Source organism: Manis pentadactyla, chromosome 10, assembly GCF_030020395.1.
Source record: "Manis pentadactyla isolate mManPen7 chromosome 10, mManPen7.hap1, whole genome shotgun sequence".
Classification (NCBI taxonomy): Eukaryota; Metazoa; Chordata; class Mammalia; order Pholidota; family Manidae; genus Manis; species Manis pentadactyla.
The window spans coordinates 108437733-108564835 of record NC_080028.1 but is presented as its reverse complement, the minus strand read 5'-3'; the positions used below and the strand labels follow the sequence as shown (position 1 = coordinate 108564835).

At 46.7% G+C, this 127103-nt stretch overlaps 2 protein-coding genes and 1 long non-coding RNA gene across 6 annotated transcripts; 1 reads left to right on the top strand and 2 right to left on the bottom strand.

The window, feature by feature from the left end:
• Positions 1-8643: 8643 nt before the first annotated feature.
• Positions 8644-86987, top strand: LOC130685051 (eukaryotic peptide chain release factor GTP-binding subunit ERF3A-like). Of its 4 annotated transcripts, XM_057508235.1 has the most exons (7): positions 18321-18455; positions 20307-20348; positions 20468-20509; positions 21214-21441; positions 22456-22489; positions 26630-26666; positions 28434-28955. In XM_057508235.1, exons 1-7 carry the CDS (start codon positions 18449-18451, stop codon positions 28557-28559), a joined length of 516 nt encoding a protein of 171 aa, XP_057364218.1. In that variant the 5' UTR covers positions 18321-18448; the 3' UTR covers positions 28560-28955. The 4 variants fall into 4 exon arrangements, with proteins under 4 accessions (XP_057364217.1, XP_057364218.1, XP_057364219.1 ...); XM_057508234.1 differs by lacking the exons at positions 18321-18455; positions 26630-26666; positions 28434-28955 and adding exons at positions 8644-8704; positions 86456-86972; XM_057508236.1 differs by lacking the exons at positions 22456-22489; positions 26630-26666 and having other exon boundaries at positions 18322-18455; positions 28168-28564.
• LOC130685055 (putative nuclear envelope pore membrane protein POM 121B) lies at positions 29753-36759 on the bottom strand. Its single transcript, XM_057508258.1, has 3 exons — positions 35502-36759; positions 31341-31667; positions 29753-30210 (listed from the first exon to the last, which is right to left on the bottom strand). Exons 1-2 carry the CDS (start codon positions 35854-35856, stop codon positions 31564-31566), a joined length of 459 nt encoding a protein of 152 aa, XP_057364241.1. The 5' UTR covers positions 35857-36759; the 3' UTR covers positions 29753-30210; positions 31341-31563.
• Positions 80784-89093, bottom strand: LOC130685061 (uncharacterized). Its single transcript, XR_008999496.1, has 4 exons — positions 88717-89093; positions 87000-87080; positions 85293-85464; positions 80784-80886 (listed from the first exon to the last, which is right to left on the bottom strand). It is a non-coding gene; the product is annotated as an uncharacterized LOC130685061 (long non-coding RNA).
• Between the last annotated feature and the right edge of the window lie 38010 nt (positions 89094-127103).

The following is a 127103-nucleotide window of genomic DNA, read 5'->3' as shown; positions in this document are numbered from 1 at the left end:
TGTTAAGTGGTTCCTGAATATTAAAAATTAACATAAGGAATTTCCTGCCTTGTTTTCTCTGGTACACCGGCACCTTGGTCTGGGAGCACATCAAAAGTCTGCCTGCCCAGCCCCCAAGGTGGGCTGAGGTATTGTCTATTTGCTAAAGAATCTTGCCTCTTGAACTTCCTGGGTGTTAAAATGTAATCTTATCTTTAAGATGGAATTCTTCCTGCCCTTAACCATGTCGTCTACAGCTGGGTCTGCATGCTAAGTTAGTTGCTCAGTTTGCAAAATCACCTGTCAGATCTGAAGGAGGAAAGACAGCACATAGGCCTGGGCCTTTTAGCATGTGAGAGTGAATCTTACACATGGTTACGAATCATTAGCATCATAAAACATGCTATTCTTCTTTATCTGGAGAACATTAACTGATCTCACTGAAGAATGATTCTAGATCTTAATGTTTAACATAGAGTTTTAGTAGGGGGTGGTTTCCTTACATGTAGTTACATTGCTCTGACTGCAAATATCCCGCCCTGCCTCCTCCGGAGGCCCTCATCCTACTCTGACTACATCTACGGTCCCTGTCTCACTACCTGGGAACTGAGGTAAACAAGCTCTGAGCACTAAACTAAGAGGCTCTGCCTTACATAGGGTATAACTAGAAGCTTGACTGCTAGACCTGTGCCCAGCTCCCACCCCTCAGACCCAACCGGGTATTTGGGACTTGAGGTTCACCCCCCTCCTCAGTGCCAGTCTTACGCGTGTACGGAAGGTCGGTGGGGCGGGAGGAGTCATCCCCACCACAACAGTCTGCCTCCGTCACACAGTGGGGGCGGGGGAGACTGGCTACATCTACACCACATTTATAAGGTAAGAATGACACTATGTGTCCAGAAGGAGCTCTAGTCTGTGAGGAAAGCTGCCAGGGACAGCATTCGAGCCTCTTCACACAGGCATAGCTTAACTATATAGGTAATTCCTAGTCAGTAGCATTTGTACTTAACCACCTCAATGAACCAAGCTTGAAGGAATTTAAAAGGAAATTTAGCTTAAATCAAAAATAAAATTTTATTTTGTTAAACAATGTTTAAATATTCTTTTATTAACTTGAGACACACGCATTCATACTTCTCCCGAAGAGGTCGGGCACGGCAGTATGGCTCATGGGCCCGGGATGTGTGGTTTTGGAATGATGGAAGAATGGGGAAGGGCTGAAGGCCCTATAGGGAAAAAAACTTAAGAATTTTTAAGTGTGGTTTCCTAACACATACTCGGGGCCATCTGGCCTAGAGTGAGTTCAGGTAGGTGGGAGAAACAACAGAGGGAAGAGGTCTTTGTGTCCCCTCAGCCCCATCCTCTTGGGCTGCCAGCCCTTAAAAGTCAAAACACCATTTAATAGCTGTAAAGTGGTGCTACTGTCCACTTTGAATTCTAGGCCCCAGAAACTTGAAACAGTTAAGTCCAGCATTACCAACATGCCGTCACTCACACAATTTGATTCTTCCTGTAAACTCAATTTAAAGAGCAATAGACAAGCATCAGACAAAGTACCAGGACAAAGCTTTACACATACAATCCGGGGAGGCAGCTGAGCCTGGTGAGGCCTGTGGCAAGGTGGGCCAGGCGGCAGCTGAAAGTGATGGCAGGCACCCTGCCTGCCCCAAGGGCTTCCCTCCTTGGATCGAGGCATTGCCCCAGGATCTGCCAGGCTAACAGTCTTGAACCACCAAGCTTTTAGGGGCCAAACTGGCAGAGGGTTGGGGCAAAACACCGACTTGGACTTGGAAGGAGGAAGCAGAACAGCACAGGTGGCACCACCCACACAGGTCTCCAAGGCAAAGCCAGATTCAAGATTATTTAAAGAGAGATCCTACAAGGACCCAGTGAGGGGCAAAGCAGCAAGAAATGGGGAAACAAAAGTCCCCTTAAGGGACCAGAGGAAAACCAGTTGCTAGCCCAGCACGGTAAAGCTTCAGGGATAAACCACTTCCCCGACCCCATCAGATGCACATCAGAGCTGCTGCAGGTGGGCCAGGGCTGGACCTGGCACCCTCCGGCGAAGATGGCTCTGGCAGGTGGGGAGAGGGAGGCCGCCTGATGAAGCTTATACACTAAACGAGTTGGGGAAGTAAAGTGAACCATATTACAGATGTTTCTTGGATTCTGTCCAGCCTCACCAGTGGAACCACTGAAGTAAAGAAATGTATTAATTTGCTGCCAATTCAGACAAAAACAAAGTTTGCTGGGTGAGGAAATTAAGCAGCAAGCAGTGTATTTTCTGTCCCTGATACTTACCTGGGTTAACAGACTACTTACTTCTGGTTCTAAATTTCTAAGAATAATTCAGACTTGGATCTACAAAGTAAGTACAGAAATCCAGCTGAGGACTCAGCAATTTTACTTCTGAGTAGTATTGAACACTGCAATTGATTCCCCAACATCCCTTTTTTGCTGGAACATTTGTCTCTGGCTAGTGGTTCTCAAGCTTGGCCTCAATCAGAGGCCCTACAGTGGGGTGTATTTCAAATGTATCAATGCCTAGGTCCTAACCAATACCCGTTAAATCAGAGTCTAGAGGTGGGTTAGGTGTAAAATTTCCTGGGGCAATTTTAATGTACAACCACCAGTGTAAACCACTGGTTTAAGAGATCGCCTTTGCACAGGGAGATACCACTTCACATCCATTAGGATGACTGTTACTAAAAACAAACAAAACAGGAAATAACAAGTGCTGGAGAGGATGTGGAGAAATCAGAACGCTTGTGCAAAATGGGTAATAATGTTGCTGGTGAGAATGTGTAATGGTACAGCCAATGAGGAAACAATATGATGTTATGTATATTTAACCACAATAAGGAGAGAGAGATCTCCTTTTCAAGATTGGGTATGTGACCCAATTCAGGCCAATGACATGGGAGGAGATAGCTCCTGGTGGGCTTCTGAGAAAAGTTTCCTGATCCTAGAAGACAGCTGCAGGATGAGATGCACTCCCTTGCTTCTCCAGACCTAACATCTAGGACTCTAGCCGTCTGGGAACCAGCCTAATGATGAAGCCAACACGCAGGGCAGCAGACAGATGAAAAGGTGTAAGTCCTTGAGGTCATTAAGCTCCTGATACAATGGACTCAAGTCAGTCTTATCTAAGGGCTTATGGTTGTTAGAAACAGGACATTAGGTCCAAAATGGAGTCATTTATCCTAAGCCCCACATAACCAAACTGAAACTTAGTTACAGTTTCAGCTCCCCCAGAAATACGATCTGAAAACAGTCAGTCAGGGCTCACCTGGTCAACACTACTGATATACCCTGCCTGATAGACCTCTGCCATCCCTTGAGAGCATAAAACTTGCCACACCAATCCACCTGTTGCTAGTGTAACTGCTTTGTTCTTGCTCCCTTCTGCCCATAAAAGTCCTTCCTTTGGTTTAACTCCCCAGAGCTCCATTCTATCTGCTCCATTGGATGCTGCCCGATTCATGAATTGTTGAATAGTGACAATAAGGTATTGAAAATTTATTCACTTGAATTTTGTTTTTTAACATGGTTATGTAAGGTAATACATTTCTTCTGATTAAATCCAGTTAAATTTCTGTAACTTGCCTCTGACAGTATCCAGACACATTTGTACAAATACTGTGGGTATAACAAAAATTTGGAAATAACATAAAAGCCTAAAAGGGAAATGGGTGAATAAAGAAGAGGTATAAACATCGATGGAGTTACTCTATCACAGTTAAGAGACAAACACATGGCATGAAAACAGGTTTTATGTATGATATATGAATTTTAAAACAATAAGGTGGTTTTCATTGATTTATATGTTGTATATGTGAATGTTTCTAAATAGATTAAATGAATCACATTTCATACATGATAGCCTGTTGGGGAGGGTAGAATTTGACTGGGATGGGAGTAAAAGAGGCAACATATGTATTAGAACTACTTTATTTCTGATCTTAAAACATAAAACAAGGTGATCAGATGCTAACAATGGACAATCTGGGGATTCTACATAGGTAGGTGTTTGTGATTCTTGATACTGTTCTATATTTACAAATTCTCAAAGTGAAAAGAAGATCCTTTCCCCAGGGCTATCCATGGCCCAAACAAATTTAACTAAGGAAGGCAGAAAAAACCTTCAATAAAGACATAGCAATCAAGGCTAAAGTCAGTTTAATTACAAGTGGGCTTTACTTGTTCAGAAAACTTCTCTTTTTTGTTGGTATGAGCATTTTTAACATTCTAACTTTTTATTTGGAAATAATTAAAGACTCCCCAGAAATTGCAAAAATATTACAGGAGGTCCCCTATCACCCTACTTTCCCCAATGGTAACACCTTATGTAACTATAATACACTATCAATACCAAGAAATTGACATTGCCCTGATACAATTAAGTAGACTGTGTACCTTACTGTGATTCACCTGTTTATCCTTTCTTTTATTTTTAATGTCTTGAAGTTACAAAAGCAAGTTGCTCATCAACGGAAGAATGGATAAATAAGAAGTGGTACATCCATGGAATATCATTTGGCCATAAAATGGAATGTAGCTCTTACATCTGTTACAACATGGATGAACCGTGAAAATATGATGCTGGTGAAGGCAGCCAGACACAGAAGATGATCTATTGTATGATTCCATTAGTATGAAATGACTGGAATGGGTGAATCCTAGAGACAGAAATGAGATTGGTGGATATGGGGACAAGGAGGACAGGAGAGAGGGGAGCGAGTTCCCACGGGAATGGGAAGCGTTCATATAATGATTACGGGAGCCCGTGTGCCACGGTGAAAATGTTGGGGAACTAGATGAAGGTGGAAGCTGCACAAACATTGTGATTACACTAAACACCACTGACTTGTTCACTTTAAAGTGGTTAATTTTATGTTATATAAATTTCACCTCATTAAAAAGTTTTGGAAAAAGCAATTTGCTTATTGTAGGAAAACCCAAACATAATAGTATAAGTACAAAATTGCACTTTCTTTTTCTCCCAGCTGCTCTCCTCTCCACATCCAATCCCACTCCATTAGTACACCTTCCATTAACTGTTTAATATTTAACTGTCCACATTTCTAAAAGTTTTATGATGTACTAAAAGATGCATGTGTCTCTTTCTCTCCAAAATGTTTACTGAGCACTTGATCCATGCCAGGCAATGATGCAGGTGACTGGAGCACAGTCTGATGCGATTAATTTTCTGGTAGGAGGAAAAGGGCAGTAAGCATGGGAACCAGTAGGAATTTCAGATTGTGTAAGTGCTGTGAAAAAATAAAACTAGGTAAGAAGATAGAGAGTGACGTGGGTTGGTGGAGGGCCAGGGTGGCTAGGAGAGGCCTCTGAGCTGAGGACACGGTATCTGAGTTGAATGTGAATGAGCTAGAGAGGTGAAGATCTAGGGAAAGAGCATTCCAGAGAGGGAAAAACTAGATACTTTTAAAGAAATAGGATTGTATGAGAGAGATTGATTTACTGTTTATTACACTACTACGTCATTGTTCTTTCCCTGCTTTACCATAAATTATAAACGTATTTCTATGTTGGCACCTTGTCTCTTTCAGTCCTTTAATAGCTGCATATTATTCCATAATATTCATATACTATTACTTAGCTAATCATTTCCCTGTTGAGGGACATTTAGGTTGTTTCAAGTTTGGAGCTACTGCAAACATGCTGGAAAGGATAGCTTTTCACCCTTGGGCATAGAAAACATTCCCAGGAGTTGGGACTGCTGCATCAGGGTCCATTCACGTGGATGTGTTTTCACCCACTAAACCCTGGGACCTTCATTTGGCCTTGTGTTCAGAAGTATAAAAGAGAAAAAGATTTTTTAAAAGATAAAAAAGATTGGCTTCTCTCTCTGAGGCCACCCGCACTTTTAACTTTTTCCCAATGTTTCAGCGTGTCTCTCTCCCTGAAGTAGCCCACACTCCCCTTTCTCTGAGTGTGCACTTTCTTTCTTCAAATAAAACTTAAACCTTTCAAGGCGCCTGTCCTCCTTGAGGTCGCCTGCACATTTTCTCTCGTTTAGCAACCAACTTTACATGAAACATTTACTCTGCTTCAAAAAAAAAAAGATAAAAAGATTTAAAAAACAAACAAAATACTGTGCAGTTGACTAAAAGTTACAAATGCTGAGACCCTGATTAAATTTAAAGGTTGAATAGCTAAGGGAGGAGAGGAAAACCACATAGAACAAGAGTAACTACTAGGAATGCCAGGTGGTGGAATTTGCACTGGGCAATGGGAATGATGTGTCGTAAAATGCCTCAGACCATGAATAAGCATAGCTTTCCAAAGTAAAGCTGTTGTTAAGCTAACCCCGTGTGCACATTCACAAAAAATAGCAGGATGTCCTTGAAAAAACTCTCTTAAAGTTGATCATCCTGTGTCTCAACAGCCCTAGATGAGTATAGAAGGGCAGTGTCCTCCTAAACTCCGTATTGATTCACCCGTTCATTCATTAAACACTTACTAAGCATGTTTTCTATGCAAGGCGTTCTATTGGGCATTGGGAACATAAAGAAGTTGAAGAAAAGCCCCTGACCTCGAGTTGCTCAGTTTTAGCACGACAGTAATTATCAAGAAGAGCTTCTCACTTTCCTGCTGGAGCAGTGCCTCAACCCTGGCAGGTCAAAGCATTTGAAAATCAATGGAGTGGATTCTTGCCTGAATATCCATAATTATTCTATTCAGGGACAGGGAAGTTAATGACATCTACTGCTTTTCTCATCTGCAGGCTTAGCCGTTTCTGTCCTTGTCCCTAGAAAAAGTACCAGGCACAAAGAAACACTACTAATTTAATTAGAGGTGAAGAACTAACCTATCAGCATGATCATATGTAGCCCTTTGGGGGATATATCTTGAGGTATGGCATCCTACAGTGAAATAGTGAAGCAGCTTCACTATTTGAGTAAGCTGCTTGCGTTGACATTTTCTTAGGAGCAGGTTATGGGGTGCAAACCTTGAGTGAGAAGGTGCTTTACTTTAGACACACTGTATTTTATTTTTGTTGTGAGTGTAAGATAAAAATATTAACTAATTCAAGAGTAAAGCAGATTTCCCATATATGAAGGTCTGATTTTTATGTCAATTGTTAAGATGTTTCTGTAAATCTGAGGACGATCATTTGAAAGTGGGACACTCTTAGGAAAGATTCTATTGGGTCTTCAGAGAACTATATTAATAAGCTGTAACCAGAACTTTGTATTAATCAGAGGAATACATTACCTATTATTGGAGGGAAAAATCAATGTCCAGATTCCAGGGATTATAGACCACAGGCCTGAGGAGACACTGAAAGCCAGCTTTGCTATTATAACAGAGGTTTCTTTACAGTTACAGTTGCCTAAGTGTTGTGTATTTTTTAAAGTATCCATAAAATTGCCAGTTTAATGTTAAACACAATTTCAAACCACTTTAGTGTAAGACTTATTTTAATGCATACCTGACAGCTTCGTTTTTGACCTACCTCATTAAGCTGAATTCCCTTTTATCCTTAAAATACAAATATTAAAAAGTAAAATTCACCTCTAAATCGAGATTTGGACCTTAACATAAAGTTAAGAACCATCTTTTCCATGTGTCCAAGCCTTTGCTCTGTAATTCTTAGAAGGTTAGTTGCACTCTGTCTAGACTCCTTGCAGAAAAATCTCGACAATGTTTTTATCTGATTTGGACTCCACATGGGTGAATTACAGGAAAACAACAGATGCTCAGGGCAACGTTATTTTCCTACTTCATGCAGTTGGGTCTAAGTATTTATCTTTGTCTTTCGTTCGTGCTTTTCCCACATTTACCTAAATGCACCCAGTCACGGTGAGATGCAGTCAGTGAAGTACTGCGGTTATACTTACAGCAAATCTGGCCATTCAAAAGAAAACCACTTCATTTAATGGTGCATAAAGAAGCTAGACGCACCAAACTCACCCTAATAGTTGGGTACAGCTGGGTACGTCATGGAATATGGCAATCCTGTTTAATTTGCAAAGCCCTGGACCGGGAGGAGGAAGGGATGGAAAAGTTTGGAAGACTCGTCAAACAGACAGTGAATCGTCAGGGGCTTCCAGTTAATAATGCCCTCTGTTGGCGCTGAGCCTGGACCCGAGCGCCTTACGAGCCACATTGTAGGTTAAGTTATAATGTCTTACGGTTTATTGTCTGTTCTACCAAATGAATACATGAAATGAGAGACGCTCTAAGTTGGGCGTCATAATGTAGGACAAAATCTTGCTCGAGGCGGGGAGAAGAAAGGTGGGAAGAGAATGAACGTAGGGAGACTGTGCGACGGAGAACGCTCAGAGGCCGGTGAAAGGGAAGGAAGGGATGTCCAGTGGTTGAAAGCTTTATCCCCCGTAGAACTGCTGTCGGTTTTCCCTCATCCTGTGCCTCACAGGACAGAGTGGACCGCCGGCGACAGCTGAAAGGCTCTGGATCGGAGGCCCCGCACGGACCGGCGCCAAGACCCAACCCTGCGCTGCCCCACCCGGTGACAGGTGGAGCCGCGAGGGCGACCAGGTCCCCGCCTCTTCGCGCTGCCTGCCGGGAGCCGGAGACCCTTCCGGTTGCTCCGGGCCACGGAACTCCGACTCCCATCGGCCCCCGGGAAAACCGCAACGGGGTCACGCGGGCCCTGTCGGAACTCGTAGTTCCGTCTTTGGCCGTGCTTCATAGCCGGAAGCAGGGACGAACGGAGCCGAGAACTACCGAGGCTCAGGTAAGGGTGGCGGCGAAGGAACAATCTGCGCCGGGCGTGGGGTGGCCGGTGAGGCAGTTGGAGGTGCCTGGGTTGGGTGGGAGGATATCGGCTGGTCCACACGAGCAGGGTTGAGCTGCCGCCGCCGCCACCGTTGTCGCGAGTTCGGAGTGGGGACTGGAGCTGCTGCCGCAGGGACTCCGGGGACTCTGTCGCTATCCCCCAGCCCTTCTGCCTCCCACTTCCCGGGGTCAGCGCGGCCTGCTCCTCCCCGGCTTGTTGCCTCCTCCTCCATTTCCCGCCCTCTCTTCATCACACACGCGCCCCCCCACCCCACCCCCGATCGTGGATCCGGGCAGCAGCGGCGGGAGCAGCAGCGGCGGGAGCAGCAGCGACTCAGCGCCCGACTGCTGGGACCAGGCGGACATGGAAGCCCCCGGTTCGGGCCCGTGCAGCGGCGCCGGCGGCTCCTTGGCGGCGGCGGCCGCCGAGGCCCAGCGTGAGCACCTCAGCGCGGCCTTCAGCCGGCAGCTCAACGTCAATGCCAAGCCCTTCGTGCCCAACGTCCACGCCGCCGAGTTCGTGCCGTCCTTCCTGCGTGGCCCGGCCCAGCCGTCGCCACCCCCGGCTGGCGCTGCGCCGGCGCCCACCACCACGGAGCCGACAGTGGCGCGGGAGGCCCTTCGGGTAAAGGGGCCGGGACGCGGGAGCAGCCGAGCGGGAGGCCGGAGCCCACCTTGGTTTGGTGGGGGGACGGGTCTGCGGCTTGCCCCGCAGGGCGGGGAACGCGCGGCCTCGAGGCCCGGCGGCACGTGGGGCGCTGACAGCGGCGCCGGGCGCGGGCAGCCCTGGGTGGGGCGGCCCGGGCGCAGCGGAGGGCCTGGAGGAGCGGTAGCCGCGTGTCGGCGACACGGGAGGGATCTAGAGCCCGTCCCTTCCCCGGGGACCGCAGCTACCCACTAGAACTGAGAACCATATGGGACGGAGAGGGGACCGCGGCCATCAGTGCCACGAGGCCCAGACGTGGGACAGATGGAACCAGGAGGTGGGTGGACGTTGAGCGAGCCAGACCCGAGGAGCTGGGAGGACGAGCGCCCGAGTTTTCCCTTCACCACCTTATGCCTAGGCGAGAGAGCGTCTCTTGCTCCAACTTCTATTTTTGAAACTGTAATTAACGTTTTGGGTATCTGGCACTGAAGTGTCCTGAAGGAATCCCAAGATGCATTGCAGTCTTGTGATCCGGCAGAAACTGTTGGCCCTCACTTCAGAGATCTTTTAGTCCTCAGCATTGTGTAAGCTTGTGAAGTTCACAGTGTTAAAAGTAAGAGTTCCTCCCGTAATGTGTATAGGAAACTACATTGATTTGTTTTCCCTTTTTCTTAAGTGGGACTTCTCGCCTTAATGACACGTTTAGAATTTTAAACGTGTCAAAATCGGATACCTTATTCAGGCTGCTTGGTATTGTAAGTCACTCTTTATTTTCACGTGTCAGTAATTAGTCTGTTCAGATACTTGGTATTATAGCTTAATAGTTCTCACGTGCCATTCTGACCATAGCTAGTAGAATGTTTTGTGTGGTTTCAAGTCAGGTTTGGTCTTTAAAAAGCTTTCTGTATTTCGGGGCTGCTTAAGTGATAGGATGACAGGCTTTCGGGTACTGATCTTCTGGGAATGTCCAATGAGTGAAGTTAACTATTCTCCCCTGTATAAAAAAGTGCTTATTTTAGGAACTGTCAATATTGGCTTAAAGAGAGAAAGGAATGTACCTTGGTGAGCCAGGGTATTGGAGAACCAGATCACAGATGTTCTTGGCAATTTGTGAGAATAGATTGTTGATTTCTCTTTGAAGTTCCACGTTGTATTTCCTAGGTAAATGGACATCATGAAAGTGCTCTGGGACTTTAGCTTCTTCAGAAACTTGCTACAGTTTTCTGTGTAGAGGCAGAGAGTTTGGAGAAGTACTTCTGTGAAGTAAGTACATATGTGAGCACAGTTTGAATTTGGTTGTTTGATTTTACTTGATGTTTTGCCTTTGAACAAGAAAGCTTAGCTTTTATTTCTTTGCTTAGATCAAGCCATCTGGCCTACTTAAATAAAGTTCACTTACCAACCCCTAAAAGTGCCCGGTTCCCCATACCTTATCATGCAGATTCCTTTTATCCAGCCATTTTCTTGTTTCTTTTTTGGCCGTCCCTCCTCACTCTGGAGCCACCAGCACCACTCTGGCTAGACTTGGAACTCCATTTCCAGCTTGTCCACCCATCAGCCAGTGAGTCAGGAAGGGACAGCCATCCTCAGAGCAGTGATCTGGAGTAGACATTGTTGGGTGACTAGGCTTTACCTGTTAGGTAGAAGAGCTGTCTTTCCTCTTACTGGTATGTGCCAACTTGCTGGTTTATTCTTAATCCTTTTCTCTGTGACACTGTTAGAAGTGGAGATGTAAAAATATGTAAGGAAGCGGTTATAAGAAAAGTACTTTCTTTGTTACTTGGTGGTCAGTTTTTTTCAGTTTTATCAAACTATTTTGGTGTTACTGACTTTGTCAACTGCTTCTACAAAATGCCAGTTCATATTTTAAAAAGTGTCCTCTTTAGGGTTGTCTATTTGGAAAAGAATGGTTTATAAATTGAGGTCCAGAGAGATGTGGGACTGTTGGATTGCATGTTTGAACCCATACAGGTCCATGAAGTACCACCATCATAGCAGAGAACTATGCCTGGAAGAAGCAGAGAAAAAATTGGAAACTTGTCCTTAGAAATTGACAAAGGGGGAGCCATAAAAGTTGCAAGTTTTTTTATAGTGAGGAAATAGACACAAGGGGAGCATGTTTTCTTTGGTTGTTAAGCCCTTGTTGAAATTTGTGGTAGGGTCCCTGTTTTTAAGCTGGATAGGAGGAAGAGCTCTTGAAGGAGGAAGTCTAGAGGTAGAACACTGAATGACTTCTTAAGTGTTCCTGTCCAGGATGAATATCTGTCGTTTCTCCTGAAAATAGGCTAGTTGGGTTTTTCTGGTGGTTCCTTGAGCAACCAGTCACCATAAAAGTTTTTGCACAGTGTCATCCACCTTAAGTAGAATGCTGCTGGGTGGTTATGCCTGTTTCCAGCCTCCCAAGTAAAAACTTGGGATTCAGTGTTGATCTTAGCTCTCTGAAAAAGTAATACAGGTTTCCAACAGAATGATTAAGTAGAATACAAATTAAGTGTAACCAAGTGTAATTCATTTAAGTTCAATTCTCTGTGGATCCAAGTAAATTGACTACGTGATACTCTTTAAAGTAGAGGTCCTGAAATGAATGAAAATGTGGAGGACAAGGGTTCTGTGTAAGAGAACAAACATTTTCTATGCTAGAATGTACTTATTTTGAGTTTCAATTTGCACACAGTTCATTCTTTTTTATTGTTGAATGAGAAGTAAGTTTAGCGATTTAATTCAGGATTACTTGGTGTCTTGGTCCATTTGGGCTGCTGTGTAGTACCGTACCACAGACTGGGTAGCTTGTAAACAACAAAATTTATCCCTCACAGCTCAGGAGGCTGGAAGACCGAGATCAGGGTGCCAGCCTGGTCAGATGAGGGCCTCCTTCCCTCTCTCAGACCAGATTGCTGGCTTCTTGTTCTCACATGGTGGAAGGGGCAAGGGAGCTCCCTGGGGCCTCTTTTATAAAGGAGCTGTTTTGTGAAATGCATTCGTCATGGCTCTGCCGTTATGACTTAAGGCCTCCAGAAAACCTCACCTAAGTCCAATACATGGGGCATTAGAATTTCAACATATGAATTTTTGAGGGGGACACAAAAGTTTTAGAGCATAGAACTTGGACTTGTAGAACATCCAGGCTTCTCTAGTAATGGTGTGGTGTCCTTTCACCATCCCACCCTTAACATCTCTCAGAACTCTGCCAGTAAAAAATGAGTATAGAATAAAACCAGCAGCCCTCAGAGGAGGAACTATCTCCAAAACGTAGCACATAGTATTATGGAATCTGAATTTTAAAGAGGAATGTTCTGTTTCATAGTACTTGGTTTTTGATGGATGTCTTTTTATGGGGAAGGGATTTTCTTCTTTTTTTAGTGACAGAGATATAATCACATATCACAGAATTCACCATTAAGTGTATGCTTCAGTGGTTTTTAGTATATGCACAAAGTTAATGCAACCGTCACTAGTACGTGGTGGCTGCTTGTTAATCACTGAGTAGTCTCAAAAGTGACCTCTTCAGGGTCACCAGAGTAGAGTGCAGAATCTTACGTAATTGTTTTGTTCAGAAGGGCTCTTAGACTTTATTATGATTTTAAGTGATACCTGTTGACTGAGAGATAAGTTTAGACAGAAGATAGATGAGGTTCTTGACTGGATTTTCCTTTTCCCATGAGACTGAAATCTCTACAGTAACAAAGTCTTCAGTGGGACAGTAAGTAAAGTAGGCAGAGAAGGTGAGGGGGAAATACTGTTCCAGGAGTGTTATTTCTTTTCCTACCTCGTTTTCTAGCTAGTTATTTCTTATCTTGACTTAACCAATTATTAGATTTGGGCTCTTATTTCGTGATTTTACATGCTTGCAATGGCTCCAGTGTGAGGATTTAGGGAGTAAGTGAAGGCATTACATGAACCAGTGCTTTCCTTGTGAGCAGCTATTTGAACTGGTAAGAAATTTTGCTTGAGAATAGACCCTCTTTGGAGCAGCTTTTATTTACTTCAGGTTTTGTACATGGCTTTCTTCTGTCCCTTGTTTTTCACCACCTCTGAAATTGTACTGCAAGAAAAGATAGCGATTAAAATTTCTCAGGGCGAGTTAGGGAAGTAGAGTAGATGACAAATTTTAAGCCTTGTTTTGTTTTTGTTTGCTGGGGAGGAAATGTCTTAGAGTGTTAAAATATTACTGTTTTTCTAGTCGAAGAGAAAGGAATGAAAAGGATTCAATAGTCTTTTTTGGTGAGTTGGCAGTATTAGAATGGAATTTTTTGAGATGTAAGTCTGGTTTCTGCTCAGAATGATGTATAGCAATTAATGAACAAACATGTTTGTGTTTACAGAACGCAGGATACTGTGCTGGGCACTTGAAGTGACACCACAAGATGAATTAATCGTAGTCCTGGAGTCTAGAAAGGGGTCAGACCCCCAATTTACTCTAATGGAAGACATAACATGCTTGAGAGGGTTTCAAAGCTGAGCAGAGGAGTTGTTCATAGGTGCCCTTTGTAACTCATTTCAATCTTATCCTAATCATAAACCTAGAGATACATTTTCTGGTACTCTTCTTTGTTAATACCATAGTGTTTTTTAAGTTCAGATATAATTCACATAAAATTTACATTTCTTGTGTTTTGGTGTTTTATTTCAGCTTGCTAGGAAATTGCTAGAGTAGAGCATCAGTTACCTTTTTACACTGCTTGGTGCTCATACCTAACAGTGAGTTACTGCCATTATGAAATTTTGATTGAGAATAGACCCTCTTTGGAGCAGCTTTTATTTACTGGTATGTCTACTGGGCATGTTAATTAAGAATTTCATCATTAAATTCACAGTTCTTAAATTATTGGGCAGCAAGAATATGGCCACTAGGTGAAAGTTCTTGATTATTCTGACATCCTTAGGCTTCCTTTTAAGCTGTCGTTTGTTGATTCATACCAAAGCTTCTTAAAAGTGGTGTCCTTGTTTTCAGTAGATTTTAACAAAGCAGGCTAGGCTGTAGGTGTATTTTTTTCCTAAGTGACTTTGTTTTAGGAAATCTAGTTGTCACAGTACTCCAAGTTGAGCCAGTTCCCCATCATAATTCTGCTTTCTAGGTGAGAGAAACAGTAAGGATTTCTTGAGCATCTTTCACCAGCCTAACCTAAGAGTGGTTACACGCAATCCAAACCACATTCCAACCAGGTAATTGTAAGCCACTCGCCTTGAAACAAGCAGAAAGTGCATGCCTTAGAATGCTGTTGGGGCAATTTCTGCATTGACCGTTTCTATAGAACCACAGTGGGCCACTGTACTACTCAGTGGTGTGTCCAGCTCCTTTGGATGGTTGGTTGTCTGCAAAGTATTTTAAGTTCACCTACAGTATTTTTTAAGTAAATGGGGTATAAATTATAAATAAACCTATGTTTTACGGTTGTTTGAAAAACATAGTGGATCTTAGTTACTCTACAGAAAGCCCACTCAGGTGGATGTGTGTCATTGCTTTTAGTGAATGAATAGTTCGTAGAATGTTAGGGCTGGAAGTGACCCTGGAAGTAGTACAGTCTTTTCAGAGAAACAAACTGAAGCCTACAGATACTCAGTGACTCCGATTCAGCAACAGTGGAGTCTGGAATCTTTTAGCCAACTGCTAGCTTAGTGCCCTTTCCATTATACCGTGCTGTTGACTGGGGAGAAGGGCATCCCTGGGGCTAACATCTTGACCACCAACCAGCATGGATTTCCTGAGAGAGGCCCTAGAATTTGCCTTTCTTGCGTTTATTCTTCAAAAGTTTTGTTAATATGGGGCTTTGAAAAGCTTGTAATAATAAACTTATTGAGCAGTTACTTGCTTCATATGCTTTTATCTTCACAACAATCTCTTGAGGTTATTGAGGTTATGTTGAGTCCTTTTATAGATAAGAAAATTAAGGCTCAGAAAAGCTAAATAAATGAGGTGACATCTCCTAGTAAGTGGAGGAGCCAGGGTTAAACTCTATGTCTGATTTCAAAGTTTATTCTAGTAATAGTAACTCAGCTAGTCTTCTCCCTGTTATTTGCTATGAAAAGGTCTTTTTGGCTGAGACACTTTTTCAGAAACCATGTCTGTGAGATTGTGGCCTATGGCACCACCTCCCTGTTCTGTCTCAGTAGTAGCAGGATGACATTGTGATAAGTAGGCAATGCCCTACTTTGAAATTACTTCTTCCTACATTTTAGGAAATAATGTGAGATAATTTGAAACAGCTCTCTTCACCGCTATAGCATTGTACCTTTTTATTTTGAGAGCATAGGTAGTTAAGGCAAAACCATGGACATTTCATGTGTTGTGTGGGCGTTTGGCTGTGATGTCTGCCTTTACTGGTTTTCAGTATTGTCTGTGGGAGAGAAATACCTCAGGCAGGCAGATTTGGTTGGGAGTGTATGGTCATCTGGGTGCTAGAGAATTTTTAGTTCCTTATGCAAATTGTACTTCAGCATCTCTTCAGTATTGTTTCTCTAACCCCTTCTTGGAAAACTGACACATACAAAGTTGTTTTCAGTCTATTGAACCCTGATGGAAATGCAGTAAATATATAGGTGGACTGCTACAGATGGTGAGAAAACTGAAGTGATAAGACTATAAGGAACTAGTGACCTATGAAAACCAAAAGAAACGGCTACAGTCCAGGCACAATGAATTACATACTTAACCGGTATGTACACCGTTTCAACCTGTGGAGACTTTACAGGAGGTGGGAAAAGGCTCTGTATTTCAGAAAACCACAGTCATTCTGGAAGTTTCTAATGTCTTAGGAAACCAGAACTGAGATCTGTGTGTAGGTGTGCTTACAGCTGCAAGAAGGGTCCTACCCTAGAGGAGCTCAGAAGAGCCATCCTAAGCTGGGTAATGGGGTGGGCAGGGTGGTGGGATAAAAGTGGAAAGTTTTGTATTACAATTGAGGAGAATCCTTAAGGGGATCTAGAACTGTGCACTTATGGCTCTTTAATTAAAACTAAATGTTTCAATTTAAAAGTCAGTTCCTTGTTCACAGCCACCTTCAAGTGCCTAATAGCCACATGTGGCTAAGTGACGGTCATATCACCGCACAGAAACAGAACATTTCCATGATTGCAGAAGCTTGTATTGGACAGAATTTTGTCACACAGTTTCTTACTTCAGTGTAGTGTAAGACACTTGTGACGTTTGCGACAGCACTGAAGTTTTTATTCATTAATAGTGAACACCATTTAGCTAACAGGACTAAGAAATTTAAGTAGGATGACTTTTACATATTGTTGTTTTGTGTGTAAAGAGATGAAAGATTAGTTTTATATATCTAAAGCAGTACACACTTAAATTGCTGATTTATGGACTATGTGGATTAAGCACCTTAAGAATTGGCCAGACGTTATATTTAAAATATAACTTGAACTGAAACCTGGCTTTCACAGCCCACCACTAGTGTGGCCTTCACATGAACTGGCCAAGTAAGAGTCTCTGTGTTAAAGTCCTTTGATCCATAATCAAATCTTAAAAAAAAAATTTGTGTTTTTAAAAATTGAGGTGAAATCCATATGACATGAAATTAGCCATTTGAAAGTGAACAGTTCGGTGGCATTTGGTATATTCGCAGCGTTGTGCAGCTTACTACCTCAAGGTTCCAGATGTTCTCATCGCCTCCAAAGGAAATCATACTCTTTAGCAGTCATTTAATACTCCCCTTTTCCCAGCTTTTGGCAACCACCAATCTACTTTCTGAGTGTATGAATTTACCTATTCTGAATATTTCATGTGAATGGAATTGTACATGTGATCTTTTGTGTCTGGCTTATTGCACCATTATCAACTTTTAACTAAGAGTTTTAAGACTCACAGTATCGTCTGTGTTAAACCATAGTCAGTTCTGTTGCCTGACTGTCTTTTGGTAAACACTTTCACTTCTTGTTTTAAAACTTTTGGTAATGTACCTTGTATCACAGCCAGTTCATTAATCTTCCTTTATCATCAACTATAGCATTAGTTTCTTTTAATTTGAGGTATGGCAGTTTTATAAACTAGTACACTTCTGATAAACTTTCCCACCTAATTAGAATTGTTCTTTTTTGAACGAGGGTGTGCTCCTGATGAGGATGTATCTTCTGAACATGGAGATACCATTAGAAAATATGAAACTGTTTTCATTCCTTGGGAGGTTTACTAACTTCTGCTCGACTAGCAGATATGAAGCATGCAGGACTTGAAAATCAAGCCCTTAATGGGTATGTTTGCCAGCCATGAATAAGTAACTTTGGACCTGGTAGAATTCTAAGCCTATGCGCATTAGTAGCCAGTAAATCTGGATGTGATGTATATTATGAATAATAGGAGTAGAATGAGAAAGGGTTGGAGATGTGTGTGAATGCATATGTGTGTGAGAGAAGAGACGGGTACAAATACACTGATAAGTTTAAATGTAAAGAACGTGTTGCTGTATCTGATTTTTCTGGTTCATTGTTCCAAAAACATCAGTTCGCAGATGTTGCTACCATTGTCATTTGAATTGTAATGTGATCCGTGGTCTGAATGCAAGGATAAGCTCTTTTTCTTCCATCCTGGGGAAACTACTGTCAGCTTCTTATTTTGAGGCCCTTTAATGTCATCATTACGTGTATATTAATAACTTAATTGCTGTTTGTACTTGACCCTGTCTCTGCCTCTGTAAGCTGTACAAACTGAAGACAAATGTGTTATAAATGTAGGGTGTTTTGAAAAATAAAACCATGAGCAGTTATTATGCTGCATTATGCAGCCATGATGTCACTGTCCTGAGAGGTGCCTTACAGCCTTAGGCATGTATTGTGTATTTGTAAATCTAAGACTTGGTTGTAGAACAGGTGTTGAGGTGTGTGTACTGTTCGGTCTTATAATGCCCATTTGCAGTTTGGGATGTCTTATAAGTGATGAGAGAGCCCCCATACTGATTGTCTCAGTCTTCCTTGCCTTAAAATGCTTGACCATCCTAACTGTGTCATCACTTACTCAGTTTACTTTTACTGAGGGATTTTCAGCAAGGGCTGTCTGAGGAAGGGCAAGGTGGCATTTGTGTAACTTGGAGAAGCCCATTCTAATATGTCAGAATGTTAGGTAAGTTACCGCTTACTTCATAGGGTTGGGGGGGTGGTTAAATAAGATAGCAATCAGCACATGAGGGCTCAATAAACATTTAAGTGGATTTAGGGTAACTTGCCACAACCTCCAACCCTGCCTCCAGCACTGTGTGGATTTGTGAGTGTTTCTATCCCTGTCTGCACCCATAATAGATGTGCAGTATATGTTAGTTGATAGAATTGAACTGACGGCTCATTACATATTAGGGAGTGGGGAGTCACTTGTTGAATATCTCCTAGGTGCGAGGAGTTCTTTAATTGATACTAAACAGATGTGTACTCTCATTCAGTGCTCTGAGCAATCCTGTCAGGCAGATGGCATGTCATTTCCATGATTCAGTGAAATAATTGCCTCTCACAACTTGTACATGACACTCTAGGCTTTAAAACCAGGAGTCAGCCCAGTGCTGGCCTCTCAGCACCAGCGTCTGCTGCCTCCTCCATCCTGAGGTTGGCACGTCCGCCTGATCACCTAGCACTGCCTGACTTTCTCTGGAAGTTGAGTGATTTTTCCTTACTATACCTGTAAACTTTTCTTTGAAATAGGAAGTGAAAAAAAGTCTTTTGTGAAGTACAATTCCTGTTTCTTCCAAACCTAGTTCAAATGCTTTTTCCATTTCTGTTAACATCCTGCTAATCGCGTAGGTTGGGGTGTCTTAGACCGTTCACTCTTCCTTCCTGCACCTGTCCGGTGTCACCCCTGTTACCTCTGCGCTTAGCCTCTCCTCTCCAGCTGCACTGCGCCGCGGTGGAAGCCATGCTGTTGTTGCTGGCTGAGGTGTCTTTCCGTTCAAAGGTCATCCAAATACCACTGTGTGGGATCATCAGCAGTGACACTAAGCATATCACTTCTCAAGAGATCTTGGTTGCCCTTTACCTTTCAGGGTCAAGAAACTCCTTTCTTCACTAGTGCACGTTATAGAAGATTGGGCCGAAAACTTTTCTTGACTTACAGGTCTTAATACTTTCCGTGGAGTGATTTTAAATATGACTTTGACAGATTATCAATTCAGTGTTTATTGGTGTGCGGGATTCCTGTGACTTCAAATTCTTCAGTGTCTTTTTTGCATCTTGGAGATTCTTTAAAGCAAGGGCACTTTCATACCAGAGTATCATTAGGCTTTCAGATATAAAAAGAAACTTAAACATGTAAGTATCAGTATATATTTCTCATACATCTCTTTCAGTGATATCAAAGTAGATTTTCAGTGTGACAATTGTGGAAACTGGATTGTTGCTTGATCTTACAATTCTAATAGAGGGACAAAACCAGTGTCATTTTAATCATCTTTTCTGAGATGTTTGTTATAAGGGCCCGTACACATTTCAGGGACTTTATACGAATGTCCTTTTAACTTCATTGGTATCAAATAGAATTTATTCAAGGATCTTGATGATAAAACATGTATGATTATAGAATTTTTAAAAGGGCTAATCACAGCCTTCTTTGACTACAGCTACCAAGAGAAACTAGAGAAGTAATGTGTCTTCGTTGAGCAAAATCTTCCTAATCTGATCTGTGTATGCTGCCGATTACTCTTTAAATATCTGTGATAGAAAAGTTTTTGAAGCAAAATATGAGAATAAGCATACTTTTATGAGTACATTTCAGTTACTAAAAGGTTTGAAAATTGGCTGTGATTGGCAGGTTTTTAGAAGTAGGTTAAACAGATTTGTAGTTCGAAACCTGAGTTAGTTGCCATTAGTTAGGTCTGGGTTATTGAGATTTTTGTTGGATTATTGAACTTACGTTTTTACTGTATTTTAGAACATAAATAAAATAGATGTATAGTTCCAATTTTTAATATAACTTATTTCTATTAAATAGCACCTGTGGAACCTTCTGAAGAGGAACAATTGTTGTGTGTAGGTAAGCATCTATAATATGACTCTTTGAATATCTGACTGAGAAAACATTTAAGTTGTCTGTAGTATATAGAGCTAGATATTGTTTTGTAAATGTATATTATATCTCAATTTCTTGTCTAGGTTCAAATTCAGCTGTTAGCATGGAACTTTCAGAAACTGTTGGTAAGAAAATTTCTGACCATATTAATACAGTATTATGAAACTCTTTCACTCTCAAGATTTAAGGTGCAAATGTAAGTGTTATGATTATTGTAATCCCTACAGTTAACACTGGCATTGAATCTTTGTGTTTGGATTAACCATGCTGTGATAAATTTAGTAGTTGTCAATATAGAGGAATTGGGTGGAAGAATGCTAGTCAGTTTAAATAGTTATACTTGTTCCATTTACTTTGTGAGAAATTCCTTCCTTTATGTAACTTTGTTAATTTGAAGGGTTTTATATTTCCAAAAAGTTGATACCAAAGATATTACTTGTAGAGGGAAAAGAAAGGAGCCCCTAAATCCTGTGTTCTGGTTTTAAACTTTCCCTTTTTTCCACTGTCAGGGCATTTTGACGCTGGAGTTACTGGGCTGTTACGAATGATACATCTCCTGTTCACATTTTGTTTGTCCTTATGAAATGGAGCTTTATAAAGATAGCAATCTCTTGTAGTCTCTGAGTCAGAGCCCTGATGTCAGCAGTGAGGCCAGCTTGAAAGCTATTATCCATTTCTGTTGTGAAAGATACTTTCCTATGTGTCACTAGACATTGGAAACTGGAACTAAATATGCAAAGTTCTATTTGTTGTTTGAAAGCATCTGTGTTTTAAAGTATAGACTCTAAATTTTTTTACCAGAATACTGAGTTAAAATACCTTATTTCAGTAGAAAATGGGGAGACAGAAATGTCCCCAGAAGAATCACGGGAGCACAAAGAAGAAATCAGTGAAGCAGAGCCAGTGGGTGGCTCCTTGGGAGGTGGAAGGCCCCCAGAGGAAGGTGCCCAGGAGATGATGGAGGAGGAAGAGGAGATACCAAAACCCAAATCTGTGGTTGCACCACCAGGTGCTCCTAAGAAGGAACATGTAAATGTTGTATTCATTGGGCATGTAGGTAAGTTGGGTTCACAGCAATAAGAAATGACCAGAATTACTGTGTACAACAAACAGAACATCTTACTTGGCTACTTGGAGATGTTTAGTGAAACTGGAATTGATCTAAATGTCTTGACTTTTAACTTGATTTTTTAGCTGGCAAAAAAGTGGCAGCACTTTGTTCTTGAAGGTTGGGCTGATGAACAGTTGTATAATGGAATAGAAGCTGGAAGAAAATAAGCTACAGTATATTTGTATGATGCATAATTGGTCTCTAGACCACTGATGATGGCTCAGCATATTATGACATTTATTAATTAACAGTCTAGAAAATGTGCCTATTTTTTTGTGTGAACTTCAGTTATTCTGTTAACTTTTTAGGATTCACTTTACTACATAGTTTGATTTTGCGTAATGTAAGAAATTAATTGGAGTGAGTTGTGGATGCTAGTCAGGTTGCTGGTTTAGCACAAAACAAAACCCTATTTTATTTATTCAGGTGTTCTCTGACTTACTCCCAAAATTGTGAAAGGAAAATACAGGATTATGTGTCCTTTTTTCTTCTCTTTGTCTCTGGCTTCCCCTCCTTTTTCAGTAGCGAGCCCCCTTTTGAAATTTGTAAAGGCACAACTGTATCTGCTAAGAGTGAAAGGCAGGCTGACCACCTAAATGGAGCTCTCAGTCCTGGTCTGCTCTTGCTGTCCACTGAGGCTCCGCTGGGGTAATTTATATTCTGTTGTTGCTGTGCTCTAAGCTAACGGTCAGGGAGGAATCTGTCCAAAAATTCATTTGTTTATCAGTAAAGCAGTTCTCAGTCATTGTTGAGCTGCCAGGGATCTTAGCAGCTTCATTTTACAAAGAAGAAGGTAACTAGCCAGAGCGTGTGCCCCAAATTCCTATCATTTCAGTTGCTGTTGCAAGATGTAATTATATCAGCTAAATGATGCCTTCAGTTGTTGGTGTATTTAATTGTTGGTATTTGGGGTTTTTGTCTTTTACACCTGGTTTACACATTGTTGATGATTACTTTTAGATGCTGGCAAGTCAACCATTGGAGGACAAATAATGTAAGTGTTTTCTGTGAAATAATAGAGTGAATTTAATGGAATGTTTTGGGCATTGCAAACATTCACACAAAGGAGATAAAACAGGTTACCCCAACTTAAGAAAAATTAATAATAAAATGACATTACTTGTAGGGAAAGCTGATGTTAAGTAATTTTTGCAGTATGATCGTTGTTAGTATTTTCTGATGGAATTTAGGTCTTCTCTAAAATCTTCTGTCATCACCACCAGGAACATAAATGTATTTATGAAAGCTGTCTCTTAGATTTTTCTATAAAAAGTAATACAGAATCCTAGATTATAGGAAATGTCAGTCTGCTTTGAATATAATTTTCTTGGGAGTAATGAAAAGCAGTTCTTGAATTAGGTGCATGGGGGAAAGATTTTTCTAATCCATCAACTCCTTAAATTTATAATCAAAGATAGGTGGTTGGCTAACATGCTGAGATTAGAAGATATGAAAACACCGTGGTTGACCTTTAGTAATGTATTCTAATATTGAAAATCTTTTTAATTAAAAGGCTTTTCTTTTTTTAATTGAAGTATCATTGATATACAGTCTTTTAGTTTCAAATATACAACACAGTGGTTCAACAGTTACACATATTATTAAATCCTCACCCCTCTAGTGTGATTACTGTCAATCAACGTAGAAAAATGTTACATAATCATTGATTATGTTCTCCATGCTGTACTATTCTGACCAAATTATATTGTGATTGTGAGTTATTGTATCCTTTTATCCCCCTCAGCCTCATTCCCCACCAGCTTGGTAACCGCTAGTCACTTCTCAGTGTCTGAGTCTACTGCTGTTTTGTTCCTTCTGTTTTGCTTTGTTTTTATATTCCACAAATAAGTGAAATCATACAGTATTTGTCTTTGTCTGGCTTGTTTCCCTGAGCATAATACCTTCGAGATCCATCCATGTTGTTGGAAATGGCAGTATTTCTTTTCTTTCTATGGCTGAATAATATTCCATTATGTATATGTACCACATCTTCTTTATCCTATAGATAAATTTATCTATCCTTTATTCTATTTAAATTTATCTATCTTTTATTTTATTGATGGACACTTAGGTTGCTTCCGTACCTTGGTTATTGCAAATAGTGCAGCAGTAAACATAGGGGTGCATATGTCTTTCCAAATCAGGGGTTTTGTTTTTTTGGGGGGTATAAATTACTGGGTCAAATGGTATTTCTATTTTCAGTTTTTTGAGGAACCTCCATACTGTTTTCCACAGCAATTGCACCAATTTAAACATTCCCACCAAAGCGTAGGAGGGTTCTCCTTTCTCCACATCCTCACCAGCATTTGTTATTTCTTGTCTTCAGATAGTGGCCATCCTGGCTGCTGTGAGGTGATACTCAGTGTGGTTTTAATTTGCATTTCCCTTATGATTAGTGATGTGGATCTTTGCATGCGCCTGTTGGTCCTTTGGATTTCTTCTTTGGAGAAGTGTCTGTTCATGTCCTTCCCCCAGTTTTTAATTGGGTTATTGTTTTTTTGGTATTGAGGCATATGAGTTCATATATTTTGGATGTTAACACTTTATCATATGGGTCATTTACAAATATATTCTCCCCTACTGTAGGATAAGGCCTTTCATTTTTAATCCCTCCTAAATTAGACCCATTTCTTCTTTTTTTTGTTTTCACAAACCCCATTACAGTCACTGTCCATCAGCATAGTAAGATGTTGTAGAATCACTACTTGTCTTCTCTGTGTTGCACAGCCCTCCCCTTTCCCCCACCCCTCACATTATACATGCTAATCATAATACCCCTTCTTCTTCCCCACCCTTAACCCTCCCTACCCTTCCATTCTCCCCAGTCTCTTTCCCTTTGGTAACTGTTAGTCCATTCTTGGGTTCTGTGATTCTGCTGCTGTTTTGTTCCTTCAGTTTTTCCTTTGTTCTTATAATCCACAGATGAGTGAAATCATTTGGTATTTGTCTTTCTCCGCTTGGCTTATTTCACTGAGCATAATACCCTGGCTTTAGATTTGTGGTTACCAAAGGTTCCAGGTTACTTTCCTTACTATCTAAGAGTCTAACTTAACTCACTTAGTATGCTGTTACAAACACAATCTAAAAGTTCTTTTCTATTTCTCCTCCTTTTTCTTCCTCCTCCATTCTTTATATATTAGGTATCAAATTCTGTACTTTTTGTCTATCCCTTGATTGACATTGGGGATAGTCATTTTAATTTTGCATTTGCCTCGCTATCAGCTGCTCCACCGTCCCTACTGTTGTTTTACTACCTCTGGTGACAGCTACCCAACCCTAGGAACACTTCCATCTATAGCAGTCCCTCCAAAATAGACTGCGGAGATGGTTTGTGGGAGGTAAACTCTCAGCTTTTGCTTACTGGAAATTGTTTAATCCCTCCTTCAAATTTAAATGATAATCTTGCCGGATAAAGTATTCTTGGTTCCAGGCCCTTCTGCTTCATGGCATTAAATACATCATGCCACTCCCTTCTGTCCTGTAAGGTTTCTGCTGAGAAGTCTGATGTTGTTAGCCTGATGGGCTTTCCTTTGTATGTGATCTTATTTCTGCCTCTGGCTGCTTTTAACAGTCTGTCCTTATCCTTGATCTTTCCCATTTTAATTACTATGTGTCTTGGTGTTGTCTTCCTTGGGTCCCTTGTGTTGGGAGATCTGTGGATCTCCATGGCCTGAGAGACTATCTCCTTCCCCAGATTGGGGAAGTTTTCAGCAACTACCTCCTCAAAGACACTTTCTATCCCTTTGTCTCTCTCTTCTTCTTCTGGTGCTCCTATAATGCAAATATTGTTCTGCTTGGATTGGTCACACAGTTCTCTCAATATTCTTTCATTCTTAGAGATTCTTTTTTCTCTCTGTGCCTCAGCTTCTTTGTATTCCTCTTCTCTAGTTTCTATTTCATTCATTGTCTCCTCCACCATATCCAACCTGCTTTTAGTACCCTCCATTGTGCTCTTCAACGATTGGATCTTTGACCTGAATTCATTCCTGAGTTCTTGAATGTCTTTCCATACCTCCATTAGAATGTTGATGATTTTTATTTTGAACTCCCTATCCAGGTAAGGGGTCCAGGGTGGGGGCAAGGGACGTAGGCTACCTCTTGCCGATGTGCTTATTGCTTGTGTTTTCTGTTGGAATTCTTGGATCCCTGATCCTGCACCAGTGGAAAAGGACCTCATCTCGGAGGCTACTACCAGAGACTGCTTCTCTGGGTGCCGTACCCTGTGGAGGGCCAGGCCAACAGAACCCTGGGTGCTTCAACAGGGCTTCCCAGGCTGGGTTCCTTGGGAGGCAGGAGGCCACCTGGCTTTCCAGTGGCTTGGGAGAAGTTCTGCCAGAAATGGCTCCTCAGTGGCACCTGACTGCCAGCGAGGTCACAACTTTCTTGTGCTTATTAGCCTGTTTTTTTCCCAGAGAGGAAGGGACCACACCCTGTTAGGCAGGAAAATAGATATGAGTGGGATGGAAAGAGAATAAGGCCAGGAAAAAGCCCACTAAAAATGACCCAGAGTGGATCAGTTAAAGCTCAAAAAGCCTGGAGCAACTTGACCTGGAATGTTTGAATATTCCCCAGAGAAAGGAGGATATGTCAGCATAGCCCATGGCTTTATTGTGTTAATCATGCAGGCCCAGCTTATTTTTTTGACTTAACCTACATGCTTTTTTTTTTTTCTCCTTTGGCCCTAATCAAGTAGTTTGCAGTCTGGGCAATTAATAATGGCAAGTAAGCCCAGCATAAACAACATAGTCACAGGCAGGAAGGATTTCATCTTAAAAATAAGATTGTGTTTTAATACCCAGGAAGTTGAGAAGATTCTTAACTTACTCTTTAGCAAACAGACAATAACTCGGCCCACCCTGGGGGCAGGGGAAGCAGTCTTGTTTGATATGCTCCCAGACCAAGAAGGCTCAGCTCCCAGGGAGAAATCACAGCAGGAAGTTGCTTGTGTTAAGTTAGTTCTAAGTATTATTCAGAGACCACCTAACAGCTCTGCAACCCCAGCCCTTAGTCACATTCCTGAAGAATCCTTAAAAGGGGGAACCCGCAAGCTCTCAGGGTGCTCCTCTCCCTGAGGTCGCCTGCACTTCCTAAGGGCATAACCTTTTCACTTTAAACTTTCTTTTCAACCTTTCAGGGTGCTGTCTCTCTCTGAAGTTGCCTGCACTTTTTCTGTAAGTAACTTTAAATAAAACTTTTCCTCTGCTTCACTACTGTGTCTCTGCCTTTTGATTCTTTTTTGCGGTGGGGACAAGGACCAAGGAAAATAGACAGTGCTTCCCCAACAACCCCACCCCATCTTCAAGGAATATGCAGGTCACCCTGACTAGAGAGACTTGCAGCTTACCAAAGGTTCCAGGTCCAGCAAAGCCCTGGGCAGGTGCTGAGGACACCACAGAGGAGAGGCTGCTGCCTGATGCACCTACTCCAGGGGTGTTCTGACCAAAGGTGGGTGTGAATGTGCCTAGAATGGAGAGACTGCAAAGAACTGAAAACTAGGCCCACAAGCAAAAGGTGTCAAAGCAGGTGATAATGAACTGGGGGGAGGTCTGCTTGCAAACGCATCCCCACAGGATCCCTTAGCCCTCACCGCTATCCAGCTCACCCCTTGGTAAGGAAGCACATGGGGTGACTGGGTCCTAACCTCTGTGCTCCAGGTGAGCCTGCCCAGCCCCCCACCCACAACTGCAGCAGAGCCCGAGCTGTCCTTTGGCCACCTGAGGAGAAGCTTTGCACTCCCTTGGGCACCACAACGCAGCTGAGTGGGACACTGAGTGGACCTCTCTTCTCTCAGGACTAATGTTATGTCTCCTCCCCATTTGCCTGCCACCGCTCCTTTACTTCACCACAGCCCCACCCCAGAGTCAGCCCCCATCCTCCCACAGGCCCACTCGAACTCGGTCTCCTGCACATGCTTGCCCTCATGGAGACTCCTGCCCAGTGCTGGGCTACCCTCCACAGCGGCTCTCTGGGAAGATCCTCTCACATGTAACTGTATCTGTCTAGGCCTGAGGTGGGGAGGGTGCCCCCCCGAGGTGCTGACCTTGCACGTAATCTTCCCCCACACCCAACCTCTGGGGGGTCACACCTTATCGCAACCAGGAACTGCTCTTGCTCCCAGATCTCAGCTGCGAGCACAGTGCTGTCCCTGCTCCCGTGCCAACCGCACCCACTCCAGATCCTCTGCCTCATCAGGGCCTGTAGTCAGCCCCCTGCCCCTCCTGCTCCCTGTGCCATTTAACCAGGTTGGGTTTACTCTCTATCCACTGATTTTAGGTCCACACCTCAAGACTGAATGTTGCTGGGCAGACACAACTGTGCTGACCGGCCTTGCTTCAAATTCCTAACCACAATTTCCCAGACTTCAGAACTGCCCGGCACAGCTCTCACACGTCGTTTTCTCCCCCTCTCCAAAATGACTACTGAGAGAGGCCCTCCTTGGTATACATCTCCCCCTAACCCACGCCAAGGAGCTTTTCTATTCAGTGAGGAAAATGGAAGCTACCAGGGCCCAAACTACTTATCATGCATCTTCCAAATGGAAATAAAATCACTTCTGCCTGAAATTCTATAGTGACTTCCATTAGTACTTTAAGAAAAGCATTTTAAAAGGCCATGAAAGATCTTCCTTTCTGCTGTCTTTTAATGTCATTTTATCCCACCTTCCTTTTGAAGCCTCTGGCCACAGCTGGCTCTTCTCTGCTCATGAAAACATTAGGCTCGTGTCTGCCTTTGGGCCTTTGCTCCTGTGCCTGCAACGTCCTCAACCCCAGCCGCTGTCCCTGCTCCCAACTCTGGAACTATGGCCATGGCCTCTGTTTTCTATTGTCTCAGAAAGGCTGCCGCTGACCACCTAAATAGCTCCTCCGGTCATGAGTTACACCGCTACCTGAAACTGTTTACAGATAACATCTGTGATAACATCTCTCTCTCCACCACAGCATACACCTCCTAGAGCAGAGACCGTGTCGGCACTTAAAACAGCACCTGGCACTGTAGACCGAGCTGGGGCAGTGTTTGACAAGGTCCAGGCACGAGGAGGAATCCTGAAAACAGAAACCTCATAGCTGGCCCCTGCTAATTCCCGCACTTATTTTTGCAGTTATGATGGTGATTGGGCTCATATATGGGAAATCTTATGTACTTAAGATTATTCATCTTTAGTAAACAACATAAGCCACAATATTGATCAAAGCAGCAATTCCGGAAATGAAAGCAGTGTTATGGGACCAACTGTTCCAGGCATACTGCCACAAATAAGTGAGGTGGAACAACCCAGGCCTCTCTTAAACCTAGATGCAGTTTGTCCTCCCCTTTGTAACAATTCAAACATGACTAACTGGGATTTCTTTAGAATATTGGCAGACAAGGAGTTATTGGAACCTAGGCCATGGAAAAACCCATTCTTCCAAGAAACATATATGAAACAGCAAAGTAATAAAGATTAATAGTCCCCACTGCCCAGGGCCCCACTTATGTTGCTTTTAATATTAGAAGACACCTCTGGTAACGCTCTCATAGAAAGAATTTATGAGCAAAATAAAATTTATATTTACAAATATCCCATATATAAAAGTTTATGATAAATTTATAAAATATTACTATATTAATAGTAAGGTAGTAAGAGCAAATTTAGTGTTCTTATATAAAGGATAAAGAGGACTGACTGCAAGGCCCTGGTGCCTGTAGATGCAGGAGGAAAGGTGTAAACATCTGAAATTGTGGAATGAATATTATAAAAGAATAAGGTGTTTTTGTTGTATTCATAGGAATGTTAAGGAATGGGTGATAGGAGTATCAGCCCTAGATTTTAGATGTAAGCCTCTACCCACGTGTAGGATAGGATTTAATTAATAATATAGTTACACTTAATAACCAAAAGGCATATGGCTTGCATTTTATATAACCTGCTTAAACTTTATATAGCCTTAGACACATATCTAAAAGTCTATATAATCTTACACACTTAAAGTAAAAATCATAGCCCACATGCTTAACCCACACACTGTCTTACGCCATTTTCTGTTTAGCACCTACCACATAGCTTACATGAATTACTAATCACAATAGACTAGGGGAAAGTTAAAAATTAAATGTTAAATGGCTACTATTAGAAGAAATAGTAATATTTACTTAAGGGTGATAAGCTGAAATTATGTAAACTGACAGAAAAAGGATTGTATTATTCATAATTTTAAAAAATGTTCAACATTATGTAAACCGTAAAAAGATACAAAAATAAAGACCCTGCCGCTTGATGTCAGGAGATGTTACAACTTTAATTGGGTGTTTCGTCTCCTCATTGATCTCACTCGCTGACACTGTCCTTTCCTTCGTGACCCACACCTCAGCTGGAGCTGGACTCCGACACCGAGCCCATACCAAATCTGATGTGCAAACACAGACGTGTTCTGAGGCATGCTGGCCACGTGGAAGGGAAAGGGTGTGCTCTGGCCAGCTGCACCCAGGGAGTTCTTACTCAAGCCACCCCAGAAAGGGGTCGTGCCACCAGTGCTCCCACTCTGTCCTCCCCAAAGCCGAACGCCCCAGTGGTGGAGCTGCTGTGGGGGTTAGCCACGCTCAACCCAAAGTCCCCACTGTGAGCAGGGCGCGCTGACAGCCCAGACGTGAAGGGCGATGAGGTAGTGCTGCCAAACACAGAACTACTGGTTCCACTGCTGGTGGTGAGGGTCATACCTCCGAAGCCCGAGGTGGTGGCTGCAAAAAAAGAGGAAACATAGATCATAGTCTAACCCCATAGACAAAAGTACATACAAAATGGATAAAACACCTGAATATAAGTCATGAAACCATAAAACTCTTAGAAAAAAACAGGCAAAAACCTGAAAAAGACATATGCATCCCTATTTTTCTCACAGCACTGTTTACAATAGCCAAGAAATGGAAGGAACCTAACTGTCCATCAGTACATGAATGGATAGAAAAGATGTGATACATATGTACAATTGAATATAATTCCGCCATAAAAAGAAAACAAGTCCTATGATTAGCAACAACATGGATGGAGCTGGAGGGTAATATGCTCAGTGAAATAAGCCAGGCGAAAAAAGACAAGTACCAAATGATTTCACTCATCTCTGGAGTATAAGAACAAAGGAAACACTGAAGGAACAAAACAGCAGCAGAATCACAGAACCCAAGAATGGACTAACAGTTACCAAAGGGAAAGAGACTGAGGAGGATGGGTGGGAAGGGAGGGAGAAGGGCAGAGAAAAAGAAAGGGGGCCTTATGATTAGCATACATAATGTGGGGGTGAATGGGGAGGGCTAGGCTACACAGAGAAGACAAGTAGTGATTGTACAGCATCTTACCAGGCTGACGGACAGGGATACTATTGGGGTTTGTGCAGGGTACGTGGGGAAGGGGGGAACCAAGTAATTGTAGATAGATACCAAAAAAAGAAAAAAAATATTAACGGCCATGAATGATCTTCCTTTCTCCTGTCTCTTAATGTCATTTAAACCCATTTTCCTTTTTAAACCTCTAGCCACACCAGCCTCTTCTCTGCTCATGAAAATATAAGCTCATCTCTGTCTTCGGGCCTTTGCTCTTCTGCCTGCAACGTCCTCACCCCCAGGCGCTGTCCCTGCTCCCAACTCTGGAACTGGGGCCATGGCCTCAGTTTGTTATTGTCTCAGAAAGGCAGCCAATGTCTACCTAAATAGCTCCTCCTGTCATGAGTTACACTGCTACCTGATGCTGTTTATGAATAACTTCTGTCATAACATCTAAATCTTCACCACAGCATACAGCTCCAAAAGCAGAGACTGGGTCAGCACTTAAAACAGTGCCTTGCACTGCAGACCGAGACAATTCCAAATCTCACCTGCAATCCCAGACGTGTTCTGAGGCGTGCTGGCCGTGTGGAAGGGAAAGGGTGTGCTCTGGCCAGCTGCATCCAGGGAGTTCGGATTCAACCCTCCCCAGAAAGGGTTCTTGAGACCAGTTCTCCCAGTCCGTCCTGACGTAAAGCTGAATGTCCCAGTGGTGGAGCTGCTGTGGGGGGCAGCCATGCTCATCCTAAAGCCCCCACTGCCAGCGGGACCTGCTCACACCCCAGACGTGAAGGGCAATGAGGTGGTAACGCCAAACACAGAGCTACTGGTCCCACTGCTGGTGGTCAGGGTCATAGCTGCAAAGGCCGAGGTGATGGCTGCAAAAAAGGAGGAAACATGGATCATTGTCTAACCCCATAGACAAAGTAAATTTCAAATGGATCAAGACCTGAATCTAAGCCATGAAACCATAAAACACTTAGGAAACAACAGTAAAAAATCTCTTGGACACAAACATGAGTGACTTCTTCATGAACATATCTTACCAGGCAAGGGAAAGGAAAGCGAAAATGAACAAATGGGGCCATATCAAGCTTTAAAGCTTCTGTACAGTAAAGGACACCATCAACAGAACAAAAGGGCATCCTACAGCATGGGAGAATATGTTCATAAATGACAGATCCAATAAAGGGTTGACATCCAAAATATAGAAAGGGCTAACACACCTCAAAAACAAAAAGGAAATAATCCAATTAAAAAATGGGCAGGGGAGCTGAACAGGTCTCCAAAGAGGAAATTCAGATGGCCAATAGACACATGAAAAATGGGCCACATTGCTTCTCATCAGAGAAATGAAATTAAAACCACAATGAGATATCACCTCACACCAGTAAGGACAGCTACCATCCAAAACACAAGCAACAACAAATGTTGGCGAGGTTGTGGAGAAAAGAGAACCCTCCTACACTGTTCGTGGGAATGTAAATTTGTTCTACCATTGTGGAAAGCAATATGGAGGTACCTCAAAAAGCTCAAAAAGGAAATACCATTTGACCCAGGAATATCACTCCAAGGAATTTCCACTAAGAATACAACAGCCCAGTTTGAAAAAGACAGATGTACCCCTATGTTTATCGCAGCACTGTTTACAACAGCTAAGAAAAGGAAAAACCCTACGTGTCCACCAGTAGATGAATGTATAAAAAAGATGTGATACATATGCACAATGGAATATAATTCAGCCATAAGAAGAAAACAAATCCTACCATTTGAAACAACATAGATGGAACTGGAGGATAATATGCTCAGTGAAATAAGCCAGGCGAAAAAAGACAAGTACCACATGATTTCACTCATCTTTGGAGTATAAGAACAAAGGAAAAACTGAAGGAACAAAACAGCATCAGAATCACAGAATCCAAGAATGGACTAACAGTTACCAAAGGGAAAGGGACTGAGGAGGATGGGTGGGAAGGGAGGGAGAAGGGCAGAGAAAAAGAAAGGTGGCGTTATGATTAGCATACATAATGTGCGGGTGAACGGGGAGGGTAGGCTACACAGAGAAGACAAGTAGTGATTGTACAGCATCTTACTAGGCTGACGGACAGGGATACTAATGGGGTTTGTGCGGGGTACGTGGGGAAGGGGGGAACCAAGTAAACTTACTGTTTTTCAGGTAATTGTAGATAGATACCAAAAAAAGAAAAAAATTTTTGAAGGCCATGAATGATCTTCCTTTCTGCCTGTCTCTTAATATCATTTTATCCCACTTTCCTTTTTAAACCTCTAGCCACACCGGCCTCTTCTCTGCTCATGAAAACATAAGCTCGTCTCTGCCTTCGGGCCGTTCCTCTTGTGCCTGCAACGTCCTCACCCCCAGCCGCTGTCCCTGCTACCAACTCTGGAACTGCGACCATGGCCTCGGTTTGCTATTGTCTCAGAAAGGTGGCCACTGTCTACCTAAATAGCTCCTCCTGTCATGAGTTACACTGCTACCTGATGCTGTTTATGAATAACTTCTGTCATAACATCTAAATCTTCACCACAGCATACAGCTCCAAAAGCAGAGACTGGGTCAGCACTTAAAACAGTGCCTTGCACTGCAGACCGAGACAATTCCAAATCTCACCTGCAATCCCAGACGTGTTCTGAGGCGTGCTGGCCGTGTGGAAGGGAAAGGGTGTGCTCTGGCCAGCTGCACCCAGGGAGTTCGGATTCAACCCTCCCCAGAAAGGGTTCTTGAGACCAGTTCTCCCAGTCCGTCCTGACGTAAAGCTGAATGTCCCAGTGGTGGAGCTGCTGTGGGGGGCAGCCATGCTCATCCTAAAGCCCCCACTGCCAGCGGGACCTGCTCACACCCCAGACGTGAAAGGCGATGAGGTGGTAACGCCAAACATGGAGCTACTGGTCCCACTGCTGGTGTTCAGGGTCATAGCTGCAAAGGCCGAGGTGATGACTGCAAAAAAGGAGGAAACATGGATCATTGTCTAACCCCATAGACAAAATAATTTTGAAATGGATCAAAGACCTGAATGTAAGTCATGAAACCATAAAACACTTAGAAAACAACAGGAAAAGATCTCTTGGACACAAACATGAGTGCCTTCATGAACATATCTTCCCAGGCAAGGGAAAGGAAAGCAAAAATGAACAAATAGGACCATATCAAACTTTAAAGCTTCTGTACAGTACAGAAAACCATCAATAGAACAAAAGGTCATCCTCCAGTATGGGAGAATATATTCATAAATGACAGATCCGATAAAGGGTTGACATCCAAAATATAGAAAGAGCTAACACACCTCAACAAACAAAAAGCAAATAATCCAATTAAAAAATGGGCAGGGGAGCTGAACAGACAGGTCTCCAAAGAAGAAATTCAGATGGCCAATAGACACATGAAAATATGGGCCACATTGCTTCTCATCAGAGAAATGTAAATTAAAACCACAATGAGATATCACCTCACACCAGTAAGGACAGCTACCATCCAAAACAACCAACAACAAATGTTGGCGAGGTTGTGGAGAAAGGAGAACCCTCCTACACTGTTCGTGGGAATGTAAATTTGTTCTACCATTGTGGAAAGCAATATGGAGGTGCCTCAAAAAGCTCAAAAAGGAAATACCATTTGACCCAGGAATATCACTCCAAGGAATTTCCACTAAGAATACAACAGCCCAGTTTGAAAAAGACAGATGCACCCCTATGTTTATCGCAGCACTGTTTACAACAGCCAAGAAAAAGAAAAAACCTATGTGTCCACCAGTAGATGAATGGATAAAAAAGATGTGATACATATGCACAATGGAATATAATTCAGCCATAAGAAGAAAACAAATTCTACCATTTGAAACAACATAGATGTAGCTGGAGGGTAATATGCTCAGTGAAATAAGCCAGGTGGAGAAGGACAAGTACCACATGATTTCACTCATCTCTGGAGTATAAGAACAAAGGAAAAACTGAAGGAACAAAACAGCAGCAGAATCACAGAGCCCAAGAATGGACTAACAGTTACCAAAGGGAAAGGGACTGAGGAGGATGGGTGGGAAGGGAGGGATAAGGGCAGGGAAAAAGAAACGGGGCATTATGATTAGCATACATAATGTGGGGGTGAACGGGGGGGGGCTAGGCTACACAGAGAAGACAAGTAGTGACTGTACAGCATCTTACTAGGCTGACGGACAGGGACACTAATGGGGTTTGTGTGGGGTACTTGGGGAAGGGGAGAACCAAGTAAACTTACTGTTTTTCAGGTAATTGTAGATAGATACCAAAAAACGAAAAAAAATTTTAAAGGCTATGAATGATCTTCCTTTCTGCCTGTCTGTTAATGTCATTTTACCCCAGTTTCCTTTTTAAACCTCTAGCCACACCAGCCTCTTCTCTGCTCATGAAAACATAAGCTCATCTCTGCCTTCTGGCCTTTGCTCTTGTGCCTGCAATGTCCTCACCCCCAGCTGCTGTCCCTGCTCCCATCTCTGGAACTGCGGCGAAGGCCTCAGGTTTCTACTGTCTCTAAAAGGCTGCCGCTGTCTAACTAAATAGCTCATCCAGTCATGAGTTAAACTGCTACCTGGTACTGTTTATGGATAACTTCTGTGATAACATCTAAATTTTCAACAGAGGGTACAGCTCCAGAAGCGAAGACTGTCTCACCACTTAAAACAGTGCCTTGCACTGCAGACCGAGCCCATTCCAAATCTCACCTGCAATCTCAGACGTGTCCTGAGGTGTCCTGGCCACGTGGATGGTAGAGGGTGTGCTCTGGCCAGCTGCACCCAGGGAGTCTGGATTCAAGGATCCCCAGAAAGGGTTCTTGAGACCAGTTCTCCCAGTCCGTCCTGACCCAAATCTGAATGAGCCAGTGGTGGAGCTGTTGTGGGGGGCAGCCATACTGATCACAAAACCTCCACTGCCAGCGGGCCCTGCTGACACCCTGGACGTGAAGGGCGTTAACGTAGTGCCACCGAACACTGAGGTACTGGTCCCGCTGGTGGTGGTCAGGGTCATAGCTGCAAAGGCCGAGGTGATGGCTGCAAAATAGGAAGAAACATGGATCATTGTCTAATGCATAGACAAAAGTAAATTTGAAATGGATCAAAGACCTGAATCTAAGCCATGAAACCATAAAACTCTTAGAGAAAGACAGGCAAAAATCTCTTGGACATAAACATGAGCGTCTTCTTCTTGAACGTCTCTCTTCAGGCAAAGGAAACAAAAGCAAAAATGAACAAATGGGACTATATCAAGCTTAAAAGCGTCTGTAAAGTAAAGAACACCATCAACACAACAAAAGGACATCCTACAGCATGGGAGAATATATTCATAAATGACAGATCTGGTTAAGGGTTGACATCCAAAATATACAATGAGCAAACACAGCTCAACAAATAAAAAGCAAATATTCCAATTAAAAAATGGGCATGGGAGCTAAACAGACACTTCTCCAAAGAGGAAATTCAGATGGCCAATAGACACATGAAATCATGCATCATATTGCTTGTCATCAGAGAAATGCCAATAAAGACCACAATGAGATATCACCTCACACCAGTAAGGATCGCCGCCATCAAAAACACAAACAACAACAAACGTTGGTGAGGTTGTGGAGAAAGGGAAATCCTTCTACACTGTTGGTGGGAATGTAAATTCGTTTAACCTTTGTGAAAAGCAATATGGAGGTTACTCAAAAAGCTCAAAATAGAAATACATTTGACCGAGGAATTCCAAACCAACTAATTTACCCTAAGAATACAGCTGCCCAGTTTGAAAAAAGACAGATGCACCCCAATATTTGTCACAGTGCTATTTACAACAGCCAGGAAATGGAAACAAACTAAGTGTCTATCAGTAGACAAATGCATAAAAAAGATTTGATACATATGCACAATGGAATATAATTCACCTATAAGAAGAAAACAAATCCTAGCATTTGCAACAACATGGATGGAGCTAGAGGGTATTATGTTCTGTTAAATAAGTGAGGTGGAGAAAGACAAGTACCAAATGATTTCACTCATCTCTAGAGTATAAGAGCAAAGGAAAAACTGAAGGAACAAAACAGGACCACAATCACAGAACCCAAGAATGGACTAACAGTTACCAAACAGAAAGAGACTGAGGAGGATGGATGGGAAGGGAGGGATAAGGGCAGGGAAAAAGATAGGGGGCATTATGATTAGCATGTATAATGTGGGGAGGCACGGGTAGGGCTAGGCTACACAGAGAAGACAAGTAGTGATTCTACAGCATGTTACTACACTGATGGACAGTGATTCTAATGTAGTCTGTGCGGGATACTTGGTGAAGGGGGGAGCCAAATAAACATAATGTTCTTAAGGTAATTGTAGTTTAACAAAAAAAAAACACCATTTTAAAGGGCCGTGAATGAAATTCCTTTCTGTCTGTTTTTTAATGTCATTTTATCCCACCTTCCTTTTTAAACCTCTAGCCACACTGGCTCTTCTCTGCTCATGAAAATATAAGCTCGTCTCTGCCGTGGCGCCATTGCTCCTGTCCCAGAAAAGTCCTCAACTCCACCCGATGGCCCAGCTCCCAACTCTAGATTTGGGGCCATTGTCTCAGTTTCCTATTATCTCATGAAGGCTGCTGCTAAAAACCTAAATACCTCCTCTGGTGATGAGTTACACTGGTACCTGATTCTCTTTAAACATAACGTCTGTAACAACATCTAAATCTGGACCAGAGTGTACAGCTCCAAAGGCGGAGACTATCTCAGCATTTAAAACAGCAACTGCCACTGCTGACGGAGCCCATTAGAAATCTCACCTGCAATACCAGACGTGTTCTGACTTGACCTGGCCATGTGGATGGGAGAGGATGTGCTCTGGCCAGCTGCACCCAGGGAGTCTGGATTCAAGGATCCCCAGAAAGGGTTCTTGAGATCACTTCTCCCACTCCGTCCTGACGCAGAGCCAAATGCCCCAGTGGTGGAGCTGCTGTGGGGGGCAGCCACGCTTGTCCCAAAGCCCCCACTGCCAGTGGGGCCTGCTGACACCCTGGATGTGAAGGGCGCAGAGATGGTGCTGCCAAACCCTGATGTACTGGCCCCACAGCTGGTGGTCTGGGTCACTGCTCCAGAGCCGGAGGTGATGGCTGCAGAAAAGGAGGAAACATGGATCATTGTCTAACCCCATACACAAAAGTAAATTCAAAATTGATCGAACCCCTGAATGGAAGCCATGAAAACATAAAACTCTTAGAGAAGGACAGGCGAAAATATCTTGGACATAAACATGAGCGACTTCTTCGTGAACATATCTCTCCAGGGAAAGAAAAGCAAAAATGAACAAATGGGACTATATCAAGCTTAAAAGCTTCCGTTCAGTAAAGGGCACCATCAACAGAACAAAAGGGCATCCTCCAGTATGGGAGAATATATTCATAAATGACAGATCCGATGAAGGGTTGACATCCAAAATATAGAAAGAGCTAACACACCTCAACAAACAAAAAGCAAGTATTCCAATAAAAATGTGGGCAGGGGAGCTGAACAGGCAGTTGTCCAAAGAAGAAATTCAGGTGCCCAATAGACACATGAAAAGATGCACCACATGGCCTGTCATCAGAGAAATGCTAATTAAAAGCACAATCAGATATCACCTCACACCAGTAAGGATCGCCACCATCCAAAAGAAAAACCACAACAAACGTTGGCAAGCATGTGGAGAGAGGGGAACCCTCCTACACTGTTGGTGGCAATGTAAATTCGTTCAACCTCCGTGCAAAGCAATATGGAGGTTCCTCGAAGAGCTCAAAGTAGAAATACCATTTCACCCAGCAATACCGCTCCTAGGAATTTACCCTACGAATACAGCAGCCCGTTTTGAAAAAAGACAGATGTACCCCTATGATTATCGCAGCACTATTTACAACAGCCAAGAAATGGAAACAACCTACGTGTCCATCAGTAGATGAATGTATGCACAATGGAATATAATTCAGCCATAAGAAGAAAACAAATCCTACCGTCTGCAAGCACATGCTTGGAGCTAGAGGGTATTATGCTCAGTGAAATAAGCGAGGCGGAGAAAGACAAGTACCAAATGATTTCACTCATCTCTGGAGTATAAGAGCAAAGGAAAAACTGAAGGAACAAAACAGCAGCACAATCACAGAACCCAAGAATGGACTAACAGTTACCAAAGAGAGAGGGACTGAGGAGGATGGGTGGGAAGGGAGGGATAAGGGCAGGGAAAAAGAAAGGGGGCGTTATGATTAGCATGTATAATGTGGTGGGGCACGGGGAGGGCTAGGCTACACAGAGAAGACAAGTAGTGATTCTACAGCATGCTACTACGCTGATGGACAGTGACTCTGATGGGGTCTGTGGGGGGGTACTTGGTGAAGAGGGGAGCCAAATAAACATAAGGTTCTTAAGGTAATTGTAGATAGATACCAAAAAGAATAGAACATTTTAAAAGGCCGTGAATGATCTTCCTTTCTGCCTGTCTCTTAATGTCATTTTGTTCCACTTTCCTTTATAACCTCTAGCCACACCTGGCTCTTCTGTGCTCATGAAAACATAAGCTCACCTCTGCCTTCGGGCCTCTGCTCCTGTGCCTGCAACGTCCTCACCCCCAGCCGCTGTCCCTGCTCCCAAACCTGGAACTGTGGCCATGGCCTCAGTTTGCTATTGTCTCAGAAAGGCTGCCGCTGACTACCTAAATAGCTCCTCCGGTTATGGGTTTCACTGCTACCTGACGCTGTTTACAGATAACTTCTGTGATAACATCTAAGTCTTCACCACAGCATACAGCTCCGAAAGCGGAGACTGTGTCAGCACTTAAGACAGCGCCTGGCACGGCAGACCGAGCCCATTCCAAATCTCACCTGAAAACCCGGGCGTGTTCTGCTGCACACTGGCCACATGGAAAGCAGATGGTGTGCTCTGGCCAGCTGCACCCAGGGAGTCTGGATTCAAGGATCCCCAGAAAGGGTTCTTGAGACCAGTTCTCCCACTCCGTCCTGACGCAGAGCCAAATGCCCCAGTGGTGGAGCTGCTGTGGGGGGCAGCCACGCTTGTCCCAAAGCCCCCACTGCCAGTGGGGCCTGCTGACACCCTGGATGTGAAGGGCGCAGAGATGGTGCTGCCAAACCCTGATGTACTGGCCCCACAGCTGGTGGTCTGGGTCACTGCTCCAGAGCCGGAGGTGATGGCTGCAGAAAAGGAGGAAACATGGATCATTGTCTAACCCCATACACAAAAGTAAATTCAAAATTGATCGAACCCCTGAATGGAAGCCATGAAAACATAAAACTCTTAGAGAAGGACAGGCGAAAATATCTTGGACATAAACATGAGCGACTTCTTCGTGAACATATCTCTCCAGGGAAAGAAAAGCAAAAATGAACAAATGGGACTATATCAAGCTTAAAAGCTTCCGTTCAGTAAAGGGCACCATCAACAGAACAAAAGGGCATCCTCCAGTATGGGAGAATATATTCATAAATGACAGATCCGATGAAGGGTTGACATCCAAAATATAGAAAGAGCTAACACACCTCAACAAACAAAAAGCAAGTATTCCAATAAAAATGTGGGCAGGGGAGCTGAACAGGCAGTTGTCCAAAGAAGAAATTCAGGTGCCCAATAGACACATGAAAAGATGCACCACATGGCCTGTCATCAGAGAAATGCTAATTAAAAGCACAATCAGATATCACCTCACACCAGTAAGGATCGCCACCATCCAAAAGAAAAACCACAACAAACGTTGGCAAGCATGTGGAGAGAGGGGAACCCTCCTACACTGTTGGTGGCAATGTAAATTCGTTCAACCTCCGTGCAAAGCAATATGGAGGTTCCTCGAAGAGCTCAAAGTAGAAATACCATTTCACCCAGCAATACCGCTCCTAGGAATTTACCCTACGAATACAGCAGCCCGTTTTGAAAAAAGACAGATGTACCCCTATGATTATCGCAGCACTATTTACAACAGCCAAGAAATGGAAACAACCTACGTGTCCATCAGTAGATGAATGTATGCACAATGGAATATAATTCAGCCATAAGAAGAAAACAAATCCTACCGTCTGCAAGCACATGCTTGGAGCTAGAGGGTATTATGCTCAGTGAAATAAGCGAGGCGGAGAAAGACAAGTACCAAATGATTTCACTCATCTCTGGAGTATAAGAGCAAAGGAAAAACTGAAGGAACAAAACAGCAGCACAATCACAGAACCCAAGAATGGACTAACAGTTACCAAAGAGAGAGGGACTGAGGAGGATGGGTGGGAAGGGAGGGATAAGGGCAGGGAAAAAGAAAGGGGGCGTTATGATTAGCATGTATAATGTGGTGGGGCACGGGGAGGGCTAGGCTACACAGAGAAGACAAGTAGTGATTCTACAGCATGCTACTACGCTGATGGACAGTGACTCTGATGGGGTCTGTGGGGGGGTACTTGGTGAAGAGGGGAGCCAAATAAACATAAGGTTCTTAAGGTAATTGTAGATAGATACCAAAAAGAATAGAACATTTTAAAAGACCGTGAATGATCTTCCTTTCTGCCTGTCTCTTAATGTCATTTTGTTCCACTTTCCTTTATAACCTCTAGCCACACATGGCTCTTCTGTGCTCATGAAAACATAAGCTCACCTCTGCCTTCGGGCCTCTGCTCCTGTGCCTGCAACGTCCTCACCCCCAGCCGCTGTCCCTGCTCCCAAACCTGGAACTGTGGCCATGGCCTCAGTTTGCTATTGTCTCAGAAAGGCTGCCGCTGACTACCTAAATAGCTCCTCCGGTTATGGGTTTCACTGCTACCTGACGCTGTTTACAGATAACTTCTGTGATAACATCTAAGTCTTCACCACAGCATACAGCTCCGAAAGCGGAGACTGTGTCAGCACTTAAGACAGCGCCTGGCACGGCAGACCGAGCCCATTCCAAATCTCACCTGAAAACCCGGGCGTGTTCTGCTGCACGCTGGCCACATGGAAAGCAGATGGTGTGCTCTGGCCAGCTGCACCCAGGGAGTCTGGATTCAAGGATCCCCAGAAAGGGTTCTTGAGACCAGTTCTCCCACTCCGTCCTGACGCAGAGCCAAATGCCCCAGTGGTGGAGCTGCTGTGGGGGGCAGCCACGCTTGTCCCAAAGCCCCCACTGCCAGTGGGGCCTGCTGACACCCTGGATGTGAAGGGCGCAGAGATGGTGCTGCCAAACCCTGATGTACTGGCCCCACAGCTGGTGGTCTGGGTCACTGCTCCAGAGCCGGAGGTGATGGCTGCAGAAAAGGAGGAAACATGGATCATTGTCTAACCCCATACACAAAAGTAAATTCAAAATTGATCGAACCCCTGAATGGAAGCCATGAAAACATAAAACTCTTAGAGAAGGACAGGCGAAAATATCTTGGACATAAACATGAGCGACTTCTTCGTGAACATATCTCTCCAGGGAAAGAAAAGCAAAAATGAACAAATGGGACTATATCAAGCTTAAAAGCTTCCGTTCAGTAAAGGGCACCATCAACAGAACAAAAGGGCATCCTCCAGTATGGGAGAATATATTCATAAATGACAGATCCGATGAAGGGTTGACATCCAAAATATAGAAAGAGCTAACACACCTCAACAAACAAAAAGCAAGTATTCCAATAAAAATGTGGGCAGGGGAGCTGAACAGGCAGTTGTCCAAAGAAGAAATTCAGGTGCCCAATAGACACATGAAAAGATGCACCACATGGCCTGTCATCAGAGAAATGCTAATTAAAAGCACAATCAGATATCACCTCACACCAGTAAGGATCGCCACCATCCAAAAGAAAAACCACAACAAACGTTGGCAAGCATGTGGAGAGAGGGGAACCCTCCTACACTGTTGGTGGCAATGTAAATTCGTTCAACCTCCGTGCAAAGCAATATGGAGGTTCCTCGAAGAGCTCAAAGTAGAAATACCATTTCACCCAGCAATACCGCTCCTAGGAATTTACCCTACGAATACAGCAGCCCGTTTTGAAAAAAGACAGATGTACCCCTATGATTATCGCAGCACTATTTACAACAGCCAAGAAATGGAAACAACCTACGTGTCCATCAGTAGATGAATGTATGCACAATGGAATATAATTCAGCCATAAGAAGAAAACAAATCCTACCGTCTGCAAGCACATGCTTGGAGCTAGAGGGTATTATGCTCAGTGAAATAAGCGAGGCGGAGAAAGACAAGTACCAAATGATTTCACTCATCTCTGGAGTATAAGAGCAAAGGAAAAACTGAAGGAACAAAACAGCAGCACAATCACAGAACCCAAGAATGGACTAACAGTTACCAAAGAGAGAGGGACTGAGGAGGATGGGTGGGAAGGGAGGGATAAGGGCAGGGAAAAAGAAAGGGGGCGTTATGATTAGCATGTATAATGTGGTGGGGCACGGGGAGGGCTAGGCTACACAGAGAAGACAAGTAGTGATTCTACAGCATGCTACTACGCTGATGGACAGTGACTCTGATGGGGTCTGTGGGGGGGTACTTGGTGAAGAGGGGAGCCAAATAAACATAAGGTTCTTAAGGTAATTGTAGATAGATACCAAAAAGAATAGAACATTTTAAAAGGCCGTGAATGATCTTCCTTTCTGCCTGTCTCTTAATGTCATTTTGTTCCACTTTCCTTTATAACCTCTAGCCACACCTGGCTCTTCTGTGCTCATGAAAACATAAGCTCACCTCTGCCTTCGGGCCTCTGCTCCTGTGCCTGCAACGTCCTCACCCCCAGCCGCTGTCCCTGCTCCCAAACCTGGAACTGTGGCCATGGCCTCAGTTTGCTATTGTCTCAGAAAGGCTGCCGCTGACTACCTAAATAGCTCCTCCGGTTATGGGTTTCACTGCTACCTGACGCTGTTTACAGATAACTTCTGTGATAACATCTAAGTCTTCACCACAGCATACAGCTCCGAAAGCGGAGACTGTGTCAGCACTTAAGACAGCGCCTGGCACGGCAGACCGAGCCCATTCCAAATCTCACCTGAAAACCCGGGCGTGTTCTGCTGCGTGCTGGCCACATGGAAAGCAGATGGTGTGCTCTGGCCAGCTGCACCCAGGGAGTCTGGATTCAAGGATCCCCAGAAAGGGTTCTTGAGACCAGTTCTCCCACTCCGTCCTGACGCAGAGCCAAATGCCCCAGTGGTGGAGCTGCTGTGGGGGGCAGCCACGCTTGTCCCAAAGCCCCCACTGCCAGTGGGGCCTGCTGACACCCTGGATGTGAAGGGCGCAGAGATGGTGCTGCCAAACCCTGATGTACTGGCCCCACAGCTGGTGGTCTGGGTCACTGCTCCAGAGCCGGAGGTGATGGCTGCAGAAAAGGAGGAAACATGGATCATTGTCTAACCCCATACACAAAAGTAAATTCAAAATTGATCGAACCCCTGAATGGAAGCCATGAAAACATAAAACTCTTAGAGAAGGACAGGCGAAAATATCTTGGACATAAACATGAGCGACTTCTTCGTGAACATATCTCTCCAGGGAAAGAAAAGCAAAAATGAACAAATGGGACTATATCAAGCTTAAAAGCTTCCGTTCAGTAAAGGGCACCATCAACAGAACAAAAGGGCATCCTCCAGTATGGGAGAATATATTCATAAATGACAGATCCGATGAAGGGTTGACATCCAAAATATAGAAAGAGCTAACACACCTCAACAAACAAAAAGCAAGTATTCCAATAAAAATGTGGGCAGGGGAGCTGAACAGGCAGTTGTCCAAAGAAGAAATTCAGGTGCCCAATAGACACATGAAAAGATGCACCACATGGCCTGTCATCAGAGAAATGCTAATTAAAAGCACAATCAGATATCACCTCACACCAGTAAGGATCGCCACCATCCAAAAGAAAAACCACAACAAACGTTGGCAAGCATGTGGAGAGAGGGGAACCCTCCTACACTGTTGGTGGCAATGTAAATTCGTTCAACCTCCGTGCAAAGCAATATGGAGGTTCCTCGAAGAGCTCAAAGTAGAAATACCATTTCACCCAGCAATACCGCTCCTAGGAATTTACCCTACGAATACAGCAGCCCGTTTTGAAAAAAGACAGATGTACCCCTATGATTATCGCAGCACTATTTACAACAGCCAAGAAATGGAAACAACCTACGTGTCCATCAGTAGATGAATGTATGCACAATGGAATATAATTCAGCCATAAGAAGAAAACAAATCCTACCGTCTGCAAGCACATGCTTGGAGCTAGAGGGTATTATGCTCAGTGAAATAAGCGAGGCGGAGAAAGACAAGTACCAAATGATTTCACTCATCTCTGGAGTATAAGAGCAAAGGAAAAACTGAAGGAACAAAACAGCAGCACAATCACAGAACCCAAGAATGGACTAACAGTTACCAAAGAGAGAGGGACTGAGGAGGATGGGTGGGAAGGGAGGGATAAGGGCAGGGAAAAAGAAAGGGGGCGTTATGATTAGCATGTATAATGTGGTGGGGCACGGGGAGGGCTAGGCTACACAGAGAAGACAAGTAGTGATTCTACAGCATGCTACTACGCTGATGGACAGTGACTCTGATGGGGTCTGTGGGGGGGTACTTGGTGAAGAGGGGAGCCAAATAAACATAAGGTTCTTAAGGTAATTGTAGATAGATACCAAAAAGAATAGAACATTTTAAAAGGCCGTGAATGATCTTCCTTTCTGCCTGTCTCTTAATGTCATTTTGTTCCACTTTCCTTTATAACCTCTAGCCACACCTGGCTCTTCTGTGCTCATGAAAACATAAGCTCACCTCTGCCTTCGGGCCTCTGCTCCTGTGCCTGCAACGTCCTCACCCCCAGCCGCTGTCCCTGCTCCCAAACCTGGAACTGTGGCCATGGCCTCAGTTTGCTATTGTCTCAGAAAGGCTGCCGCTGACTACCTAAATAGCTCCTCCGGTTATGGGTTTCACTGCTACCTGACGCTGTTTACAGATAACTTCTGTGATAACATCTAAGTCTTCACCACAGCATACAGCTCCGAAAGCGGAGACTGTGTCAGCACTTAAGACAGCGCCTGGCACGGCAGACCGAGCCCATTCCAAATCTCACCTGAAAACCCGGGCGTGTTCTGCTGCACACTGGCCACATGGAAAGCAGATGGTGTGCTCTGGCCAGCTGCACCCAGGGAGTCTGGATTCAAGGATCCCCAGAAAGGGTTCTTGAGACCAGTTCTCCCACTCCGTCCTGACGCAGAGCCAAATGCCCCAGTGGTGGAGCTGCTGTGGGGGGCAGCCACGCTTGTCCCAAAGCCCCCACTGCCAGTGGGGCCTGCTGACACCCTGGATGTGAAGGGCGCAGAGATGGTGCTGCCAAACCCTGATGTACTGGCCCCACAGCTGGTGGTCTGGGTCACTGCTCCAGAGCCGGAGGTGATGGCTGCAGAAAAGGAGGAAACATGGATCATTGTCTAACCCCATACACAAAAGTAAATTCAAAATTGATCGAACCCCTGAATGGAAGCCATGAAAACATAAAACTCTTAGAGAAGGACAGGCGAAAATATCTTGGACATAAACATGAGCGACTTCTTCGTGAACATATCTCTCCAGGGAAAGAAAAGCAAAAATGAACAAATGGGACTATATCAAGCTTAAAAGCTTCCGTTCAGTAAAGGGCACCATCAACAGAACAAAAGGGCATCCTCCAGTATGGGAGAATATATTCATAAATGACAGATCCGATGAAGGGTTGACATCCAAAATATAGAAAGAGCTAACACACCTCAACAAACAAAAAGCAAGTATTCCAATAAAAATGTGGGCAGGGGAGCTGAACAGGCAGTTGTCCAAAGAAGAAATTCAGGTGCCCAATAGACACATGAAAAGATGCACCACATGGCCTGTCATCAGAGAAATGCTAATTAAAAGCACAATCAGATATCACCTCACACCAGTAAGGATCGCCACCATCCAAAAGAAAAACCACAACAAACGTTGGCAAGCATGTGGAGAGAGGGGAACCCTCCTACACTGTTGGTGGCAATGTAAATTCGTTCAACCTCCGTGCAAAGCAATATGGAGGTTCCTCGAAGAGCTCAAAGTAGAAATACCATTTCACCCAGCAATACCGCTCCTAGGAATTTACCCTACGAATACAGCAGCCCGTTTTGAAAAAAGACAGATGTACCCCTATGATTATCGCAGCACTATTTACAACAGCCAAGAAATGGAAACAACCTACGTGTCCATCAGTAGATGAATGTATGCACAATGGAATATAATTCAGCCATAAGAAGAAAACAAATCCTACCGTCTGCAAGCACATGCTTGGAGCTAGAGGGTATTATGCTCAGTGAAATAAGCGAGGCGGAGAAAGACAAGTACCAAATGATTTCACTCATCTCTGGAGTATAAGAGCAAAGGAAAAACTGAAGGAACAAAACAGCAGCACAATCACAGAACCCAAGAATGGACTAACAGTTACCAAAGAGAGAGGGACTGAGGAGGATGGGTGGGAAGGGAGGGATAAGGGCAGGGAAAAAGAAAGGGGGCGTTATGATTAGCATGTATAATGTGGTGGGGCACGGGGAGGGCTAGGCTACACAGAGAAGACAAGTAGTGATTCTACAGCATGCTACTACGCTGATGGACAGTGACTCTGATGGGGTCTGTGGGGGGGTACTTGGTGAAGAGGGGAGCCAAATAAACATAAGGTTCTTAAGGTAATTGTAGATAGATACCAAAAAGAATAGAACATTTTAAAAGACCGTGAATGATCTTCCTTTCTGCCTGTCTCTTAATGTCATTTTGTTCCACTTTCCTTTATAACCTCTAGCCACACATGGCTCTTCTGTGCTCATGAAAACATAAGCTCACCTCTGCCTTCGGGCCTCTGCTCCTGTGCCTGCAACGTCCTCACCCCCAGCCGCTGTCCCTGCTCCCAAACCTGGAACTGTGGCCATGGCCTCAGTTTGCTATTGTCTCAGAAAGGCTGCCGCTGACTACCTAAATAGCTCCTCCGGTTATGGGTTTCACTGCTACCTGACGCTGTTTACAGATAACTTCTGTGATAACATCTAAGTCTTCACCACAGCATACAGCTCCGAAAGCGGAGACTGTGTCAGCACTTAAGACAGCGCCTGGCACGGCAGACCGAGCCCATTCCAAATCTCACCTGAAAACCCGGGCGTGTTCTGCTGCACGCTGGCCACATGGAAAGCAGATGGTGTGCTCTGGCCAGCTGCACCCAGGGAGTCTGGATTCAAGGATCCCCAGAAAGGGTTCTTGAGACCAGTTCTCCCACTCCGTCCTGACGCAGAGCCAAATGCCCCAGTGGTGGAGCTGCTGTGGGGGGCAGCCACGCTTGTCCCAAAGCCCCCACTGCCAGTGGGGCCTGCTGACACCCTGGATGTGAAGGGCGCAGAGATGGTGCTGCCAAACCCTGATGTACTGGCCCCACAGCTGGTGGTCTGGGTCACTGCTCCAGAGCCGGAGGTGATGGCTGCAGAAAAGGAGGAAACATGGATCATTGTCTAACCCCATACACAAAAGTAAATTCAAAATTGATCGAACCCCTGAATGGAAGCCATGAAAACATAAAACTCTTAGAGAAGGACAGGCGAAAATATCTTGGACATAAACATGAGCGACTTCTTCGTGAACATATCTCTCCAGGGAAAGAAAAGCAAAAATGAACAAATGGGACTATATCAAGCTTAAAAGCTTCCGTTCAGTAAAGGGCACCATCAACAGAACAAAAGGGCATCCTCCAGTATGGGAGAATATATTCATAAATGACAGATCCGATGAAGGGTTGACATCCAAAATATAGAAAGAGCTAACACACCTCAACAAACAAAAAGCAAGTATTCCAATAAAAATGTGGGCAGGGGAGCTGAACAGGCAGTTGTCCAAAGAAGAAATTCAGGTGCCCAATAGACACATGAAAAGATGCACCACATGGCCTGTCATCAGAGAAATGCTAATTAAAAGCACAATCAGATATCACCTCACACCAGTAAGGATCGCCACCATCCAAAAGAAAAACCACAACAAACGTTGGCAAGCATGTGGAGAGAGGGGAACCCTCCTACACTGTTGGTGGCAATGTAAATTCGTTCAACCTCCGTGCAAAGCAATATGGAGGTTCCTCGAAGAGCTCAAAGTAGAAATACCATTTCACCCAGCAATACCGCTCCTAGGAATTTACCCTACGAATACAGCAGCCCGTTTTGAAAAAAGACAGATGTACCCCTATGATTATCGCAGCACTATTTACAACAGCCAAGAAATGGAAACAACCTACGTGTCCATCAGTAGATGAATGTATGCACAATGGAATATAATTCAGCCATAAGAAGAAAACAAATCCTACCGTCTGCAAGCACATGCTTGGAGCTAGAGGGTATTATGCTCAGTGAAATAAGCGAGGCGGAGAAAGACAAGTACCAAATGATTTCACTCATCTCTGGAGTATAAGAGCAAAGGAAAAACTGAAGGAACAAAACAGCAGCACAATCACAGAACCCAAGAATGGACTAACAGTTACCAAAGAGAGAGGGACTGAGGAGGATGGGTGGGAAGGGAGGGATAAGGGCAGGGAAAAAGAAAGGGGGCGTTATGATTAGCATGTATAATGTGGTGGGGCACGGGGAGGGCTAGGCTACACAGAGAAGACAAGTAGTGATTCTACAGCATGCTACTACGCTGATGGACAGTGACTCTGATGGGGTCTGTGGGGGGGTACTTGGTGAAGAGGGGAGCCAAATAAACATAAGGTTCTTAAGGTAATTGTAGATAGATACCAAAAAGAATAGAACATTTTAAAAGGCCGTGAATGATCTTCCTTTCTGCCTGTCTCTTAATGTCATTTTGTTCCACTTTCCTTTATAACCTCTAGCCACACCTGGCTCTTCTGTGCTCATGAAAACATAAGCTCACCTCTGCCTTCGGGCCTCTGCTCCTGTGCCTGCAACGTCCTCACCCCCAGCCGCTGTCCCTGCTCCCAAACCTGGAACTGTGGCCATGGCCTCAGTTTGCTATTGTCTCAGAAAGGCTGCCGCTGACTACCTAAATAGCTCCTCCGGTTATGGGTTTCACTGCTACCTGACGCTGTTTACAGATAACTTCTGTGATAACATCTAAGTCTTCACCACAGCATACAGCTCCGAAAGCGGAGACTGTGTCAGCACTTAAGACAGCGCCTGGCACGGCAGACCGAGCCCATTCCAAATCTCACCTGAAAACCCGGGCGTGTTCTGCTGCGTGCTGGCCACATGGAAAGCAGATGGTGTGCTCTGGCCAGCTGCACCCAGGGAGTCTGGATTCAAGGATCCCCAGAAAGGGTTCTTGAGACCAGTTCTCCCACTCCGTCCTGACGCAGAGCCAAATGCCCCAGTGGTGGAGCTGCTGTGGGGGGCAGCCACGCTTGTCCCAAAGCCCCCACTGCCAGTGGGGCCTGCTGACACCCTGGATGTGAAGGGCGCAGAGATGGTGCTGCCAAACCCTGATGTACTGGCCCCACAGCTGGTGGTCTGGGTCACTGCTCCAGAGCCGGAGGTGATGGCTGCAGAAAAGGAGGAAACATGGATCATTGTCTAACCCCATACACAAAAGTAAATTCAAAATTGATCGAACCCCTGAATGGAAGCCATGAAAACATAAAACTCTTAGAGAAGGACAGGCGAAAATATCTTGGACATAAACATGAGCGACTTCTTCGTGAACATATCTCTCCAGGGAAAGAAAAGCAAAAATGAACAAATGGGACTATATCAAGCTTGAAAGCTTCCGTTCAGTAAAGGGCACCATCAACAGAACAAAAGGGCATCCTCCAGTATGGGAGAATATATTCATAAATGACAGATCCGATGAAGGGTTGACATCCAAAATATAGAAAGAGCTAACACACCTCAACAAACAAAAAGCAAGTATTCCAATAAAAATGTGGGCAGGGGAGCTGAACAGGCAGTTGTCCAAAGAAGAAATTCAGGTGCCCAATAGACACATGAAAAGATGCACCACATGGCCTGTCATCAGAGAAATGCTAATTAAAAGCACAATCAGATATCACCTCACACCAGTAAGGATCGCCACCATCCAAAAGAAAAACCACAACAAACGTTGGCAAGCATGTGGAGAGAGGGGAACCCTCCTACACTGTTGGTGGCAATGTAAATTCGTTCAACCTCCGTGCAAAGCAATATGGAGGTTCCTCGAAGAGCTCAAAGTAGAAATACCATTTCACCCAGCAATACCGCTCCTAGGAATTTACCCTACGAATACAGCAGCCCGTTTTGAAAAAAGACAGATGTACCCCTATGATTATCGCAGCACTATTTACAACAGCCAAGAAATGGAAACAACCTACGTGTCCATCAGCAGATGAATGTATGCACAATGGAATATAATTCAGCCATAAGAAGAAAACAAATCCTACCGTCTGCAAGCACATGCTTGGAGCTAGAGGGTATTATGCTCAGTGAAATAAGCGAGGCGGAGAAAGACAAGTACCAAATGATTTCACTCATCTCTGGAGTATAAGAGCAAAGGAAAAACTGAAGGAACAAAACAGCAGCACAATCACAGAACCCAAGAATGGACTAACAGTTACCAAAGAGAGAGGGACTGAGGAGGATGGGTGGGAAGGGAGGGATAAGGGCAGGGAAAAAGAAAGGGGGCGTTATGATTAGCATGAATAATGTGGTGGGGCACGGGGAGGGCTAGGCTACACAGAGAAGACAAGTAGTGATTCTACAGCATGCTACTACGCTGATGGACAGTGACTCTGATGGGGTCTGTGGGGGGGTACTTGGTGAAGAGGGGAGCCAAATAAACATAAGGTTCTTAAGGTAATTGTAGATAGATACCAAAAAGAATAGAACATTTTAAAAGGCCGTGAATGATCTTCCTTTCTGCCTGTCTCTTAATGTCATTTTGTTCCACTTTCCTTTATAACCTCTAGCCACACCTGGCTCTTCTGTGCTCATGAAAACATAAGCTCACCTCTGCCTTCGGGCCTCTGCTCCTGTGCCTGCAACGTCCTCACCCCCAGCCGCTGTCCCTGCTCCCAAACCTGGAACTGTGGCCATGGCCTCAGTTTGCTATTGTCTCAGAAAGGCTGCCGCTGACTACCTAAATAGCTCCTCCGGTTATGGGTTTCACTGCTACCTGACGCTGTTTACAGATAACTTCTGTGATAACATCTAAGTCTTCACCACAGCATACAGCTCCGAAAGCGGAGACTGTGTCAGCACTTAAGACAGCGCCTGGCACGGCAGACCGAGCCCATTCCAAATCTCACCTGAAAACCCGGGCGTGTTCTGCTGCGTGCTGGCCACATGGAAAGCAGATGGTGTGCTCTGGCCAGCTGCACCCAGGGAGTCTGGATTCAAGGATCCCCAGAAAGGGTTCTTGAGACCAGTTCTCCCACTCCGTCCTGACGCAGAGCCAAATGCCCCAGTGGTGGAGCTGCTGTGGGGGGCAGCCACGCTTGTCCCAAAGCCCCCACTGCCAGTGGGGCCTGCTGACACCCTGGATGTGAAGGGCGCAGAGATGGTGCTGCCAAACCCTGATGTACTGGCCCCACAGCTGGTGGTCTGGGTCACTGCTCCAGAGCCGGAGGTGATGGCTGCAGAAAAGGAGGAAACATGGATCATTGTCTAACCCCATACACAAAAGTAAATTCAAAATTGATCGAACCCCTGAATGGAAGCCATGAAAACATAAAACTCTTAGAGAAGGACAGGCGAAAATATCTTGGACATAAACATGAGCGACTTCTTCGTGAACATATCTCTCCAGGGAAAGAAAAGCAAAAATGAACAAATGGGACTATATCAAGCTTGAAAGCTTCCGTTCAGTAAAGGGCACCATCAACAGAACAAAAGGGCATCCTCCAGTATGGGAGAATATATTCATAAATGACAGATCCGATGAAGGGTTGACATCCAAAATATAGAAAGAGCTAACACACCTCAACAAACAAAAAGCAAGTATTCCAATAAAAATGTGGGCAGGGGAGCTGAACAGGCAGTTGTCCAAAGAAGAAATTCAGGTGCCCAATAGACACATGAAAAGATGCACCACATGGCCTGTCATCAGAGAAATGCTAATTAAAAGCACAATCAGATATCACCTCACACCAGTAAGGATCGCCACCATCCAAAAGAAAAACCACAACAAACGTTGGCAAGCATGTGGAGAGAGGGGAACCCTCCTACACTGTTGGTGGCAATGTAAATTCGTTCTGTAGTAGTGATTCTACAGCATGCTACTACGCTGATGGACAGTGACTCTGATGGGGTCTGTGGGGGGGTACTTGGTGAAGAGGGGAGCCAAATAAACATAAGGTTCTTAAGGTAATTGTAGATAGATACCAAAAAGAATAGAACATTTTAAAAGGCCGTGAATGATCTTCCTTTCTGCCTGTCTCTTAATGTCATTTTGTTCCACTTTCCTTTATAACCTCTAGCCACACCTGGCTCTTCTGTGCTCATGAAAACATAAGCTCACCTCTGCCTTCGGGCCTCTGCTCCTGTGCCTGCAACGTCCTCACCCCCAGCCGCTGTCCCTGCTCCCAAACCTGGAACTGTGGCCATGGCCTCAGTTTGCTATTGTCTCAGAAAGGCTGCCGCTGATAGCTAAATAGCTCCTCCGGTTATGGGTTTCACTGCTACCTGACGCTGTTTACAGATAACTTCTGTGATAACATCTAAGTCTTCACCACAGCATACAGCTCCGAAAGCGGAGACTGTGTCAGCACTTAAGACAGCGCCTGGCACGGCAGACCGAGCCCATTCCAAATCTCACCTGAAAACCCGGGCGTGTTCTGCTGCGTGCTGGCCACATGGAAAGCAGTTGGTGTGCTCTGGCCAGCTGCACCCAGGGAGTCTGGATTCAAGGATCCCCAGAAAGGGTTCTTGAGACCAGTTCTCCCACTCCGTCCTGACGCAGAGCCAAATGCCCCAGTGGTGGAGCTGCTGTGGGGGGCAGCCACGCTTGTCCCAAAGCCCGCACTGCCAGTGGGGCCTGCTGACACCCTGGATGTGAAGGGCGCAGAGATGGTGCTGCCAAACCCTGATGTACTGGCCCCACAGCTGGTGGTCTGGGTCACTGCTCCAGAGCCGGAGGTGATGGCTGAAGAAAAGGAGGAAACATGGATCATTGTCTAACCCCATACACAAAAGTAAATTCAAAATTGATCGAACCCCTGAATGGAAGCCATGAAAACATAAAACTCTTAGAGAAGGACAGGCGAAAATATCTTGGACATAAACATGAGCGACTTCTTCGTGAACATATCTCTCCAGGGAAAGAAAAGCAAAAATGAACAAATGGGACTATATCAAGCTTAAAAGCTTCCGTTCAGTAAAGGGCACCATCAACAGAACAAAAGGGCATCCTCCAGTATGGGAGAATATATTCATAAATGACAGATCCGATGAAGGGTTGACATCCAAAATATAGAAAGAGCTAACACACCTCAACAAACAAAAAGCAAGTATTCCAATAAAAATGTGGGCAGGGGAGCTGAACAGGCAGTTGTCCAAAGAAGAAATTCAGGTGCCCAATAGACACATGAAAAGATGCACCACATGGCCTGTCATCAGAGAAATGCTAATTAAAAGCACAATCAGATATCACCTCACACCAGTAAGGATCGCCACCATCCAAAAGAAAAACCACAACAAACGTTGGCAAGCATGTGGAGAGAGGGGAACCCTCCTACACTGTTGGTGGCAATGTAAATTCGTTCAACCTCCGTGCAAAGCAATATGGAGGTTCCTCGAAGAGCTCAAAGTAGAAATACCATTTCACCCAGCAATACCGCTCCTAGGAATTTACCCTACGAATACAGCAGCCCGTTTTGAAAAAAGACAGATGTACCCCTATGATTATCGCAGCACTATTTACAACAGCCAAGAAATGGAAACAACCTACGTGTCCATCAGTAGATGAATGTATGCACAATGGAATATAATTCAGCCATAAGAAGAAAACAAATCCTACCGTCTGCAAGCACATGCTTGGAGCTAGAGGGTATTATGCTCAGTGAAATAAGCGAGGCGGAGAAAGACAAGTACCAAATGATTTCACTCATCTCTGGAGTATAAGAGCAAAGGAAAAACTGAAGGAACAAAACAGCAGCACAATCACAGAACCCAAGAATGGACTAACAGTTACCAAAGAGAGAGGGACTGAGGAGGATGGGTGGGAAGGGAGGGATAAGGGCAGGGAAAAAGAAAGGGGGCGTTATGATTAGCATGTATAATGTGGTGGGGCACGGGGAGGGCTAGGCTACACAGAGAAGACAAGTAGTGATTCTACAGCATGCTACTACGCTGATGGACAGTGACTCTGATGGGGTCTGTGGGGGGGTACTTGGTGAAGAGGGGAGCCAAATAAACATAAGGTTCTTAAGGTAATTGTAGATAGATACCAAAAAGAATAGAACATTTTAAAAGGCCGTGAATGATCTTCCTTTCTGCCTGTCTCTTAATGTCATTTTGTTCCACTTTCCTTTATAACCTCTAGCCACACCTGGCTCTTCTGTGCTCATGAAAACATAAGCTCACCTCTGCCTTCGGGCCTCTGCTCCTGTGCCTGCAACGTCCTCACCCCCAGCCGCTGTCCCTGCTCCCAAACCTGGAACTGTGGCCATGGCCTCAGTTTGCTATTGTCTCAGAAAGGCTGCCGCTGACTACCTAAATAGCTCCTCCGGTTATGGGTTTCACTGCTACCTGACGCTGTTTACAGATAACTTCTGTGATAACATCTAAGTCTTCACCACAGCATACAGCTCCGAAAGCGGAGACTGTGTCAGCACTTAAGACAGCGCCTGGCACGGCAGACCGAGCCCATTCCAAATCTCACCTGAAAACCCGGGCGTGTTCTGCTGCACGCTGGCCACATGGAAAGCAGATGGTGTGCTCTGGCCAGCTGCACCCAGGGAGTCTGGATTCAAGGATCCCCAGAAAGGGTTCTTGAGACCAGTTCTCCCACTCCGTCCTGACGCAGAGCCAAATGCCCCAGTGGTGGAGCTGCTGTGGGGGGAAGCCACGCTTGTCCCAAAGCCCCCACTGCCAGTGGGGCCTGCTGACACCCTGGATGTGAAGGGCGCAGAGATGGTGCTGCCAAACCCTGATGTACTGGCCCCACAGCTGGTGGTCTGGGTCACTGCTCCAGAGCCGGAGGTGATGGCTGCAGAAAAGGAGGAAACATGGATCATTGTCTAACCCCATACACAAAAGTAAATTCAAAATTGATCGAACCCCTGAATGGAAGCCATGAAAACATAAAACTCTTAGAGAAGGACAGGCGAAAATATCTTGGACATAAACATGAGCGACTTCTTCGTGAACATATCTCTCCAGGGAAAGAAAAGCAAAAATGAACAAATGGGACTATATCAAGCTTAAAAGCTTCCGTTCAGTAAAGGGCACCATCAACAGAACAAAAGGGCATCCTCCAGTATGGGAGAATATATTCATAAATGACAGATCCGATGAAGGGTTGACATCCAAAATATAGAAAGAGCTAACACACCTCAACAAACAAAAAGCAAGTATTCCAATAAAAATGTGGGCAGGGGAGCTGAACAGGCAGTTGTCCAAAGAAGAAATTCAGGTGCCCAATAGACACATGAAAAGATGCACCACATGGCCTGTCATCAGAGAAATGCTAATTAAAAGCACAATCAGATATCACCTCACACCAGTAAGGATCGCCACCATCCAAAAGAAAAACCACAACAAACGTTGGCAAGCATGTGGAGAGAGGGGAACCCTCCTACACTGTTGGTGGCAATGTAAATTCGTTCAACCTCCGTGCAAAGCAATATGGAGGTTCCTCGAAGAGCTCAAAGTAGAAATACCATTTCACCCAGCAATACCGCTCCTAGGAATTTACCCTACGAATACAGCAGCCCGTTTTGAAAAAAGACAGATGTACCCCTATGATTATCGCAGCACTATTTACAACAGCCAAGAAATGGAAACAACCTACGTGTCCATCAGTAGATGAATGTATGCACAATGGAATATAATTCAGCCATAAGAAGAAAACAAATCCTACCGTCTGCAAGCACATGCTTGGAGCTAGAGGGTATTATGCTCAGTGAAATAAGCGAGGCGGAGAAAGACAAGTACCAAATGATTTCACTCATCTCTGGAGTATAAGAGCAAAGGAAAAACTGAAGGAACAAAACAGCAGCACAATCACAGAACCCAAGAATGGACTAACAGTTACCAAAGAGAGAGGGACTGAGGAGGATGGGTGGGAAGGGAGGGATAAGGGCAGGGAAAAAGAAAGGGGGCGTTATGATTAGCATGTATAATGTGGTGGGGCACGGGGAGGGCTAGGCTACACAGAGAAGACAAGTAGTGATTCTACAGCATGCTACTACGCTGATGGACAGTGACTCTGATGGGGTCTGTGGGGGGGTACTTGGTGAAGAGGGGAGCCAAATAAACATAAGGTTCTTAAGGTAATTGTAGATAGATACCAAAAAGAATAGAACATTTTAAAAGGCCGTGAATGATCTTCCTTTCTGCCTGTCTCTTAATGTCATTTTGTTCCACTTTCCTTTATAACCTCTAGCCACACCTGGCTCTTCTGTGCTCATGAAAACATAAGCTCACCTCTGCCTTCGGGCCTCTGCTCCTGTGCCTGCAACGTCCTCACCCCCAGCCGCTGTCCCTGCTCCCAAACCTGGAACTGTGGCCATGGCCTCAGTTTGCTATTGTCTCAGAAAGGCTGCCGCTGACTACCTAAATAGCTCCTCCGGTTATGGGTTTCACTGCTACCTGACGCTGTTTACAGATAACTTCTGTGATAACATCTAAGTCTTCACCACAGCATACAGCTCCGAAAGCGGAGACTGTGTCAGCACTTAAGACAGCGCCTGGCACGGCAGACCGAGCCCATTCCAAATCTCACCTGAAAACCCGGGCGTGTTCTGCTGCACGCTGGCCACATGGAAAGCAGATGGTGTGCTCTGGCCAGCTGCACCCAGGGAGTCTGGATTCAAGGATCCCCAGAAAGGGTTCTTGAGACCAGTTCTCCCACTCCGTCCTGACGCAGAGCCAAATGCCCCAGTGGTGGAGCTGCTGTGGGGGGCAGCCACGCTTGTCCCAAAGCCCCCACTGCCAGTGGGGCCTGCTGACACCCTGGATGTGAAGGGCGCAGAGATGGTGCTGCCAAACCCTGATGTACTGGCCCCACAGCTGGTGGTCTGGGTCACTGCTCCAGAGCCGGAGGTGATGGCTGCAGAAAAGGAGGAAACATGGATCATTGTCTAACCCCATACACAAAAGTAAATTCAAAATTGATCGAACCCCTGAATGGAAGCCATGAAAACATAAAACTCTTAGAGAAGGACAGGCGAAAATATCTTGGACATAAACATGAGCGACTTCTTCGTGAACATATCTCTCCAGGGAAAGAAAAGCAAAAATGAACAAATGGGACTATATCAAGCTTGAAAGCTTCCGTTCAGTAAAGGGCACCATCAACAGAACAAAAGGGCATCCTCCAGTATGGGAGAATATATTCATAAATGACAGATCCGATGAAGGGTTGACATCCAAAATATAGAAAGAGCTAACACACCTCAACAAACAAAAAGCAAGTATTCCAATAAAAATGTGGGCAGGGGAGCTGAACAGGCAGTTGTCCAAAGAAGAAATTCAGGTGCCCAATAGACACATGAAAAGATGCACCACATGGCCTGTCATCAGAGAAATGCTAATTAAAAGCACAATCAGATATCACCTCACACCAGTAAGGATCGCCACCATCCAAAAGAAAAACCACAACAAACGTTGGCAAGCATGTGGAGAGAGGGGAACCCTCCTACACTGTTGGTGGCAATGTAAATTCGTTCAACCTCCGTGCAAAGCAATATGGAGGTTCCTCGAAGAGCTCAAAGTAGAAATACCATTTCACCCAGCAATACCGCTCATAGGAATTTACCCTACGAATACAGCAGCCCGTTTTGAAAAAAGACAGATGTACCCCTATGATTATCGCAGCACTATTTACAACAGCCAAGAAATGGAAACAACCTACGTGTCCATCAGCAGATGAATGTATGCACAATGGAATATAATTCAGCCATAAGAAGAAAACAAATCCTACCGTCTGCAAGCACATGCTTGGAGCTAGAGGGTATTATGCTCAGTGAAATAAGCGAGGCGGAGAAAGACAAGTACCAAATGATTTCACTCATCTCTGGAGTATAAGAGCAAAGGAAAAACTGAAGGAACAAAACAGCAGCACAATCACAGAACCCAAGAATGGACTAACAGTTACCAAAGAGAGAGGGACTGAGGAGGATGGGTGGGAAGGGAGGGATAAGGGCAGGGAAAAAGAAAGGGGGCGTTATGATTAGCATGTATAATGTGGTGGGGCACGGGGAGGGCTAGGCTACACAGAGAAGACAAGTAGTGATTCTACAGCATGCTACTACGCTGATGGACAGTGACTCTGATGGGGTCTGTGGGGGGGTACTTGGTGAAGAGGGGAGCCAAATAAACATAAGGTTCTTAAGGTAATTGTAGATAGATACCAAAAAGAATAGAACATTTTAAAAGGCCGTGAATGATCTTCCTTTCTGCCTGTCTCTTAATGTCATTTTGTTCCACTTTCCTTTATAACCTCTAGCCACACCTGGCTCTTCTGTGCTCATGAAAACATAAGCTCACCTCTGCCTTCGGGCCTCTGCTCCTGTGCCTGCAACGTCCTCACCCCCAGCCGCTGTCCCTGCTCCCAAACCTGGAACTGTGGCCATGGCCTCAGTTTGCTATTGTCTCAGAAAGGCTGCCGCTGACTACCTAAATAGCTCCTCCGGTTATGGGTTTCACTGCTACCTGACGCTGTTTACAGATAACTTCTGTGATAACATCTAAGTCTTCACCACAGCATACAGCTCCGAAAGCGGAGACTGTGTCAGCACTTAAGACAGCGCCTGGCACGGCAGACCGAGCCCATTCCAAATCTCACCTGAAAACCCGGGCGTGTTCTGCTGCACGCTGGCCACATGGAAAGCAGATGGTGTGCTCTGGCCAGCTGCACCCAGGGAGTCTGGATTCAAGGATCCCCAGAAAGGGTTCTTGAGACCAGTTCTCCCACTCCGTCCTGACGCAGAGCCAAATGCCCCAGTGGTGGAGCTGCTGTGGGGGGAAGCCACGCTTGTCCCAAAGCCCCCACTGCCAGTGGGGCCTGCTGACACCCTGGATGTGAAGGGCGCAGAGATGGTGCTGCCAAACCCTGATGTACTGGCCCCACAGCTGGTGGTCTGGGTCACTGCTCCAGAGCCGGAGGTGATGGCTGCAGAAAAGGAGGAAACATGGATCATTGTCTAACCCCATACACAAAAGTAAATTCAAAATTGATCGAACCCCTGAATGGAAGCCATGAAAACATAAAACTCTTAGAGAAGGACAGGCGAAAATATCTTGGACATAAACATGAGCGACTTCTTCGTGAACATATCTCTCCAGGGAAAGAAAAGCAAAAATGAACAAATGGGACTATATCAAGCTTGAAAGCTTCCGTTCAGTAAAGGGCACCATCAACAGAACAAAAGGGCATCCTCCAGTATGGGAGAATATATTCATAAATGACAGATCCGATGAAGGGTTGACATCCAAAATATAGAAAGAGCTAACACACCTCAACAAACAAAAAGCAAGTATTCCAATAAAAATGTGGGCAGGGGAGCTGAACAGGCAGTTGTCCAAAGAAGAAATTCAGGTGCCCAATAGACACATGAAAAGATGCACCACATGGCCTGTCATCAGAGAAATGCTAATTAAAAGCACAATCAGATATCACCTCACACCAGTAAGGATCGCCACCATCCAAAAGAAAAACCACAACAAACGTTGGCAAGCATGTGGAGAGAGGGGAACCCTCCTACACTGTTGGTGGCAATGTAAATTCGTTCAACCTCCGTGCAAAGCAATATGGAGGTTCCTCGAAGAGCTCAAAGTAGAAATACCATTTCACCCAGCAATACCGCTCCTAGGAATTTACCCTACGAATACAGCAGCCCGTTTTGAAAAAAGACAGATGTACCCCTATGATTATCGCAGCACTATTTACAACAGCCAAGAAATGGAAACAACCTACGTGTCCATCAGCAGATGAATGTATGCACAATGGAATATAATTCAGCCATAAGAAGAAAACAAATCCTACCGTCTGCAAGCACATGCTTGGAGCTAGAGGGTATTATGCTCAGTGAAATAAGCGAGGCGGAGAAAGACAAGTACCAAATGATTTCACTCATCTCTGGAGTATAAGAGCAAAGGAAAAACTGAAGGAACAAAACAGCAGCACAATCACAGAACCCAAGAATGGACTAACAGTTACCAAAGAGAGAGGGACTGAGGAGGATGGGTGGGAAGGGAGGGATAAGGGCAGGGAAAAAGAAAGGGGGCGTTATGATTAGCATGTATAATGTGGTGGGGCACGGGGAGGGCTAGGCTACACAGAGAAGACAAGTAGTGATTCTACAGCATGCTACTACGCTGATGGACAGTGACTCTGATGGGGTCTGTGGGGGGGTACTTGGTGAAGAGGGGAGCCAAATAAACATAAGGTTCTTAAGGTAATTGTAGATAGATACCAAAAAGAATAGAACATTTTAAAAGGCCGTGAATGATCTTCCTTTCTGCCTGTCTCTTAATGTCATTTTGTTCCACTTTCCTTTATAACCTCTAGCCACACCTGGCTCTTCTGTGCTCATGAAAACATAAGCTCACCTCTGCCTTCGGGCCTCTGCTCCTGTGCCTGCAACGTCCTCACCCCCAGCCGCTGTCCCTGCTCCCAAACCTGGAACTGTGGCCATGGCCTCAGTTTGCTATTGTCTCAGAAAGGCTGCCGCTGACTACCTAAATAGCTCCTCCGGTTATGGGTTTCACTGCTACCTGACGCTGTTTACAGATAACTTCTGTGATAACATCTAAGTCTTCACCACAGCATACAGCTCCGAAAGCGGAGACTGTGTCAGCACTTAAGACAGCGCCTGGCACGGCAGACCGAGCCCATTCCAAATCTCACCTGAAAACCCGGGCGTGTTCTGCTGCGTGCTGGCCACATGGAAAGCAGTTGGTGTGCTCTGGCCAGCTGCACCCAGGGAGTCTGGATTCAAGGATCCCCAGAAAGGGTTCTTGAGACCAGTTCTCCCACTCCGTCCTGACGCAGAGCCAAATGCCCCAGTGGTGGAGCTGCTGTGGGGGGCAGCCACGCTTGTCCCAAAGCCCGCACTGCCAGTGGGGCCTGCTGACACCCTGGATGTGAAGGGCGCAGAGATGGTGCTGCCAAACCCTGATGTACTGGCCCCACAGCTGGTGGTCTGGGTCACTGCTCCAGAGCCGGAGGTGATGGCTGAAGAAAAGGAGGAAACATGGATCATTGTCTAACCCCATACACAAAAGTAAATTCAAAATTGATCGAACCCCTGAATGGAAGCCATGAAAACATAAAACTCTTAGAGAAGGACAGGCGAAAATATCTTGGACATAAACATGAGCGACTTCTTCGTGAACATATCTCTCCAGGGAAAGAAAAGCAAAAATGAACAAATGGGACTATATCAAGCTTGAAAGCTTCCGTTCAGTAAAGGGCACCATCAACAGAACAAAAGGGCATCCTCCAGTATGGGAGAATATATTCATAAATGACAGATCCGATGAAGGGTTGACATCCAAAATATAGAAAGAGCTAACACACCTCAACAAACAAAAAGCAAGTATTCCAATAAAAATGTGGGCAGGGGAGCTGAACAGGCAGTTGTCCAAAGAAGAAATTCAGGTGCCCAATAGACACATGAAAAGATGCACCACATGGCCTGTCATCAGAGAAATGCTAATTAAAAGCACAATCAGATATCACCTCACACCAGTAAGGATCGCCACCATCCAAAAGAAAAACCACAACAAACGTTGGCAAGCATGTGGAGAGAGGGGAACCCTCCTACACTGTTGGTGGCAATGTAAATTCGTTCAACCTCCGTGCAAAGCAATATGGAGGTTCCTCGAAGAGCTCAAAGTAGAAATACCATTTCACCCAGCAATACCGCTCCTAGGAATTTACCCTACGAATACAGCAGCCCGTTTTGAAAAAAGACAGATGTACCCCTATGATTATCGCAGCACTATTTACAACAGCCAAGAAATGGAAACAACCTACGTGTCCATCAGCAGATGAATGTATGCACAATGGAATATAATTCATCCATAAGAAGAAAACAAATCCTACCGTCTGCAAGCACATGCTTGGAGCTAGAGGGTATTATGCTCAGTGAAATAAGCGAGGCGGAGAAAGACAAGTACCAAATGATTTCACTCATCTCTGGAGTATAAGAGCAAAGGAAAAACTGAAGGAACAAAACAGCAGCACAATCACAGAACCCAAGAATGGACTAACAGTTACCAAAGAGAGAGGGACTGAGGAGGATGGGTGGGAAGGGAGGGATAAGGGCAGGGAAAAAGAAAGGGGGCGTTATGATTAGCATGTATAATGTGGTGGGGCACGGGGAGGGCTAGGCTACACAGAGAAGACAAGTAGTGATTCTACAGCATGCTACTACGCTGATGGACAGTGACTCTGATGGGGTCTGTGGGGGGGTACTTGGTGAAGAGGGGAGCCAAATAAACATAAGGTTCTTAAGGTAATTGTAGATAGATACCAAAAAGAATAGAACATTTTAAAAGGCCGTGAATGATCTTCCTTTCTGCCTGTCTCTTAATGTCATTTTGTTCCACTTTCCTTTATAACCTCTAGCCACACCTGGCTCTTCTGTGCTCATGAAAACATAAGCTCACCTCTGCCTTCGGGCCTCTGCTCCTGTGCCTGCAACGTCCTCACCCCCAGCCGCTGTCCCTGCTCCCAAACCTGGAACTGTGGCCATGGCCTCAGTTTGCTATTGTCTCAGAAAGGCTGCCGCTGACTACCTAAATAGCTCCTCCGGTTATGGGTTTCACTGCTACCTGACGCTGTTTACAGATAACTTCTGTGATAACATCTAAGTCTTCACCACAGCATACAGCTCCGAAAGCGGAGACTGTGTCAGCACTTAAGACAGCGCCTGGCACGGCAGACCGAGCCCATTCCAAATCTCACCTGAAAACCCGGGCGTGTTCTGCTGCACGCTGGCCACATGGAAAGCAGATGGTGTGCTCTGGCCAGCTGCACCCAGGGAGTCTGGATTCAAGGATCCCCAGAAAGGGTTCTTGAGACCAGTTCTCCCACTCCGTCCTGACGCAGAGCCAAATGCCCCAGTGGTGGAGCTGCTGTGGGGGGCAGCCACGCTTGTCCCAAAGCCCCCACTGCCAGTGGGGCCTGCTGACACCCTGGATGTGAAGGGCGCAGAGATGGTGCTGCCAAACCCTGATGTACTGGCCCCACAGCTGGTGGTCTGGGTCACTGCTCCAGAGCCGGAGGTGATGGCTGCAGAAAAGGAGGAAACATGGATCATTGTCTAACCCCATACACAAAAGTAAATTCAAAATTGATCGAACCCCTGAATGGAAGCCATGAAAACATAAAACTCTTAGAGAAGGACAGGCGAAAATATCTTGGACATAAACATGAGCGACTTCTTCGTGAACATATCTCTCCAGGGAAAGAAAAGCAAAAATGAACAAATGGGACTATATCAAGCTTGAAAGCTTCCGTTCAGTAAAGGGCACCATCAACAGAACAAAAGGGCATCCTCCAGTATGGGAGAATATATTCATAAATGACAGATCCGATGAAGGGTTGACATCCAAAATATAGAAAGAGCTAACACACCTCAACAAACAAAAAGCAAGTATTCCAATAAAAATGTGGGCAGGGGAGCTGAACAGGCAGTTGTCCAAAGAAGAAATTCAGGTGCCCAATAGACACATGAAAAGATGCACCACATGGCCTGTCATCAGAGAAATGCTAATTAAAAGCACAATCAGATATCACCTCACACCAGTAAGGATCGCCACCATCCAAAAGAAAAACCACAACAAACGTTGGCAAGCATGTGGAGAGAGGGGAACCCTCCTACACTGTTGGTGGCAATGTAAATTCGTTCAACCTCCGTGCAAAGCAATATGGAGGTTCCTCGAAGAGCTCAAAGTAGAAATACCATTTCACCCAGCAATACCGCTCCTAGGAATTTACCCTACGAATACAGCAGCCCGTTTTGAAAAAAGACAGATGTACCCCTATGATTATCGCAGCACTATTTACAACAGCCAAGAAATGGAAACAACCTACGTGTCCATCAGCAGATGAATGTATGCACAATGGAATATAATTCAGCCATAAGAAGAAAACAAATCCTACCGTCTGCAAGCACATGCTTGGAGCTAGAGGGTATTATGCTCAGTGAAATAAGCGAGGCGGAGAAAGACAAGTACCAAATGATTTCACTCATCTCTGGAGTATAAGAGCAAAGGAAAAACTGAAGGAACAAAACAGCAGCACAATCACAGAACCCAAGAATGGACTAACAGTTACCAAAGAGAGAGGGACTGAGGAGGATGGGTGGGAAGGGAGGGATAAGGGCAGGGAAAAAGAAAGGGGGCGTTATGATTAGCATGTATAATGTGGTGGGGCACGGGGAGGGCTAGGCTACACAGAGAAGACAAGTAGTGATTCTACAGCATGCTACTACGCTGATGGACAGTGACTCTGATGGGGTCTGTGGGGGGGTACTTGGTGAAGAGGGGAGCCAAATAAACATAAGGTTCTTAAGGTAATTGTAGATAGATACCAAAAAGAATAGAACATTTTAAAAGGCCGTGAATGATCTTCCTTTCTGCCTGTCTCTTAATGTCATTTTGTTCCACTTTCCTTTATAACCTCTAGCCACACCTGGCTCTTCTGTGCTCATGAAAACATAAGCTCACCTCTGCCTTCGGGCCTCTGCTCCTGTGCCTGCAACGTCCTCACCCCCAGCCGCTGTCCCTGCTCCCAAACCTGGAACTGTGGCCATGGCCTCAGTTTGCTATTGTCTCAGAAAGGCTGCCGCTGACTACCTAAATAGCTCCTCCGGTTATGGGTTTCACTGCTACCTGACGCTGTTTACAGATAACTTCTGTGATAACATCTAAGTCTTCACCACAGCATACAGCTCCGAAAGCGGAGACTGTGTCAGCACTTAAGACAGCGCCTGGCACGGCAGACCGAGCCCATTCCAAATCTCACCTGAAAACCCGGGCGTGTTCTGCTGCGTGCTGGCCACATGGAAAGCAGTTGGTGTGCTCTGGCCAGCTGCACCCAGGGAGTCTGGATTCAAGGATCCCCAGAAAGGGTTCTTGAGACCAGTTCTCCCACTCCGTCCTGACGCAGAGCCAAATGCCCCAGTGGTGGAGCTGCTGTGGGGGGCAGCCACGCTTGTCCCAAAGCCCGCACTGCCAGTGGGGCCTGCTGACACCCTGGATGTGAAGGGCGCAGAGATGGTGCTGCCAAACCCTGATGTACTGGCCCCACAGCTGGTGGTCTGGGTCACTGCTCCAGAGCCGGAGGTGATGGCTGAAGAAAAGGAGGAAACATGGATCATTGTCTAACCCCATACACAAAAGTAAATTCAAAATTGATCGAACCCCTGAATGGAAGCCATGAAAACATAAAACTCTTAGAGAAGGACAGGCGAAAATATCTTGGACATAAACATGAGCGACTTCTTCGTGAACATATCTCTCCAGGGAAAGAAAAGCAAAAATGAACAAATGGGACTATATCAAGCTTGAAAGCTTCCGTTCAGTAAAGGGCACCATCAACAGAACAAAAGGGCATCCTCCAGTATGGGAGAATATATTCATAAATGACAGATCCGATGAAGGGTTGACATCCAAAATATAGAAAGAGCTAACACACCTCAACAAACAAAAAGCAAGTATTCCAATAAAAATGTGGGCAGGGGAGCTGAACAGGCAGTTGTCCAAAGAAGAAATTCAGGTGCCCAATAGACACATGAAAAGATGCACCACATGGCCTGTCATCAGAGAAATGCTAATTAAAAGCACAATCAGATATCACCTCACGCCAGTAAGGATCGCCACCATCCAAAAGAAAAACCACAACAAACGTTGGCAAGCATGTGGAGAGAGGGGAACCCTCCTACACTGTTGGTGGCAATGTAAATTCGTTCAACCTCCGTGCAAAGCAATATGGAGGTTCCTCGAAGAGCTCAAAGTAGAAATACCATTTCACCCAGCAATACCGCTCCTAGGAATTTACCCTACGAATACAGCAGCCCGTTTTGAAAAAAGACAGATGTACCCCTATGATTATCGCAGCACTATTTACAACAGCCAAGAAATGGAAACAACCTACGTGTCCATCAGCAGATGAATGTATGCACAATGGAATATAATTCATCCATAAGAAGAAAACAAATCCTACCGTCTGCAAGCACATGCTTGGAGCTAGAGGGTATTATGCTCAGTGAAATAAGCGAGGCGGAGAAAGACAAGTACCAAATGATTTCACTCATCTCTGGAGTATAAGAGCAAAGGAAAAACTGAAGGAACAAAACAGCAGCACAATCACAGAACCCAAGAATGGACTAACAGTTACCAAAGAGAGAGGGACTGAGGAGGATGGGTGGGAAGGGAGGGATAAGGGCAGGGAAAAAGAAAGGGGGCGTTATGATTAGCATGTATAATGTGGTGGGGCACGGGGAGGGCTAGGCTACACAGAGAAGACAAGTAGTGATTCTACAGCATGCTACTACGCTGATGGACAGTGACTCTGATGGGGTCTGTGGGGGGGTACTTGGTGAAGAGGGGAGCCAAATAAACATAAGGTTCTTAAGGTAATTGTAGATAGATACCAAAAAGAATAGAACATTTTAAAAGGCCGTGAATGATCTTCCTTTCTGCCTGTCTCTTAATGTCATTTTGTTCCACTTTCCTTTATAACCTCTAGCCACACCTGGCTCTTCTGTGCTCATGAAAACATAAGCTCACCTCTGCCTTCGGGCCTCTGCTCCTGTGCCTGCAACGTCCTCACCCCCAGCCGCTGTCCCTGCTCCCAAACCTGGAACTGTGGCCATGGCCTCAGTTTGCTATTGTCTCAGAAAGGCTGCCGCTGACTACCTAAATAGCTCCTCCGGTTATGGGTTTCACTGCTACCTGACGCTGTTTACAGATAACTTCTGTGATAACATCTAAGTCTTCACCACAGCATACAGCTCCGAAAGCGGAGACTGTGTCAGCACTTAAGACAGCGCCTGGCACGGCAGACCGAGCCCATTCCAAATCTCACCTGAAAACCCGGGCGTGTTCTGCTGCACGCTGGCCACATGGAAAGCAGATGGTGTGCTCTGGCCAGCTGCACCCAGGGAGTCTGGATTCAAGGATCCCCAGAAAGGGTTCTTGAGACCAGTTCTCCCACTCCGTCCTGACGCAGAGCCAAATGCCCCAGTGGTGGAGCTGCTGTGGGGGGCAGCCACGCTTGTCCCAAAGCCCGCACTGCCAGTGGGGCCTGCTGACACCCTGGATGTGAAGGGCGCAGAGATGGTGCTGCCAAACCCTGATGTACTGGCCCCACAGCTGGTGGTCTGGGTCACTGCTCCAGAGCCGGAGGTGATGGCTGCAGAAAAGGAGGAAACATGGATCATTGTCTAACCCCATACACAAAAGTAAATTCAAAATTGATCGAACCCCTGAATGGAAGCCATGAAAACATAAAACTCTTAGAGAAGGACAGGCGAAAATATCTTGGACATAAACATGAGCGACTTCTTCGTGAACATATCTCTCCAGGGAAAGAAAAGCAAAAATGAACAAATGGGACTATATCAAGCTTAAAAGCTTCCGTTCAGTAAAGGGCACCATCAACAGAACAAAAGGGCATCCTCCAGTATGGGAGAATATATTCATAAATGACAGATCCGATGAAGGGTTGACATCCAAAATATAGAAAGAGCTAACACACCTCAACAAACAAAAAGCAAGTATTCCAATAAAAATGTGGGCAGGGGAGCTGAACAGGCAGTTGTCCAAAGAAGAAATTCAGGTGCCCAATAGACACATGAAAAGATGCACCACATGGCCTGTCATCAGAGAAATGCTAATTAAAAGCACAATCAGATATCACCTCACACCAGTAAGGATCGCCACCATCCAAAAGAAAAACCACAACAAACGTTGGCAAGCATGTGGAGAGAGGGGAACCCTCCTACACTGTTGGTGGCAATGTAAATTCGTTCAACCTCCGTGCAAAGCAATATGGAGGTTCCTCGAAGAGCTCAAAGTAGAAATACCATTTCACCCAGCAATACCGCTCCTAGGAATTTACCCTACGAATACAGCAGCCCGTTTTGAAAAAAGACAGATGTACCCCTATGATTATCGCAGCACTATTTACAACAGCCAAGAAATGGAAACAACCTACGTGTCCATCAGTAGATGAATGTATGCACAATGGAATATAATTCATCCATAAGAAGAAAACAAATCCTACCGTCTGCAAGCACATGCTTGGAGCTAGAGGGTATTATGCTCAGTGAAATAAGCGAGGCGGAGAAAGACAAGTACCAAATGATTTCACTCATCTCTGGAGTATAAGAGCAAAGGAAAAACTGAAGGAACAAAACAGCAGCACAATCACAGAACCCAAGAATGGACTAACAGTTACCAAAGAGAGAGGGACTGAGGAGGATGGGTGGGAAGGGAGGGATAAGGGCAGGGAAAAAGAAAGGGGGCGTTATGATTAGCATGTATAATGTGGTGGGGCACGGGGAGGGCTAGGCTACACAGAGAAGACAAGTAGTGATTCTACAGCATGCTACTACGCTGATGGACAGTGACTCTGATGGGGTCTGTGGGGGGGTACTTGGTGAAGAGGGGAGCCAAATAAACATAAGGTTCTTAAGGTAATTGTAGATAGATACCAAAAAGAATAGAACATTTTAAAAGGCCGTGAATGATCTTCCTTTCTGCCTGTCTCTTAATGTCATTTTGTTCCACTTTCCTTTATAACCTCTAGCCACACCTGGCTCTTCTGTGCTCATGAAAACATAAGCTCACCTCTGCCTTCGGGCCTCTGCTCCTGTGCCTGCAACGTCCTCACCCCCAGCCGCTGTCCCTGCTCCCAAACCTGGAACTGTGGCCATGGCCTCAGTTTGCTATTGTCTCAGAAAGGCTGCCGCTGACTACCTAAATAGCTCCTCCGGTTATGGGTTTCACTGCTACCTGACGCTGTTTACAGATAACTTCTGTGATAACATCTAAGTCTTCACCACAGCATACAGCTCCGAAAGCGGAGACTGTGTCAGCACTTAAGACAGCGCCTGGCACGGCAGACCGAGCCCATTCCAAATCTCACCTGAAAACCCGGGCGTGTTCTGCTGCACGCTGGCCACATGGAAAGCAGATGGTGTGCTCTGGCCAGCTGCACCCAGGGAGTCTGGATTCAAGGATCCCCAGAAAGGGTTCTTGAGACCAGTTCTCCCACTCCGTCCTGACGCAGAGCCAAATGCCCCAGTGGTGGAGCTGCTGTGGGGGGCAGCCACGCTTGTCCCAAAGCCCCCACTGCCAGTGGGGCCTGCTGACACCCTGGATGTGAAGGGCGCAGAGATGGTGCTGCCAAACCCTGATGTACTGGCCCCACAGCTGGTGGTCTGGGTCACTGCTCCAGAGCCGGAGGTGATGGCTGCAGAAAAGGAGGAAACATGGATCATTGTCTAACCCCATACACAAAAGTAAATTCAAAATTGATCGAACCCCTGAATGGAAGCCATGAAAACATAAAACTCTTAGAGAAGGACAGGCGAAAATATCTTGGACATAAACATGAGCGACTTCTTCGTGAACATATCTCTCCAGGGAAAGAAAAGCAAAAATGAACAAATGGGACTATATCAAGCTTGAAAGCTTCCGTTCAGTAAAGGGCACCATCAACAGAACAAAAGGGCATCCTCCAGTATGGGAGAATATATTCATAAATGACAGATCCGATGAAGGGTTGACATCCAAAATATAGAAAGAGCTAACACACCTCAACAAACAAAAAGCAAGTATTCCAATAAAAATGTGGGCAGGGGAGCTGAACAGGCAGTTGTCCAAAGAAGAAATTCAGGTGCCCAATAGACACATGAAAAGATGCACCACATGGCCTGTCATCAGAGAAATGCTAATTAAAAGCACAATCAGATATCACCTCACACCAGTAAGGATCGCCACCATCCAAAAGAAAAACCACAACAAACGTTGGCAAGCATGTGGAGAGAGGGGAACCCTCCTACACTGTTGGTGGCAATGTAAATTTGTTCAACCTCCGTGCAAAGCAATATGGAGGTTCCTCGAAGAGCTCAAAGTAGAAATACCATTTCACCCAGCAATACCGCTCCTAGGAATTTACCCTACGAATACAGCAGCCCGTTTTGAAAAAAGACAGATGTACCCCTATGATTATCGCAGCACTATTTACAACAGCCAAGAAATGGAAACAACCTACGTGTCCATCAGCAGATGAATGTATGCACAATGGAATATAATTCATCCATAAGAAGAAAACAAATCCTACCGTCTGCAAGCACATGCTTGGAGCTAGAGGGTATTATGCTCAGTGAAATAAGCGAGGCGGAGAAAGACAAGTACCAAATGATTTCACTCATCTCTGGAGTATAAGAGCAAAGGAAAAACTGAAGGAACAAAACAGCAGCACAATCACAGAACCCAAGAATGGACTAACAGTTACCAAAGAGAGAGGGACTGAGGAGGATGGGTGGGAAGGGAGGGATAAGGGCAGGGAAAAAGAAAGGGGGCGTTATGATTAGCATGTATAATGTGGTGGGGCACGGGGAGGGCTAGGCTACACAGAGAAGACAAGTAGTGATTCTACAGCATGCTACTACGCTGATGGACAGTGACTCTGATGGGGTCTGTGGGGGGGTACTTGGTGAAGAGGGGAGCCAAATAAACATAAGGTTCTTAAGGTAATTGTAGATAGATACCAAAAAGAATAGAACATTTTAAAAGGCCGTGAATGATCTTCCTTTCTGCCTGTCTCTTAATGTCATTTTGTTCCACTTTCCTTTATAACCTCTAGCCACACCTGGCTCTTCTGTGCTCATGAAAACATAAGCTCACCTCTGCCTTCGGGCCTCTGCTCCTGTGCCTGCAACGTCCTCACCCCCAGCCGCTGTCCCTGCTCCCAAACCTGGAACTGTGGCCATGGCCTCAGTTTGCTATTGTCTCAGAAAGGCTGCCGCTGACTACCTAAATAGCTCCTCCGGTTATGGGTTTCACTGCTACCTGACGCTGTTTACAGATAACTTCTGTGATAACATCTAAGTCTTCACCACAGCATACAGCTCCGAAAGCGGAGACTGTGTCAGCACTTAAGACAGCGCCTGGCACGGCAGACTGAGCCCATTCCAAATCTCACCTGAAAACCCGGGCGTGTTCTGCTGCGTGCTGGCCACATGGAAAGCAGATGGTGTGCTCTGGCCAGCTGCACCCAGGGAGTCTGGATTCAAGGATCCCCAGAAAGGGTTCTTGAGACCAGTTCTCCCACTCCGTCCTGACGCAGAGCCAAATGCCCCAGTGGTGGAGCTGCTGTGGGGGGCAGCCACGCTTGTCCCAAAGCCCGCACTGCCAGTGGGGCCTGCTGACACCCTGGATGTGAAGGGCGCAGAGATGGTGCTGCCAAACCCTGATGTACTGGCCCCACAGCTGGTGGTCTGGGTCACTGCTCCAGAGCCGGAGGTGATGGCTGCAGAAAAGGAGGAAACATGGATCATTGTCTAACCCCATACACAAAAGTAAATTCAAAATTGATCGAACCCCTGAATGGAAGCCATGAAAACATAAAACTCTTAGAGAAGGACAGGCGAAAATATCTTGGACATAAACATGAGCGACTTCTTCGTGAACATATCTCTCCAGGGAAAGAAAAGCAAAAATGAACAAATGGGACTATATCAAGCTTGAAAGCTTCCGTTCAGTAAAGGGCACCATCAACAGAACAAAAGGGCATCCTCCAGTATGGGAGAATATATTCATAAATGACAGATCCGATGAAGGGTTGACATCCAAAATATAGAAAGAGCTAACACACCTCAACAAACAAAAAGCAAGTATTCCAATAAAAATGTGGGCAGGGGAGCTGAACAGGCAGTTGTCCAAAGAAGAAATTCAGGTGCCCAATAGACACATGAAAAGATGCACCACATGGCCTGTCATCAGAGAAATGCTAATTAAAAGCACAATCAGATATCACCTCACGCCAGTAAGGATCGCCACCATCCAAAAGAAAAACCACAACAAACGTTGGCAAGCATGTGGAGAGAGGGGAACCCTCCTACACTGTTGGTGGCAATGTAAATTCGTTCAACCTCCGTGCAAAGCAATATGGAGGTTCCTCGAAGAGCTCAAAGTAGAAATACCATTTCACCCAGCAATACCGCTCCTAGGAATTTACCCTACGAATACAGCAGCCCGTTTTGAAAAAAGACAGATGTACCCCTATGATTATCGCAGCACTATTTACAACAGCCAAGAAATGGAAACAACCTACGTGTCCATCAGCAGATGAATGTATGCACAATGGAATATAATTCAGCCATAAGAAGAAAACAAATCCTACCGTCTGCAAGCACATGCTTGGAGCTAGAGGGTATTATGCTCAGTGAAATAAGCGAGGCGGAGAAAGACAAGTACCAAATGATTTCACTCATCTCTGGAGTATAAGAGCAAAGGAAAAACTGAAGGAACAAAACAGCAGCACAATCACAGAACCCAAGAATGGACTAACAGTTACCAAAGAGAGAGGGACTGAGGAGGATGGGTGGGAAGGGAGGGATAAGGGCAGGGAAAAAGAAAGGGGGCGTTATGATTAGCATGTATAATGTGGTGGGGCACGGGGAGGGCTAGGCTACACAGAGAAGACAAGTAGTGATTCTACAGCATGCTACTACGCTGATGGACAGTGACTCTGATGGGGTCTGTGGGGGGGTACTTGGTGAAGAGGGGAGCCAAATAAACATAAGGTTCTTAAGGTAATTGTAGATAGATACCAAAAAGAATAGAACATTTTAAAAGGCCGTGAATGATCTTCCTTTCTGCCTGTCTCTTAATGTCATTTTGTTCCACTTTCCTTTATAACCTCTAGCCACACCTGGCTCTTCGGTGCTCATGAAAACATAAGCTCACCTCTGCCTTCGGGCCTCTGCTCCTGTGCCTGCAACGTCCTCACCCCCAGCCGCTGTCCCTGCTCCCAAACCTGGAACTGTGGCCATGGCCTCAGTTTGCTATTGTCTCAGAAAGGCTGCCGCTGACTACCTAAATAGCTCCTCCGGTTATGGGTTTCACTGCTACCTGACGCTGTTTACAGATAACTTCTGTGATAACATCTAAGTCTTCACCACAGCATACAGCTCCGAAAGCGGAGACTGTGTCAGCACTTAAGACAGCGCCTGGCACGGCAGACCGAGCCCATTCCAAATCTCACCTGAAAACCCGGGCGTGTTCTGCTGCGTGCTGGCCACATGGAAAGCAGATGGTGTGCTCTGGCCAGCTGCACCCAGGGAGTCTGGATTCAAGGATCCCCAGAAAGGGTTCTTGAGACCAGTTCTCCCACTCCGTCCTGACGCAGAGCCAAATGCCCCAGTGGTGGAGCTGCTGTGGGGGGCAGCCACGCTTGTCCCAAAGCCCCCACTGCCAGTGGGGCCTGCTGACACCCTGGATGTGAAGGGCGCAGAGATGGTGCTGCCAAACCCTGATGTACTGGCCCCACAGCTGGTGGTCTGGGTCACTGCTCCAGAGCCGGAGGTGATGGCTGCAGAAAAGGAGGAAACATGGATCATTGTCTAACCCCATACACAAAAGTAAATTCAAAATTGATCGAACCCCTGAATGGAAGCCATGAAAACATAAAACTCTTAGAGAAGGACAGGCGAAAATATCTTGGACATAAACATGAGCGACTTCTTCGTGAACATATCTGTCTGGGGAAAGGATAGAAAAGGAAAAATAAAGAAATGGGAGCAGCCTAGTTTGAAAAAGACAGATGCCCCCCTATATTTACTGCGGCATTATTTACAACAGCTAAGAAACAGAGGCAACCTAAGTGTTTATAAGTAGATGAATGGATAAAGAAGATGTGGTACATATACACAATGGAATATTATTCTCCCATAAGAAGTAAACAAATCCTACCATTTACAAGAACATGCTTGGAGCTAGAGGGTATTATGCTCAGTGAAATATGCCAGGCAGAGGAAGAAAAACACGAAATGATTTTACTCATATGTGGAGTATAAGAACAAAGAAAAAGTGAGGTAACAAAACAGCACTGGAATCACAGAACCCAAGAATGGACTAATAGTTACCAAAGGGAAAGGGACTGGGGAAGATGGGAGGGAAGCTAGGGGTAAGGGTCTTGGAAAAGAATAGCACTTATAATGTAGGGTTGGCCATGGGGACGTCTGTGCAACACAGAGAAGACAAGTAGTGATTCTAGAACATCTTACTATGCTGTTGGATAGGGAGTATAATGGGGTGTGTGGCATGGACTTGGTGAAAGGGTGAGCCTAGGGAACATAATGTTCCTCATGTAATTGTAAATTCATGATAACAAAATTTTAAAAATACGTAAAAGGAACATACAGTTCTTCATTTTGTTAAATAAAATAGAAATTGTTAATAAATAAAAAAAAAATGGGCAGAATAGTTGAACAGTTCTCCAAAGAAGAAATTTCTCCACATTGCTAGTCATCAGAGAAATACAAATTAAAACCACAATGAGATATCCCTTCACACCAGTAAGGATCGCCACCATCCAAAAGACAAACAACAACCAATGTTGGCCAGGTTGTGGAGAAAGGGGAACCCTCCTACACTGCTCTTGGGAATGTAAATTAGTTCAACCATTGTGGAAAGCAGTATGGAGCTTCCTTAAAAAGGTCAAAATAGAAATCCCATTTGACCGAGGAATCCCACTTGTAGGAATTTACACTAAGGAATGCAGCAGCCCAATTTGTAAAAGACAGATGCACCCCTATGTTTATCTCAGCACTATTTACAATAGCCAAGAAATGGAAGCAACCTAAATGTCCGTCAGTAGATGAATGGATAGAGAAGATGTGGTACATATACACAATGGAATATTATTCAGCCTAAAGAAGAAAACAAATCCTACCATTTGCAACAACAGCGATGAAGCTGGAGGGTATTATGCTCAGTGAAATAAGCCAGGTGGAGAAAGGCAAGTACCAAATGATTTCACTCATATGTGGAGCATAAGAGCAAAGAAAAACTGAAGGAACAAAACAGCAGCAGAATCACAGAACCCAAGAATGGACTACCTATTGAAATGGACTAAAGGGAAAGGGCTGAGCATAATGGGTGAGAAGGGAGGGATAAAGGCGGGAAAAAGAAAGGGGGCATTACAAATTGCATAAATAACGTGGGCGGGGGGCAAAGGGAGGGCATGCCCAACACAGAGAAGACACGTGGTAATTCTACAGCATCTTACTACACTGATGGACAGTGACTATAATAGGGTTCATGGGGGGGACTTGTTGAAGGGGGAAGCCTAGTAAACATAATGTTCTTCTTGTAATTGTAGATTAATACCAAAAAATAAAACATTTTAAAAGGCCGTGAGTGATCTTCCTTACTGCCCGTCTCTTAATGTCATTTTATCCCACTTTCCTTTTTAAACCTCTAGCCACACCTGGCTCTTCTCTGATCATTAAAACATAAGCTCGTCTCTGACTTCGGGCCTTTGCTCCTGTGCCTGGAATGCCCTCACCCCCAGCCGCTGTCCCTGCTCCCAACTCTGGAACTGCAGCCATGGCCTCAGTTTGCTATTGTCTCAGAAAGGCTCCCACTGCCTACCTACAAGCTCCTCCGGTCATGAGTCACACTGCTACCTGATGCTGTTTACAGATAACATCTGTGCCTTCACTACAGCGTAGAGCTCCAAGAGTGTAGACTATGTTGGTACTTAAAACAGCACCTGGCTCTGCAGACCGAGCCCATTCCAAATCTCACCTGCAAGCACAGATGTGTTCTGAGGTGTGCTGGCCATGTAGATGGCAAACAGTGTGCTCTGGCCAGCTGCACCCAGGGAGTTCTGACACAGGCATCCCCAGAAAGGGGCTGTGTCACCAGTTCTCCCACTCCATCCTGGCACAAAGTTGAATACCCCAGTGGTGGAGCTGCTGTGGGGGGCTGACAGGCTCATCCCAAAGACCCCGCTGCCAGCGGGGCCTGCTGACACCCCGGATGTGACATGGGATGAGGTGGTGCTGCCACCACTGCTGGTGGTCTGGGTCACAGCTTCAACGTCCGAGGTGGTGGCTGCAAAAGAGAAGGAAATGAGGATCACTGTCTAACCCTACACACAAAAGTATATTTGAAATGGATCAAAGACCTGAATGTAAGCCATGAAAACATAAAACTCTTAGAAAAAACATAAGCAAACGTCTCTTGGACATAAACATGAGTGACTTCTTCATGAACATATCTACCCCGGCAAGGGAAACAAAAGCAAAAATGAACATATAGGACTATATCAAGCTGAAAAGCTTCTGTACAGGGAAGGACACCATCAATAGAACAAAAAGGCATCCTACAGTATGGGAGAATATATTCATAAATGACAGATCTAATAAAGGGTTGACATCAACAATGTATAAAGAGCTCACACACCTCAACAAAGAGCAAATAATCCAATTTAAAAATGGGCAGAGGAGCTGAACAGACAGTTCTCCAAAGAAGAAATCCAGATGGCCAACAGGCACATGAAAAGATGCTCCACATCACTAGTCATCAGAGAAATGCAAATTAAAACCGCAATGAGATATCACCTCACACCAGTAAGGATCGCCACCATCCAAAAGACAAACAACAACAAATGCTGGCGAGGATGAGGAGAAAGGGGAACCCTCCTCCCCTATTGGTGGGAATGTAATTTAGTTCAATCACTGTGGAAAGCAGTATGGAGGTTCCTCAAATATTCAAAATAGAAATACCATTTGACCCAGGAATACCACCTCTAGGAATTTACCCTAAGAATACAGCAGCCCAATTTTAAAAAGACAGAAGCACCCCTATATTTATCGCAGCACTATTTTCAATAGCCAAGAAATGGAAGGAACCTAAGTGTCCATCAGTAGATGAATGGATAAAGAAGATGTGGTACATATGCACAATGGAATACTACTCAGCCATAAGAAGAAAACAAATCCTACCATTTTTGTCAACATGGATGGAGCTAGAGGGTATTATGGTCAGTGAAATAAGCCAGGTGGAAAAAGACAAGTACCAGATGATTTCACTCATCTCTGGAGTATAAGAACAAAGGAAAAACAGAAGGAATAAAACAGCAGCAGAATCACAGAACCCAAGAAAGGACTCACAATTACCAAATAGAAAGGGACTGGGGAGGATAGGTGGAAAGGGAGGGAGAAGGGGTGGAAGAAGAAAGGGGGCCTTATGATTAACATGTATAATTTGGGGGGGGCACGGGGAGGGCTGTGCAACACGTAGTAGACAAGTAGTGATTTTGCAGCATCTTACTAGGCTGATGAACAGTGACTACTGGGGTATGTGGGGGGGACTTGGTGACGAGGGGAGTCTAGTAAACATAATGTTCCTCAAATAATTGCAGATTAATGATACCACAAAATTAAAAAATTGGAGGAAACAGCTGTGGTGCTGCCAAAGGCTGACTGGGTGCTGGAGATGGTGCCAAAAAGAGAGGCTGCGGGTTTCAATCCACGAAAACCTGACCACACGGTGGTGCCAAAGGCTGGCTGGGGTGGGGCCAGGGCTGCTGAGCTTCCAAAAGGAAAGGAGCTGCCGAAGCTGGGGGCCAGTGCTGGCTGGCAGTCCACATCTGTTGTCTGACAGTGGCTCCGAACGTGTGCTGTGGGGTGACTCCGGGATAGGACGGGACGGGGGGCCTGGTGCCGGAACCAAAGGGAGTGTTGAAGGCTGGGGTGGCAGTGCTGCTTAATGTCAGTGCAGGCTGGCTCGGGGCGATGGGGGCAGAGGTCGTGAGGGTGCCACTGAAGCCACCGAAACCGGCGGTGCTGCTGCCAGCAGCTGTCTGGATGGCGCCGGGCAGGGACTGGCTGAAGGTGACGGCTGTTGTTGGATCAGGCATGGCCTGAGCCTGCCAAACTGGAGTATGGAGCCCATGGCTGGGCAGAGCTGGCAGCAGAGGCAAGGGGGGACCCAAAGAAGACAGGCTGGGCAGTGGAAGCAGTGGGGCTGGTCATGCTGCTCGCAGTGCTGGTCACACTGCTCACACCAAAGCCAAAGACAGGCTTCTGGGCAGAGTCTGCGGCTGTGCCGGTGGTGGTCCCCCAAGCCGCTGCTGAGGGGATGCTGACACTGAAAGGGCCAGGGTACAGAGGGGTATTCATGCTAGTGCCTGAAGTAGTTGTCTGACTGAAGGAGGAAGGAGTTGACAAGGGCAAAGATGTAGGTAGCCCTGTGCTGCTAAAAACAGGACTGAAAGTGAGGGGAGGCTGCTGGTAGTCGGGGTGTGGGCAGAGCTGGAATATGCCTCCGTTGTGACTTGGGAATGGCTGGATGGCACAGGACCCTCCTTCCCACTTTTAGGTGGAGCCACAAAGATGGGCTTGAACGTGGGACGTGCTGAAGACACAGCAGGAGCTGCCGAGGCAGAAGGGTTAGCAGGTGGTCTGCTCAGCGTTCCAAAGAGAACACTGGGCTTCAGGGTGGGGGCTGCGGCAGGCGGGGCCTGGGGTTTGGCAGATGTCTCAGCCTGAGAGGCTGGAGGTGAGTTGGTGGCATCACTGGCTGGTATTGCGGGAGAGGCAGGGGTCATCCCCGAGAAAGGGGCTGTGTACCTGGAGTCTGAGGAGGGCCGGGGAGGGACCCTGGCTGTAAAGAGCCAAGAGGGCCCAGAAGGCCAGGTGTCTGCAGGGGCAAAAGGGCCATGGGCGTGGCTGTTAGGCAGGGAAATACATATGAGTGGGGTGGAAAGAGTACAGGGTCAGCAAAGCCCCCTAGAAAGGACTCAGTTAACCAGTTAAACTTAGAAATCCGGAAAAGATTCAGAGTTAGTGAGTTAATCAGTTAAAGCTCAAAAGGTCAAGAGAAACTTGGCCTTGAAGGTTCGAATATTTCCCAGATAAAACTATCTGAGCACAGCCCGTGTCTTCATTGTGTCCATTAGATCCTTGTATGATTAACTCTAGCCTGCTAAAAGGCCCACCTATAAACAGCAAAGAAAAGACGGGGAGATCCCAACTTAAAGCCAAAATTGTATTTTAAAAAAACTAGGAAGTTTCAGAAGAAAGATTCTTAACATACTCCTTAGCAAACAAATAACTCTGCCCACCTTGGAGGAAAGGCAGACAGTCTTGATAAGCTAATTTTGCAGAATTACCTAGAGGACTGATGAGTAACTTAATGTCTCATCAAAGATACTTGAGACCACTTAACAAGCCCACACCCGAGCCCTCTGTCACATTCCTGAAAAATCCTTAAAAGGGGGAACCCCCAACCTTTCAGTGTGCTCCTATGTGAGGTCACCTGCACTTTCTAAGTGCATAACCTTTTAACTTTAAACTCCCTCTTTTCAACCTTTCAGGGTGCTGCACTCCTCTCTCTGAGGTCACCTGCACTTCCTAAGTGCATAACTTCAACTCTTCCCAACCTTTCAGGGCACTCCTCTCTCTGAAGTCACCCACACTTTCTAAGTGTGTGACCTTTTAATCTTAAAGTCTTGCTCTCCAACCTTTCAGGGCACTCCTCCCTCTCTGAGGTCACCTGCACTTCTTTCTGGCTAAGTAACTTTAAATAAAACTTTTACTCTGTTTCACTACTGTGTCTCTGCCCTTCAGTTCTTTGTCATGGCGGGGACAAGAACAGAAGAAAATACACAATGCCTCCCACCCAACATTGCCACTGCAGCAGATTCTAGGAAGAAGAACAGAAAATGTCAACTATGGTATCTCAAACGTGATGGTATTTGGTGCTCTAGAAGCCTTGCTGGGCCAGGGATTCAGCAGTCAACAAATATGACTCTGGGAACTGTCTCTGGAGTGTGAAATTAACCCATATTCCTTACCAGTCTTATCCTCGAAGATCCTCTTCAGCCACTGTGACTGAGCTTGCTTCTCCTGGTAATACTCTTCGACCGTGATCGAGCCGCTGATCCAGGGAGCTGGAGGCTACCAAGAGAAAAAGGAGAAGCCAAGCCAGTCAGAAGGAAGTGAAAGAAACTTGTACTGACCCTTCCATTCCTGAGACGCAGGGGAGTCAGACTGGGGCGGGCAGGGGTGGGTGGACAGATCATACCAAGATCAGCAGGATCCCTCGCCTGGAGGGCACCAGGGGAACCTTGCGTCTGTGTGGCTGGGAGCTGCTGGGTGTAGGTGGAGAATCCCAGGAGTTCTGCTCCCTACATGTGGTTGTATCTGCAAATAAAGTATCAGACTTCCTTTCTTCCTGCTCTCTTCCAGAAATGGAGAGGTTTGTCTATCCAGCCTAGTTTTTAATACTGAACTGTCACTAGGTATCTCTGAGATTCTATCTTCTATGGTTTGGGCACTTGGATGGTGTTGGCAAGATTATTTCTAACAGTCAAGACGACGTGAAGTGGTCATTGCTCCAAATGCGTGCACATGGTTGCTTACTGGACAGAAATTGCCTGGTCTGCTCAGATTCCTCCACCTAGGCTTACCTTACAACAAACCCCCCAGGTGGCCTGGGTTATGCTCTACGAGTCTGGGCCACCTTTCTCCCTGACCAGACCATAAACCCCGAAGGACAGGAACATCTCTCTCTGTAACTACCAAGCCCCACACAAATCAAGGCTCAGTACGTGTTTCCAGTGGGTTGTGGTCCATGTGCCCTCCATACACTACCGCCAACACATGCCACGCGTTCATCAACTTACCCTGTTCACCCTGGGACTCCTTGTTTACCGGCGGAGCAGAAGAGCCAGATCCCTGAGGACCGTCCTCTTCTCTGTAGGAGGAAGAGGCACAATGAAGTTTAGAAAAGCACTGGATAACTTCTTACACCCTCCTAACTACCAACTGACCAAAGTCTAGAACAACCATGACTAAGATCTCAGTGTGTCAAGACAACAAAAAGAAGCAAAGAAAATTCCTAAAGAAATGAAGGGAGGCAGTTCACAGAAGCCATAGAGACACCTTTGTCTTAAAACAAGCAGAAAACAATCTTCAGAACCTTACATACAACCTGCCAAGTTTCTGAGAGTCCTAGTCACACCTCTATCTCCAAGAAAGCGGCATTCTAGTCAGGCACCTAGGGGGTCAGCTGGGGTCTAGAATGTGAAGCCTGCTGCCCACCCCCATCAGTCACTCTGTTCACTCTGTCCCGTGCAAGCCCTTCCCCTTACGCCCCAGCCCCTCACGCTGCAGCATGAGGGGAAGCAGAGGCCGGTGTGGTCACACTATGTGACGACTGCAAGAGACGAGAGCGATTCAGGGCAGCACCATCTCTGCCCTTTAGATGTGAACCATTTTGATTCTCCAAATCGGAGTCTCAGAAAGCCTAAGAGCCAAGTAAATTTCCCTCCTTTCCCACCCTCTCATTAATCCACACAGGAAATCACCGATTACCTCATTTTCTTTTCTGGACTCCCTGGTGTCTGTGAGCGGGAGGAGGCTGGACTGGAGAAGGATGAGGCACTGGGACGCCTCTTCCAGAGCTAAAAGCCAAACACAAGTTATGTGACTGACCTTGGGAAGAACATAGAATCTGACCTTCAACATAATTCTGTGGCTCTAATCCATCACTGTATATAAAGTCTCCTTTTCAAGTGACTAAAAACACATTTCTTTCTGAAGTGGGGCTTCTGAAAAGTGAGTCAATTGCCAGTATTTGAAAGGGTTGTTGTCATTGGCCAAAGTTGGAAAAGTTGCATCAGAAAGAGCAGCTACACTATACTGAGGATCATGAAATGTTTATAAAATATCATCAGTTCATAAAGATAACACAGCAAGAATCATATTGGTCACCTTTGGTGTTAACTACTGAATCAGTGCCTGCTTATTATCCTGCCACTCCTATAGATAGGGTTTGTTCTTCTATCTAGAATTACACAGAACTTCAGTTAACAAATGCAGAAGGAAGGACAGAATTAGAACATCACCATTTTGCCACAATGGACATAGACAAAGGCAAAAAATGGCTGCTAAAATCAGCAGGTGAAAAGCTCATAGGAACAATAAAGTGAAGGATCAGACTGACCCCTGAGCCCAGTGGGAGGCAACCACACAGCACGTGCTCCCGATGTGATGCGATCAGAAGTGCACAGCAGCACCTCTGCCCGAATCACTAAACTCGAAACTCATCAAGCCTCAGGAGTCAACTGCCCATTTACAGGGAAAATAGGGAGAGAGTAATTGTCAAAATGGCACCATGACGAAAACAAAATCCAGAATGTAGTAAATTCTATAGAACATAATGACACAGACTTTTCAAAAGTTAAGAAAAAGCATAGTAGTAGTACCGTTGATTGAGTCTAAGAGAGGCCTGACGTCCCCGCTGCGGGGGAGGGCGCGCGCAGCCGCCGCCCCATCCCGGGTGCTCCGCGCCTGCGGCGGCAGCGGCAACAGCCGCGACAGCCCGCGGGGGAAGCCTGACAGCTGGAGGCCGCCAGGGGGAGCCGGCCGCGCGGGCCAGGAGCGCCCGGGGAGGCCGCGCTGTGAGGCCAGTGACCTGCCGCCTGCGGCTCCTCGGACGGGCCGAGGCGTGGGAGCCGGGGCCCAGCAGCCGGGAGAGCCGGCATCCTGGCGGGGCCCGCGCACCCCGGGGCTGTGTGTGGCGCGCCCCAGGACCGCGGAGGGGTTCTGCCACCGCGGGGAGTTTGCCGGGCCACCCAGCCGGCCTGAGCAGCGTGGCGGGCAGTGGGAACGCGGGCTCCGCCCCCGGTGGACCCACGGGCGGTGTAGGGCGCGTCCCTCGCCCCGACCACCCCCGGCGTCCTGGCGCCCAGCCCCTGGAGCCCCGCCCCTGGCGCAGTGCCTCGAGCATCTTCGCTCCGCCCAGGCCTGTTAAAAAGTTTATTATTTTTACCCTGTCTCCTTGTTAGGCCATCAGATACAACCTTGTATAATGCTAGGTCTGAAGCGCTGAGTGTGAATTAAGTCCCCTGAAATGTAAATTTCAGTACTTATTTTGGTGGCACTTCTTGAATGCTTACTATGGACAGTGTAGACGCATGAACACTTTACATGTACTGCCTCACAACTATCCTATGAAGTAGGTCAAAATCATTATTTCCATAAGTGTACAACCTTACCTTCAGATTTTTTGTTACATATATGAATTAAATACCTTTAATGCTCAAAAAAAAAGAGTCTAAGAGACATGTGAACCAAACACAATGAGTTGATTTTTGGTCCCTGATTCAAAGTAACTGTAATAAGACAGGGAGGGTAAGAAGGGCAAATTGGAGCAATGATAACTAACGTTAAGTCTTTATTATTAAGAGGAATAGAGGCATTGTGGTTATTAATATTCAAAATGTTTTGAAAATACACTGAAGTACCTACAGGTGAAACAACGTGTTTGTACTTTAAAACACAAGAGGAAAACCAATTTGGGGTGGGGGTGTTGATGGATCAGGACTGACAAAACACTGTTAACTGCTGGAGCCACATGGAGGTTCATTATGATATTTTTCCTTCCTTTTGTGTATGTATGACATTTGATATAAAATTGTAAGAAGGGGCAATGACTATGTATGTCAGGTTTGTTGTGATCACTGATTGAGGAAATGTGTGTACAATGCTCAGCAGAGGGCCTAGTGCAGAATAGATCCAGGTAAAGCTTCGTACTATTATGCTCTGCATTGTCATAACTGCTTGGCCGGGGCCTTCATCTCCTGTATTTGTCATTTATCATTAATGTGTCATTTATATTACCCTAAGAGCCTTCTGTATGGATGAAAACTTATGTCAAATTCTTTCTCCTCTCAAAAACCTCCTTCACGCATGTCTTAGTTTTTTTCCAGCTCCTATATATTGGGTGCCTGCTTACTGACAAGCACTGTAATGGGTGCTTTTCAAACATTACCTTCAATCTTTATAAAAATCCTTTAGAGATGAGAAAAAGAGAGTTTAAGTCATTTACCTGCCCACGAGTCTATAGCTACTAAGTGCCAAAGCCAAGATTTGAACCCAAGTCATTCTGGTAGCAAAACTTGATCTGTTCTCCAGTCTACACTACATCCTTTCTAAAAATAATTATAACCACTTATTTTTAAAACTTTCATTAAATGCCCAGTGCCTAGAGGATGAATTTACGACCCAATGCAATTCAGACTCAATCTACCTTTTTAATCAAATTAGTACCATTTTTTGAATTATTCATCCTTTGTCTATTTATCTATAATAATGGCTCTGTCTTGTGTCAGGTTTCCACATAGGCATTCTGGGCTTTCTAGTTTGTTCCCCTGGTCCATAGCGATCATTCAAGGGTTGGTAACTGCTGTTAGCTTAGAGGTGATCTCAGCATCTGACAGAAGGTGGCTAGTAAACACTGCATAATCAACTAATAAATGCAAAGAACCCACTTCTGCCACATCACCAGGTGCGTGTACCTGAGAGATGCCTCCAGTAGAAGTGTAGGAACTGGTAATGGCATTGCGGCTGGACATACGGATGCCACATGTGCACGTGCCCTTCGAGCAGCTCACAGCAGAGGTGCAGGTTCTCTTACGCAGCTCGCCATCTGAGCTCTGGGAACTGAGGCCTCTCTGCAGAGGCCCAGGCCTAACAGGGAAATAAAAGGGGAAAACACAGATGTGCTACTGAAAGGCACCAACATTGTTTTAAGGCTTCATCCACAGTCACAAAACTGTTCTAACGCAATGGAAAAGGATAATGTTGTTAATTTTACTGTTAATTCAGCTAAACATGTCTCACAAAGTCAGAAAGGGAAATTTAAAAAATTAAAAGTATGATTCTACTTATATATAGTCTTGGAAACGCACACAAATCTATAGTGACAGAATGGGGACCAATGGATGCCTGGCAACAGGGACAGGATGAGAGGGAGATTTTAAGGCTTCACCAAGGGGCATGGGGAAACTTCTGGCAGTGGTGGTGATGTTCATTATCTTGACTGTGGTGATGGTTTCGTGGGTGTGAAATTTAGACAAAATAGTTATTGTGGCAAGTTACTCAAAATGTCCTCTCTGATTTCAAAGAGGAAAATTTATAGGACAATAATTCTGATAAGGATACATGTCAAAATTGATCAAATGGTACACTTCAAAGAGGCACAGTTTATTTATGTCAATTATACCTCAATAAAGGTGTTTTAAAAAGTTTAGGAGGAACCAACCACTTTTTCTAAGATTCAAACTGAAACAGAAATTTCCTAAACATCTTTCCTGTGAAATAGTCATCCAACTGTTGTGACAGCAGAGACAGCTCACTGTCTCCTGGCTGATGAATGTCAGCCACAGAGCAGTTTATCCCTGCACTAGATACAAACATACTTCCTCTTTCACTTACTTCACCTATGGATCCCACCTGGAGCCAAGCCAAGCCAATTGTCCTCCTTTCATGTGATAGTCCTTCAGATTTTTGCAGGCCATTATCCTTCACTCCCTCATTTCTTTACACCCCTGAGGATTTTCTCCTCTGGGCTAGTGCTTATGTACCTTTAGAACCCCCTCACCCACCACCACCCCATAACATCTTGAGTTGCTTCACTCTCTCGCAGTGAATTTCAGTTTGTGTCTGCGTCCTCTTGCAGGGCAGGACAGCCAACCAGCAGCACTCCGTGGACAGCGGGACTAAGGGATTCAGGACCACCACCGACCGGCCTCCTCCTAGTCTTTGTTCTGCTATCAGCCCAGAGTAGGAGCATGTTAAGCTTTTTTGGCAGCCATATCATCGTGCTGACTCAGTTTAAAAATGTAACTTACCCCAAGCCTTTTCACACACATTTCCAGCCTCTTTCCCTCCCAGCCAATTCTTCCTCAAATATAATTAAGCTAAAAGGCAGAAATCTCACATTTTTCTTAAATTTCATACTGCTGCATTCTATCCATTGCACAAACCTTGTGATCTTTTTGTTACATACTTGGTTATTCAGTGTATCTACAAACCCTCTTAGCCTTAGCATATTTTATGCATATTAAAGAAAAATAGTAAAAGGAATTAGACAAAATAGTTATTGTGGCAAGTTACTCAAAATGTTCCTCTCTGACTTCAAAGAGGAAAACTTACAGGTCAATAAGTCTGATAATGATCCTTTCCCAAACAGGAAGCCTCACCCAGATGGATTCTCAACTTACTCAGGCACAAAAGCAGCAGGGACTCCGTTGGCCACCTCCGGCTTAAAAGCTGAATGGCCACTCCCACTGCTGTCATGGCACCTGTGACAAATCACAAACCCTCAGTTAGATGATACGACCTCTCCTTTAAGCATACTCTCATATTCCTGGGATCTTATACTCTTTCTACAGAACATAGGTTCATGCTAGACAAGAAAAGGTTGCCTCAGATCTCAAAGATTCAGGAAGGTCAATTTATTCTAGGACTGTCCTAATCTAATAAGAAAAGTATAAAAATGCATCAAGACCTTTTGAACTATTCAGGTGTACTGATTATTTGCTAACTTCTCACCAAAGCGCTGCAATCACAAATTTAATATCCTACCATCTGTAAACTAAAGACAAAAAAACACTTTAGCCAACCACCTACACACATACCCCAGTGCTCTCACTTAGTTCAGTCTGTAAGAGAAGAACTTCACAGGTCACAGATAAGGGCCTGCGCATGGTGCACATAATCACTGCTTATTCCAATTATGGGAAAGACAACACAGAGCCTTCAGTTATAGGCTCACTGGGGTCTAGACAAATTACCAACCTGGAGAACATGAGAAACCTGTTTTGACCATAAGAATAGTTATTTTCTCTCTGACCTCCAACACACCATCTCCCTCTGCCACTCCTGCTTAGTTGACTGACATGAGCTCAGACTGCTCCCTTGTAAAGCATATCCCTAGTATTCATTACCTGATCTTCCAACGTTACTGCCAATCAATCTTCCAATGAACACACTTGCATTTATTAGTATTTCCTTACCTAATGTTGCCATCTACAGTATCAAAGATAGCCAGCTGTGAACCTGCAGGTTATGGCTGACCTGGTGTAACTGATGAGGACAATGGTTCTATTTCTCAAATGTAGGCCCACTGTCTCCTCAGAGCATGTTTCCTTGACCACCTTATATACAGAGCTCGCCCTTTCTCATGACCCTTTTATAGCACTGCTTTTTAAAAATCTTTATATACTTACAATCTATAATTACCCTGTTTCGTTGATTACCCAAGTCCCAGGAGACCTTTGCTTGCTCACTGCTCTATCCACAGTGCCTGGAGTAGGCTCTGGCACATGGCGGGTCTTGGAATTTGTTGAGTTACAAGAAAATTCTTAATTGACTCCTTGGAAAGCCACAAGCAGTTGTGCATCTTACTCAGACCCTTCAACTTCCTCTCTTTCCATCAAGGAAACAGACTGCTTCCTCTATTTTCGTTACATTTTCAAAAACCAAATAATGAAACTGGTTTTATTTTCATTACTCATAAAGCTACCATACTCCAGTCTTCACTGTTCTTTGCTAAGTATTTCCTTCAGCACAAACATGACACCTAAGCTGATGGTCACCCAAATAACTGACCACCACAAGGGGAAGACTTTCAGCATTCTCTCAAAATAAAATTTAACACATTTATGTCAAAAGTATGAAGCTGATGTGGTAAGTAACTGTTGGCTTTTCTCTAGTACTTATGGAAAAGGTATATTACAAAATGTATGTAACCTGTGCCTAATGAAAGGCATAGCATTAAAGCTCTTGTTACCAAGCTCTTCCATGAAAGCCAAAGAAGGGGACCTGCTGTTCACACACAGGAGGTGGCCTCTGATTCTTTTGGGAAGTGATCTCTCTTTCAACAAACCCCAGGAGGCCATGTGGGAGGCACGTTGAGTACTCTGCAGGGCATGTTACCTTCTTTTGTCCTCCTGACCAGCAGCAGATGTTTGGTCTTCCTCCTCCTCCACTGTCCTTTTCTTCCTTTTCCAACATTGGAGGGCAAGCAGAACAGCCTCCTTTGACCACGGGTCTCGGGCCTTAGGGATCTGCGCTGCTCTGTAACAGAAAACAGGATTCTAGCTTTAAGATATTCTGATCATGATGCTACATAGCATGAACTTCAGGCGCTGGAAATCAGAAGCTATCCAACAAGCAAAAGGGTAATTTATACACTCACACAAATGGCCCTTAGCTGTTAAGCTACAGTCTTGGGAAAAACCCAGAAAATAAAAAACTGCTCAATAAATGGAACTTGAGATTTCTCCCTCACATAAGGAGCTTCTCCCTTTCCTTTGAGTTACAGTTATTCTCTCAGATGAACAACTGCAGGAGAATAAAGTGGATACACTGGGAGTCTTTTCCTCCATGCTTACATTGGAAAACGAGCCAGGTTGCTCCCGGGAGGAGCGATCCTCACTGTCGAAGGCCTGCAAACCACTCTGGAACTACCACGACACAGCACACGCTTCCTGTGACCGCCATTCCGGGGCAGCGTGGGAAGCACACAGGAATACCGGCCCTGCTGGATTGGGTATCGTCTTGGATGTGTTATGCCAAAGTGGTGTGGTGAAGTCCCACAGACCCTGCGGAGAATGGGAGACACATTATGGAATCAAACCAGCTTAGAAGAATGACAGAAAGTTTAAATTCCTTAAGAATCATGTGGGTTTAGTTATTTTCCAGAGAGCTTAATCCTCTAAGCAATACAAAATATAGCATTTTTATGGCTTTCCCCATTCCACCTAAGGGCAGAAAGTGGCAGGTACTTAACAGCTGTCCCTGCAATGGATTCAACAACTTTGAGGGGGAAATTGAAAAACTGCACAAACAAGTCAAACTACAGTGGAAGAAAAGTGTGCGTATGGAGGTGCAGGGACAAATTTTACAAGAATCCTTCAATCTCTTATGCTAAGTCATCAGAAATGTACACCCAAAGTCAAACACTTTAAAAACCTGAATGTTCACCTTTTCAAATAAATGTACTTATCAAGGATCTAGAGTTGTCACTGAAGATTTCAATTTGCTGTTATAACTTAACTGGGACTAAATGAAAAGAAACGACTTTTTAATCTAATCATCGTTATCACGCAAGTTATATCCATCCAGGAGGTTTCCTGGGTACACCTCTTTGAGGTGAGCTGACACAATTTATTGGTACAAAGATAGAAAAGTAACAAAACCTAATAGAGTACTTTACTTTACAGACAGAAGGTATTCTTACCGGAGGCAGGGATATTTTAAGTGATTTACCAAGTATTCTACTAAACCCATTCTGTATTAAAGTTCAGATCTTTAAGAACTGAAAGAAAGATTTGCAACAACGTGGATGTGGCTAGAGGGTATTATGCTCAGTGAAATATGCCAGGCAGGGAAAGACAAGTATCAACTAGTTTCACTCATCTGTGGAGCATAAGAACGGAGAAAAAACTGAAGGCACGAAACAGCAGCAGACTCACGAACCCGAGAATGGACTAACAGATACCAAAGGGAAAGGGACGGTAAGGGTGGGTGCGAAAGGAGGGAGAAGGGGAATAAGGGGCATTAGGATCAACATACATGATGTAGGGGGGGTGGGCACGGGGAGGCATGGCAGTATAGCACGCAGAGAAGACAAGTAGTGACTCTATAGCATGTCCCTACGCTGATGGACAGTGACTGTAACGGGGTATGAGGGGGGGACTTGATAATGGGGGGAGTCTAGTAACCACCGTGTTGCTCATATAACTGTACACTAATGATACCAAAAAAAGTTAAAAATTAAAAATCAGAGGAATAGAAAAATGACCCAAAAAAAGGAACTGAAAGAAGACAACAGTTCTGGCAGCACATCTCATAGCGAAGGCTAAAGGGGGGCAGGTGGACGCGCACCAAGGTGTTTGAAGAGGTGAAAAGGTCACAGAACCCACTTAGGACTTAAGAAAAAAGACTTTCAAAGTCAAGTCCTCCTCGGTCTGGGGAGGGTCAGCGTGTCTTACCGGCGATGAGGCCTCCGAGGGGACCCGAGGAAACGAGTGGGTACTGAAGGGGGAATGCGATCCCGGCGGGCCGAGGGAGCCGCTGGGGCGGGGCTTGCGGGGCGGGCGGGGCTTCCGAGGAAGGCCGGGCGCCGGCTCCTGGCCTCCGGAACGGGGGCGGGCTGCGGGGGGCAGAACTTGCTCAAAACCCCTCCCATTCGGAAAATCAGCGAGCTCTGTACGGCGGCGGAGCGGCTAACGCAGCTCTCTCCGCTAAACTGCCTGCCTTCCCTTGAGCGCCTGGGCTAGAGGTGGGCGGGCATTGTGCGCTGGCGGCGCGCGCTCCCAAGTTGCCGGGAGACGGCGCACGATTGGCAGCTCGGGGCACGCGGCTCAGGACCCCCCAGGCCGGGCGACCCCCCGCCCCCAGCCTACTAGCCCAGCGCGGCCGCCCCGGGCACCAGGTACTCGGCAGGACACCCGTTGGCGAGAAGCGAAAAAGAAAAAGGGAAAGGGAAAGAAAAGCGTTGAAGTCTTTCATAAAGGTCAATTGGTATAATGTGAACTTTTTTTTTTCCTTTTTCCTTTTTCATTAAGGTATCATTGATATACACTGCTCTGAAGGTTTCACAAGAAACCTTCAATGTGGGTACTACCTTCACCCATATTATCGAGTCCCCCCTATACCCCATTGCCGTCGCTGTCCATCAGCGGAGCACGACGCCACGGAGTCCCTACTTGTCTTCTCTGAGCTACATTGTTTCCCCGTGAGCCCACACACACCAGGTGCACCAATCATAATACCCCTTCATGAATCCTCTTCTCCCTGCCATACCCCTCCCCTTTGGTAATCGCTAGTCGCTTCTTGGGGTCTGTGAGTCCGCTGCTGTTTTGTTCCTTCAGATTTGCTTTGATTTAATACGCCACAAATGAGGGAAGTCATTTGGTACTTGTCTTTCTCTGCCTGGCTTATTTCACTGAGCATAAGACCCTCCAGCTCCATCCATGTTGTTGCAAATGGTAGGATTTGTTTCCTTCTTATGGCTGAATAGTGTAACATTTTGTATATGTGCCACCTCTTCTCTATCCATTCATCTACAGATGGCCACTTAGGTTGCTTCCATACCTTGGTTGTTGTAAATAGTGCTGCAAGAAACAGACAGATGGTATTCTCACCTGAAGCAGGTATATTTTAAGTGATTTACCAAGTATTCTGTTAAACTCATACTGTATTAAAGTTCAGAGCTTTAGGAACTGAAAGAAAGATTTGCAACAACGTGGATGGGGCTAGAGAATGCTCAGTGAAATATGCCAGGCAGGGAAAGACAAGTATCAAGTAGTTTCACTCATCTGTGGAGCATAAGAACGGAGAATAAAACTGAAGGCAGGAAACAGCAGCTGACTCACGAACCCGAGAATGGACTAACAGATACCAAAGGGAAAGGGACTGGGAAGGGTGGGTGCGAAGGGAGGGAGAAGGGGAATAAGGGGTATTACGATCAACATACATGATGTAGGGGGGGTGGGCACGGGGAGGGCAGTATAGCACGCAGAGAAGACAAGTAGTGACTCTATAGCATCTCCCTACGCTGATGGACAGTGACTGTAACGGGGTATGAAGGGGGGACTTGATAATGGGGGGAGTCTAGTAACCACCGTGTTGCTCATGTAACTGTACACTAATGATACCAAAGAAAGTTAAAAATTAAAAATCAGAGAAATAGAAAAATGACCCAAAAAAAGGAACTGAAAGAAGACAACAGTTCTGGCAGCACATCTCATAGCGAAGGCTAAAGGGAGGCAGGTGGACGCGCACCAAGGTGTTTGAAGAGGTGAAAAGGGCACAGAACCCACTTAGGACTTAAGAAAAAAGACTTTCAAAGTCAAGTCCTCCTCGGTCTGGGGAGGGTCAGCGTGTCTTACCGGCGATGAGGCCTCCGAGGGGACCCGAGGAAACGAGTGGGTACTGAAGGGGGAATGCGATCCCGGCGGGCCAAGGGAGCCGGCGGGGCGGGGCTTGCGGGGCGGGCGGGGCTTCCGAGGAAGACCGGGCGCCGGCTCCTGGCCTCCGGAACGGGGATGGGCTGCGGGGGGCAGAGCGTGCTCAAAACCCCTCCCATTCGGGAAATCAGCGAGCTCTGTATGGCGGCGGAGCGGCTAACGCGGCTCTCTCCGCTAAACTGCCTTCCTTTCCTTGAGCGCCTGGGCTAGAGGTGGGCGGGCATTGTGCGCTGGCGGCGCGCGCTCCCAAGTTGCCGGGAGACGGCGCGCGATTGGCAGCTCGGGGCTCGCGGCTCAGGCCCCCCTCAGGCCGTGCCCCCCCCACCCCCCAGCCTGCTGGCCCCGCGCGGCCGCCCCGGGCACCAGGTACTCGGCAGGACACCCGTTGGCGAGACAGCGAAAAAGAAAAAGGGAAAGGGAAAGAAAAGCGTTGAAGTCTTTCATAAAGGTCAATTGGTATAATGTGAACTTTTTTTTTTCCTTTTTCCTTTTTCATTAAGGTATCATTGATATACACTGCTCTGAAGGTTTCACAAGAAACCTTCAATGTAGGTACTACCTTCACCCATATTATCGAGTCCCCCCTTTACCCCATTGCCGTCGCTGTCCATCAGCGGAGCACGACGCCACGGAGTCCCTACTTGTCTTCTCTGAGCTACATTGTTTCCCCGTGAGCCCACACACACCAGGTGCACCAATCATAATACCCCTTCATGAATCCTCTTCTCCCTGCCATACCCCTCCCCTTTGGTAATCGCTAGTCGCTTCTTGGGGTCTGTGAGTCCGCTGCTGTTTTGTTCCTTCAGATTTGCTTTGATTTAAGACGCCACAAATGAGGGAAGTCATTTTGTACTTGTCTTTCTCCGCCTATCTTATTTCACTGAGCATAAGACCCTCCAGCTCCATCCATGCTGTTGCAAATGGTAGGATTTGTTTCCTTCTTATGGCTGAATAGTGTAACATTTTGTATATGTGCCACCTCTTCTCTATCCATTCATCTACAGATGGCCACTTAGGTTGCTTCCATACCTTGGTTGTTGTAAATAGTGCTGCAATAAACAGACAGATGGTATTCTCACCTGAAGCAGGAATATTTTAAGTGATTTACCAAGTATTCTGTTAAACTCATGCTGTATTAAAGTTCAGAGCTTTAGGAACTGAAAGAAAGATTATCAACAACGTGGATGGGGCTAGAGTATGCTCAGTGAAATATGCCAGGCAGGGAAAGACAAGTATCAAGTAGTTTCACTCATCTGTGGAGCATAACAACGGAGAAAAAACTGAAGGCACGAAACAGCAGCGGACTCACGAACCCGAGAATGGACTAACAGGTACCAAATGGAAAGGGACTGGGAAGGGTGGGTGCGAAGGGTGGGAGAAGAGGAATAAGGGGCATTAGGATCAACATACATGATGTAGGGGGGTTGGGCACGGGGAAGCATGGCAGTATAGCACGCAGAGAAGACAAGTAGTGACTCTATAGCATCTCCCTACGCTGATGGACAGTGACTGTAACGGGGTATGAGGGGGGGACTTGATAATGGGGGGAGTCTAGTAACCACCGTGTTGCTCATGTAACTGTACACTAGTGATACCAAAAAAAGTTAAAAATTAAAATCAGACGAATAGAAAAATGACCCAAAAAAAGGAACTGAAAGAAGACAACAGTTCTGGCAGCACATCTCATAGCGAAGGCCAAAGGGAGGCAGGTGGACGCGCACCAAGGTGTTTGAAGAGGTGAAAAGGGCACAGAACCCACTTAGGACTTAAGAAAAAAGACTTTCAAAGTCAAGTCCTCCTCGGTCTGGGGAGGGTCAGCGTGTCTTACCGGCGATGAGGCCTCCGAGGGGACCCGAGGAAACGAGTGGGTACTGAAGGGGGAATGCGATCCTGGCGGGCCGAGGGAGCCGGCGGGGCGGGCGGGGCTTCCGAGGAAGACCGGGCGTCGGCTCCTGGCCTCCGGAACGTGGGTGGGCTGCGGGGGGCAGAGCTTGCTCAAAACCCCTCCCATTCGGGAAATCAGCGAGCTCTGTACGGCGGCGGAGCGGCTAACGCGGCTCTCCCCGCTAAACTGCCTGCCTTTCCTTGAGCGCCTGGGCTAGAGGTGGGCGGGCATTGTGCGCTGGCGGCGCGCGCTCCCAAGTTGCCGGGAGACGGCGCGCGATTGGCAGCTCGGGGCTCGCGGCTCAGGCCCCCCCAGGCCGGCCACCCCCCCGCGCCTCAGCCAGCTTGGCCAGCGCGGACGCCCCGGGCACCAGGTACTCGGCAGGACACCCGTTGGCGAGAAGCGAAAAAGAAAAAGGGAAAGGGAAAGAAAAGCGTTGAACACTAAACTATGTTTTCTACCTTTATCTTGTATCTACCTACCACTTCAGCATTTTATTAAAAATAATAATAATAAAGAGAGAAATGTGGTATCCACATATAAATCAAGTATAAAAACCAAATGAGTATTCATATTTGAACTGACTGTTTATAGTTCATAATGCATGAGCAAAACCGAAAGTTTCTGTGATGACTGCCCTTGTACTGTTCACTATGTAACTTATTCATTATGTAAGAATTTGTTCTACATGTAAAAACTTGTTTGTTATGCCTCAGAAGATTGGAGACTGACAAAAATTTGGCTTGGGGTGGAATAATGATTGTGCATTGAGCATTGACTCCCCTATACAGAATTTTATTGTCGTTAACAACCATTTGATCAATAAATATGACAGATGCCCTCACAAAAAAAAAAAAAAAAAAGGACAGACTTCCAATGGTAAAATAAATTAGTAACCGGGATGTAAGGTATAGCATAAGGAATATAGTCAAGATATTGTAACAGCCTGGTAGGGTGATAGCTGGAACCTAGAATTATGTATATAAATGTTCTACCACTGTGTTGCACACTTGAAACGCAAGTAATGTAATACTGTGTGTCAACTACCCTTCAATAAAAAATAATAATTAAAAAAAAAAAAAGCGTTGAAGTCTTTCATAAAGGTCAATTGGTATAATGTGAACTTTTTTTTTTCCTTTTTCCTTTTTCATTAAGGTATCATTGATATACACTGCTCTGAAGGTTTCACAAGAAACCTTCAATGTGGGTACTACCTTCACCCATATTATCGAGTCCCCCCTATACCCCATTGCCGTCGCTGTCCATCAGCGGAGCACGACGCCACGGAGTCCCTACTTGTCTTCTCTGAGCTACATTGTTTCCCCGTGAGCCCACACACACCAGGTGCACCAATCATAATACCCCTTCATGAATCCTCTTCTCCCTGCCATACCCCTCCCCTTTGGTAATCGCTAGTCGCTTCTTGGGGTCTGTGAGACCGCTGCTGTTTTGTTCCTTCAGATTTGCTTTGATTTAAGACGCCACAAATGAGGGAAGTCATTTGGTACTTGTCTTTCTCCGCCTGGCTTATTTCACTGAGCATAAGACCCTCCAGCTCCATCCATGTTGTTGCAAATGGTAGGATTTGTTTCCTTCTTATGGCTGAATAGTGTAACATTTTGTATATGTGCCACCTCTTCTCTATCCATTCATCTACAGATGGCCACTTAGGTTGCTTCCATACCTTGGTTGTTGTAAATAGTGCTGCAAGAAACAGACAGATGGTATTCTCACCTGAAGCAGGTATATTTTAAGTGATTTACCAAGTATTCTGTTAAAGTCGTACTGTATTAAAGTTCAGAGCTTTAGGAACTGAAAGAAAGATTTGCAACAACGTGGATGGGGCTAGAGAATGATCAGTGAAATATGCCAGGCAAGGAAAGACAAGTATCAAGTAGTATCACTCATCTGTGGAGCATAAGAATGGAGAATAAAACTGAAGGCAGGAAACAGCAGCTGACTCACGAACCCGAGAATGGACTAACAGATACCAAAGGGAAAGGGACTGGGAAGGGTGGGTGCGAAGGGTGGGAGAAGAGGAATAAGGGGCATTAGGATCAACATACATGATGTAGGGGGGGTGGGCACGGGGAGGCATGTCAGTATAGCACGCAGAGAAGACAAGTAGTGACTCTATAGCATCTCCCTACGCTGATGGACAGTGACTGTAACGGGGTATGAGGGGGTGACTTGATAATGGGGGGAGTCTAGTAACCACCGTGTTGCTCATGTAACTGTACACTAGTGATACCAAAAAACGTTAAAAATTAAAATCAGACGAATAGAAAAATGACCCAAAAAAAGGAACTGAAAGAAGACAACAGTTCTGGCAGCACATCTCATAGCGAAGGCTAAAGGGAGGCAGGTGGACGCGCACCAAGTTGTTTGAAGAGGTGAAAAGGGCACAGAATCCACTTAGGACTTAAGAAAAAAGACTTTCAAAGTCAAGTCCTCCTCGGTCTGGGGAGGGTCAGCGTGTCTTACCGGCGATGAGGCCTCCGTGGGGACCCGAGGAAACGAGTGGGTACTGAAGGGGGAATGCGATCCCGGCGGGCCAAGGGAGCCGGCGGGGCGGGGCTTGCGGGGCGGGCGTGGCTTCCGAGGAAGGCCGGGCGCCGGCTCCTGGCCTCCGGAACGGGGATGGGCTGCGGGTGGCAGAGCTTGCTCAAAATCCCTCCCATTCGGGAAATCAGTGAGCTCTGTACGGCGGCGGAGCGGCTAACGCGGCTCTCTCCGCTAAACTGCCTGCCTTCCCTTGAGCGCCTGGGCTAGAGGTGGGCGGGCATTGTGCGTTGGCGGCGCGCGCTCCCAAGTTGCCGGGAGACGGCGCGCGATTGGCAGCTCGGGGCTCGCGGCTCAGGCCCCCCCAGGCCGGCCACCACCCGCGCCTCAGCCATCTTGGCCAGCGCGGACGCCCGGGCACCAGGTACTCGGCAGGACACCCGTTGGCGAGAAGCGAAAAAGAAAAAGGGAAAGGGAAAGAAAAGCGTTGAAGTCTTTCATAAAGGTCAATTGGTATAATGTGAACTTTTTTTTTTCCTTTTTCCTTTTTCATTAAGGTATCATTGATATACACTGCTCTGAAGGTTTCACAAGAAACCTTCAATGTGGGTACTACCTTCACCCATATTATCGAGTCCCCCCTATACCCCATTGCCGTCGCTGTCCATCAGCGGAGCACGACGCCACGGAGTCCCTACTTGTCTTCTCTGAGCTACATTGTTTCCCCGTGAGCCCACACACACCAGGTGCACCAATCATAATACCCCTTCATGAATCCTCTTCTCCCTGCCATACCCCTCCCCTTTGGTAATCGCTAGTCGCTTCTTGGGGTCTGTGAGTCCGCTGCTGTTTTGTTCCTTCAGATTTGCTTTGATTTAATACGCCACAAATGAGGGAAGTCATTTGGTACTTGTCTTTCTCCGCCTGGCTTATTTCACTGAGCATAAGACCCTCCAGCTCCATCCATGTTGTTGCAAATGGTAGGATTTGTTTCCTTCTTATGGCTGAATAGTGTAACATTTTGTATATGTGCCACCTCTTCTCTATCCATTCATCTACAGATGGCCACTTAGGTTGCTTCCATACCTTGGTTGTTGTAAATAGTGCTGCAAGAAACAGACAGATGGTATTCTCACATGAAGCAGCTATATTTTAAGTGATTTACCAAGTATTCTGTTAAAGTCGTACTGTATTAAAGTTCAGAGCTTTAGGAACTGAAAGAAAGATTTGCAACAACGTGGATGGGGCTAGAGAATGATCAGTGAAATATGCCAGGCAGGGAAAGACAAGTATCAAGTAGTTTCACTCATCTGTGGAGCATAAGAATGGAGAATAAAACTGAAGGCAGGAAACAGCAGCTGACTCACGAACCCGAGAATGGACTAACAGATACCAAATGGAAAGGGACTGGGAAGGGTGGGTGCGAAGGGTGGGAGAAGAGGAATAAGGGGCATTAGGATCAACATACATGATGTAGGGGGGGGTGGGCACGGGGAGGCATGTCAGTATAGCACGCAGAGAAGACAAGTAGTGACTCTATAGCATCTCCCTACGCTGATGGACAGTGACTGTAACGGGGTATGAGGGGGTGACATGATAATGGGGGGAGTCTAGTAACCACCGTGTTGCTCATGTAACTGTACACTAGTGATACCAAAAAACGTTAAAAATTAAAATCAGACGAATAGAAAAATGACCCAAAAAAAGGAACTGAAAGAAGACAACAGTTCTGGCAGCACATCTCATAGCGAAGGCTAAAGGGAGGCAGGTGGACGCGCACCAAGTTGTTTGAAGAGGTGAAAAGGGCACAGAATCCACTTAGGACTTAAGAAAAAAGACTTTCAAAGTCAAGTCCTCCTCGGTCTGGGGAGGGTCAGCGTGTCTTACCGGCGATGAGGCCTCCGAGGGGACCCGAGGAAACGAGTGGGTACTGAAGGGGGAATGCGATCCCGGCGGGCCGAGGGAGCCGGCGGGGCGGGGCTTGCGGGGCGGGCGGGGCTTCCGAGGAAGGCCGGGCGCCGGCTCCTGGCCTCCGGAACGGGGGCGGGCTGCGGGGGGCAGAGCTTGCTCAAAACCCCTCCCATTCGGGAAATCAGCGAGCTCTGTACGGCGGCGGAGCGGCTAACGCGGCTCTCTCCGCTAAACTGCCTGCCTTCCCTTGAGCGCCTGGGCTAGAGGTGGGCGGGCATTGTGCGCTGGCGGCGCGCGCTCCCAAGTTGCCGGGAGACGGCGCGCGATTGGCAGCTCGGGGCTCGCGGCTCAGACCCCCCAGGCCGGCCACCCCCCCCCGCGCCTCAGCCAGCTTGGCCAGCGCGGATGCCCCGGGCACCAGGTACTCGGCAGGACACCCGTTGGCGAGACAGCGAAAAAGAAAAAGGAAAAGGGATAGAAAAGCGTTGACGTCTTTCATAAAGGTCAATTGGTATAATGTGAACTATTTTTTTTCCTTTTTCCTTTTTCATTAAGGTATCATTGATATACACTCCTCTGAAGGTTTCACAAGAAACCTTCAATGTGGGTACTACCTTCACCCATATTATCGAGTCCCCCCTATACCCCATTGCCGTCGCTGTCCATCAGCGGAGCACGACGCCACGGAGTCCCTACTTGTCTTCTCTGAGCTACATTGTTTCCCCGTGAGCCCACACACACCAGGTGCACCAATCATAATACCCCTTCATGAATCCTCTTCTCCCTGCCATACCCCTCCCCTTTGGTAATCGCTAGTCGCTTCTTGGGGTCTGTGAGTCCGCTGCTGTTTTGTTCCTTCAGATTTGCTTTGATTTAAGACGCCACAAATGAGGGAAGTCATTTTGTACTTGTCTTTCTCCGCCTATCTTATTTCACTGAGCATAAGACCCTCCAGCTCCATCCATGCTGTTGCAAATGGTAGGATTTGTTTCCTTCTTATGGCTGAATAGTGTAACATTTTGTATATGTGCCACCTCTTCTCTATCCATTCATCTACAGATGGCCACTTAGGTTGCTTCCATACCTTGGTTGTTGTAAATAGTGCTGCAAGAAACAGACAGATGGTATTCTCACCTGAAGCAGGAATATTTTAAGTGATTTACCAAGTATTCTGTTAAACTCATGCTGTATTAAAGTTCAGAGCTTTAGGAACTGAAAGAAAGATTATCAACAACGTGGATGGGGCTAGAGTATGCTCAGTGAAATATGCCAGGCAGGGAAAGACAAGTATCAAGTAGTTTCACTCATCTGTGGAGCATAACAACGGAGAAAAAACTGAAGGCACGAAACAGCAGCGGACTCACGAACCCGAGAATGGACTAACAGGTACCAAATGGAAAGGGACTGGGAAGGGTGGGTGCGAAGGGTGGGAGAAGAGGAATAAGGGGCATTAGGATCAACATACATGATGTAGGGGGGTTGGGCACGGGGAGGCATGGCAGTATAGCACGCAGAGAAGACAAGTAGTGACTCTATAGCATCTCCCTACGCTGATGGACAGTGACTGTAACGGGGTATGAGGGGGGGACTTGATAATGGGGGGAGTCTAGTAACCACCGTGTTGCTCATGTAACTGTACACTAGTGATACCAAAAAAAGTTAAAAATTAAAATCAGACGAATAGAAAAATGACCCAAAAAAAGGAACTGAAAGAAGACAACAGTTCTGGCAGCACATCTCATAGCGAAGGCCAAAGGGAGGCAGGTGGACGCGCACCAAGGTGTTTGAAGAGGTGAAAAGGGCACAGAACCCACTTAGGACTTAAGAAAAAAGACTTTCAAAGTCAAGTCCTCCTCGGTCTGGGGAGGGTCAGCGTGTCTTACCGGCGATGAGGCCTCCGAGGGGACCCGAGGAAACGAGTGGGTACTGAAGGGGGAATGCGATCCTGGCGGGCCGAGGGAGCCGGCGGGGCGGGCGGGGCTTCCGAGGAAGACCGGGCGTCGGCTCCTGGCCTCCGGAACGGGGGTGGGCTGCGGGGGGCAGAGCTTGCTCAAAACCCCTCCCATTCGGGAAATCAGCGAGCTCTGTACGGCGGCGGAGCGGCTAACGCGGCTCTCCCCGCTAAACTGCCTGCCTTTCCTTGAGCGCCTGGGCTAGAGGTGGGCGGGCATTGTGCGCTGGCGGCGCGCGCTCCCAAGTTGCCGGGAGACGGCGCGCGATTGGCAGCTCGGGGCTCGCGGCTCAGGCCCCCCCAGGCCGGCCACCCCCCCGCGCCTCAGCCAGCTTGGCCAGCGCGGACGCCCCGGGCACCAGGTACTCGGCAGGACACCCGTTGGCGAGAAGCGAAAAAGAAAAAGGGAAAGGGAAAGAAAAGCGTTGAACACTAAACTATGTTTTCTACCTTTATCTTGTATCTACCTACCACTTCAGCATTTTATTAAAAATAATAATAATAAAGAGAGAAATGTGGTATCCACATATAAATCAAGTATAAAAACCAAATGAGTATTCATATTTGAACTGACTGTTTATAGTTCATAATGCATGAGCAAAACCGAAAGTTTCTGTGATGACTGCCCTTGTACTGTTCACTATGTAACTTATTCATTATGTAAGAATTTGTTCTACATGTAAAAACTTGTTTGTTATGCCTCAGAAGATTGGAGACTGACAAAAATTTGGCTTGGGGTGGAATAATGATTGTGCATTGAGCATTGACTCCCCTATACAGAATTTTATTGTCGTTAACAACCATTTGATCAATAAATATGACAGATGCCCTCACAAAAAAAAAAAAAAAAAAGGACAGACTTCCAATGGTAAAATAAATTAGTAACCGGGATGTAAGGTATAGCATAAGGAATATAGTCAAGATATTGTAACAGCCTGGTAGGGTGATAGCTGGAACCTAGAATTATGTATATAAATGTTCTACCACTGTGTTGCACACTTGAAACGCAAGTAATGTAATACTGTGTGTCAACTACCCTTCAATAAAAAATAATAATTAAAAAAAAAAAAGCGTTGAAGTCTTTCATAAAGGTCAATTGGTATAATGTGAACTTTTTTTTTTCCTTTTTCCTTTTTCATTAAGGTATCATTGATATACACTGCTCTGAAGGTTTCACAAGAAACCTTCAATGTGGGTACTACCTTCACCCATATTATCGAGTCCCCCCTATACCCCATTGCCGTCGCTGTCCATCAGCGGAGCACGACGCCACGGAGTCCCTACTTGTCTTCTCTGAGCTACATTGTTTCCCCGTGAGCCCACACACACCAGGTGCACCAATCATAATACCCCTTCATGAATCCTCTTCTCCCTGCCATACCCCTCCCCTTTGGTAATCGCTAGTCGCTTCTTGGGGTCTGTGAGACCGCTGCTGTTTTGTTCCTTCAGATTTGCTTTGATTTAAGACGCCACAAATGAGGGAAGTCATTTGGTACTTGTCTTTCTCCGCCTGGCTTATTTCACTGAGCATAAGACCCTCCAGCTCCATCCATGTTGTTGCAAATGGTAGGATTTGTTTCCTTCTTATGGCTGAATAGTGTAACATTTTGTATATGTGCCACCTCTTCTCTATCCATTCATCTACAGATGGCCACTTAGGTTGCTTCCATACCTTGGTTGTTGTAAATAGTGCTGCAAGAAACAGACAGATGGTATTCTCACCTGAAGCAGGTATATTTTAAGTGATTTACCAAGTATTCTGTTAAAGTCGTACTGTATTAAAGTTCAGAGCTTTAGGAACTGAAAGAAAGATTTGCAACAACGTGGATGGGGCTAGAGAATGATCAGTGAAATATGCCAGGCAAGGAAAGACAAGTATCAAGTAGTATCACTCATCTGTGGAGCATAAGAATGGAGAATAAAACTGAAGGCAGGAAACAGCAGCTGACTCACGAACCCGAGAATGGACTAACAGATACCAAAGGGAAAGGGACTGGGAAGGGTGGGTGCGAAGGGTGGGAGAAGAGGAATAAGGGGCATTAGGATCAACATACATGATGTAGGGGGGGTGGGCACGGGGAGGCATGTCAGTATAGCACGCAGAGAAGACAAGTAGTGACTCTATAGCATCTCCCTACGCTGATGGACAGTGACTGTAACGGGGTATGAGGGGGTGACTTGATAATGGGGGGAGTCTAGTAACCACCGTGTTGCTCATGTAACTGTACACTAGTGATACCAAAAAACGTTAAAAATTAAAATCAGACGAATAGAAAAATGACCCAAAAAAAGGAACTGAAAGAAGACAACAGTTCTGGCAGCACATCTCATAGCGAAGGCTAAAGGGAGGCAGGTGGACGCGCACCAAGTTGTTTGAAGAGGTGAAAAGGGCACAGAATCCACTTAGGACTTAAGAAAAAAGACTTTCAAAGTCAAGTCCTCCTCGGTCTGGGGAGGGTCAGCGTGTCTTACCGGCGATGAGGCCTCCGTGGGGACCCGAGGAAACGAGTGGGTACTGAAGGGGGAATGCGATCCCGGCGGGCCAAGGGAGCCGGCGGGGCGGGGCTTGCGGGGCGGGCGTGGCTTCCGAGGAAGGCCGGGCGCCGGCTCCTGGCCTCCGGAACGGGGATGGGCTGCGGGTGGCAGAGCTTGCTCAAAATCCCTCCCATTCGGGAAATCAGTGAGCTCTGTACGGCGGCGGAGCGGCTAACGCGGCTCTCTCCGCTAAACTGCCTGCCTTCCCTTGAGCGCCTGGGCTAGAGGTGGGCGGGCATTGTGCGTTGGCGGCGCGCGCTCCCAAGTTGCCGGGAGACGGCGCGCGATTGGCAGCTCGGGGCTCGCGGCTCAGGCCCCCCCAGGCCGGCCACCACCCGCGCCTCAGCCATCTTGGCCAGCGCGGACGCCCGGGCACCAGGTACTCGGCAGGACACCCGTTGGCGAGAAGCGAAAAAGAAAAAGGGAAAGGGAAAGAAAAGCGTTGAAGTCTTTCATAAAGGTCAATTGGTATAATGTGAACTTTTTTTTTTCCTTTTTCCTTTTTCATTAAGGTATCATTGATATACACTGCTCTGAAGGTTTCACAAGAAACCTTCAATGTGGGTACTACCTTCACCCATATTATCGAGTCCCCCCTATACCCCATTGCCGTCGCTGTCCATCAGCGGAGCACGACGCCACGGAGTCCCTACTTGTCTTCTCTGAGCTACATTGTTTCCCCGTGAGCCCACACACACCAGGTGCACCAATCATAATACCCCTTCATGAATCCTCTTCTCCCTGCCATACCCCTCCCCTTTGGTAATCGCTAGTCGCTTCTTGGGGTCTGTGAGTCCGCTGCTGTTTTGTTCCTTCAGATTTGCTTTGATTTAATACGCCACAAATGAGGGAAGTCATTTGGTACTTGTCTTTCTCCGCCTGGCTTATTTCACTGAGCATAAGACCCTCCAGCTCCATCCATGTTGTTGCAAATGGTAGGATTTGTTTCCTTCTTATGGCTGAATAGTGTAACATTTTGTATATGTGCCACCTCTTCTCTATCCATTCATCTACAGATGGCCACTTAGGTTGCTTCCATACCTTGGTTGTTGTAAATAGTGCTGCAAGAAACAGACAGATGGTATTCTCACCTGAAGCAGGTATATTTTAAGTGATTTACCAAGTATTCTGTTAAAGTCGTACTGTATTAAAGTTCAGAGCTTTAGGAACTGAAAGAAAGATTTGCAACAACGTGGATGGGGCTAGAGAATGATCAGTGAAATATGCCAGGCAGGGAAAGACAAGTATCAAGTAGTTTCACTCATCTGTGGAGCATAAGAATGGAGAATAAAACTGAAGGCAGGAAACAGCAGCTGACTCACGAACCCGAGAATGGACTAACAGATACCAAATGGAAAGGGACTGGGAAGGGTGGGTGCGAAGGGTGGGAGAAGAGGAATAAGGGGCATTAGGATCAACATACATGATGTAGGGGGGGTGGGCACGGGGAGGCATGTCAGTATAGCACGCAGAGAAGACAAGTAGTGACTCTATAGCATCTCCCTACGCTGATGGACAGTGACTGTAACGGGGTATGAGGGGGTGACTTGATAATGGGGGGAGTCTAGTAACCACCGTGTTGCTCATGTAACTGTACACTAGTGATACCAAAAAACGTTAAAAATTAAAATCAGACGAATAGAAAAATGACCCAAAAAAAGGAACTGAAAGAAGACAACAGTTCTGGCAGCACATCTCATAGCGAAGGCTAAAGGGAGGCAGGTGGACGCGCACCAAGTTGTTTGAAGAGGTGAAAAGGGCACAGAATCCACTTAGGACTTAAGAAAAAAGACTTTCAAAGTCAAGTCCTCCTCGGTCTGGGGAGGGTCAGCGTGTCTTACCGGCGATGAGGCCTCCGTGGGGACCCGAGGAAACGAGTGGGTACTGAAGGGGGAATGCGATCCCGGCGGGCCAAGGGAGCCGGCGGGGCGGGGCTTGCGGGGCGGGCGTGGCTTCCGAGGAAGGCCGGGCGCCGGCTCCTGGCCTCCGGAACGGGGATGGGCTGCGGGTGGCAGAGCTTGCTCAAAATCCCTCCCATTCGGGAAATCAGTGAGCTCTGTACGGCGGCGGAGCGGCTAACGCGGCTCTCTCCGCTAAACTGCCTGCCTTCCCTTGAGCGCCTGGGCTAGAGGTGGGCGGGCATTGTGCGTTGGCGGCGCGCGCTCCCAAGTTGCCGGGAGACGGCGCGCGATTGGCAGCTCGGGGCTCGCGGCTCAGGCCCCCCCAGGCCGGCCACCACCCGCGCCTCAGCCATCTTGGCCAGCGCGGACGCCCGGGCACCAGGTACTCGGCAGGACACCCGTTGGCGAGAAGCGAAAAAGAAAAAGGGAAAGGGAAAGAAAAGCGTTGAAGTCTTTCATAAAGGTCAATTGGTATAATGTGAACTTTTTTTTTTCCTTTTTCCTTTTTCATTAAGGTATCATTGATATACACTGCTCTGAAGGTTTCACAAGAAACCTTCAATGTGGGTACTACCTTCACCCATATTATCGAGTCCCCCCTATACCCCATTGCCGTCGCTGTCCATCAGCGGAGCACGACGCCACGGAGTCCCTACTTGTCTTCTCTGAGCTACATTGTTTCCCCGTGAGCCCACACACACCAGGTGCACCAATCATAATACCCCTTCATGAATCCTCTTCTCCCTGCCATACCCCTCCCCTTTGGTAATCGCTAGTCGCTTCTTGGGGTCTGTGAGTCCGCTGCTGTTTTGTTCCTTCAGATTTGCTTTGATTTAATACGCCACAAATGAGGGAAGTCATTTGGTACTTGTCTTTCTCCGCCTGGCTTATTTCACTGAGCATAAGACCCTCCAGCTCCATCCATGTTGTTGCAAATGGTAGGATTTGTTTCCTTCTTATGGCTGAATAGTGTAACATTTTGTATATGTGCCACCTCTTCTCTATCCATTCATCTACAGATGGCCACTTAGGTTGCTTCCATACCTTGGTTGTTGTAAATAGTGCTGCAAGAAACAGACAGATGGTATTCTCACATGAAGCAGCTATATTTTAAGTGATTTACCAAGTATTCTGTTAAAGTCGTACTGTATTAAAGTTCAGAGCTTTAGGAACTGAAAGAAAGATTTGCAACAACGTGGATGGGGCTAGAGAATGATCAGTGAAATATGCCAGGCAGGGAAAGACAAGTATCAAGTAGTTTCACTCATCTGTGGAGCATAAGAATGGAGAATAAAACTGAAGGCAGGAAACAGCAGCTGACTCACGAACCCGAGAATGGACTAACAGATACCAAATGGAAAGGGACTGGGAAGGGTGGGTGCGAAGGGTGGGAGAAGAGGAATAAGGGGCATTAGGATCAACATACATGATGTAGGGGGGGTGGGCACGGGGAGGCATGTCAGTATAGCACGCAGAGAAGACAAGTAGTGACTCTATAGCATCTCCCTACGCTGATGGACAGTGACTGTAACGGGGTATGAGGGGGTGACATGATAATGGGGGGAGTCTAGTAACCACCGTGTTGCTCATGTAACTGTACACTAGTGATACCAAAAAACGTTAAAAATTAAAATCAGACGAATAGAAAAATGACCCAAAAAAAGGAACTGAAAGAAGACAACAGTTCTGGCAGCACATCTCATAGCGAAGGCTAAAGGGAGGCAGGTGGACGCGCACCAAGTTGTTTGAAGAGGTGAAAAGGGCACAGAATCCACTTAGGACTTAAGAAAAAAGACTTTCAAAGTCAAGTCCTCCTCGGTCTGGGGAGGGTCAGCGTGTCTTACCGGCGATGAGGCCTCCGAGGGGACCCGAGGAAACGAGTGGGTACTGAAGGGGGAATGCGATCCCGGCGGGCCGAGGGAGCCGGCGGGGCGGGGCTTGCGGGGCGGGCGGGGCTTCCGAGGAAGGCCGGGCGCCGGCTCCTGGCCTCCGGAACGGGGGCGGGCTGCGGGGGGCAGAGCTTGCTCAAAACCCCTCCCATTCGGGAAATCAGCGAGCTCTGTACGGCGGCGGAGCGGCTAACGCGGCTCTCTCCGCTAAACTGCCTGCCTTCCCTTGAGCGCCTGGGCTAGAGGTGGGCGGGCATTGTGCGCTGGCGGCGCGCGCTCCCAAGTTGCCGGGAGACGGCGCGCGATTGGCAGCTCGGGGCTCGCGGCTCAGACCCCCCAGGCCGGCCACCCCCCCCCCGCGCCTCAGCCAGCTTGGCCAGCGCGGATGCCCCGGGCACCAGGTACTCGGCAGGACACCCGTTGGCGAGACAGCGAAAAAGAAAAAGGAAAAGGGATAGAAAAGCGTTGACGTCTTTCATAAAGGTCAATTGGTATAATGTGAACTATTTTTTTTCCTTTTTCCTTTTTCATTAAGGTATCATTGATATACACTCCTCTGAAGGTTTCACAAGAAACCTTCAATGTGGGTACTACCTTCACCCATATTATCGAGTCCCCCCTATACCCCATTGCCGTCGCTGTCCATCAGCGGAGCACGACGCCACGGAGTCCCTACTTGTCTTCTCTGAGCTACATTGTTTCCCCGTGAGCCCACACACACCAGGTGCACCAATCATAATACCCCTTCATGAATCCTCTTCTCCCTGCCATACCCCTCCCCTTTGGTAATCGCTAGTCGCTTCTTGGGGTCTGTGAGTCCGCTGCTGTTTTGTTCCTTCAGATTTGCTTTGATTTAAGACGCCACAAATGAGGGAAGTCATTTTGTACTTGTCTTTCTCCGCCTATCTTATTTCACTGAGCATAAGACCCTCCAGCTCCATCCATGCTGTTGCAAATGGTAGGATTTGTTTCCTTCTTATGGCTGAATAGTGTAACATTTTGTATATGTGCCACCTCTTCTCTATCCATTCATCTACAGATGGCCACTTAGGTTGCTTCCATACCTTGGTTGTTGTAAATAGTGCTGCAAGAAACAGACAGATGGTATTCTCACCTGAAGCAGGAATATTTTAAGTGATTTACCAAGTATTCTGTTAAACTCATGCTGTATTAAAGTTCAGAGCTTTAGGAACTGAAAGAAAGATTATCAACAACGTGGATGGGGCTAGAGTATGCTCAGTGAAATATGCCAGGCAGGGAAAGACAAGTATCAAGTAGTTTCACTCATCTGTGGAGCATAACAACGGAGAAAAAACTGAAGGCACGAAACAGCAGCGGACTCACGAACCCGAGAATGGACTAACAGGTACCAAATGGAAAGGGACTGGGAAGGGTGGGTGCGAAGGGTGGGAGAAGAGGAATAAGGGGCATTAGGATCAACATACATGATGTAGGGGGGTTGGGCACGGGGAGGCATGGCAGTATAGCACGCAGAGAAGACAAGTAGTGACTCTATAGCATCTCCCTACGCTGATGGACAGTGACTGTAACGGGGTATGAGGGGGGGACTTGATAATGGGGGGAGTCTAGTAACCACCGTGTTGCTCATGTAACTGTACACTAGTGATACCAAAAAAAGTTAAAAATTAAAATCAGACGAATAGAAAAATGACCCAAAAAAAGGAACTGAAAGAAGACAACAGTTCTGGCAGCACATCTCATAGCGAAGGCCAAAGGGAGGCAGGTGGACGCGCACCAAGGTGTTTGAAGAGGTGAAAAGGGCACAGAACCCACTTAGGACTTAAGAAAAAAGACTTTCAAAGTCAAGTCCTCCTCGGTCTGGGGAGGGTCAGCGTGTCTTACCGGCGATGAGGCCTCCGAGGGGACCCGAGGAAACGAGTGGGTACTGAAGGGGGAATGCGATCCTGGCGGGCCGAGGGAGCCGGCGGGGCGGGCGGGGCTTCCGAGGAAGACCGGGCGTCGGCTCCTGGCCTCCGGAACGGGGGTGGGCTGCGGGGGGCAGAGCTTGCTCAAAACCCCTCCCATTCGGGAAATCAGCGAGCTCTGTACGGCGGCGGAGCGGCTAACGCGGCTCTCCCCGCTAAACTGCCTGCCTTTCCTTGAGCGCCTGGGCTAGAGGTGGGCGGGCATTGTGCGCTGGCGGCGCGCGCTCCCAAGTTGCCGGGAGACGGCGCGCGATTGGCAGCTCGGGGCTCGCGGCTCAGGCCCCCCCAGGCCGGCCACCCCCCCGCGCCTCAGCCAGCTTGGCCAGCGCGGACGCCCCGGGCACCAGGTACTCGGCAGGACACCCGTTGGCGAGAAGCGAAAAAGAAAAAGGGAAAGGGAAAGAAAAGCGTTGAACACTAAACTATGTTTTCTACCTTTATCTTGTATCTACCTACCACTTCAGCATTTTATTAAAAATAATAATAATAAAGAGAGAAATGTGGTATCCACATATAAATCAAGTATAAAAACCAAATGAGTATTCATATTTGAACTGACTGTTTATAGTTCATAATGCATGAGCAAAACCGAAAGTTTCTGTGATGACTGCCCTTGTACTGTTCACTATGTAACTTATTCATTATGTAAGAATTTGTTCTACATGTAAAAACTTGTTTGTTATGCCTCAGAAGATTGGAGACTGACAAAAATTTGGCTTGGGGTGGAATAATGATTGTGCATTGAGCATTGACTCCCCTATACAGAATTTTATTGTCGTTAACAACCATTTGATCAATAAATATGACAGATGCCCTCACAAAAAAAAAAAAAAAAAAGGACAGACTTCCAATGGTAAAATAAATTAGTAACCGGGATGTAAGGTATAGCATAAGGAATATAGTCAAGATATTGTAACAGCCTGGTAGGGTGATAGCTGGAACCTAGAATTATGTATATAAATGTTCTACCACTGTGTTGCACACTTGAAACGCAAGTAATGTAATACTGTGTGTCAACTACCCTTCAATAAAAAATAATAATTAAAAAAAAAAAAAGCGTTGAAGTCTTTCATAAAGGTCAATTGGTATAATGTGAACTTTTTTTTTTCCTTTTTCCTTTTTCATTAAGGTATCATTGATATACACTGCTCTGAAGGTTTCACAAGAAACCTTCAATGTGGGTACTACCTTCACCCATATTATCGAGTCCCCCCTATACCCCATTGCCGTCGCTGTCCATCAGCGGAGCACGACGCCACGGAGTCCCTACTTGTCTTCTCTGAGCTACATTGTTTCCCCGTGAGCCCACACACACCAGGTGCACCAATCATAATACCCCTTCATGAATCCTCTTCTCCCTGCCATACCCCTCCCCTTTGGTAATCGCTAGTCGCTTCTTGGGGTCTGTGAGACCGCTGCTGTTTTGTTCCTTCAGATTTGCTTTGATTTAAGACGCCACAAATGAGGGAAGTCATTTGGTACTTGTCTTTCTCCGCCTGGCTTATTTCACTGAGCATAAGACCCTCCAGCTCCATCCATGTTGTTGCAAATGGTAGGATTTGTTTCCTTCTTATGGCTGAATAGTGTAACATTTTGTATATGTGCCACCTCTTCTCTATCCATTCATCTACAGATGGCCACTTAGGTTGCTTCCATACCTTGGTTGTTGTAAATAGTGCTGCAAGAAACAGACAGATGGTATTCTCACCTGAAGCAGGTATATTTTAAGTGATTTACCAAGTATTCTGTTAAAGTCGTACTGTATTAAAGTTCAGAGCTTTAGGAACTGAAAGAAAGATTTGCAACAACGTGGATGGGGCTAGAGAATGATCAGTGAAATATGCCAGGCAAGGAAAGACAAGTATCAAGTAGTATCACTCATCTGTGGAGCATAAGAATGGAGAATAAAACTGAAGGCAGGAAACAGCAGCTGACTCACGAACCCGAGAATGGACTAACAGATACCAAAGGGAAAGGGACTGGGAAGGGTGGGTGCGAAGGGTGGGAGAAGAGGAATAAGGGGCATTAGGATCAACATACATGATGTAGGGGGGGTGGGCACGGGGAGGCATGTCAGTATAGCACGCAGAGAAGACAAGTAGTGACTCTATAGCATCTCCCTACGCTGATGGACAGTGACTGTAACGGGGTATGAGGGGGTGACTTGATAATGGGGGGAGTCTAGTAACCACCGTGTTGCTCATGTAACTGTACACTAGTGATACCAAAAAACGTTAAAAATTAAAATCAGACGAATAGAAAAATGACCCAAAAAAAGGAACTGAAAGAAGACAACAGTTCTGGCAGCACATCTCATAGCGAAGGCTAAAGGGAGGCAGGTGGACGCGCACCAAGTTGTTTGAAGAGGTGAAAAGGGCACAGAATCCACTTAGGACTTAAGAAAAAAGACTTTCAAAGTCAAGTCCTCCTCGGTCTGGGGAGGGTCAGCGTGTCTTACCGGCGATGAGGCCTCCGTGGGGACCCGAGGAAACGAGTGGGTACTGAAGGGGGAATGCGATCCCGGCGGGCCAAGGGAGCCGGCGGGGCGGGGCTTGCGGGGCGGGCGTGGCTTCCGAGGAAGGCCGGGCGCCGGCTCCTGGCCTCCGGAACGGGGATGGGCTGCGGGTGGCAGAGCTTGCTCAAAATCCCTCCCATTCGGGAAATCAGTGAGCTCTGTACGGCGGCGGAGCGGCTAACGCGGCTCTCTCCGCTAAACTGCCTGCCTTCCCTTGAGCGCCTGGGCTAGAGGTGGGCGGGCATTGTGCGTTGGCGGCGCGCGCTCCCAAGTTGCCGGGAGACGGCGCGCGATTGGCAGCTCGGGGCTCGCGGCTCAGGCCCCCCCAGGCCGGCCACCACCCGCGCCTCAGCCATCTTGGCCAGCGCGGACGCCCGGGCACCAGGTACTCGGCAGGACACCCGTTGGCGAGAAGCGAAAAAGAAAAAGGGAAAGGGAAAGAAAAGCGTTGAAGTCTTTCATAAAGGTCAATTGGTATAATGTGAACTTTTTTTTTTCCTTTTTCCTTTTTCATTAAGGTATCATTGATATACACTGCTCTGAAGGTTTCACAAGAAACCTTCAATGTGGGTACTACCTTCACCCATATTATCGAGTCCCCCCTATACCCCATTGCCGTCGCTGTCCATCAGCGGAGCACGACGCCACGGAGTCCCTACTTGTCTTCTCTGAGCTACATTGTTTCCCCGTGAGCCCACACACACCAGGTGCACCAATCATAATACCCCTTCATGAATCCTCTTCTCCCTGCCATACCCCTCCCCTTTGGTAATCGCTAGTCGCTTCTTGGGGTCTGTGAGTCCGCTGCTGTTTTGTTCCTTCAGATTTGCTTTGATTTAATACGCCACAAATGAGGGAAGTCATTTGGTACTTGTCTTTCTCCGCCTGGCTTATTTCACTGAGCATAAGACCCTCCAGCTCCATCCATGTTGTTGCAAATGGTAGGATTTGTTTCCTTCTTATGGCTGAATAGTGTAACATTTTGTATATGTGCCACCTCTTCTCTATCCATTCATCTACAGATGGCCACTTAGGTTGCTTCCATACCTTGGTTGTTGTAAATAGTGCTGCAAGAAACAGACAGATGGTATTCTCACCTGAAGCAGGTATATTTTAAGTGATTTACCAAGTATTCTGTTAAAGTCGTACTGTATTAAAGTTCAGAGCTTTAGGAACTGAAAGAAAGATTTGCAACAACGTGGATGGGGCTAGAGAATGATCAGTGAAATATGCCAGGCAGGGAAAGACAAGTATCAAGTAGTTTCACTCATCTGTGGAGCATAAGAATGGAGAATAAAACTGAAGGCAGGAAACAGCAGCTGACTCACGAACCCGAGAATGGACTAACAGATACCAAATGGAAAGGGACTGGGAAGGGTGGGTGCGAAGGGTGGGAGAAGAGGAATAAGGGGCATTAGGATCAACATACATGATGTAGGGGGGGTGGGCACGGGGAGGCATGTCAGTATAGCACGCAGAGAAGACAAGTAGTGACTCTATAGCATCTCCCTACGCTGATGGACAGTGACTGTAACGGGGTATGAGGGGGTGACATGATAATGGGGGGAGTCTAGTAACCACCGTGTTGCTCATGTAACTGTACACTAGTGATACCAAAAAACGTTAAAAATTAAAATCAGACGAATAGAAAAATGACCCAAAAAAAGGAACTGAAAGAAGACAACAGTTCTGGCAGCACATCTCATAGCGAAGGCTAAAGGGAGGCAGGTGGACGCGCACCAAGGTGTTTGAAGAGGTGAAAAGGGCACAGAATCCACTTAGGACTTAAGAAAAAAGACTTTCAAAGTCAAGTCCTCCTCGGTCTGGGGAGGGTCAGCGTGTCTTACCGGCGATGAGGCCTCCGAGGGGACCCGAGGAAACGAGTGGGTACTGAAGGGGGAATGCGATCCCGGCGGGCCGAGGGAGCCGGCGGGGCGGGGCTTGCGGGGCGGGCGGGGCTTCCGAGGAAGGCCGGGCGCCGGCTCCTGGCCTCCGGAACGGGGGCGGGCTGCGGGGGGCAGAGCTTGCTCAAAACCCCTCCCATTCGGGAAATCAGCGAGCTCTGTACGGCGGCGGAGCGGCTAACGCGGCTCTCTCCGCTAAACTGCCTGCCTTCCCTTGAGCGCCTGGGCTAGAGGTGGGCGGGCATTGTGCGCTGGCGGCGCGCGCTCCCAAGTTGCCGGGAGACGGCGCGCGATTGGCAGCTCGGGGCTCGCGGCTCAGACCCCCCAGGCCGGCCACCCCCCCCCGCGCCTCAGCCAGCTTGGCCAGCGCGGATGCCCCGGGCACCAGGTACTCGGCAGGACACCCGTTGGCGAGACAGCGAAAAAGAAAAAGGAAAAGGGATAGAAAAGCGTTGACGTCTTTCATAAAGGTCAATTGGTATAATGTGAACTATTTTTTTTCCTTTTTCCTTTTTCATTAAGGTATCATTGATATACACTCCTCTGAAGGTTTCACAAGAAACCTTCAATGTGGGTACTACCTTCACCCATATTATCGAGTCCCCCCTATACCCCATTGCCGTCGCTGTCCATCAGCGGAGCACGACGCCACGGAGTCCCTACTTGTCTTCTCTGAGCTACATTGTTTCCCCGTGAGCCCACACACACCAGGTGCACCAATCATAATACCCCTTCATGAATCCTCTTCTTCCTGCCATACCCCTCCCCTTTGGTAATCGCTAGTCGCTTCTTGGAGTCTGTGAGTCCGCTGCTGTTTTGTTCCTTCAGATTTGCTTTGATTTAAGAGGCCACAAATGAGGGAAGTCATTTGGTACTTGTCTTTCTCCGCCTGGCTTATTTCACTGAGCATAAGACCCTCCAGCTCCATCCATGTTGTTGCAAATGGTAGGATTTGTTTCCTTCTTATGGCTGAATAGTGTAACATTTTGTATATGTGCCACCTCTTCTCTATCCATTCATCTACAGATGGCCACTTAGGTTGCTTCCATACCTTGGTTGTTGTAAATAGTGCTGCAAGAAACAGACAGATGGTATTCTCACATGAAGCAGCTATATTTTAAGTGATTTACCAAGTATTCTGTTAAAGTCGTACTGTATTAAAGTTCAGAGCTTTAGGAACTGAAAGAAAGATTTGCAACAACGTGGATGGGGCTAGAGAATGATCAGTGAAATATGCCAGGCAGGGAAAGACAAGTATCAAGTAGTTTCACTCATCTGTGGAGCATAAGAATGGAGAATAAAACTGAAGGCAGGAAACAGCAGCTGACTCACGAACCCGAGAATGGACTAACAGATACCAAATGGAAAGGGACTGGGAAGGGTGGGTGCGAAGGGTGGGAGAAGAGGAATAAGGGGCATTAGGATCAACATACATGATGTAGGGGGGGTGGGCACGGGGAGGCATGTCAGTATAGCACGCAGAGAAGACAAGTAGTGACTCTATAGCATCTCCCTACGCTGATGGACAGTGACTGTAACGGGGTATGAGGGGGTGACATGATAATGGGGGGAGTCTAGTAACCACCGTGTTGCTCATGTAACTGTACACTAGTGATACCAAAAAACGTTAAAAATTAAAATCAGACGAATAGAAAAATGACCCAAAAAAAGGAACTGAAAGAAGACAACAGTTCTGGCAGCACATCTCATAGCGAAGGCTAAAGGGAGGCAGGTGGACGCGCACCAAGGTGTTTGAAGAGGTGAAAAGGGCACAGAATCCACTTAGGACTTAAGAAAAAAGACTTTCAAAGTCAAGTCCTCCTCGGTCTGGGGAGGGTCAGCGTGTCTTACCGGCGATGAGGCCTCCGAGGGGACCCGAGGAAACGAGTGGGTACTGAAGGGGGAATGCGATCCCGGCGGGCCGAGGGAGCCGGCGGGGCGGGGCTTGCGGGGCGGGCGGGGCTTCCGAGGAAGGCCGGGCGCCGGCTCCTGGCCTCCGGAACGGGGGCGGGCTGCGGGGGGCAGAGCTTGCTCAAAACCCCTCCCATTCGGGAAATCAGCGAGCTCTGTACGGCGGCGGAGCGGCTAACGCGGCTCTCTCCGCTAAACTGCCTGCCTTCCCTTGAGCGCCTGGGCTAGAGGTGGGCGGGCATTGTGCGCTGGCGGCGCGCGCTCCCAAGTTGCCGGGAGACGGCGCGCGATTGGCAGCTCGGGGCTCGCGGCTCAGACCCCCCAGTCCGGCCACCCCCCCCCGCGCCTCTGCCAGCTTGGCCAGCGCGGATGCCCCGGGCACCAGGTACTCGGCAGGACACCCGTTGGCGAGACAGCGAAAAAGAAAAAGGAAAAGGGATAGAAAAGCGTTGAAGTCTTTCATAAAGGTCAATTGGTATAATGTGAACTTTTTTTTTTCCTTTTTCCTTTTTCATTAAGGTATCATTGATATACACTGCTCTGAAGGTTTCACAAGAAACCTTCAATGTGGGTACTACCTTCACCCATATTATCGAGTCCCCCCTATACCCCATTGCCGTCGCTGTCCATCAGCGGAGCACGACGCCACGGAGTCCCTACTTGTCTTCTCTGAGCTACATTGTTTCCCCGTGAGCCCACACACACCAGGTGCACCAATCATAATACCCCTTCATGAATCCTCTTCTCCCTGCCATACCCCTCCCCTTTGGTAATCGCTAGTCGCTTCTTGGGGTCTGTGAGTCCGCTGCTGTTTTGTTCCTTCAGATTTGCTTTGATTTAATACGCCACAAATGAGGGAAGTCATTTGGTACTTGTCTTTCTCCGCCTGGCTTATTTCACTGAGCATAAGACCCTCCAGCTCCATCCATGTTGTTGCAAATGGTAGGATTTGTTTCCTTCTTATGGCTGAATAGTGTAACATTTTGTATATGTGCCACCTCTTCTCTATCCATTCATCTACAGATGGCCACTTAGGTTGCTTCCATACCTTGGTTGTTGTAAATAGTGCTGCAAGAAACAGACAGATGGTATTCTCACCTGAAGCAGGTATATTTTAAGTGATTTACCAAGTATTCTGTTAAAGTCGTACTGTATTAAAGTTCAGAGCTTTAGGAACTGAAAGAAAGATTATCAATAACGTGGATGGGGCTAGAGAATGCTCAGTGAAATATGCCAGGCAGGGAAAGACAAGTATCAAGTAGTTTCACTCATCTGTGGAGCATAAGAACGGAGAATAAAACTGAAGGCAGGAAACAGCAGCTGACTCACGAACCCGAGAATGGACTAACAGATACCAAAGGGAAAGGGACTGGGAAGGGTGGGTGCGAAGGGAGGGAGAAGGGGAATAAGGGGTATTACGATCAACATACATGATGTAGGGGGGGTGGGCACGGGGAGGGCAGTATAGCACGCAGAGAAGACAAGTAGTGACTCTATAGCATCTCCCTACGCTGATGGACAGTGACTGTAACGGGGTATGAAGGGGGGACTTGATAATGGGGGGAGTCTAGTAACCACCGTGTTACTCATGTAACTGTACACTAATGATACCAAAGAAAGTTAAAAATTGAAAATCAGAGGAATAGAAAAATGACCAAAAAAAGGAACTGAAAGAAGACAACAGTTCTGGCAGCACATCTCATAGCGAAGGCTAAAGGGAGGCAGGTGGACGCGCACCAAGGTGTTTGAAGAGCTGAAAAGGGCACAGAACCCACTTAGGACTTAAGAAAAAAGACTTTCAAAGTCAAGTCCTCCTCGGTCTGGGGAGGGTCAGCGTGTCTTACCGGCGATGAGGCCTCCGAGGGGACCCGAGGAAACGAGTGGGTACTGAAGGGGGAATGCGATCCCGGCGGGCCGAGGGAGCCGGCGGGGCGGGGCTTGCGGGGCGGACGGGGCTTCCGAGGAAGGCCGGGCGCCGGCTCCTGGCCTCCGGAACGGGGGCGGGCAGCGGGGGGCAGAGCTTGCTCAAAACCCCTCCCATTCGGGAAATCAGCGAGCTCTGTACGGCGGCGGAGCGGCTAACGCGGCTCTCTCCGCTAAACTGCCTGCCTTTCCTTGAGCGCCTGGGCTAGAGGTGGGCGGGCATTGTGCGCTGGCGGCGCGCGCTCCCAAGTTGCCGGGAGACGGCGCGCGATTGGCAGCTCGGGGCTCGCGGCTCAGGCCCCCCCCCAGGCCGTGCCCTCCCCACCCCCCAGCCTGCTGGCCCAGCGCGGCCGCCCCGGGCACCAGGTACTCGGCAGGACACCCGTTGGCGAGACAGCGAAAAAGAAAAAGGAAAAGGGAAAGAAAAGCGTTGAAGTCTTTCATAAAGGTCAATTGGTATAATGTGAACTTTTTTTTTTCCTTTTTCCTTTTTCATTAAGGTATCATTGATATACACTGCTCTGAAGGTTTCACAAGAAACCTTCAATGTGGGTACTACCTTCACCCATATTATCGAGTCCCCCCTATACCCCATTGCCGTCGCTGTCCATCAGCGGAGCACGACGCCACGGAGTCCCTACTTGTCTTCTCTGAGCTACATTGTTTCCCCGTGAGCCCACACACACCAGGTGCACCAATCATAATACCCCTTCATGAATCCTCTTCTCCCTGCCATACCCCTCCCCTTTGGTAATCGCTAGTCGCTTCTTGGGGTCTGTGAGTCCGCTGCTGTTTTGTTCCTTCAGATTTGCTTTGATTTAAGAGGCCACAAATGAGGGAAGTCATTTGGTACTTGTCTTTCTCCGCCTGGCTTATTTCACTGAGCATAAGACCCTCCAGCTCCATCCATGTTGTTGCAAATGGTAGGATTTGTTTCCTTCTTATGGCTGAATAGTGTAAAATTTTGTATATGTGCCACCTCTTCTCTATCCATTCATCTACAGATGGCCACTTAGGTTGCTTCCATACCTTGGTTGTTGTAAATAGTGCTGCAAGAAACAGACAGATGGTATTCTCACCTGAAGCAGGTATATTTTAAGTGATTTACCAAGTATTCTGTTAAAGTCGTACTGTATTAAAGTTCAGAGCTTTAGGAACTGAAAGAAAGATTATCAATAACGTGGATGGGGCTAGAGTATGCTCAGTGAAATATGCCAGGCAGGGAAAGACAAGTATCAAGTAGTTTCACTCATCTGTGGAGCATAAGAACGGAGAAAAAACTGAAGGCACGAAACAGCAGCAGACTCACGAACCCGAGAATGGACTAACAGATACCAAAGTGAAAGGGACTGGGATGGGTGGGTGCGAAGGGAGGGAGAAGAGGAATAAGGGGCATTAGGATCAACATACATGATGTAGGGGGGGTGGGCACGGGGAGGGCAGTATAGCACGCAGAGAAGACAAGTAGTGACTCTATAGCATCTCCCTACGCTGATGGACAGTGACTGTAACGGGGTATGAGGGGGGCACTTGATAATGGGGGGAGTCTAGTAACCACCGTGTTGCTCATGGAACTGTACACTAGTGATACCAAAAAAAGTTAAAAATTAAAATCAGACGAATAGAAAAATGACCCAAAAAAAGGAACTGAAAGAAGACAACAGTTCTGGCAGCACATCTCATAGCGAAGGCTAAAGGGAGGCAGGTGGACGCGCACCAAGGTGTTTGAAGAGGTGAAAAGGGCACAGAACCCACTTAGGACTTAAGAAAAAAGACTTTCAAAGTCAAGTCCTCCTCGGTCTGGGGAGGGTCAGCGTGTCTTACCGGCGATGAGGCCTCCGAGGGGACCCGAGGAAACGAGTGGGTACTGAAGGGGGAATGCGATCCCGGCGGGCCGAGGGAGCCGGCGGGGCGGGGCTTGCGGGGCGGGCGGGGCTTCCGAGGAAGGCCGGGCGCCGGCTCCTGGCCTCCGGAACGGGGGCGGGCTGCGGGGGGCAGAGCTTGCTCAAAACCCCTCCCATTCGGGAAATCAGCGAGCTCTGTACGGCGGCGGAGCGGCTAACGCGGCTCTCTCCGCTAAACTGCCTGCCTTCCCTTGAGCGCCTGGGCTAGAGGTGGGCGGGCATTGTGCGCTGGCGGCGCGCGCTCCCAAGTTGCCGGGAGACGGCGCGCGATTGGCAGCTCGGGGCTCGCGGCTCAGACCCCCCAGTCCGGCCACCCCCCCCCGCGCCTCTGCCAGCTTGGCCAGCGCGGATGCCCCGGGCACCAGGTACTCGGCAGGACACCCGTTGGCGAGACAGCGAAAAAGAAAAAGGAAAAGGGATAGAAAAGCGTTGAAGTCTTTCATAAAGGTCAATTGGTATAATGTGAACTTTTTTTTTTCCTTTTTCCTTTTTCATTAAGGTATCATTGATATACACTGCTCTGAAGGTTTCACAAGAAACCTTCAATGTGGGTACTACCTTCACCCATATTATCGAGTCCCCCCTATACCCCATTGCCGTCGCTGTCCATCAGCGGAGCACGACGCCACGGAGTCCCTACTTGTCTTCTCTGAGCTACATTGTTTCCCCGTGAGCCCACACACACCAGGTGCACCAATCATAATACCCCTTCATGAATCCTCTTCTCCCTGCCATACCCCTCCCCTTTGGTAATCGCTAGTCGCTTCTTGGGGTCTGTGAGTCCGCTGCTGTTTTGTTCCTTCAGATTTGCTTTGATTTAATACGCCACAAATGAGGGAAGTCATTTGGTACTTGTCTTTCTCCGCCTGGCTTATTTCACTGAGCATAAGACCCTCCAGCTCCATCCATGTTGTTGCAAATGGTAGGATTTGTTTCCTTCTTATGGCTGAATAGTGTAACATTTTGTATATGTGCCACCTCTTCTCTATCCATTCATCTACAGATGGCCACTTAGGTTGCTTCCATACCTTGGTTGTTGTAAATAGTGCTGCAAGAAACAGACAGATGGTATTCTCACCTGAAGCAGGTATATTTTAAGTGATTTACCAAGTATTCTGTTAAAGTCGTACTGTATTAAAGTTCAGAGCTTTAGGAACTGAAAGAAAGATTATCAATAACGTGGATGGGGCTAGAGAATGCTCAGTGAAATATGCCAGGCAGGGAAAGACAAGTATCAAGTAGTTTCACTCATCTGTGGAGCATAAGAACGGAGAATAAAACTGAAGGCAGGAAACAGCAGCTGACTCACGAACCCGAGAATGGACTAACAGATACCAAAGGGAAAGGGACTGGGAAGGGTGGGTGCGAAGGGAGGGAGAAGGGGAATAAGGGGTATTACGATCAACATACATGATGTAGGGGGGGTGGGCACGGGGAGGGCAGTATAGCACGCAGAGAAGACAAGTAGTGACTCTATAGCATCTCCCTACGCTGATGGACAGTGACTGTAACGGGGTATGAAGGGGGGACTTGATAATGGGGGGAGTCTAGTAACCACCGTGTTACTCATGTAACTGTACACTAATGATACCAAAGAAAGTTAAAAATTGAAAATCAGAGGAATAGAAAAATGACCAAAAAAAGGAACTGAAAGAAGACAACAGTTCTGGCAGCACATCTCATAGCGAAGGCTAAAGGGAGGCAGGTGGACGCGCACCAAGGTGTTTGAAGAGCTGAAAAGGGCACAGAACCCACTTAGGACTTAAGAAAAAAGACTTTCAAAGTCAAGTCCTCCTCGGTCTGGGGAGGGTCAGCGTGTCTTACCGGCGATGAGGCCTCCGAGGGGACCCGAGGAAACGAGTGGGTACTGAAGGGGGAATGCGATCCCGGCGGGCCGAGGGAGCCGGCGGGGCGGGGCTTGCGGGGCGGGCGGGGCTTCCGAGGAAGGCCGGGCGCCGGCTCCTGGCCTCCGGAACGGGGGCGGGCAGCGGGGGGCAGAGCTTGCTCAAAACCCCTCCCATTCGGGAAATCAGCGAGCTCTGTACGGCGGCGGAGCGGCTAACGCGGCTCTCTCCGCTAAACTGCCTGCCTTCCCTTGAGCGCCTGGGCTAGAGGTGGGCGGGCATTGTGCGCTGGCGGCGCGCGCTCCCAAGTTGCCGGGAGACGGCGCGCGATTGGCAGCTCGGGGCTCGCGGCTCAGACCCCCCAGGCCGGCCACCCCCCCCCCGCGCCTCTGCCAGCTTGGCCAGCGCGGACGCCCCGGGCACCAGGTACTCGGCAGGACACCCGTTGGCGAGACAGCGAAAAAGAAAAAGGAAAAGGGATAGAAAAGCGTTGACGTCTTTCATAAAGGTCAATTGGTATAATGTGAACTATTTTTTTTCCTTTTTCCTTTTTCATTAAGGTATCATTGATATACACTCCTCTGAAGGTTTCACAAGAAACCTTCAATGTGGGTACTACCTTCAACCATATTATCGAGTCCCCCCTATACCCCATTGCCGTCGCTGTCCATCAGCGGAGCACGACGCCACGGAGTCCCTACTTGTCTTCTCTGAGCTACATTGTTTCCCCGTGAGCCCACACACACCAGGTGCACCAATCATAATACCCCTTCATGAATCCTCTTCTCCCTGCCATACCCCTCCCCTTTGGTAATCGCTAGTCGCTTCTTGGGGTCTGTGAGTCCGCTGCTGTTTTGTTCCTTCAGATTTGCTTTGATTTAATACGCCACAAATGAGGGAAGTCATTTGGTACTTGTCTTTCTCCGCCTGGCTTATTTCACTGAGCATAAGACCCTCCAGCTCCATCCATGTTGTTGCAAATGGTAGGATTTGTTTCCTTCTTATGGCTGAATAGTGTAACATTTTGTATATGTGCCACCTCTTCTCTATCCATTCATCTACAGATGGCCACTTAGGTTGCTTCCATACCTTGGTTGTTGTAAATAGTGCTGCAAGAAACAGACAGATGGTATTCTCACCTGAAGCAGGTATATTTTAAGTGATTTACCAAGTATTCTGTTAAAGTCGTACTGTATTAAAGTTCAGAGCTTTAGGAACTGAAAGAAAGATTATCAATAACGTGGATGGGGCTAGAGTATGCTCAGTGAAATATGCCAGGCAGGGAAAGACAAGTATCAAGTAGTTTCACTCATCTGTGGAGCATAAGAACGGAGAAAAAACTGAAGGCACGAAACAGCAGCAGACTCACGAACCCGAGAATGGACTAACAGATACCAAAGTGAAAGGGACTGGGATGGGTGGGTGCGAAGGGAGGGAGAAGAGGAATAAGGGGTATTACGATCAACATACATGATGTAGGGGGGGTGGGCACGGGGAGGGCAGTATAGCACGCAGAGAAGACAAGTAGTGACTCTATAGCATCTCCCTACGCTGATGGACAGTGACTGTAACGGGGTATGAAGGGGGGACTTGATAATGGGGGGAGTCTAGTAACCACCGTGTTGCTCATGGAACTGTACACTAATGATACCAAAGAAAGTTAAAAATTGAAAATCAGAGGAATAGAAAAATGACCAAAAAAAGGAACTGAAAGAAGACAACAGTTCTGGCAGCACATCTCATAGCGAAGGCTAAAGGGAGGCAGGTGGACGCGCACCAAGGTGTTTGAAGAGCTGAAAAGGGCACAGAACCCACTTAGGACTTAAGAAAAAAGACTTTCAAAGTCAAGTCCTCCTCGGTCTGGGGAGGGTCAGCGTGTCTTACCGGCGATGAGGCCTCCGAGGGGACCCGAGGAAACGAGTGGGTACTGAAGGGGGAATGCGATCCCGGCGGGCCGAGGGAGCCGGCGGGGCGGGGCTTGCGGGGCGGACGGGGCTTCCGAGGAAGGCCGGGCGCCGGCTCCTGGCCTCCGGAACGGGGGCGGGCAGCGGGGGGCAGAGCTTGCTCAAAACCCCTCCCATTCGGGAAATCAGCGAGCTCTGTACGGCGGCGGAGCGGCTAACGCGGCTCTCTCCGCTAAACTGCCTGCCTTTCCTTGAGCGCCTGGGCTAGAGGTGGGCGGGCATTGTGCGCTGGCGGCGCGCGCTCCCAAGTTGCCGGGAGACGGCGCGCGATTGGCAGCTCGGGGCTCGCGGCTCAGGCCCCCCCCCAGGCCGTGCCCTCCCCACCCCCCAGCCTGCTGGCCCAGCGCGGCCGCCCCGGGCACCAGGTACTCGGCAGGACACCCGTTGGCGAGACAGCGAAAAAGAAAAAGGAAAAGGGAAAGAAAAGCGTTGAAGTCTTTCATAAAGGTCAATTGGTATAATGTGAACTTTTTTTTTTCCTTTTTCCTTTTTCATTAAGGTATCATTGATATACACTGCTCTGAAGGTTTCACAAGAAACCTTCAATGTGGGTACTACCTTCACCCATATTATCGAGTCCCCCCTATACCCCATTGCCGTCGCTGTCCATCAGCGGAGCACGACGCCACGGAGTCCCTACTTGTCTTCTCTGAGCTACATTGTTTCCCCGTGAGCCCACACACACCAGGTGCACCAATCATAATACCCCTTCATGAATCCTCTTCTCCCTGCCATACCCCTCCCCTTTGGTAATCGCTAGTCGCTTCTTGGGGTCTGTGAGTCCGCTGCTGTTTTGTTCCTTCAGATTTGCTTTGATTTAATACGCCACAAATGAGGGAAGTCATTTGGTACTTGTCTTTCTCCGCCTGGCTTATTTCACTGAGCATAAGACCCTCCAGCTCCATCCATGTTGTTGCAAATGGTAGGATTTGTTTCCTTCTTATGGCTGAATAGTGTAACATTTTGTATATGTGCCACCTCTTCTCTATCCATTCATCTACAGATGGCCACTTAGGTTGCTTCCATACCTTGGTTGTTGTAAATAGTGCTGCAAGAAACAGACAGATGGTATTCTCACCTGAAGCAGGTATATTTTAAGTGATTTACCAAGTATTCTGTTAAAGTCATACTGTATTAAAGTTCAGAGCTTTAGGAACTGAAAGAAAGATTATCAATAACGTGGATGGGGCTAGAGTATGCTCAGTGAAATATGCCAGGCAGGGAAAGACAAGTATCAAGTAGTTTCACTCATCTGTGGAGCATAAGAACGGAGAAAAAACTGAAGGCACGAAACAGCAGCAGACTCACGAACCTGAGAATGGACTAACAGATACCAAAGTGAAAGGGACTGGGATGGGTGGGTGCGAAGGGAGGGAGAAGAGGAATAAGGGGCATTAGGATCAACATACATGATGTAGGGGGGGTGGGCACGGGGAGGGCAGTATAGCACGCAGAGAAGACAAGTAGTGACTCTATAGCATCTCCCTACGCTGATGGACAGTGACTGTAACGGGGTATGAGGGGGGCACTTGATAATGGGGGGAGTCTAGTAACCACCGTGTTGCTCATGGAACTGTACACTAGTGATACCAAAAAAAGTTAAAAATTAAAATCAGACGAATAGAAAAATGACCCAAAAAAAGGAACTGAAAGAAGACAACAGTTCTGGCAGCACATCTCATAGCGAAGGCTAAAGGGAGGCAGGTGGACGCGCACCAAGGTGTTTGAAGAGGTGAAAAGGGCACAGAACCCACTTAGGACTTAAGAAAAAAGACTTTCAAAGTCAAGTCCTCCTCGGTCTGGGGAGGGTCAGCGTGTCTTACCGGCGATGAGGCCTCCGAGGGGACCCGAGGAAACGAGTGGGTACTGAAGGGGGAATGCGATCCCGGCGGGCCGAGGGAGCCGGCGGGGCGGGGCTTGCGGGGCGGGCGGGGCTTCCGAGGAAGGCCGGGCGCCGGCTCCTGGCCTCCGGAACGGGGGCGGGCAGCGGGGGGCAGAGCTTGCTCAAAACCCCTCCCATTCGGGAAATCAGCGAGCTCTGTACGGCGGCGGAGCGGCTAACGCGGCTCTCTCCGCTAAACTGCCTGCCTTCCCTTGAGCGCCTGGGCTAGAGGTGGGCGGGCATTGTGCGCTGGCGGCGCGCGCTCCCAAGTTGCCGGGAGACGGCGCGCGATTGGCAGCTCGGGGCTCGCGGCTCAGACCCCCCAGGCCGGCCACCCCCCCCCCGCGCCTCTGCCAGCTTGGCCAGCGCGGACGCCCCGGGCACCAGGTACTCGGCAGGACACCCGTTGGCGAGACAGCGAAAAAGAAAAAGGAAAAGGGATAGAAAAGCGTTGACGTCTTTCATAAAGGTCAATTGGTATAATGTGAACTATTTTTTTTCCTTTTTCCTTTTTCATTAAGGTATCATTGATATACACTCCTCTGAAGGTTTCACAAGAAACCTTCAATGTGGGTACTACCTTCAACCATATTATCGAGTCCCCCCTATACCCCATTGCCGTCGCTGTCCATCAGCGGAGCACGACGCCACGGAGTCCCTACTTGTCTTCTCTGAGCTACATTGTTTCCCCGTGAGCCCACACACACCAGGTGCACCAATCATAATACCCCTTCATGAATCCTCTTCTCCCTGCCATACCCCTCCCCTTTGGTAATCGCTAGTCGCTTCTTGGGGTCTGTGAGTCCGCTGCTGTTTTGTTCCTTCAGATTTGCTTTGATTTAATACGCCACAAATGAGGGAAGTCATTTGGTACTTGTCTTTCTCCGCCTGGCTTATTTCACTGAGCATAAGACCCTCCAGCTCCATCCATGTTGTTGCAAATGGTAGGATTTGTTTCCTTCTTATGGCTGAATAGTGTAACATTTTGTATATGTGCCACCTCTTCTCTATCCATTCATCTACAGATGGCCACTTAGGTTGCTTCCATACCTTGGTTGTTGTAAATAGTGCTGCAAGAAACAGACAGATGGTATTCTCACCTGAAGCAGGTATATTTTAAGTGATTTACCAAGTATTCTGTTAAAGTCGTACTGTATTAAAGTTCAGAGCTTTAGGAACTGAAAGAAAGATTATCAATAACGTGGATGGGGCTAGAGTATGCTCAGTGAAATATGCCAGGCAGGGAAAGACAAGTATCAAGTAGTTTCACTCATCTGTGGAGCATAAGAACGGAGAAAAAACTGAAGGCACGAAACAGCAGCAGACTCACGAACCCGAGAATGGACTAACAGATACCAAAGTGAAAGGGACTGGGATGGGTGGGTGCGAAGGGAGGGAGAAGAGGAATAAGGGGTATTACGATCAACATACATGATGTAGGGGGGGTGGGCACGGGGAGGGCAGTATAGCACGCAGAGAAGACAAGTAGTGACTCTATAGCATCTCCCTACGCTGATGGACAGTGACTGTAACGGGGTATGAAGGGGGGACTTGATAATGGGGGGAGTCTAGTAACCACCGTGTTGCTCATGGAACTGTACACTAATGATACCAAAGAAAGTTAAAAATTGAAAATCAGAGGAATAGAAAAATGACCAAAAAAAGGAACTGAAAGAAGACAACAGTTCTGGCAGCACATCTCATAGCGAAGGCTAAAGGGAGGCAGGTGGACGCGCACCAAGGTGTTTGAAGAGCTGAAAAGGGCACAGAACCCACTTAGGACTTAAGAAAAAAGACTTTCAAAGTCAAGTCCTCCTCGGTCTGGGGAGGGTCAGCGTGTCTTACCGGCGATGAGGCCTCCGAGGGGACCCGAGGAAACGAGTGGGTACTGAAGGGGGAATGCGATCCCGGCGGGCCGAGGGAGCCGGCGGGGCGGGGCTTGCGGGGCGGGCGGGGCTTCCGAGGAAGGCCGGGCGCCGG

Excerpts from the sequence above, each read along its gene's own strand:
- LOC130685051 (XM_057508233.1), top strand. The coding sequence starts at position 20,544 with ATGAAACTCTTTCACTCTCAAGATTTAAGGTGCAAAT. Across the intron at positions 20,581-21,213 it reads TCAAGATTTAAGGTGCAAAT|TAGAAAATGGGGAGACAGAA; the intron begins GTAAGTGTTATG and ends ACCTTATTTCAG. Across the intron at positions 21,442-22,455 it reads TGTATTCATTGGGCATGTAG|ATGCTGGCAAGTCAACCATT; the intron begins GTAAGTTGGGTT and ends GATTACTTTTAG.
- LOC130685055 (XM_057508258.1), bottom strand. The coding sequence starts at position 35,856 with ATGATCCATGTTTCTTCCTATTTTGCAGCCATCACCTCGGCCTTTGCA. Across the intron at positions 31,668-35,501 it reads GGACACGTCTGAGATTGCAG|CCATCACCTCGGCCTTTGCA; the intron begins GTGAGATTTGGA and ends CCTTTTTTGCAG.